This window comes from Anolis carolinensis, unplaced genomic scaffold (genome assembly GCF_035594765.1).
Source record: "Anolis carolinensis isolate JA03-04 unplaced genomic scaffold, rAnoCar3.1.pri scaffold_25, whole genome shotgun sequence".
Lineage (NCBI taxonomy): Eukaryota > Metazoa > Chordata > Lepidosauria > Squamata > Dactyloidae > Anolis > Anolis carolinensis.
The window spans coordinates 155425-291030 of NW_026943834.1; the positions used below are offsets into that span (position 1 = coordinate 155425).

The 135606-nt window shown below is 41.9% G+C and overlaps 3 protein-coding genes and 2 long non-coding RNA genes across 8 annotated transcripts; 3 read left to right on the plus strand and 2 right to left on the minus strand.

Annotated features, from left to right (window-relative positions):
* The first annotated feature begins 9474 nt into the window (after window positions 1–9474).
* On the plus strand, window positions 9475–15936 carry LOC103282882 (ectonucleoside triphosphate diphosphohydrolase 6). Its single transcript, XM_062966619.1, has 5 exons — window positions 9475–9786; window positions 10752–10828; window positions 12632–12775; window positions 13677–13752; window positions 15676–15936. Exons 1-5 carry the CDS (start codon window positions 9570–9572, stop codon window positions 15732–15734), a joined length of 573 nt encoding a protein of 190 aa, XP_062822689.1. The 5' UTR covers window positions 9475–9569; the 3' UTR covers window positions 15735–15936.
* Window positions 15937–32509: 16573 nt separating this feature from the next.
* LOC100552957 (DNA excision repair protein ERCC-6-like) lies at window positions 32510–64714 on the minus strand. Of its 3 annotated transcripts, none has more exons than XM_062966594.1 (3): window positions 64401–64714; window positions 36717–38822; window positions 32510–35343 (listed from the first exon to the last, which is right to left on the minus strand). In XM_062966594.1, exons 2-3 carry the CDS (start codon window positions 38807–38809, stop codon window positions 33237–33239), a joined length of 4200 nt encoding a protein of 1399 aa, XP_062822664.1. In that variant the 5' UTR covers window positions 38810–38822; window positions 64401–64714; the 3' UTR covers window positions 32510–33236. The 3 variants fall into 3 exon arrangements, with proteins under 3 accessions (XP_062822664.1, XP_062822663.1, XP_062822662.1); XM_062966593.1 differs by lacking the exon at window positions 64401–64714 and adding an exon at window positions 45942–46126; XM_062966592.1 differs by lacking the exon at window positions 64401–64714 and adding an exon at window positions 43377–43450.
* Window positions 58655–88956, plus strand: LOC134294841 (uncharacterized). Of its 2 annotated transcripts, none has more exons than XR_010001505.1 (3): window positions 58655–58765; window positions 79742–79784; window positions 83000–88956. It is a non-coding gene; the product is annotated as an uncharacterized LOC134294841 (long non-coding RNA). The 2 variants fall into 2 exon arrangements; XR_010001504.1 differs by lacking the exon at window positions 58655–58765 and adding an exon at window positions 78966–79642.
* A 22118-nt stretch (window positions 88957–111074) lies between these two features.
* On the minus strand, window positions 111075–116857 carry LOC134294851 (dual specificity protein phosphatase 4-like). Its single transcript, XM_062966611.1, has 2 exons — window positions 115839–116857; window positions 111075–114031 (listed from the first exon to the last, which is right to left on the minus strand). Exons 1-2 carry the CDS (start codon window positions 116371–116373, stop codon window positions 113646–113648), a joined length of 921 nt encoding a protein of 306 aa, XP_062822681.1. The 5' UTR covers window positions 116374–116857; the 3' UTR covers window positions 111075–113645.
* Window positions 116858–118656: 1799 nt separating this feature from the next.
* LOC134294852 (uncharacterized) lies at window positions 118657–123074 on the plus strand. Its single transcript, XR_010001509.1, has 2 exons — window positions 118657–119016; window positions 120005–123074. It is a non-coding gene; the product is annotated as an uncharacterized LOC134294852 (long non-coding RNA).
* Window positions 123075–135606: the final 12532 nt, after the last annotated feature.

Here is a 135606-nt window from a genome sequence, read left to right on the forward strand (position 1 = left end):
GAAGGTGTGGACTCTTAACTTTCTGAGTAGGTTCAGGTTAAACAAAATAGCTACAACCTCTCCTAGCTATGTGTTTTCTTCCTCATTAAAAATGTTCACTCCCTTGACCACACTCTGATGTTATTTGACCATGTGTTTTCTAGCTCCATCTGTGCAATGATGGAACATATAGCATTTAGGAGCTCTGAAACATAACAGAACACAAGTAGCACCACATGGGCCAAAACTGGAATGTAGTGATTCCCGGCTACTCTGAAAATGGCCATAATGATCTAGCATCAGGAATTTATATAAGAAGAATACAGGATGGAAGAGGAAGGATTTCTGGGGTTAATGAAATTATCTGAGACATAAAGAAAAATAAAAAGAAGGGCAAGAAATAGTTTTGTCTCCTCATTTTGGCCTGAGGGTTCTGGAAGGTATATATAAAGAGATAGGGTCTTTCAGATAGTTTGGACCTAAACTGGACATTATGGGTCATGACCAGCACTTTGAATTGTGTTCTGGAAATGAGCCAGTAACCAATTCTGCTGTTTTAAGAAGGAAGTTCTCTGTACCTGACCTCGATCAGTCTTTTGGCCATAGCATTCTGGACCCGCTGTAGTTTCTGAAAAATTTCTAAAGACCTATGTAGAGTGCATTACAGAGATCCAAATGGAATACAATCAAAGAATGTGTCATGGTGGCCACCAGATTTTATAATGTCTCAAGAAATGAGTGCAACTGGCATACCAGTTGTAGTGGTGGTAATGCATTCCTGGGCACTGCTGAAACCTGGCCATTCAGGCTCAGAGCAGAGTCTGGGAAAACATCCAACCTATGGACCTAAGATTTCAAAGGGAGGGTAACCTCACCTAGCACAGACAGAATCCCTGTTTCTGATCTGCCTTTCAACTGACCAGCAGCATGTTCTTCAAAAGCAGAATATTGCCTCTGAGTATTAATGAACCAAAAGACAGGAGCACTGGAAATCACAGTTCAGTGCTATGAACTGTTTTTTTTACAGCCATGGATACTTTAAGGCCATGGAAATGGAATAACCCAAGTTCTAATGAACTGGGACTTAATTCTTTGAGGCTTTCACTTTCAAAAGATATAAACCTTTTGCATTGGACAACAACTGACAAGCTTTCTCTATATAGCATTTAAATTGTTTTTTAAAAAAATAGATGTAACAGTATAGAAATTTCTTGACAAATTAAATGTTCTCTGCTTACCAAAGGATCAGTTCACTTTGCAGAGACAGCTGGATTTCAAGGAAGGTTGTTGGTAATGTAGTTAAAATTTTATTACCTGCCTTTTACTGCCCTTTGTTGCTGGTTAAAATCATACAATCATATAGTTGGAAAAGACCACAAGGATCATCCAATACAACCCCCCCCCCCCCCCCCCAGCCATAAAGAAACACACAAAGCACTCCCTACAGGGTCAAGAAGGAGTGACTTCTGCTTGCACTGAAAACTTTCAATACCAACTTAACTACCAATAGAGTAACATCTGGGACAGAATGTAGGACTGTGACACTATTATCTTCACTTACCTTCTCTGTATATTTGTCTTTGTCTGATGAAGAAGCCAGTTAAACTTTAAAAGCTTATATGATGCATTTTCAGCATTTTGGTTGCCCAATAAAGGTAGCTCTCTTTTGTGGAGTTTATATTTTATTGTATTTTCCAGTTTTAACAGTGCTACTATGGTGGCTTTCAAGGTGATGGATGTAATGGTCATGCTAAGGTTGATAGGGAGTTATACTACTTTAACGTCTCTACATGAGCAACCCTATTCTTGATGATGAAGGAGCTCATTGTCATAATGCACTGTTGAAAGACTTCTGAAAAATGCTGATTTAGACAAGCTTTACTGTACACATTGATTTAGATAAAAGGTTTCATTAACCACATATTCATTGCATTGAAATGTGTGGCACATTTTACCAGATATCAGTGCAGATTCCATTACTTGGATGACATGTATATCAATCACCCTAATACTGCGGCATTTCATATTCAAAGAACTTTTAAAACATTCAATTAATTTTCAAAACTCCAGAGATTATGGTGGCAAGGTAAGTGAGAGATGTGACTTGACAACTGAATACTGGAGCCTAAGGATTCAGCAATATGCTGAATCACTTTTTAATTAAGATAAACAGGGTAAAAGTCCACACAGAATCTTTGAAAGGTTACTTCTTTGGACTTTAACTTCCAGAATCCTCCAGCCAACATCACTGCTACAAAAAATTCATTGTAAGTGATGAATATTTTTCCATAAAGAAGCACATCACAGTTTCAAACTTCCAACATCAAACTGCTTATTCAGCTTTCAAAGGCTGTGAGGATGAAGAGTTATCAGAATTCCATTCATTTCTCTGCATGTAGCTCAAAGCACAACTTTATTGTATTCAAATCTAATAAAAAAAAGTTCAGTGAAGCTTTTTCCTATGAAAGTTATGTATTATATGACAGTCAGATAGGCATCTGCTATGGATTGGAGTGAGCCCCCAGTGGCGCAGCATGTTAAAGCATTGAGATGCTTAACTTGTGGACCAAAAGGTTGCAGGTTCGAGTGAGCACTCACTGTTAGCCCCAGCTTCTGCCCACCTAGCAGTTTGAAAACATGCAAATGTGAGCAGATCAATAGGTACTGCTCCGGTGGGAAGGTAACAGTACTCCATGCAGTCATGCCGGCCACTTGACCTTGGAGGTGTCTACGGACAATGCCGGCCCTTCAACTTAGAAATGGAGATGAGCACCAACCCCCAGAGTCAGACATGAGTGGACTTAATGTCAGGGAGACACCTTTACTTTTACTATGGATTGGAGTGCCACTTTTGGCACTAGGCAACCCTGTCACTACATGTTATGATTTGGGTTGATCGAGTGATATTTATTTATTTCCAATATTTCTACCCCGCCCTTCTCCCTGAGGGGACTCATAGAGGGGATATACATAGAATCATAGATTGATAGAATCATTGAGTTGGAAAAGACCACATCGAATATCAAGTCCAACCCCCTGCCATGCAGGAAAAGCACAACCAAAGCACCCCAAACAGATAGCCATCCAGCCTCTGTTTGAAAGCCTCCAAAGAAGGAACTTCCACAACACTCGGAGTCAGAGAGTTCCACTTACAAATGGTTGCTTTGGGGACATCTCTGGGATTTTTCTTTGTTGTTTCAGGGTGACTCATCCAATAGTATTTTAGAACAAGAACTGTTCCCTGGGGACTTATTTTTCAACTGAGAAATTGTTTTTTATTGAAGTTGATTACTGGGCATTTTAGGAAGTCAATGGGAACCTGACGTACCAAGGGCTCACAAGATTCACCCAATGCTGCATCTGACCGATTAGTAGCATGATTCCCAATATAGAATTTAATATAAAATTGCCCTCTGAGTGATTTACCAAAAAAAAATTTTCAAGATATTTTGAAAAATGTTTTAAAAATATTTTCAAGGAAGTACAATTTCAAAATTACTAAAACAGAAAACTAACTTCTTCTAGTCACTGCTAGGCTAATTAGCCAATAATCTCAACCCTGATCTTTCTATATAGATATGCTAAATGTTGATCTAATATGATATATGCTATGTCATACAGCTTCATTTTCCCTTAGCTATGATTCCCTTTCCTGGAATATTAGTAGAATCAACTCTTCTAGAGTTATGAAACATAAGTAACAAGCAACTACTTAATGCCTTACACTGAATATGTCCTTACATTTGCATTGGTACCGTGAGAAGTTCCTTATACTGGTGAAAATCCACCATACTATCAATATCTTTAAGATATTAGCCCTGTGCACATGTTGATCAGGGAAATATGATAGTTGCAGTGACATAGAGAAATCTGCCTCAATTTGGGCACTCAGTTGGATTTTTACCTGAATATGAACTTCCCACTCTGAAAATAAGCAAGGTTTCCTCCCTGTTATGTTCACATACTTTAGGGACTTGTTCCCCAAATTGTCTTGAAGAGCTAAGAATATTTAAACTGCATATATATAATGGCCTGATTACACTGAATCTTGGGAGATGGGTAAAACTCCTCCTTGAAAGTATTGGCAGAAAACTTAAAGAGAATTCAGAGTTGTTCTCAATAAGAGAAAGAAATGTACTTTACAAAGATAGTAATGACTGGCCTGTGGATCTCTGTCAGAATTGCCCACCAGCAGTGACTTCTGATGTGGACATTATATTCTTCCTCAGAATGTGAAATTGCCCAAGATACTTATTTTAGTTTTTGAAATTAAGTGAAATTTCAGAGAGAATAGGCAATGCTGAGGATGCATTCAAAGGAACAATAAGGTACCCACCAGCCTACATTCTGCATGAGATTGGTCTAATGAAGCATCCTTGGCTATTCTGAGTAATTTTACTTTCTATCCCTTTGCTCACAGAGAAGTCAAAAGAATAATCAACCAACAGGCTGTCTGCTTTTCATTAAAATAATGGTTTTCTTGGTCAGTTAATAAATTTTCAACCTGTAATTTTATATTCTGTCACAAAGATTTTAATGAAATAAAAAGTCAGTGGTAGGATTGGGGACGAGAGGAGATAAGTATTTGCATTTGTGTCTGTAATCTTCATTTTTTTCTGCAGATACCGAATCTGGGAATTTAAGCCTTAATTCTGGAATATTTTCCACAGCAGTATTCTTTGCAATATGTTTAATTGTATAACCACAATGAAATAAAAAAGAAGCATTAATGTTAGTGTTAGCACTAGTAGTACAAGATAGCCGACCCCACCTAATAATAGGAAAGTCTGCTAATGTTAGCAGGAATCACTGTGGGTTGTTGTGATGTTGCTGATGAATAAAAAAGTGATGGAAAAATGTACTCCTGCTGCTTACTGGTTGGAAGGCACAAAATTTTCTTGATAATGGATGTTGGACAGAGAAATCCTAGCTGTCTATGCATCCAGTTTTTGAGCAGAATGTCTGGAGCAAATCAGGAAAAATGACAGGGGATAGAAATGATATTTTCAGGACTGTTTATTTATATTTATTTCTACTGTAGGGAAATTAGAAATATATTTCCCATATCTTTAGTCACAATAGTAAAATGTCACTTATTTAATGCAGGTAAGAAAAGAAATGATATCTTAGGGATACAGGTGGGAATAGGGGAGGAAGACTCATGACTTCTCCATTTGGCCATCCCATGCCAAACATTGCAAAACTGGACAGTGTTTTCCTTTTTCAAACCTTCATAAATGAGACATTGATACAGATTACTGTGACCTAAAGGGTAAACATTCTATGACAATGTCTCATAAACAGTTGTAAACTGCTTCCCCAAATTTTATCCAGTTCACGTGTACACTTTTTAGAAAATTTACCAAAACAAACAAAAACTTTTAAGACAAAGAAAAAGGCCCAACAAATTTATTTCTTTTTGCCACTGCAATACTTTTTTGTCCTAGTAATTGTTAAGAGATAAAGATAAATGCTTTTGGCAAACTGTGATGCAGGAAAACAGAAATGAAGGGGTTCATTGGTCATCTTCTCACTTAGGAGATAGAGGAATTCTCATTGAGTCAGGACACAGAAGTTTTCAATATCGCCTCCGTATCTATGGGGGATATATTTTAAGACCCTTCTCCTTTGTGGATGTCTGGAACCATGAATAATAGTGAACTCTATATTTTAACTTTACCTGAGCCAGAAGCATGTCATAGAATCACACTGGAGGACCTAGAGGGGTCTACAAATATTTCTGATGTATGGGTATTTAATTTGTGGATCAAGGAGTCATATTCTACACCAGTGGTTCTCAATCTTTGGCTCCCCAGATGTTTTGGCCTACAACTCCCAGAAATCCCAGCCAGTTTACCAGCTGTTAGGATTTTTGGGAGTTGAAGACCAAAACTTCTGGGGACCCACAAGTTGAGAACCACTGCTCTACACAGTCAATTTACTGAAATTCTCAATGGGATTAGAAAACCATGACTCACTCAATGCAAGTTTTTTTCTTATAATCTGAATCAGATTAACAATTTGATGCATGGATTCAGTGTCCATGTCTTTTGATGTTCATTATTAGGTTACCATGCCATTAGTTCTGATGTTTGTCAATAAGGCTTGCACCAACCAGTACAAGACACATGCAGAAATACACACAGCATGGTTTGCAAGACTGCCCTTCTGTGCAGCAAAGCAACACAATGTGTTTCTTTGAGAAAAATTCACAATAGAATTTAATTTTCCCACTTCAGTCCTCATGTCTGCTTTTTGTAAATATTTTCTGTCTTCAGTCATGAAAAAGGGCATCTCTTTGATATTTTGGGGACTGAAAATGTAAGACATAAAAAACAAATGGTAAGGTGTAACTACAGGTATCTCCACAGTTTCAGAAGATAATTCAAAGGTCAGTTAGATATGAATCAGTATTGAGCAGATTCCTTTGCAGATTCTGTAAAGGAAATATTTTTCCACTGACATCAACATCTTCTTTATGTGTCATTAAAAAGTTACTGACCTTGAGATGTCATGCTGACTTCTCTTAAGGTGCAAATATTTCTAAGATAGGCAATGTATTGTCAACATTAATGTTATTTTAAAGCCAGTATTCCAGCTAAATTTCTTATGGAGCTTGTCTATTCAGTTAGACTTTTGAATCTGAAATTGTCACAGTTTCAGGCAATCTGTGGTTATTACTCTCCAGTCACATGGATGTATTTCAGATTCAAGATATATACTTTCTTCCCTTGCATCCTAATCTCCTTGTTGCTACAAGAATGAATTTTTATGAGCTGCCGAACTTGCAAAGTGGACAGACGTTGTGTCATGGATCAACACCATCAACACAATTCTGTCACTTCAAGCAGTTCACTGCTATTTTCCCCCAACCTATTTTCTTTCTTCTTACTTTTGTAAGCTTCACAGTCATGCTCTCCTAGACAATTCATATTCTATTTAAGTTCGAAAAATAAGCTGCAGGGGAAAAAAATCATGTGATATCTGCAACTACACTTCATCAAGCTATACAACTTTGCTTCACAACTTTTGCTAGTATGAGAGTTAATAGTCTTGATGAAAATGATAATGTTGAGTGCTTTGAAATTCCTATGTTTTTATCATACCTTTCCTCGAAAGAACAAAGGGCAGTGTACATAATCTTCCTTATTTTAACCTCAGAAAGTGAAGTAGGTTATATTGACTCACCCACAAGTTACCAAGTCAGCAATGTTGCTAAGCAAATTAACCAAAAGGAACACTGTAGAAAGAAAATGCTATTTTTCCTATTTATACTTTTTTTTTCTCCTTGGTACTTTTTTGCTCTGGGAAGGACTGTAATGGCCATTGGAAATCATATAGCCCTGAAGATGTTCTTGGACTCCATGTCTAAGGAGACCAAACCATCACAGCCTACAGCAAAGAATGCTGGAAATTGTAGTCCATCAACATCTTGCGGACTGTATGAGTTTGAACTCAGATATCTCCCCTTCCCATCAAAACATGCTAAGAAACACTGTGCTAGATTCACCTTAGAATTTCCATAAATCAGAAATAGATTTTATATTGTTTTAATTTCAACTTAGTAATATTTTAACTATATGTTTTATTGTAATTTTATGCCTTTTGTAAGCCTCCTTGAATTCTAATAGGGGAAGAAAGGTGGGATATAAATGAGGACTTTGGTAAGTGTGGAGCTTAGAACAAAAAGTCAAATCTAGCAGAATTAATGGCATACCACTCCTTTAATGTCTTTCATTAAAAATCTTTCAGACAAAAAAAATCTTATAAATAAGTCTTAATTTTAAAGAAGTAATGTTGACATTGACTCCCAGGTTAGTAGTTTCTGATCATGCCATCCACTTCAGGTAAGCCTATTTCCCCCATTAATGGAAGCAGCAGTCTTGTTCAACACCCAAAGAAGAAATCCAGGAGACTTGCAAAACAAAACAAAACAACAACAATTTGGTGATGCTTTGAATATGACTCCCCAGGATGTTATGACAGCATCCATTTTCCCATCCCATCACTCTCCACTCTTCTCCCTATAGCCTTGCTATACTATTCAATTCTCTAAGCCTCCAGTGTAATTTCTACATTTTCATCAATCTCAAAGACAGCAAAGGCTCAGCCCATTTCTACCATACATCACACATGGGTTTTAATGGACATTGGTGATGCCATCAGAATATTTACTAGAACGCATTAGAGGTTTTTTTTTTAATGCATACTTAACTGTTGTTATACCATGGATGGATGGAGATTAATGACTGGCAAAAGCGAATTCAGCACATATTTGAACGGTATAATTGACTGACACAAGATGTAGTTAGTTACCAACAAGAGTAGTTGAAAAAAGGATTAGATTGCCAATTACTTTATTTGTACTATACCTTTCCTCCAAAATCTGAGACTCACAGTGGCTAAATTTACAGAGAAAATATAGTTATCCCAAGCCAATTGCCCGTCCCCTGAGGACAAGATTGAAAAGCCAACAGTTTATTAAGGAAACCTTGAAGTGTTATTTGACTCCTTGAAGATTTATTATTTGTTCATCAATAAAGACTTTGTTATTTCATTAAAGACTCAAAAGGCCATCCTTTTCAGGGAAATCCTTAAGAACCTCTCTTTAGGTGCCCTGGCTTCCCGCTGGGCATAAAGTATATGTCCTATACAAAAGACAATAGTTACAGGCCCAGCGCGTGACAGAACCTAGCCTATTCCTACTGATCAACTGTTGCTAAGAGTACAGAAACAATATACAGTAGAGTCTCACTTATCCAACATTCTGGATTATCCAACGTATTTTTGTAGTCAATGTTTTCAAAACATCGTGATATTTTGGTGCTAAATTCGTAAATACAGTAATTATTACATAGCATTACTGCGTACGTAATTCATTAATTCATAATGAGATTCTATACCCCGACGACCCGAAACAACTCCGATGGTCTGTCAGTTGCAGACGCTATGCGGGCAGTCGTGAAGGTCTTCCTGGCTGCCCGCAAAGCCGCGGAGTAGGCCCTAATAGCGGCTCTAGCCCGTGCACATTCACATTTGCCTCAAACAGACAAGAGTTCTTTCTCTCACCCTGGATATTCCACAGATATATAAACCCCACTTGCTTAGGTGAAATGTCAGAAGAGAATGCTTCCGGAACATGGCCATGCAGCCTGGAAAACTCACAGCAACCCAGTGATTCCGGCCGTGAAATCCTTCAACAACATATATGAAGGCCTTCTTTGTTACAGCTGCTATCTTTGTCCCATTTCCTTAATAGATAATGCTGTTTTATTTGATAAATACGCCTTTAAGGGTAATGATGTGTGGAAGACTAAGAGGTTGTTGTTAGTTAATTCACAATACGTGGTGACAGATTGGGTTGTGTTTGTACTGGTAACTATTTGGTAATGAACAGAAACTCTTAGCAGCTTCCTAATAATTTTAGGGAAATCTTAAGAGAAAGCTGTAGAAAGTTTCCACATCTTATTTCAACAGCCAAATGTTATTATTTTTGCACATTTGCTCATTTATCCGTTTTCTTTTTGTTTTAAATACAGAGGTGCCATGGGGAACTCTGGTTTGAAGTGAAAGGAGGATTATCAGAAGAAATGAAGATACCAAAACTGTTCTGGGTTTTTGCTGCTTTCATGTGTGCTGCTATGTTTGCTATATACATAAAATGGAATTTGAATGTCAAAACAAGAGATCTTCCTGATGACTTGAACAATCAGCTTGACGGCGAGACGATTTTCTACGGCATCATGTTCAATGCTGGAAGCACTGGGACACGCATACATGTATTTAAGTTCTCACAGAAACCAAAAGGTAGAATGACCTTTTTCAAATGAACATCCTTTGCTAACATTTACTAATTAGATGAAAATGTAGGTATGGCGGTCGCTTTTTTAAAAAATCATTGTGTACAGTGGGCATGGTCTAACTTCGGCCCTCTGAGTGTTTTGGACTCGAACTCCCACAATTCCTAACAGCCTACCGGCTGTTAGGAATTGTGGGAGTTGGAGTCCAAAACACCCGGAGGGCCGAAGTTAGAACATGCCTGTTGTACAATAATGGCAATGGCTACCTCTTGATATTTTGTAACTGCTTGAACTTGGTACACTATGAAAGCATTGAGATAAGTAATATTCTTCAATGTTCTGTATGCAATTAAAGGGAAGGAACACATTGGAGAATTTGATCTAGAAATAAAACTGGAGAACAACTTACAGAGTTTTGTCAACTCACTTTTTTTGTGCTGCAAGCACATTCTTCTGGCAGCTAAACAGAGGACTGCATATGTGAACCTCATTGAACAGCCAGTATATTTATATACACATAATAAGCGTGAAAGTGTGCATGTGTGTATGTGGCAGAGGTGTCCACTTACACAGACAGCCTCCCACCTCTACAAACAGCTACAACCCACAGTGCTGAGGAGCCAACAGAAGCACTCCCTCCTATCACATTGCAGGTTACAGTGAGCGCCACATCCCAGTGTTCCTTTCTCTCTCCATTGGTGTGGAATTTGCATGACCCTGCCCACTGCCTCTCCCTTAACCCTTTCCTACAGCAAACAGAGGAATTGATCAGCTTAAGCGGCTGAGGGGGAAAAGGAAGGGGCCTGAGGCTGTTAGGAATGATGGGAATTGAAGTCCAAAACACCTGGAGGGCCCAAGTTTGGCCGTGCCTTTCTAATTAGTATAGTTTTTCCATTTTGGTGTTTTCTAAATTTAGAAACCATTGGATTATATGTGGATTACTTTCATTAATATTTGTTTCCTTTTTAACAGAAATTCCCAGACTAATCCATACCACATTCAGAGCAATAAAACCAGGACTTTCTGCTTACGCTGACAATGTTGATAAGGTAATTTGAGTCATACAGTCCAGGAGGACATGCATTTGTGATTCTCTCTTTCTCTGCTCTATAAAATGAGCACTTTAAGCCATACTCCTGTGTACACTGACCTCTTGGGCACTGCGATAATTGTTTCTGAGTAAATATGTGTACGAATATAGTGTCAGATTACAGATTGCTTTCCAGTTGACATTAAAATTAATGTGCATTATGCTCTGTTGGATAATAGCTATTTCTGTAAGATGCTAAAGTCTTACGGTTTGTAAGGTTTCTAGAGATCCTGTGCTTTTCGAGACAAGGTGATATTATGCCAGATGGACAGAGTTGTGAGATCAACATTTTTATAACTCTTGAGACGTCACACAGTCTACCCCCATATTTGCTCTCCAGTCCTCAGCATCTATAAAAAGTTTAAAGCTGTCAGAAGATTGGTTTAAAAAAAATGTGATAATCTCAGGATAATATCTAGACCAGGGGTCCCCAAACTAAGGCCCGGGGGCCAGATGCGGCCCTCCAAGGTCATTTACCTGGCCCCTGTCCTGAACTTTAGACTTAGGGTTGACCTAAGTCTACCTGGTCTTTTGAGGTCTTTTTGCTTACCTATGGTCTTATGAGATTGTCTAGATGGTCTTTGAAGGTCTCTTTGCTTAGCTACGACCTTATGAGACCATCTAGCTGGCTTTTGGAGGTCACTTTCCTTACCTATGGTCCTATGAGACCATCTAGATGGCCTTTGAGGGTCCCTTTCCTTACCTATGGTTTTATGAGATTGTCTAGATGGCCTTTGGGGGGACCTTTCCTTACCTATGGTCTTATGAAACCATCTAGATGGTCTTTGAGGGCCCCTTTCCTTATCTATGGTCTTCTGATGGCCTGATGAGATCATCAACAATCTTAATTTTGGACTATTTCATCCTAGTCCGGCCCCCTAACATTCTGAGGGACTGTGAATCGGCCCTCCGCTTAAAAAGTTTGAGGACCCCTGATCTAGACTACTACCAAAAATTTTTTGAGAATGATTGGGGATATTTTGAATTGTATATGACAGGTCATTTAGATTATTTCTACCACACACTTTTGAATTGTATGACAGGAAATTTAGATGCATAGGAATTATTCTTATTCTTATTATTTACTTTATTTGTATCCTTTCTTTCTCCCATAGGGACTCAAGGTGGCTAACAATGACGTGACGCAATACAATTGAATTTAAAAACAAGGCAAATACACGCACACACACGTGTGTGTGTGTGTGTGTGTGCTGCCTCATGCAGCTATTTGTCCATCTGTGATATTATTGTGTGTTCTCATAGGTCTTGAGTGAAGTTTCTTTCCATCACTTGCAAACTCAGAGATGGGAGAACTTTGGGTTCTCCATGTGCTTTGGCTTGCAATACCCTTGAGTGCTAGTAAGCATAGCCAATTGTAATAAATTGTGAGAAGTATAATCTAAAACAGTGGTTCTCAACCTGGGGTCCCCAGAAGTTTTGGGCCTTCAACTCCCAGAAATCCTAACAGTTGGTAAACTGGCTGGGATTTCTGGGAGTGATAGGCCAAAACCATCTGAGGACCCCAGGTTGAGAACCACTGATCTAAAACATCTGGAAGGCCGGGTGTTGTTCAAACCTGTAGTACCTGAACTTTCTGCTTGGAGATGTTATATTCTCTCATATCATGTCCCTTCTTCCCAGATTATTTGAAATGAGTTCAAGCACAGCTCATATCAGGATTTGAATATTAGTGTATGCTCATCTTTTCCAAGTATGTTCTTCTCTTAAACTGCTAAAATACAGTCCTTTTTTGTCTCTCCAGAGTGCTGAAGGAATAAATGAGCTACTGGCGGTTGCTAAAGAGGATGTCCCTGAGAATTTGTGGAAGTCAACCCCTTTGGTCCTCAAAGCAACAGCTGGGTTAAAGCTTTTGCCAGGAGAAAAGGCTCAGGAACTGTTGGACAAGGTACTTTTTCTTTTTTTCTGTTATTGTCATATAATTTATGTAACTAGTGCACTTGTGATTTTGTTGAAACCGTTCTCATCAGAAATGTTGGGAATAAAAAATGATAGAAACATACAGATAGAAGCTGCATTAGAAATGTATTCTGATCTTAGAGGACACCATTCATATTCATATGCTATCCAAAATTTTGAAGTTGGGTAGTACAGTGTAATAGTAGGAATTTTGTCAGTAACTACAAAAAGACATTGGGGAAACAGCATTCATAGTCATGGCTAGCTGCTCTGTGGTTGTGGCTTAATGGTTCTTGTATCTTATAGATTCCAATCCAGATTAGCAATTGGTGTGCATCTGTACTGTACAATTAATGTAGTTCAACACACTACTTTAACTGCCATGGCTCAATGCTATGGAATACTGGGAGTTGTAATTTGGTGAGGCACACCAGCAGTCTTTGGCAGAAAAATCTGAAGACTTTGTAAAAGTATTCCATAGCCATGACAGTTAAAGTGGTGTCAAACAGCATTAATGCTGCCGTGTAGATGCATCCCTGGAGCATCATGTGAAGCAACATGGTGTCGCGTTACAGCTTTCCAAAAACGAAACACTCCTTGTCTTCAAATTTACATATAGAAAAAATAACAACAATGTAGCAATATAGGCTTGGCTGGTTTTTTTTCCTCTTAAAGATCATAGGTGCTCTTCTGAAAGATAAATCCATTTCCTGTGTACATGTGTAAGAGAATGTTTACTGTGTATCTGCATTTCAAAATAGGGAAGACCATCATAGTGTGAGAATATTTGCTAGAAGTCAAAAATCTAGCTGCAAAAGGTCATCGTATTTTCTGGGGGATGTTTCTGCTTTGCATAATATATTTCTAAATAAATCTTATTTTACATTTAGGTGAAGTCTGTTTTTCAACAATCTCCATTCTTAGTAGGGGATGATTGTGTCTCCATAATGGATGGAACGGATGAAGGTACGTGACTTTGTTTTCACACAGTTACTTTGATTCTACGGCCGCTGTAGCTCAATGGGTATAAACCCTTGTGCTGGTGAACTGCTGATCTGAAGGTTGGAAGTTCAAATTTGCGAGACAGGGTGAGATCCCCCTGTTAGCCCTAGCTCCTGCCAACCTAGCAGTTCAAAAATATGCAAATGTGAGTAGATCAATAGGTACCCCTCTGGCAAGAAAAAGCAAAAAAATGCCGTGATGCTGGCCACACAACCAGGAGGTGTCTACACATGCAGCCTCCTCAGCTTGGAAATGGAGAAAGAGCACCTCCCTCAGAGCCAGAGATGAGCATCGCCTCCAGAGAAAGAAATGAAAGGATAAGCCTTTGTCTGTGTATTTGTGTCTCATTGTATGTCATGTAACAAAGCATTGAATGTTTGCCTCCGTCTGTATATACTGTAATTCACTCTAAGTCCTTTCAGGGAGAAGGGCGTAATATAAATAAAGTATTATTATTATTATTATTATTATTATTATTATTATTATTATTATTATTATTATTGGCCCCTGGTGGCACAGCGGATTAAACTGCTGAACTGCTGAACTTGCTGACTGAAAGGTTGGTGGTTCAAATCCGGAGAGCGGGGTGAGGTCCCGCTGTTAGCCCCAGCTTCTGCCAACCTAGCAGTTCAAAAACATGCAAATGTGAGTAGATCAATAGGTACCGCTCCGGTGGAAAGCTAACAGCACTCCATACAGTCATGCTGACCGCATGACCTTGGACATGTCTACAAACTACCGATCCTTCAGCTTAAAAATGGAGAGGAGCACCACCCCCCCAGTCGGACACCAAGAGACTTAATGTCAGGAGAAAACCTTTACTACCTATTATTATTATTATTATTATTATTATTATTATTATTATTATTATTATTATTATATGGCAGGGACAGTTGTGTTCCTGCAAGTAGTTTCTGACTTATAGAAACCCTATTGTGGCATGATCTTGGCAAGATTTGTTCAGAGAAGGTTTTGTTTTTGCCTTCCTCTGAAGCAGAGAGAGTGAGATTTGGCCAAGGTGACCCAGTGGGTTTCCATGGCTGAGCAGGAATTTAAACCCTGGTTTCCAAAGCCATAGTCCAACACCCAAACTGCTTTACCATGTCAGCTTTCTCTTCTTGGGAGCTTTAGAGAGCAAATATGATTTTGTTGAAATAACTCCAATTTTTCTGGGATGGGGCGCATGCAGGTGTGTGTGTGTGTCTTTTCAAGATCCTATGATCTTCCCCTGATCTAATGCCAAACAAAGAAGGTGACTGAGTGAAAATGAGAAAGCTGCAAGTGACAAGAAAATAATGTGATCATTACTTTCCCAAATGCGGATAATCTGGTGTTCATGCCAGTTCATGTACAGCTTTCAGTAAATTGCCTCAGTACATAAGGGAAGGAAAGAGAGGCAGCATCCGGTAGATATGGTATCTTCTGTTTTATTTAAGGAGTTACTCAGCATAGTTTAACAAACAATAATTTCCTTATGCACATATCACTTGTGAGACAGAAAAAGTAGTTACACCCTTACTTTAGACAAATACGGCCTTGCATACATAAAAGCAGGATTCTTAGCTTGCATTCCTACCTATATAAAGAATCCTGTCATCAAAGAGCCCCCTGTGATGATTTTTTAAATAAACATTTCTTTTAGCTCACCAAAGTCTTCCTGGTCTAAGCATAGCCAATTTAGACTGCATATTTGGTGACTGACTTCCTGTATCTTTTGCTTGCAGTTGCTATCTAAAATGATTGCCAACTGAATTTTTAAATGTGCAGCAAAAACACAATTAGTTATACAAAATAAATCTGTAGCAAACCCAAATTATGATAAAAGAAAGGTTTGTATAAGTTGCAAAAGATTTTTTAAAATTTCCCTTGAATCTCTTTTTATACCAGGTATTTCTGCGTGGGTTACTGTCAACTTTTTAACAGGTATGTGCTTAAATAAACTGTAATATGTTGCTATTTTTCTGAAATATATATTGAATTGAAATAAACCTCAAGATTCATAGCACTATATGTACTTATTTAGATGTAAGTGCTATCTTTTCCTCAAGGACTGATGCTTAGATTGCATTTAATGAAATATCCTGTATTCACGTACCGGCTGTTAGGAATTGTAGAAATTGAATTCCAAAACACCTGGAGGTCTGAAGTTTGCCCAGAAGACAGGAGCAGAATTCAAAACGATCTTGACAGACTAGAGAGATGGGCCAAAGCTAACAAAATGAAGTTCAACAGGGACAAATGCAAGATACTTCACTTCGGCAGAAAAAATGGAAATCAAAGATACAGAATGGGGGACGATGCCTGGCTTGACAGCAGTGTGTGCGAAAAAGACCTTGGAGTCCTCGTGGGGAGGAAGATGAACATGAGCCAACAATGTGATGCGGCTGCTAAAAAAGCCAATGGGATTCTGGCCTGCATCAATAGGGGAATAGCGTCTAGATCCAGGGAAGTCCTGCTCCCATTATTCTATTCTGCCTTGGTCAGACCACACCTGGAATCACACTGAGTCCAATTTTGGGCACCACAGTTGAAGGGAGATGTTGACAAGCTGGAAAGCGTCCAGAGGAGGGCGACTAAAATGATTAAGGGTCTGGAGAACAAGCCCTATGAGGAGCGGCTTAAAGAGCTAGGCATGTTTAGCCTGCAGAAGAGAAGGCTGAAACATGATAGCTATGTATAAATATGTGAGGGGAAATCATAGGGAGGAGGGAGCAAGCTTGTTTTCTGCTGCCCTGCAGACTAGGACACGGAACAATGGCTTCAAACTACAGGAAAGGAGATTCCACCTGAACATCAGGAAGAACTTCCTCACTGTGAGAAGGGCTGTTCGGCAGTGGAACTCTCTCCCCCGGAATGTGGTGGAGGCTCCTTCTTTGGAAGCTTTTAAGCAGAGGCTGGATGGCCATCTGTCGGGGGTGCTTTGAATGCGATTTCCTGCTTCTTAGCGGGGGGTTGGACTAGATGGCCCTTGAGGTCTCTTCCAACTCTACTATTCTATGATTCTATGATTCTATGATTCTATAAAAATAGAAATAATATTTCCTATATGATGAGTATGTATGTGTATGGGGGTGGTGGAGGAAAATCTATTGTAAACAAAAGGCTGATCAAATTACTCCATGGATAAGTTCATGAGTCTGGTCTCATTATTTCAGGGTTAGTCTAAAGGCAGTCCTAAGCAAATAAACCTCTAGAATCAAGTTGGACAAACCCTTTTATCACCCCAGGTTTTTCTTTTTTAGCTAGCGAACCATGTACCCGTATTTATTTGAGCATAATATGCAATTGATTGTAATGCACACCTCAATTAACGTGTCAGGAGCAACTTGAGAAACTCAGATCAGCAAAGCCGGTGTAAAAAAAACCAGGCAGAACTGTGTGGCTATAGTTATAATGGGTAGGTAGAAGACAAAGGCTTCCCTTAGAAAAGACTGCCTGCTCATCAAGGAATAATAAATTAAATGGCAACGTGAGGACAAGGCTGATGTTAAACTTTCAATCTCAATCATGGCACAAGCCCCAGGATGACCAACAGCAATGTATTTACAGCTTCCCACAAGCTGGTGACTATAATGACTATGGTGATTATCTTTTCTCCCACTTTATTAAGCAGGTAATGGAGTAGGTTTGAACTGTAAGTGTAAAGAAGCAGTGTTGGCACACAAACATGAGTGGTGAGATGGCAGACTGGAAGTTAACTGCTTTCCAAAGGGAGGTACTTGAAGAGGTAGCTAATGCCTTCTCTTTCTTTCAACATTATAAAGCATATTTCATCATACAGTAGAGTCTCACTTATCCAACATAAACGGGCCAGCAGAATGTTGGATAAGCAAATATGTTGGATAATAAGGAGAGATTAAGATAGCAAACTTGCCCTCATTGACGTCTATCCAAATTTTAAAATGATAAGGGAATCAAAAGCAGGGGTTCTATATCTGGGTTCTACTCTGGGAAAAGGGTGGCATACAGTTGTAATAAAACAAATAACCAAACAAACAAATTGTATCAGGCCACAGTGGATATAGCCCGGTAGATATAGCCAAAGTAGATCTTTAGGTACTCTGGGCTTAGAAAGTTCAGGGCTTTAAAAAATATATAAATATTTTATTCTTTGGTAACAATATCAAACTTTTAAAATTTCAGAAATAATGTTGTGGGTGAAATTGAAAAGATTGTGTTGTCGAAGGCTTTCATGGCCGGGATCACAGGGTTGTTGTATGTCTTTCGGGCTGTGTGGCCATGTTCCAGAAGCATTCTCTCCTGACGTTTCGCCCACATCTATGGCAGGCATCCTCAGAGGATGGAGAAAACTAAGCAAAGAGGTTAATATATATCTGTGGAAAGTCTAGGGTGAGAGAGGTCAGTGTGAATGTTGTGTAGTTAATCACTTTAATTAGCATTGAAAAGCTTATCTGCTGTCTTCTTCCTGCCTCTGGGGCATCCTTTGTTTAGAGTCGTTAACTGCCCTTGGTTGATTCATGTCTGGAAATCCTCTGTTTTCAGAGTATTGCTTTTTATTTACTGTTCTGATTTTTGAGTTTTGTAATACTGGTAGCCAGATTTTGTTCATTTTCATGGTTTCTTCCTTTCTGTTGAAGTTGTCCACATGCTTGTGGATTTCAATGGCTTCTCTGTGTAGTCTGACATGATAGTTGTTAGAATGGTCCAGCATTTTTGTGTTCTCAAATAGTAATCTCTAAGAATGTCAGGTCTGCCATAATGCCCTCATCGCGCCAATCCCCTGGCCAGCTGCCAATCCTGTAAGTCTGACCTAATAGCCCTGGTGATTCTGATGTGGTGATGCATCCTAGTGGTGCCTGTTATGGCATCACATAGCCTCCTCAGGAAAGCCCTCCCTGGCGCTACAACCCGGCAAGAAAAGTTCAAAGGTAGGTAGGATAGGTGGTGAATGAGCCGATATTCTCCTGGGACCTTCCTGGGCACAATCTCTAATGGTGACACCCTCAGGTTGGGGGATGGAGGTGAAGAAAAGGGGCCTAAAACCCTACCTTCCTTAACCCCCTTCTCAATCTTATGTGTGACTATTGCCTCCATTCCAAGTGGACTTTAAATTTGTTGACCTGAAAGAGGTCCTAGGACCATGTGCTGGAATCCAAAAACCGTTGCTATAACCGTCAAGATACTCAGCTGCCGTGGTGTTTGGGTAAGTCCTCAGCCACTGGTCCAATTTTGGTATATTAATTGGGCTGGGTCCCTTTGGGAAGAAACTGGTTGTCTCTCCGGGCTGGCCGAAATGATCTAATTCTTCCACAGTTTTTTTATGGAATGGGCACCATTGCATATGGTACAGCTGTGCTGAAATCCACAGCCCTTGCGAGAACAAGCCCCATGCGAGGCAAATTCCCAGCATGGCGCTCGCTGCTGGTGTGATGCGCTGGCTCCCTGATGACAGGGCTGCCCTCCATTTGCACCGTGAATTGTGTGGCCACTGTCTGCTTTAACTCCTGTGAGTGCCCTAGCCTTGGACATGACCCACATCCATATCTGGTTGTCAATAACCTCCCAACGTATTGTGGGATCGGTTGCTGCCTCTGACCGAAAACACTTATCGTACTCCAACCAACCGTCACCCGAAAAGTTACGGTGGGCCGAATATATAATGTTCTGGTATTGGAAAAGAGAGGGGGCCCTAGCGGGGTACTTCCTGACAATTACCCCTGCATATATGGTGTAACAAGCTAACCAATTCTGGTCCACTTTCCTCTTCTTCATCCTCTCTTTATATTCCTCATCAACTCGTTCCTCAATATCTTATCGACTGTTTTTTGATTGAGGTGTGACCCCAAATGCATTGCCCGCATAGGAGGTGCAGAGCCACTTCTCTGTTCCCCAGTATTGGTTTTGCTCATCGTCAATGACTGACGACCCTGAAGTACCTGTGCTACTACTTGAAGTGGGTTGACTCGAGCTCTGTGCCTGGCTGTGCATGGGAGCAGGTGCCAATGAGGCTGGGAACTCCTCTAACTGAGTTTGAACTTGGGAACTCACTTGTGACCCTTGCTGGTCCCAAGGCCAGGTGCATCGTCATTACCAACCACTGGTCCCGGCCGTCTGTGTCTGCGCTGTCGTCTCGGGTTAGCCCGCCCCTGTCGGCTGGTTGGGTGGTGCTGCTGGCTGGATGCTAGGCTGCCTTCCATCACCTGTGCCAGAGACCCTGCGCTCGTTCTCTAGAGCGGAAACACAGGATAGCAAAACGTTAAACACATGCTCACTAGCCACGGTTGGTGGCGATGCCCTTCTCTCCTGCTCTCAGGCCTGCAGCGTAACATTATGTTCATTGCGGATCCTTATTTCATTGCAAACAGAACTACCATCACATTGCGTTCCAAACAGACCCACCATCACATTGGGATCCAAACAGACACACAATCACATTGGGATCCAAACAGACACAGCATCACATTGGGATCCAAAAGGCTATCACATTGGTATCCAAATAAACACACAATCACATGGGTTTCTGAACAAGCACACCATCTCATTGGGATCCAAACAGACACATCTTCAGATTTGGATCCAAATAGACCCATGATAACATTGCGTTCCAAACAGACCCAACAACACATTGGGATCCAAACAGACACACAATCACATTGGGATCCAAAAAGATTATCACATTATGGAATGCTGCGTACACAATGCTACGTACTGCGCTTTACAGAATGAACCAGTTGCAATGAAATAAGGGTCCACAATGAACATAATGCTATGTACTGGGCTTTACAAAGTGAACCACTTGCAATGACATAAGGGTCCACAATTGCGGAATGAACCAGTTGCAAAGAAATAAGGGTCCACAATGAAAACGATGCTATGTACCGGGTTTGCAGAATAAACTAGGCATGAAATAGGGGTCCACATTGAACATAATGATATCTACTGGGTTTATCGCATGAACCAGTTGCAATGAAATAAGGGTCCACAATGAACATAATGTTATGTACTGGGTTTGCAGAATAAACCAGTTGCAAAGAAATAAGGGTCCACAATGAAAACAATGCTATGTAACGGGTTTTCAGCATGAACCAGTTGTAATGAAATAAGGGTCCAAAATGAACACAATGCTACGTACTGGGCTTTGTAGAATGAATCAGTTGCAATGAAATAAGGGTCCACAAGCATCACAATGCTATGAACTGAGCATTACAGAATGAACCAGTTGAAATGAAATAAGGCTCCACAATGAACATAATGTTATGAACCAGTTGAAAAGAAATAAGGGTCTACAATGATCACAATGCTATGTACTGGGCTTTGCAGAATAACCCAGGGTTGCAATGAAATCAGGGTCCACAATGCACAAAATGTTATGTATTGGTTGATTCTGTAAAGCCCAGTACGTAGCTATGCGACCTTTGTGGAACCTTATTTGATTGCAACTGGTTCAATCCTCAAACCCCTTAAATACCCCTGTGATCATTAGGGACCCTTCTTCCATTGCAAGTGGTTGCTTCTGTAAAGCCCAGTTCAAATTATTATGTTCATTTGTGGATCTTGCTTTCATTGCAAGGGGTCATTCTATAAAGCCCAGTACTTACCATAGTGATTGCCAGTGGTTTCATTGCCAGTGGTTGATTCTGTAAAGCCCACTAGGTAGCATTGTGACCTTTGTGGAACCTTATTTCATTGCAACTGGTTAAATCTTCAAAGACCATTCAATACCATTGTGATAATTGTGGACCCTTGTTTCATTGCAATTGGTTCATTCTGTAAAGCCCAGTACGTAGCATGTGATCATTATGGACCCTTATTTCATTGCAAGTGGTTGATTCTGTAAAATCCAGGACATAGCATTGTGATCATTAGGGACCCTTCTCTCATTGCAAGTAGTTGCTTCTGTAAAGCCCAGTTCAAAGCATTATCTTCATTTGTGGATCTTGCTTTCCTTGCAAGAGGTTCATTCTGTAAAGACCAGTACATAGCATTTTGTTCATTGTGGATCCTGCTTTCATTGCAAGTGGTTCATTCTATAAAGCCAGTACTTACCATTGTGCTAATAATGGATCCTTATTACATTGCAATTGGTTCATTGTGCAAAGCCCAGTATGTAGCATGTGATCATTATGGACCCTTATTTCATTGCTAGTGGTTGATTCTGTAAAGCCCAGTACGTAGCAGTGTGACCTTTGTGGAACCTTATTTCATTGCAACTGGTTCAATCTTCAAAGACCATTCAATAGCATTGTGATAATTGTGGACCCTTATTTCATTGCAACGGGTTCATTCTGTAAAGCCCAGTACATAGCATTGTGATCATTTGTGGATCTTGCTTTCATTGCAATTGGTTCATTCTGTAAAGCCCAGTACGTAGCAGGTGATCATTATGGATCCTGCTTTCATTGCCAGTAGTTGATTCTGTAAAGCCCAGTAGGTAGCATTGTGACGTTTGTGGAACCTTATTTCATTGCAACTAGTTCAATCTTCAAAGACCATTCAATACCATTGTGATAATTGTTTCATTGCAACTGGTTCAGTCTTCAAACCCATTAAATACCATTGTGATCATTAGGGAACCCTCTTCCATTGCAACTGGTTGCTTCTGTAAAACCCAGTTCAAATCATTATGTTCATTTGTGGATCTTGGTTTCATTGCAGGGGGTCATTCTATAAAGCCCAGTACTTACCATTGTGCTAATTATGGTCCCTTCTTTCATTGCAATTGGTTCATTGTGCAAAGTCCAGTACGTAGCATGTGATCAGTATGGACCCATCTTTCATTGCTAGTGGTTGATTATGTAAAGCCCAGTACGTAGCAAGTGGTCATTATGGACCCTTCTTTCATTGTTAGTGGTTGATTCTCTAAAGCCCAGTACATGGCATTCTGACCTTTGTGGAACCTTATTACATTGCAACTGGTTCAATCTTCAACCCCTTAAATACCATTGTGATAATTAGGTACCCTTCTTACATTGCAAGTGGTTGCTTCTGTAAAGCCCAGTCCATAGGATTGTGCTCATTGTGGACTCTTGTGTCATTGCAAGTGCTTAATTCGATAAAGCCCAGCGCATGGCATTGTGTTCATTGTGGACCCTTTCATTGCAACTGGTTCATTCTGGAAAGTCCAGTACATAGGATCATGTTCCTTATGGACCCTTATTTCATTGCAACTAGTTCATTCTGTAAAGCCCAGTACATAGCATTGTGTTCATTATGTACGTTTAATTCATTGCAACTGGATCATACTACAACGCCCAGTACATAACATTTTGTTAATTGTGGATCTTGCTTTCATTGCAACTGGTTCATACTACAACGCCCAGTACATAACATTTTGTTCATTTTGGATCCTTATTTCATTGCAACTTGTTCAATCTTCAAAGACCATTCAATAACATTGTGATAATTGTGGACCCTTATTTCATTGCAACGGGTTCATTCTGTAAAGCCCCGTACGTAGCATGTGATCATTATGGACCCTTCTTACATTGCAAGTGGTTGCTTCTGTAAAGCCCAGTCCATAGGATTGTGCTCATTGTGGACCCTTATTTCATTGCAAGTGGTTCATTCTGTAAAGCCCAGTACATAGCATTGTGTTCATTATGTACGCTTAATTCATTGCAACTGGTTCATACTACAACACCCAGTACATAACATTTTGTTCATTTTGGATCCTTATTTCACTGCAAGTGGTTCATTCGATGAAGCCCAGTGCATGGCATTCTGTTCATTGTGGACCCTTCCTTTGCAACTGGTTCATTCTGTAAAGCCCAGTACTTATCATTGTGCTAATTATGGACCCTTATTTCATTGCAACTGGTTCATTCTGCAAAGCCCAGTACGTAGCATGTGATCACCCTTCTTTCATTGCTAGTGGTTGATTCTGTAAAGCCCAGTACGTAGCATTCTGACCTTTGTGTAACCTTATTTCATTGCAACTGGTTCATTCTGTAAAGCCCAGTACATAGGATTGTGCTAATTGTGGACCCTTATTTCATTGCAACTGGTTCATTCTGTAAAGCCCAGTACGTAGTATTGGGATGTGGTGGCAAATTATAGCCTCATTGCTGGGAAATAAATTAGATCTTTGCTCTTTGTATTGTGGCCAAACAGTGGCAAGATATTTGGGTGCATCTATGCTGCAGAATCAATGCATTTTGGCACCACTTGAACCCCAATTTGCCAAGTCCATGAACAATACAGCTTTTAAATGAAGAAGGCGAAGCAGATAGGATCGATCTGGTTGGAAGGAAGTAAACAACAGCCAAGCCCAGCGATGAATCACAAGGAAAGTGGGCACGGAAGCCTCCCAACCCAACCTTCAAGCTCCCTTTATGGGACTGAGTCAGCCTGGGATTTAAAAGCTTCGTTATGTTATGTTTTTCCTCGTTTGGTTGCATAAGACACCTGAGAAAAGGTGCCTCTCGTTTTGTTATCTGACAATAGCCTTGTGTTGCATGGCATAATGGGTAACGTAATACTTTGCGTTCAGGTTTATTATTCCAAAAAGGTGAGGCTACACTAGGCACGGGCAAACTTGGGCCCTCCAGGTGTTTTGGACTCCAACTCCCACAATTCCTAACAGCCTGTGATCCTGACCATGAAAGCCTTCGACAACACATATAAAGGAACTGTTTATTCCGCTGTTCTCTGTGTGAATTCAGAGAGACTGCTGTATATATTGTTGCCCTGTTTGACCTTTTGAACTGAAGTATTTATTTATTTATTTACCCTATTTATACCCCGCCTTTCTCACCCCGAAGGGGACTCAAGGCGGCTTACATATGGCAACAGTCCAATGCCTTAAAACATATATAAAATAGAAGCTTGAAATGTTTAAAGATTAAACATTTAAAACATATCGACATTTAAAACATTGCATTCAGTTAAAATCATGCCATCCAAAAATCATAGTCTAAAACCATTCCATGGTCATTATACATATTAAATATCTATTACTGCACTGCGCAATTAAGTTAATTAAATTAAGTAAAGTTACTGTTACTTGTTTCGCAAGCCTGAGTGACACTTTATTATACTGCAGGGTATATTTTGGTTCAGGAACTTTGGCAATGCTTCTATTTATTTATATCTACAAACTATAACACCCTAGTGCCTCACCATGCTATATCTCTTTAGGATACAGCCATGATGGTGGAAGTGCATTCAGACTGTTGCAATGGTCAATAATGAAAGAGACTATGGTTGGTTCCATATTGCAGAAAGAAAGAATGTGTTTGTTTTTTTTTGTGGTAAATTTTTATTAATAATAAATTTAAGGATAAAAATAAAAAAATTACATGGAAAGTGGGAGAACAATATGGGTGGAGAGAAAGAAAGAAAGAAAAATGAAGAAAAAGAATGAAAGTAAGAACAAGGAGGAAAAAAAAGTATGTGGGAGGGGTTGACTTCCATCTATTCCTTGGTGTTTGTATTGTGACTTTCTGTATTTTAGTATTTTATAGTCCAAACCGTCTTCTTCCCCTTTGTCTCTAATATTTTCTTGTTGTTCTTATCATTTCAAATTATAAGCTCCATTTTAAGTTGATTAAAATATTCTTTTACCGTGTCCCAGTTCGTTTGTTTTTTCGGTAATCCTTGATTCGGAGAGAGCCAGTAAGTTAATTTATCCATATTCATTATTTCTAGGACTTTATTTTGCCATTCTTCTCTTTTCGGTATTTCTTTTGATCTCCACTTCTTCGTATATGTTATTCTGGCTGCTATTGTCAGGTGGTTAAATAGAATCTCTTTGTCTTTGTCTTTATCCAAATCCAACATTCCTAGCAAGAAATATTCTGGCTCCTTTTTAATGTTAGTCTTTAATATTTTTTTGTATTTCTCCGTGTATATCTTTCCAAATTTTTTTAGCTTTTGGGCAGGTCCACCATGTATGAAAAAAGTACCTACCTGTTGTTCACATTTCCAACATTTGTTGGAGACATTTTTGTAAAATTTTGAAATTTTTTGTGGTGTAATATACCATCTATATATCACTAGCTGTGCCCGGCCATGTGTTGCTGTGGCAAAGTGGCGGTGGTATTGGTTAAAAATTGTTGTGTAATTTTTATTTGACGTTATTTGTATTTTTTTAATTAATTTTATTGTAAGTTATCTTTTTATTTATTATATTTTATTATTGTATTGTATTAATTTTTAGTGTCTTAAATTATTTTTTAGTGTTTTTTATTATTTTTTATTGGGTTGCTAGGAGACCAAGTTGGAGGAGCTTAGCCTTCTAACTGGCAGCAATTGGATAAAAGCAATTATTCCTCTCTCTCTAATTAGGACTTTATTTTTCTTTTCTTTTTGTTGTATCAACCTAGAGGCATGGATGATGGGTTGTGTTGTCAAATTTCGAGGTTGGGGGGCCGGAATTTTTGCTGTTTTGTGGGTCGCCGTGATGCCATCACTCTTTTATATATATAGATTTTATACCAGTTCTCTCTTAAGTCAAATGCATATGTGTATTTGGAATGTGGTTTGATGCCAGATTAACTACCGTGGCTCAGTGCTTTCTAATCCAGCACCTAGCCATACTATAAATCCCTGGATTCTAGAGTCATAGTTTGAACCACTTCCTTATGCTGCAAGAATGGCTTGCTTTTTTGTGCATGCGAAGATCCATGCTATGCAAACCCAATATCACATCTCGGCCCATGTGAATGCTGCTTAATCCTAGGCAAATAGTCTCATGTGGATTGTTCCAATGTCTCTCGGCTCGGCACGTGACAAAGACATACAAAGGATAAATTTTAATTCTGCTTATTTTTAGTGCACGGGTGCGGCATCACCGTACCACGCTCTCATGAGGCTTTTGTTTGTTGTTCTTCTGCAACGGGATTCATTGTGATGAGAGTCCAGGAAACGCGTGGCTGAGGATCTCTGACCCGGGACCCTGCCACACAAAAGGAGAATTTGTCAGAACTGAAGCTGACCTTCTCTGGGGTGTGTGTGTGTGTTTTATATAGAAAGGAATCAGCCAATAAAAGAGAAAGTCAAGCAGCCAATCAGGAAAGGATGCCAAGTGAGCTACGATCAATATCTGAAGCAGGAGCAAAATATGGGCATTTCCATTAACCATTTGCATGGGCAAACTTTGGCCCTCCAAGTGTTTTGCACTTCAACACCCACAATGGGTTGCTGTGAGTTTTTCAGGCTGTACAGCCATGTCCAAGCAGCATTCTCTCCTGACGTTTCGCCTGCATCTGTAGCTAATGGCATCTTCAAAGGTACAGCCATCTCCAAGCAGCATTCTCTCCTGACATTTTGCCTGCATCTATGGCTAATGGCACCTTCAGAGGTTTTGATTATTTATTTATTTGCAGTACAGTACAGTCTCATTTATCTAACATAAACTGGCCGGCAGAATGTTGGATAAGCGAATATGTTGGATAATAAGGAGGGATTAAGGAAAAGCCTATTAAACGTCAAATTACATTATGATTTTACAAATTAAGCACCAAAAAACATCATGTTTTACAACAAATCGACAGAAAAAGTAGTCCAAAAATGGTAACGTTATGTAGTAATGACTGTATTTATGAATTTAGAGCCAAAGCATTGCATTATATTGAAAACATTGACAACAAAAACATTGGCTACTAACAAATTGACTACAAATAAAGATAGGTAAAGGTAAAGGTTTTCCCCTGACGTTAAGTCCAGTCATGTCTGACTCTGGGAGTTGGTGCTCATCTCCATTTCTAAGCCCAAGAGCCGGTGTTGTCCATAGACACCTCCAAGGTTATGTGGCCACTGGCATGACTGCATGGAGCACCGTTACTTTCCCGCCGGAGAAGTACCTATTGATCTACTCACATTTGCATGTTTTCGAACTGCTAGGTTGGCAGGAGCTGGAGCTAACAGCGGGTGCTCAAGCCGCTCCCGGGATTTGAACCTGGGACCTTTCGATCTGCTAGTTCAGCAGCTCAGCGCTTTAACGCACTTTGCCATTGGGGCAAATTACATTATGATTTTACAAATTAAGCACCAAAAAACGTCATGTTTTACAACAAATCGACAGAAAAAGTAGTCCAAAACATGGTAACGTTATGTAGTAATGACTGTATTTATGAATTTAGCACCAAAGCATTGCATTATATTGAAAACACTGACTACAAAAGCATATGGCTACTAACAAATTGACTACAAAAAAGATAGAATTTCAAAAAAATGAACTTACAGTAGCAAGATTGTCAGAAATTAAATCCATAAAAATTTCAATCCTTGCTGTCTAGAGAAACAGCTGTGGATCGGGGCGGGAAGCAAACTGCATTGGATAATCCAGAACGTTGGATAAGCGAATGTTGGATAAGTGAGACTCTACTGTATTTATTATTCCACCCTTCTCACCGCAAAGGGAACTCAGGGCGGATCACAATGTACTTATACATGGCAAACATTCAATGCCATTAGACATACGACATATATAGACAGACACAGAGGCAATTTAACATTTTCCAGCTTCCGGCTTCATGAGGGTATGCTCGATTCCGGCCACAGGGGGAGCTGCTGCTCCATCGTCCACTTGTGACACCGAGTCCTTGATGGAGTACTTCCTCATTCCTTTCTGCATGCTGCTGGAAGTTTAATGGTGTCGTAAATTAGTTAAATTAGCCTCCCCCCTTAAAGTGGTACCTACAATTTCTACTTGACAGATTTATTTATTTATTTACAACATTTTTACCCCGCCTTTCTCACCTGTAGGGACTCAAGGCGGCTTTCTTTCGCTGTCTTTCGAGCTGCTTAGGTCAACAGCGAGCTAAGCTATTAATGGTTGGGCTTCGATCTCATGACCTCTTAATCATGAACAACCCGGGCTTCGATCTCATGACCTCTTGATCAGTAGTGATTGATTGCAGCTGGCTATAGCTCAAAAAAACTCACAGCAACCCCGTGGTTCCGGCCACGAGAGCCTTCAACAATACATATACACTCCACTTGCCAACAGAACCTCTGAGGACATTTGCCACAGATGCAGGCAAAACATCAGGAGGGACTGCTCCTGGAACATGGCCAGACAGCCTAATAAAACTCACAGCAACCCAGTGAAAGCCTTTAGAAACACAACTCCAACAATTCCTAACAGAAATTGTGGGAGCTGAAGTCCAAAAAACTTGGAGGGCCAAAGTTGGCCCATGCCTGGTGTATCTCCTTTGGTGCCTCTTGGGTGGGCGCACAGGCTTCTTTCTCCTCCTTGCGTGTTCCACTAAGCAAACATCAATTTGGAACGAATTAATTCTGTTTCTCCTCCGCACGCACACCAACACCTGAAATGCATTAGCCGGCCTGTGCGTCCACCTAAGTCAATTACGTTCTGGCCGGGAAGCAGCAAAACAGCACGTAGCCGGGGACGTAACCACATTAAAGTGAATATAACGAAATTTGAAGGAAAACCAGCAGAAGGGAGACGGCACAAAAGAACACGGACCCGGAACCAAGATGGCACACATACAAAGCAGGGCTCCTGGCCAGACTTGACCCCAAATTTCAGCTTTTGGTGACTATAACCGCCATCATCCCCAGCAAGCCAAAGTGGTGGCCTGTGTTCTGAATAATCTAGACTTATAGGTAGGTAAAGGTAAAGGTTTCCCCTGATGTTAACTTAAGGTTAACTTTGGCCCTCCAAGTGTTTTGCACTTCAACCCCCACAATGGGTTGCTGTGAGTTTTTCAGGCTGTACAGCCATGTCCAAGCAGCATTCTCTCCTGACGTTTTGTCTGCATCTATGGCAAATGGTACTTTCAGAGGTTTTGATTATTTATTTATTTGCAGTACAGTAGAAACTCACTTATCCAACATAAAATGGCCGGCAGAATGTTGGATAATGAGGGATTAAGGAAAAGCCTATTAAACATCAAATTACATTAAAGGTAAAGGTTTTCCCCTGACATTAAGTCCAGTCATGTCTGACTCTGGGAGTTGGTGCTCATCTCCATTTCTAAGCCAAAGAACCAGCGTTGTCCGTAGACACCTCCAAGGTCATGTGGCCGGCATGACTGCATGGAACACCGTTACCTTCCCGCCGGAGTGGTACCTGTTGATCTACTCACATTGGCCGGAGTGGTACCTATTGATCTACTCACATTTGCATGTTTTCGAACTGCTAGGTTGGCAGAAGCTGGGGCTAACAGCGGGCGCTCACTCCGCTCCTCGGATTTGAACCTGGGACCTTTTAGTCTGCAAGTTCAGCAGCTCAGTGCTTTAACACGCTGCACCACCTGGGGCTCCAATCTAGACTTATAGAGGGTGCAAAGTCTTCTGTGCCTTTAATTTAGGGATGTGTAGCTATTGGAAGGGGGAAAAGTGTGGGCAGACAAAGTGAAAACGCCCAACAACAAAAACAGCAACCAACCATTTTTCTACACTGTGGAGTTAATGCAGTTTGACTCTGCTTTGTACCTGCCATGGCTCAATGCTATGGGATCCTGGAAGCTGTAGTTTTACAAGGTCTTTAGTCTTTCTCTGCCCAAGAAGGCCTGTGAAGGTCTGTCTTTCCAAAGTGTATTCCTGTATGGCAGCGGGGAGGACTAGATGACCTTCGGGGGTCCCGATTCAGATTTTAATTCACTCAGTTACAACCTAGATGAAAGGCTTGATCTGCACAACATGCGCTTAACCCAGACAAGGTAAAATAGCCCACTGATGTATCTTTAAATCGACCTCATATCACCACTAAATTCACAGGTTTAGATGTGGATCATGGCCTCCGAAGAAAGCACAATCCCATATGAAACATTATATGCAAAACAGATGTACTGGTGGTGTGCTTTATCTCATTGCTGGCAAGCATTTGTGTTTTGTCTACGAATGTATCCCGGCCCTTTGTTCACCGGGGTGGTCGGCATTCAGACCCCAAAGGCGGTTTCTTTGCAAATGAAATTAATTTGAATAGGTTGCAGGGATGTGTCCTACCTATCAAATTCAAAACCAGAAGTAGACCGGGTTTCAATATGCTTATTGATATGGATGAATCCTTAGTTTCTAGAACCCTAGAGTTAGAAGAGACCTAAGGGCTATCCAGTCCACCCTTTCTGCCAGGCAGGAAGACACAATCCAAGCCCTCCTGACAGATGGCCATCCAGCCTCCATTATGTCAGTGCTAGTTGATTTCAATCAAGTTGTTGCAACTTGCAGAAACTTCAGGTGTACTGTGTGTTTACGTTGATTATCTAAGGACTTGGAGCCTCCGGTGGCCTAGGGGATAAAAGCCTTGTGACTTGAAGGTTGGGTTGCTGACCTCAAAGCTGCCAGGTTCGAATCCCACCCGGAGAGAGTGCGGATGAGCTCTCACTTTCAGCTCCAGCTCCATGCGGGGACATGAGAGAAGCCTCTCACAAGGATGGTAAAAACATCAAAACATCCGAGCATCCCCTGGGCAATGTCCTTGCAGACGGCCAATTCTCTCACTCCAGAAGCAACTCTGGTTGCTCCTGACACGAAAAAAAAATATCTAAGGACTTCATCACATGGGATATGTAAAGCATTTGGGATAGTTGGTTTTCCCTTAAGCTTCGCAATTTCATTTGGAAATTAAACAAATTATAACCCTACCCCTATCTCACCCTTCTCCTTCTCCGCTTTCTTTGGGATTTATCCGTTTGATTTGTCATCACATGGTAAAGACTCCCACTGTCCCTCCTTGTATTCTTTCTGTCCTTGTAATCTCAGGAGGTCAATTTACAGCCCCAAAAACTCACAACATATACAGAGGGGTTATTCTTAGGTTGCAGAATTGAGAACAGGAGGGAGGGGGGAAATGAAGCTTTAGCTCTCTTATATGTCTGTCTCTGCTAGCCTTTTGATAAGCAAAACAAAAGCCTGACAGCACAGCATGAGTTTCAGAAAGGCAATAGAGAAAATAGTAAGATGTCAAAAGGACTTTTATGAGAAGGAAAATAACACAGGAAGAGGGGGGAATGTTGAAAGAGGGGGCTCAGAAACAAGTGCAAAACAACTGAATGTTTTGAATATCTTTGAATGTTTGCTATACTTCCTCAATCCCAAAATGGTAATGGTGGAAGAAAGGTTTCAATACTGCCTATCTTAGCTCTTCCCTCCATAGTGACGTCATAGTTATGTTAACAAACAGGTGAGGAGGAATTCCCATCACATGTTAAATTGGGCATGCTAACACATCTCTACATAGGGAATTAAAGAATAAGTCACTTGCCAAACAGCTTGGAAATCGTCAGGAAAACCCACACTTTAGAAATGGCAAGATACCTCTACCCCACACTTGAAAATTGTGTCATGTGAAGGGCACCATCGGTTGCAGTTTCTTAAGTGTATAGAAACATTGATTTTATTGCATGTGATGAAGTCATAGGTTTCCTCTCTCCTCCTCATGTCATCACGAAGGGTCAGATTTTGGGACAGAATATCTCAACTCATAATTTGAAATAACCAGAGATGACAATGGGTGCATCTACACTATCACATTAATGCAGTTTGATGCCATTTTAACTACCATGGCTGAGAACTGTAATTTGATAAGGTACCATCACTCTTTGGCAGAGAGGACTAAACTCCTGTAGCATTAAACCATGGCAATTAAAGTGATACCAAACTGCATGAATTCTACAGTGCAGATGCACCCAATATCAAAGGTGGTTTATAGTAATTTTGATGAAATGTATAAGGAAGATTCCAGTACCCAATAGAGGTATCAAACCGCCTTAGTTCTACAGTGTAGATGCACCCATAGTAGCCTGTGGCATTATCCTACTAAGAAAACACAATAGATCAGAGAAGACACAAGTTTTTGAAAATAGGGAAAAACTTTACTAATAGTAGAAAAGACAGTAGGAAACATTAACCATATATAAATACTTGATTTTTCAAAAAGTTAAAGTGCAGGGAAGAAAAGAAACAATCTTGAGGAGCAACCAATTTCTTCCCTTCTGGGCTTCATTTCACAGACTTCCTCCCTAAATGGAGGAAGATAATATCAGACCACGATGCATAACAACTTCTTTAGCTTAATATCTTCCATTGGGTCCAATACAACTCTTGCGCCAGCTGCAAGCTTTCCTCATCACTTCACTTTTTGGAGCAAGAAATAGCGCTGGAGTATATACACAATCGTGCCATTATATTTAAGTAGAACTGTATCTTCTCCCTAAAGTCCACTTAGCCTTCGTCAAGGAACACCACAAAGCTCAAACCAAAAATGGTTCAGTCTTCTCAGCTACGGCTTTCCCAAATAAATGCAAAGGACATCCTATGGACCTTGTCACTGCCATGGCCAAAAGAAGGCCAATCCTAGTTCTAATAAAATCAGAGTGAAACTTGTCCTTGCTTAGTCTTTAAAAAAGGAGACCAAGCTGCTGAGCAAACAATAAACTGGATTATGAAGAACATCTTGAATAGATAATCGAGACAAAAAGCATCCAGATTGGTGTACTATGCAGTCACTGGGAACGATTTCTTCGGCAAGAAATGAAAACAGAGGTTAATTCCATTGGACTCGATGGGATACATGAGACTCACGAGTAGCGGGACTTCTGGTATTTTTTATCCTTGAGCTGCGACTCCAACTGGACCAACTCCTGGGCTTTCTTGACCCTGTGTTCAATGTACTGATGCGCCTCGTCATCTTCTGCTTCTTCTTCTTCCTCCTCTTGACCTGTTTCGCAGGTGTACATCAGGTCGTGGTCCGATATGCCAAACATCTCCAAGGTATGGAGATACGCAATGTGTTTGTCCAGTTCCAGGTCCGAATTCCTCTGTGTGGCATGCAAGGACTGGAGCTGCAGTTGTGTTGCAGAGCTTGTGGTGTCCTCCAGCGTGAAGAGCTCCCTCAGTTCCTGTTGGGTGAAATATCGATACGGGTTTTTCTTATCCCCGGTGCTTTGCTGGATCAACGAGTCCTTGAAGACTTGACGCCTGTAGATTTTCTCTTCCACTGTCCCGCAGGTGATGAGTCGGTAGATGACGACGTTCTCTTTTTGTCCAATCCGGTAGGCTCGGTCTACCGCTTGGGCATCAGTTGCAGGGTTACAGCTGGGATCAAAAATGACCACCCGGGTGGCCGAGGTCAAGGTCAGACCAACGCCTCCAACTTGGGTGGTCAGAAGGAAGACCGAATAGCTTTTGTCCATCTGAAACTGCCTGACCCTCTTCTCCCGTTCTGCTAAACACGTCACTGTCCCATCGACACGCATCATCCGGAAGCTCCGTTTGGTTAAGATGTGCTCTATGATGTCCAGCATTTTTCTCGACTGGGAGAAGACAAGGGTTTGGTGTCCTTCCTCCTGAAGTTTCTCCAACAATGCAACAAGGAAAACAAGCTTTCCCGACTCCTCGATGAGAAGTTTATCAGAAACCCGTTTGATGTCTTGGGTCATGCTCAAAGTCGATTGATCTGTTGGCTCAGAGTATTCCGACACCTCCAAACCAAGATTGGCACACGCTTGTGCGGACAACAACCTGGGGTGATCACAGAGTTTCTTCAAGACGGTCAACTCAGCTAATGGGGAACGCGTTGTCATGAGAAGCTCCTTGATATGATCCAAGGAGAGAAAATTCCTGTAGATGTCTTCTTGCATAGGGGCCAAGTACACCCAGACAATAAAGTCATTTTTCCTTGGTAGAGACGGCATTTCCAGAGCAATGTAGTCTCTCTCTTCACCGGTCAGGCAGACGGATCGCTCCAAATTCAGCTTCAGTATCTCCCCTTTACTCCGGCGCAAGAAATAGGGCTTGATCATTGCCATCAAGTTCTGTGAGATCTTCAGCCCAAGGGCTTTCTCGCCCAGAGTTGCATCCTTCTCTCTGGCCTTCATGATGGGACTCTCATATTCCATCTTGAAGGTTTTTGCGGTGCCAAGGAGGGACCCCTGACAAGCGAAATCAAAGAGAGCCCAAAGCTCTCTGAGGTTATTTTGCACCGGCGTCCCAGTGAGAAGGATACGATTGACAGCCGGGATGCCATACACAGACTTGGTGGTTTTTGCAGAAGGGCTTTTGATTTTGTGGGCCTCATCCAAGATGACGTAGTTCCAAACAAAAGGCTGCCCGTCGAGATTGGAGAGCTGTTCCCAGTTGGCCAGGACCATCTGGTAGGAGGTGAGCAAGACCCCAGTTCTCCTCTGGATCTGCTCAAGGTTTTGCTCTCGTTCCTTCTTGCTGGTCCCATGGAAGACCTTCACTCTAATTCCAGGGACCCAGTTGGCAAACTCCCGCATCCAGTTGTTAACAAGCGTAGCCGGCATGATGAGCAACACAGAACGGACGAGTCCAGCACCAAACATCCCCGAAAGGAAAGCGATGATCTGGATGGTCTTCCCGAGGCCCATGTCATCGGCCAAAATGCCGCCCTGTCTCTTCTTGTGATAGAGATTGTAAAGGAAGGCCACCCCTTCCTTCTGATGCTCGAATAGTTTGTCATGGAGCTCTCGACAGATCATAAGTCCACTCTGGCACACGTCCACAAATTCGTCTCCGTCCCCATCTTTATCCAAAGCCAGTGACATAAGCTTCTCCTCTGCATCTTGGACATCCTCCGTCGGGTGTTCTTTGGGTTGGATTTTGTGAACCTTGCTGGAACGTTTGCGGGTTTTCGGGGTTTTCTGCTCCATCTGCACCACAGCTCTGTGAAACATAGCACAACATGGCCAGTTAGTGGATGGAGAACTTCCCCAAAATAGGTCCTGTATCTTATAAAAATCGAAATTGTTCTACACTACAACCCCCAAATCTACAGGATAGGTAAATCTACAGGATATCTGACAAAATATGACCGCTGGAGTATATACACAATCGTGCCATTATATTTAAGTAGAACTGTATCTTCTCCCTAAAGTCCACTTAGCCTTCGTCAAGGAACACCACAAAGCTCAAACCAAAAATGGTTCAGTCTTCTCAGCTACGGCTTTCCCAAATAAATGCAAAGGACATCCTATGGACCTTGTCACTGCCATGGCCAAAAGAAAGGTTAAATCCAATCCTAGTTCTAATAAAATCAGAGCAGGGCCGGCCCCACTATTGAGGCCCCTGACGCCGCCGCCTCGGGCGCAGGCCCGGGGGGGCGCCGTCAGGCTGGGCGGGAGGCGGGGCACCGCCCTGACGGTGCCCCGCCTCCCGCCCAGTGCGCCCTGGCCCGTCTGGCCTTTCCTAGCTGGCCAGACTGCAGCGGAGGTCCCTGCAGGCCGCAATTGCGGCCTGCAGGGACCTCCGCTGCAGTCTGGCCTGCTACAAAAGGCCAGACGGGCGAGCGGGAGTAGCGTGGGAGGCGGGGCCAGCTCTGACGCCGCTCCCCCCCGCCCAGCGTGCCTTGGCCCTGCCTCCCACGCAGCGTGGGAGGCGGGGCCAAGGCACGCTGGGCGGGGGGGGGGAGCAGCCTCAGAGCTGGCCCCGCCTCCCCCGCTACCCCCGCTCGCCCGTCTGGCCTTTTGTAGCAGGCCAGACTTCAGCGGAGGAACCTCCGCTGAAGTCTGGCCTGCTACAAAAGGCCAGACGGGCGAGCGGGGGTAGCGTGGTGGGAGGCGGGGCCAGCTCTGAGGCCGCTCCCCCCCCGCCCAGCGTGCCCTGGCCCCGCCTCCCACGCTGCGTGGGAGGCGGGGCCAGGGCACGCTGGGCGGGGGCGGGGCCAACTCTGGCCCCGCCCCCCTCACTATTCTCCCTGGCCCCGCCTCCCACGCAGCGTGGGAGGCGGGGCCAGGGCACGCTGGGCGGGGCCATGGCGCCGGTGGCGGGGGCGCTTTTCAGCACCCCCGCTTCCCATCAAAAAATTTCTCCGGCCGGCCCTGAATCAGAGTGAAACTTGTCCTTGCTTAGGCTTTAAAAAAAGGAGACCAAGCTGCTGAGCAAACAATAAACTGGATTATGAAGAACATCTTGAATAGATAATCGAGACAAAAAGCATCCAGATTGGTGTACTATGCAGTCACTGGGAACGATTTCTTCGGCAAGAAATGAAAACAGAGGTTAATTCCATTGGACTTGATGGGATACATGAGACTCACGAGTAGCGGGACTTCTGGTATTTTTTATCCTTGAGCTGCGACTCCAACTGGACCAACTCCTGGGCTTTCTTGACCCTGTGTTCAATGTACTGATGCGCCTCGTCATCTTCTGCTTCTTCTTCTTCCTCCTCTTGACCTGTTTCGCAGGTGTACATCAGGTCGTGGTCCGATATGCCAAACATCTCCAAGGTATGGAGATACGCAATGTGTTTGTCCAGTTCCAGGTCCGAATTCCTCTGTGTGGCATGCAAGGACTGGAGCTGCAGTTGTGTTGCAGAGCTTGTGGTGTCCTCCAGCGTGAAGAGCTCCCTCAGTTCCTGTTGGGTGAAATATCGATACGGGTTTTTCTTATCCCCGGTGCTTTGCTGGATCAACGAGTCCTTGAAGACTTGACGCCTGTAGATTTTCTCTTCCACTGTCCCGCAGGTGATGAGTCGGTAGATGACGACGTTCTCTTTTTGTCCAATCCGGTAGGCTCGGTCTACCGCTTGGGCATCAGTTGCAGGGTTACAGCTGGGATCAAAAATGACCACCCGGGTGGCCGAGGTCAAGGTCAGACCAACGCCTCCAACTTGGGTGGTCAGAAGGAAGACCGAATAGCTTTTGTCCATCTGAAACTGCCTGACCCTCTTCTCCCGTTCTGCTAAACACGTCACTGTCCCATCGACACGCATCATCCGGAAGCTCCGTTTGGTTAAGATGTGCTCTATGATGTCCAGCATTTTTCTCGACTGGGAGAAGACAAGGGTTTGGTGTCCTTCCTCCTGAAGTTTCTCCAACAATGCAACAAGGAAAACAAGCTTTCCCGACTCCTCGATGAGAAGTTTATCAGAAACTTTTTTTTTGATGTCTTGGGTCATGCTCAAAGTTGATTGATCTGTTGGCTCAGAGTATTCCGACACCTCCAAACCAAGATTGGCACACGCTTGTGCGGACAACAACCTGGGGTGATCACAGAGTTTCTTCAAGACGGTCAACTCAGCTAATGGGGAACGCGTTGTCATGAGAAGCTCCTTGATATGATCCAAGGAGAGAAAATTCCTGTAGATGTCTTCTTGCATAGGGGCCAAGTACACCCAGACAATAAAGTCATTTTTCCTTGGTAGAGACGGCATTTCCAGAGCAATGTAGTCTCTCTCTTCACCGGTCAGGCAGACGGATCGCTCCAAATTCAGCTTCAGTATCTCCCCTTTACTCCGGCGCAAGAAATAGGGCTTGATCATTGCCATCAAGTTCTGTGAGATCTTCAGCCCAAGGGCTTTCTCGCCCAGAGTTGCATCCTTCTCTCTGGCCTTCATGATGGGACTCTCATATTCCATCTTGAAGGTTTTTGCGGTGCCAAGGAGGGACCCCTGACAAGCGAAATCAAAGAGAGCCCAAAGCTCTCTGAGGTTATTTTGCACCGGCGTCCCAGTGAGAAGGATACGATTGACAGCCGGGATGCCATACACAGACTTGGTGGTTTTTGCAGAAGGGCTTTTGATTTTGTGGGCCTCATCCAAGATGACGTAGTTCCAAACAAAAGGCTGCCCGTCGAGATTGGAGAGCTGTTCCCAGTTGGCCAGGACCATCTGGTAGGAGGTGAGCAAGACCCCAGTTCTCCTCTGGATCTGCTCAAGGTTTTGCTCTCGTTCCTTCTTGCTGGTCCCATGGAAGACCTTCACTCTAATTCCAGGGACCCAGTTGGCAAACTCCCGCATCCAGTTGTTAACAAGCGTAGCCGGCATGATGAGCAACACAGAACGGACGAGTCCAGCACCAAACATCCCCGAAAGGAAAGCGATGATCTGGATGGTCTTCCCGAGGCCCATGTCATCGGCCAAAATGCCGCCCTGTCTCTTCTTGTGATAGAGATTGTAAAGGAAGGCCACCCCTTCCTTCTGATGCTCGAATAGTTTGTCATGGAGCTCTCGACAGATCATAAGTCCACTCTGGCACACGTCCACAAATTCGTCTCCGTCCCCATCTTTATCCAAAGCCAGTGACATAAGCTTCTCCTCTGCATCTTGGACATCCTCCGTCGGGTGTTCTTTGGGTTGGATTTTGTGAACCTTGCTGGAACGTTTGCGGGTTTTCGGGGTTTTCTGCTCCATCTGCACCACAGCTCTGTGAAACATAGCACAACATGGCCAGTTAGTGGATGGAGAACTTCCCCAAAATAGGTCCTGTATCTTATAAAAATCGAAATTGTTCTACACTACAACCCCCAAATCTACAGGATAGGTATCCATATCTGACAAAATATGACCTCTCTAAGCATTTGCTAGATCTTTTAGAGAGTGTTTCCTAAATGGTGGTTCCTGACACAAAATGGGGACCCTTGAGTTCAATGTTGAGGTAAAAAAAAACAACTGGGTACAGTAAAATATTTCTAAATGCCATCAATTTATACAGATTTGCTAGCATCAATGTTTAGATTTGGCTGGCATGCATATTTATGGTATGACAAAGATAGAATTAACAAAGATTTCCTTAGATATTCCGTATTTATATTCCGCCCTTCTCCCCAGATTATAGTAGAGTCTCACTCATCCAACATAAACGGGCCAGCAGAACGTTGGATAAGCGAAAATGTTGGATAATAAGGAGGGATTAAGGAAAAGCCTTAAATTACGTTATGATTTCACAAATTAAGCACCAAAACATGTTTGACAACAAATTGACAGAAAAGGCAGTTTAATACACTGTAATGTTATGCAATAATTGCTGTATTTACAAATTTATCACCAAAGCATCGCAATGTATTGAAAATATTGGCTACAAAAACATTGACTGCTAAAAGGAAGATTACGTTGGATAATCCAGAACATTGGATAAGTAAATGTTGGATAAGTGAGACTCTACTGTATATATAGAGCAAAGAGAGGCAAACATTCAATCACATACAATGAGACACACAACGCAGTATGTATAATCACATACAATGAGACACACAACGCAGGCAAGGCAAAGGCTTCTCCTTTCATTTCCGGCTTTTGGAAGTGGTGCTCATCTCTAGCTCTGGGGAGGTGGTTCCTCTCCATTTTCAAGCTGAGGAGCCTGTGTTGTTACCTCTTGGTTGTGTGACCAGCGTGATAGCTTGGAGAGTGTTTTCCCGCCAGAGCGGTACCTATTTATCTACTTACATTTGCATGTTTTTGAACTGCTAGGTTGGTAGGAGCTAGGGCTGACAGCAGAAGCTCACCTGTCCCATGGATTCAAACTGCCAACCTTCAGGTGAGCAGCAGCAGCAGCACAAGGGTTTAACTCATTGCACCAACGTGACCCCATTGTCTTTGTGTATTGGTGTCTCACTGTATGTCATTGTCACAAGGCATTGAATGTTTGCCTGTATCTGTTTACATGCTGTAATCCGCCCTGAGTCCCCTCGGGGAGAAGTGAAGAGTATAAATAAAATATTATTATTATTATTATTTTATGACACAGCAAACAAGATAGACATGCTGGATTTCGTATCACAAAATCACAAGTCGAACACTTCCCAAGTGTCTAGGACTGTGTGATGTATTTTCGGATGATGTACGCAGATCTATTATTATTATTATTATTATTATTATTATTATTATTATTGGTGGCCTCTGGTGGCGAAGTGTGTTAAAGCGCTGCACTGCTGAACTTGCGGACCAAAAGGTTGCAGGTTCGAATTTGAGGAGCGGAATGAGCTCCTGCTGTTAGCCCCAGCTTCTGCCAACCTAACAGTTTGAAAACATGCAAATGTGAGTAGATCAATAGGTACCGCTCCAGCGGGAAGGTAACGGCGCTCCATGCAGTCATGCCGGCCACATGACCTTGGAGGTGTCTATGAACAATGCCGGCTCTTCGGCTTAGAAATGGAGATGAGCACCAACCCCGCAGAGTCGGACACGATTGGACTTAACGTCAGGGGAAAACCTTTACCATTATTATTATTATTATTATTATTATTATTATTATACCTTTTCATGCCTGGTGGACCTGCAAGTTGGTACAAATTTTGTAGGAAAAAGTGATTAAAGATGCAAATAATACGATAACTTAAAAGATTAGGCAAAAAAAAATCCAGAGATGTGCCTCTTAAGGCTATTTGATGAAAAAAAAATCAGTAAAGAAGATGAAGAAATCGGTCAATGCAGCTTTGTTTCAGCAAGAAGAAGCCATTAATTCACTTAATAAAAACTTATTTTGGAACAAGTAATTAATTTGCTTAACAAAAACTTATTTTGGAAAAAAAAACTTTCATTGTTTACAGTGGAGCCTGCAGAAGATGCTTCAGCTGTACTCCACAAAAAGGAAAATCTGCCTTGGGCCAGAAGACCTTCCTTTCAACAGGGTTTAATTTCAGATATCCACACAAAGTTTGGAGATATATCTCTTTGCAGATATGTGGAGTCATGTTGTATATACAGTAGAGTCACTTATCCAAGCTAAACGGGCTGGCAGAAGCTTGGATAAGCGAATACCTTGGATAATAAGGAGGGATTAAGGAAAAGCCTATTAAGCATCAAATTAGGTTATGATTTTACAAATTAAGCACCAAAACATCATGTTTTACAACAAATTTGACAGAAAAAGCAGTTCAATACATGGTAACGTTATGTTGTAATTACTGTATTTATGAGTTTAGCACCAAAATATCATGATATATTGAAAACATTGACTACAAAAATGGCTTGGATAATCCAGAAGCTTGGATAAGCGAGGCTTGGATTAGTGAGACTCTACTGTACTTGTATTTTATTGGTAAATGTTAAGCTGCATTTTACCCATGTGTATTTGTTATATGTATTTTAATAGTGCTTTGTTTTACCACTTCATTTTAATTTACCAAGGTTGAACCACAAAGCGAGGCAGGTAATAAATAATAATAATGTCAGGGGTAATTTGATTGTGCTTTTCCTGCATGGCAGGGTGTTGAACTAGAGGGTCCATATGGTCTCTTCTAACTCTATTATTCTAATAATAATAATAATAATAATAATAATAATAATAATAATAATAATAATAATACAGTATTCCTTGACAAAATTGAAGGAAAAGCTGATAAGGAGAAGACCTGGCTCTGGCTCACGAATGGGACCCTGAAGAAGGAGACAGAAGGCCTGATCCTTGCAGCCCAGGAGCAAGCCATCAGGACAAAGGCAATTAAGGCCAAGATTGAAAAATCAGCTGATGACCCAAAATGCAGACTGTGCAAGGAAACCGACGAAACCATTGATCATATCCTCAGCTGCTGTAAGAAAATCGCACAGACAGACTACAAACAGAGGCACAACTATGTGGCCCAAATGATTCATTGGAACTTATGCCTCAAGGACCACCTCCCTGCAGCAAAGAACTGGTGGGATCACAAACCTGCAAAAGTATTGGAAAATGAACATGCAAAGATACTGTGGGACTTCCGAATCCAGACTGACAAAGTTCTGGAACACAACACACCAGACATCACAGTTGTGGAAAAGAACAAGGTTTGGATCATTGATGTTGCCATCCCAGGTGACAGTCGCATAGATGAAAAACAGGAAAAACTCAGCCGCTATCAGGACCTCAAGATTGAACTTCAAAGACTCTGGCAGAAACCAGTACAGGTGGTCCCGGTGGTGATGGGCACACTGGGTGCCGTGCCAAAAGATCTCAGCCAGCATTTGGAAACAACAGACATTGACAAAATCACGATCTGCCAACTGCAAAAGGCCACCCTACTGGGATCTGCACACATCATCAGAAAATACATCACACAGTCCTAGACACTTGGGAAGTGTTCGACTTGTGGTTTTGCTAAACGAAATCCAGCATATCTATCTTGTTTGCTGTGCCATACAACGTCGTTGTGTTGATAATAATAATAATACAGTAGAGTCTCACTCATCCAAGCTAAACGGGCCGGCAGAAGCTTGGATAAGCGAATATCTTGGATAATAAAGAGGGATTAAGGAAAAGCCTATTAAACATCAAATTAGGTTATGATTTTACATATTAAGCACCAAAACATCATGTTATGCAACAAATTTGACAGAAAAAGTAGTTCAATACGCAGTAATGTTATGTTGTAATTACTGTATTTACGAATTTAGCACCAAAATATCACGATATATTGAAAACATTGACTACAAAAATGGCTTGGATTATCCAGAGGCTTGGATAAGCGAGGCTTGGATTAGTGAGACTCTACTGTAATAATAATAGTTCTTCAACTGATTAAACCAAGACTGATCTAAGATAGGATAAATATATTTGAATGGATTAATGAATGAATACTTTCCAACATTTAACTGACAATAACTAGGGATTCATCACTGTAGAATGAATGACATTGGATACTGAGCTGTCATGGACTCATGGGACTTGTAGTCTTATTAGATAACCTTCTCTGCCGGTGTCTCACCAAACTACAATTTTCAGGGTCCCATAGTATTCAGCCACGGCAATCAAAACGGTGCCAAACTGCATTAATTCTACAATGTAGACACACACAAGTTAGGAGCAAGCTGTTGCTTTTGCCTGAGTCTATTGAGATCGCCGTTCCATATAGGAAACCTGATATCAGCAAAAACAAATCAATAAATAAACTTATTGCCTGCATGAGGGATTTCTGTTCAAAATAAGAGACATTCAGTTTTACTGGAGAGGTAAAATCGGACACAGATTTGCTCCTTCAATGAGAACTTGCACTTTTTCTCTCACCTTTGACGCTGCTTCACCCGTCCAGGGCTTTTGGTTTTTGCTATTATGACCGCTGCCATACTATTAAGGGATTGGGAGACAGACTCACCAAGCCTGAAAAATAGCAAAGCTTTCTTATTACAATAGGAGATGTTGTTCGTTTAAGGTAGTGGAAGAAGGGAGCACATTTTAACAAAACATGGGCACAGTCAGCAGGGGAAACGGCAAGATGGTCATCTATGCTGACGATCGTGCCATCACCGCTCAAGCAGGGAGCTTTGAAAGGGTTGAACAGAAGCTCTCTGAAGCTTTAGGTGCTCTTATTGACTATTACAGAGAAACCCAACTCAGGGTGGATCACATTATATACATGTAGGGCAAACATTCAATGCCCATAAACACATAGAACCGAGACAGAGACAGACGCAGAGGCAATTTAACCTTCTCCTGAGGGGATGTTCAATTCTGGCCACAGGGGGGAACAGCTGCTTCATCATCCACTGTGACGGCACTTCCTCATTCCAACGTTGTAAATTAGTTAAACTTGTCTCCCCACTTTTATAAGTGGTACCTTATTTCCTACTTGATAGATGCAACTATCTTTCTGGTTGCTAGGTCAGCAACGAGCAGGGGCTATATATTTTTTTAATTGACGGGTGCTCACCTCGCCATGGGCTGGCCTCGAACTCATGACCTCGTGGTCAGAGTGATTTATTGCAGCAGGCTGCTCACCAGCCTGCGCCACAGCCACAGGCCATCCTCTGTTCGAATATCAGCCAGCAAGACAATGCCTTAAATCAAGAAATAGTTTTCTAAGATCTACTCACAGAATCGCCTCAGCAAGCAAGAGTCCAAAAGTGGCAGGTTAAAACCCAGAACCTCAATTTGTGGTTGAGAATGGATGAGAGACTCCCTCCTGGGCACACAGAAGATGATTTGGAAGGCACTAAACAGACTCTGCTTTGGCACCATGAGATGCAGAGCCAGTCGGAAGAAATGGGGCTTCAAAGTGGAGTCCACAACATGCAAGTGTGGAGGAGAGCAAACCACAGACCACTTACTACAATGCGGTCTGAGCCATGCCACATGCACCGTGGAGGACCTTCTTATAGCAACACCGTAGGCACTCCGAGTGGCCAGATTCTGGTCAAAGGATATTTAATATAATGCCAAGTTTTTAACTTTGTGTTTTTAAATACATTATACCTGCATCCTCAATTTGCTTCTGACAAGATAAATAAATAAATAGTTGCCAGTGGGGACACATTTTGTCAGATATGGATACATTTCTGGTTTTCTATATGGACCTGGGTTTACATTGCTCTTTTTGACCATTTCTTGGAACGTGTGTGCCAAGTGTGGTCAAGATGGCAAAGGGCACGTCATCTACACTATTGAATTGATGCAGTTCAATAATGCTTTAATTGCTGTGGTTCAATGCTATAGAATCTTGGGAATTGTAGTTTGGTGAGGCACCAGCATTCTTTGGCAGAGAAGGTTAAAGACCTTGTGAAACTACAAATCCCATGGGTCCATAGTACAAACTTCATTCATTTGTACTATAGTTACAAACATAGTTATAAACTTCATTCATTCTACAGTGTAGATGCATCCCTTGTTATTGTCTTTAAAATGTTGGAAAGTATTTGTTCATTCAACAAATCGCTCAGCAAACCGATATAATTACTACTATTATAGTTACCCCTATTTTCCCCTATTGGTCTAAAACTATTTAGCCATTTGTAATTCCTTTATTTTATTGCTTTTAAACTTATTTGTTATGCAATTCTTTTGACATGAAATAAATAAACCCCTATTTTCTCATTGACCAAACCGATACAACTTGTCTCATTATAATTACCTGATTCCTGTAGACCAAATTGGTACATTTACTCCCATTATAATTATCCCTATTTTCCCATTGGTTAAACTAATACAATTACTTCCATTACTGTTACCTTTGTTTTCCCATTGACCATACTGACACCATTACTCCCATTATAGTTACCCCAGTTTCCCCATTGACTAAACGGATACAACTACTTCCATTATAATTACTCCTGTTTCGCCATTGACTAGACTGAGACAATTACTCCCATTACAATTACCACTCATTTCCCATTGACCAAACCAATACAATTACTCTTAATATAGTTACACCACTCTCCCATTGACCAAACTGATACAATTACTTCCATTGTAGTTACCAATTTTCCCATTTACCAAACTTATACAGTTACTCATTATAATTCCCCTTCTCCCCATTGACCAAACTGATACAATTACTTCCATTGTAGTTACCAATTTTCCCATTTAGCAAACTTATACAATTACTCATTATAATTCCCCTTCTCCCCATTGACCAAACTGATACAATTACTCTTGCTATAGTTACACCATTGTCCCATTGACCAAACGGATATAATTACTTCCATTGTAGTTACCCTAGTTTTCCCATTTACCAAGCTGATAAAGTTACTTTCATTTTAACTATACCTGTTTCCCTATTGACCATTTTTGCAAAACCCAACCCAATGAGTCAACTTTAGGACACTTGCATCCACTTTTCTGCAAAGTGTAACTTACCAGAAAAAGGGATACTTGCAACCTCTTAAGTAGGTGAAGAAATCTGCTTAGAAAATTAGACTCAGAAACAAGAAAATATATAACAAATACACGTAAAAAGACCTCAAAACCTATAAACCAGTCTCACTTCCCAGCTCTTTCTTTCTCAAGCAGATAAGTAGAAACAATGGGTTCAATTTATCCTTTTTAGGGGGCCCAATTAGAGGCTGGAGGAGATCAGGGAGAGAGGATAGTCAATTAGCCAATTAATCAGGCAGCCAATCAACACGGAGAGAAACCTCTGAGCATCTGCACCAGTAGAGTAAATACTAGAGCCTGATATTAGGTGTATCTGCACTGTGGAATTAATGCAGTTTAATTAATGCGGTGGTGCAATGGGTTAAACCCTTGTGCCGGCTAAACTGCTGACCTGAAGGTTGGGTTACTAATCTGAAGGTTTGTTTATTTATTTGTTTGTTTACATTATTTATATTCTGCCCTTCTTTCTTGCCCTGAAAGGGACTCAGGGCTGATCACGATGTACACATACAAGGCAAACATTCAATGCCATATGAACATAAAGACAGAGACAGACACAGAGGCAATTTAACCTTCTCCAGCTTCCAGCTTCCTGAGGGGATCCTTGATTCCAGCCACAGGGGGAGCAGCTGCTTCATTATCCACTGTGACACCGAGTCCTTGAATACTTCCTCATTCTAAGCGGTGCTGGATGATATTTATGGTGTTGTAAATTAGTTAAATTAGCCTCCCCACATAAGTGGTACCTAAATTTCCTACTTGATAGATGCAACTATCTTTCGGATTGCTTAGGTCAACAACGGGCATGGCTATTTTTTATTTTAATGGTCGGGTGCGACACGGGTTGGCCTCGAACTCATGACCTCTTGGTCATAGTGGTTTATTGCTGCTGGCTACTAACCAGCCTGCGCCACAGGTTGCTGTTTGGAATTCGTGAGATGGGGTGAGCTCCCATCTGTCAGCTCTAGCTTGCAGGGACATGAGGGTTGTCCCTCCCAGCTAACACATCTGCACATCCACTGGGCAACGTCTCTGTAAACAGCCAATTCTCTCGCACCAGAAGTGACATATTCAAGTGACTTGAGTATGGTCTCAAGTCATTTCTGACACAACAAAAAAATCTTTGATACCAGAGCCTGACATAGGTGCATCTATACTGTGGAATTAATGCAGTTTAACACCACCTTAAGCAAATTGCTGGAGCTGGAAAATGTAGTTAGATATCAAGGAGTGCATCTACACTGTAGAATGGATGCAGTTTGGAACTACTTTAACTGGAGTCAATGCTATGGAAACTTTCGAGTTGTACAAAGTTTCTTTAGCAACTCATTCTTTATGACCCCATCAAACTACAACTCCCAGGTTTCCATAACATTGAGCCATGGCAGTTCAAGTGGGGTCAGAATGTATTTATTTACCAATTTAGATGCACTCAAGGATAACTACAGACAACTCTTCACATTTGCTGAGATTGTTTTCACGCTCCGTAGAGCGGATTCCTCCTTTACTAAACCCATTGACTTTGCTCTGGACTCGCTGATTTTTGCAGAAGTCGGCTGTTTATAATAATAATGCTGTGAAAGAGATTTATGATGAGTCCCCTATCCATCAGTATCTCACAATATCCCAGCCATAAAGAAAACAACAACAGTAGGGTCATTCGGTTTAAAGCTAATGGGGTGAGAACCTTATTTAAAGGCTACTCCAGTGCAAATGTGAGTAAGCATGTTTATTGGAAAAAGCATGCTTTCATTTTATTTTGATTAGGCAGGTAAGATACATTAAATCAGGGGTCCTCAAACTTTTTAAGTGGAGGGCCGGTTCACAGTCCCTCAGACTGTTGGGGGGCCAGACTAGGATGATATAGTCCAAAATTAGGATTGTTGCTGTTGTTGTGTGCCTTCAAGTCATTTCAGACTTAGGTCAACCCGAAGTCTAAAGTTTAGGTCAGAGGCCAGGTCAATGACCTTGGAGGGCTGCTCCCGGCCCATGGGCCTTAGTTTGGGGACTCCTGATCTAGACGATCTCATAAGACCATAGGTAAGGAAAGGGGCCCCCAAAGGCCATCTAGATGGTTTCATAAGACCATAGGTAAGGAAAGGGGCCCCCAAAGGCATCTAGATGGTTTCATAAGACCATAGGTAAGGAAAGGGGCCCCCAAAGGCCATCTAGATGGTTTCATAAGACCATAGGTAAGGAAAGGGGCCCCCAAAGGCCATCTAGATGGTTTCATAAGACCATAGGTAAGGAAAGGGGCCCCCAAAGGCCATCTAGATGGTTTCATAAGACCATAGGTAAGGAAAGGGGCCCCCAAAGGCCATCTAGATGGTTTCATAAGACCATAGGTAAGGAAAGGGGCCCCCAAAGGCCATCTAGATGGTTTCATAAGACCATAGGTAAGGAAAGGGGCCCCCAAAGGCCATCTAGATGGTTTCATAAGACCATAGGTAAGGAAAGGGGCCCCCAAAGGCCATCTAGATGGTTTCATAAGACCATAGGTAAGGAAAGGGGCCCCCAAAGGCCATCTAGATGGTTTCATAAGACCATAGGTAAGGAAAGGGGCCCCCAAAGGCCATCTAGATGGTTTCATAAGACCATAGGTAAGGAAAGGGGCCCCCAAAGGCCATCTAGATGGTTTCATAAGACCATAGGTAAGGAAAGGGGCCCCCAAAGGCCATCTAGATGGTTTCATAAGACCATAGGTAAGGAAAGGGGCCCCCAAAGGCCATCTAGATGGTTTCATAAGACCATAGGTAAGGAAAGGGGCCCCCAAAGGCCATCTAGATGGTTTCATAAGACCATAGGTAAGGAAAGGGGCCCCCAAAGGCCATCTAGATGGTTTCATAAGACCATAGGTAAGGAAAGGGGCCCCCAAAGGCCATCTAGATGGTTTCATAAGACCATAGGTAAGGAAAGGGGCCCCCAAAGGCCATCTAGATGGTTTCATAAGACCATAGGTAAGGAAAGGGGCCCCCAAAGGCCATCTAGATGGTTTCATAAGACCATAGGTAAGGAAAGGGGCCCCCAAAGGCCATCTAGATGGTTTCATAAGACCATAGGTAAGGAAAGGGGCCCCCAAAGGCCATCTAGATGGTTTCATAAGACCATAGGTAAGGAAAGGGGCCCCCAAAGGCCATCTAGATGGTTTCATAAGACCATAGGTAAGGAAAGGGGCCCCCAAAGGCCATCTAGATGGTTTCATAAGACCATAGGTAAGGAAAGGGGCCCCCAAAGGCCATCTAGATGGTTTCATAAGACCATAGGTAAGGAAAGGGGCCCCCAAAGGCCATCTAGATGGTTTCATAAGACCATAGGTAAGGAAAGGGGCCCCCAAAGGCCATCTAGATGGTTTCATAAGACCATAGGTAAGGAAAGGGGCCCCCAAAGGCCATCTAGATGGTTTCATAAGACCATAGGTAAGGAAAGGGGCCCCCAAAGGCCATCTAGATGGTTTCATAAGACCATAGGTAAGGAAAGGGGCCCCCAAAGGCCATCTAGATGGTTTCATAAGACCATAGGTAAGGAAAGGGGCCCCCAAAGGCCATCTAGATGGTTTCATAAGACCATAGGTAAGGAAAGGGGCCCCCAAAGGCCATCTAGATGGTTTCATAAGACCATAGGTAAGGAAAGGGGCCCCCAAAGGCCATCTAGATGGTTTCATAAGACCATAGGTAAGGAAAGGGGCCCCCAAAGGCCATCTAGATGGTTTCATAAGACCATAGGTAAGGAAAGGGGCCCCCAAAGGCCATCTAGATGGTTTCATAAGACCATAGGTAAGGAAAGGGGCCCCCAAAGGCCATCTAGATGGTTTCATAAGACCATAGGTAAGGAAAGGGGCCCCCAAAGGCCATCTAGATGGTTTCATAAGACCATAGGTAAGGAAAGGGGCCCCCAAAGGCCATCTAGATGGTTTCATAAGACCATAGGTAAGGAAAGGGGCCCCCAAAGGCCATCTAGATGGTTTCATAAGACCATAGGTAAGGAAAGGGGCCCCCAAAGGCCATCTAGATGGTTTCATAAGACCATAGGTAAGGAAAGGGGCCCCCAAAGGCCATCTAGATGGTTTCATAAGACCATAGGTAAGGAAAGGGGCCCCCAAAGGCATCTAGATGGTTTCATAAGACCATAGGTAAGGAAAGGGGCCCCCAAAGGCATCTAGATGGTTTCATAAGACCATAGGTAAGGAAAGGGGCCCCCAAAGGCCATCTAGATGGTTTCATAAGACCATAGGTAAGGAAAGGGGCCCCCAAAGGCCATCTAGATGGTTTCATAAGACCATAGGTAAGGAAAGGGGCCCCCAAAGGCCATCTAGATGGTTTCATAAGACCATAGGTAAGGAAAGGGGCCCCCAAAGGCCATCTAGATGGTTTCATAAGACCATAGGTAAGGAAAGGGGCCCCCAAAGGCCATCTAGATGGTTTCATAAGACCATAGGTAAGGAAAGGGGGCCCCAAAGGCCATCTAGATGGTTTCATAAGACCATAGGTAAGGAAAGGGGGCCCCAAAGGCATCTAGACCATCTCATAGGACCATAGGTAAGGAAAGGGACCTCCAAAAGCCATCTAGATGGCCTCATAAGGCCGTAGCTAAGCAAAGAGACCTTCAAAGACCATCTAGATGATCTCATAAGGCTATAATGGAGATGGAGGCGGGATATAAATAAACTTATTATTATTATTAGTAGTATTATTATTATTACTACTACTACTAAGCAAAGAGACCTCCAAAGACCAGGTGGACTTAGGTCAACCCTAAGTCTACAGTTTAGGACAGGGGCCAGGTAAATGACCTTGGAGGGCCGCATCTGGCCCCCGGGCCTTAGTTTGGGGACCCCTGCATTAAATGTTCTTTATCCTGTCTCCTTAAGTAAAGGAGAAGGAATTTCAGTAGGGCAGTCAAAAGAAACCCAAGTTGATATGTTTCATGATTGGCTGCACCTGTTGTGGAGTCTCTTTCTATGGAAGCTTTTAAAGAGAAGCTGCATGGCCATCTCTTGAGAGGGCTTAGACCAGGGGTCCCCAAACTTTTTAAATAGGGGGCCAGTTCATGATCCTTCGGACCGTTGGAGGGCCGGACTATAGTTGGCCACTGAGCAATAATAATAATAATTAATAATAACAACAATAATAATAAAAAAGAGGGTTGGAAGAGACCCTTTGGGACATTGAGTCCAATCCCCTTCTGCCTTTGTGCACCAAAAGCACAAGCAAAGCATCCCTGACAGATGGCCACCCAGCCTCAATGTTAATAATAATAATAAGAAATAATAATAAGAAAATTGCACAGACAGACTACAAACAGAGGCACAACTATGTGGCCCAAATGATTCATTGGAACTTATGCCTCAAGTACCACCTGCCAGCAGCAAAGAACTGGTGGGATCACAAACCTGCAAAAGTCTTGGAAAATGAGCACGCAAAGATACTGTGGGACTTCCGAATCCAGACTGACAAAGTTCTGGAACACAACACACCAGACATCACAGTTGTGGAAAAGAACAAGGTTTGGATCATTGATGTCGCCATCCCAGGTGACAGTCGCATTGAAGAAAAACAACAGGAAAAACTCAGCCGCTATCAATACCTCAAGATTGAACTTCAAAGACTCTGGCAGAAACCAGTGCAGGTGGTCCCGGTGGTGATGGGCACACTGGGTGCCGTGCCAAAAGATCTCAGCCGGCATTTGGAAACAATAGACATTGACAAAATTAGGATCTGCCAACTGCAAAAGGCCACCCTGCTGGGATCTGCGCGCATCATCCGAAAATACATCACACAGTCCTAGACACTTGGGAAGTGTTCGACTTGTGGTTTTGTGAAACAAAATCCAGCATAACTATCTTGTTTGCTGTGTCATACAACATCGTTGTGTCAATAATAATAATAATAATAATAATAATAATAATAATAATAATAAGGGTTGTAAGAGAAGAAGAGACCCCTTGGGTCATTTAGCCCAACCCCCTTCTGCCCTTGTGCTGTGGGGGCCGGATAAATGGCTTTGATGGGCTGCATCCGGCCCCCGGGCCTTAGTTTGGGGACCCCTGGCTTAGACTGTGTCTTAGCAGAATGGGGTTGGACTGGATGGTGCTTGAGGGTCTCTTCCAACACTATAACTATGTCTCACTTCATTCTTCTCCATGTGTCTCTTCTCCTTGCCCTTCACCTGACCTCCTGCCTTCCGGCAGATCCAGACTCGCTTATCTCTTCTCCCAGACCTGCATTTCCCTTTGCTTTTTTCCATGGGGGCCCAGTTTCCTTCATGGTTGAAATGGGAGCTCCTGCTCTCCCTCTGGCTTTGCATTCCACCTGCAGTTCAGGAATTTGACAAATGCAGACGAGCAAAGAGAACTTGACAGAGCTCAGAAATATGACCATAATCGTTCAGTTCTAAGATGCACTTCCCCCAGTGTAAACATCTCTAAAAACAGGCTGCATCTTAGAATTATAAAACCAAAGATTTGTTATCTGTTGGTGGTACTGCAGTTAGGGTGCCTTTTACAATCAATGGCTTCTTAGAATTCAAGAAACATGATACTTTCTTGATCTGTGGTCACCAAAAGTCTCTAGGCTGCGTGGTCAGTTAGGTGCACTGGCAAGAGGATTCTGGAGGTTGCTTCCCAAACTAACTTTTGGGAATTATTATTATTATTATTATTATTATTATTATTATTATTATTATTATTATTATGACACAGGAAACAAGATAGATATGCTGGATTTCATATCACAAAATCACAAGTCGAACACTTCCCAAGTGTCTAGGACTGTGTGATGTATTTTCGGATGATGCGTGCAGATCCCAGTAAGGTGGCCTTTTGCAGTTGGCAGATCGTAATTTTGTCAATGTCTATTGTTTCCAAATGCCGGCTGAGATCTTTTGGCACGGCACCCAGTGTGCCCATCACCACTGGGACCACCTGCACTGGTTTCTGCCAGAGTCTTTGCAGTTCAATCTTGAGGTCCTGATAGCGGCTGAGTTTTTCCTGTTGTTTTTCGTCAATGCGACTGTCACCTGGGATGGCAACATCAATGATCCAAACCTTTTTCTTTTCCACAACTGTGATGTCTGGTGTGTTGTGTTCCAGAACTTTGTCAGTCTGGATTCGGAAGTCCCACAGTATCTTTGCGTGCTCGTTTCCCAATACTTTTGCAGGTTTGTGATCCCACCAGTTCTTTGCTGCTGGGAGGTGGTACTTGAGGCATAAGTTCCAATGAATCATTTGGGCCACATAGTTTTTTAAAAATTATTATTGAATTATTATTATTATTATTATTGACACAACGATGTTGTATGACACAGCAAACAAGATAGATATGCTGGATTTCGTATCACAAAACCACAAGTCGAACACTTCCCAAGTGTCTAGGACTGTGTGATGTATTTTCGGATGATGCGTGCAGATCCCAGTAAGGTGGCCTTTTGCAGTTGGCAGATCGTAATTTTGTCAATGCCTATTGTTTCCAAATGCCAGCTGAGATCTTTTGGCACGGCACCCAGTGTGCCGATCACCACCGGGACCACCTGCACTGGTTTCTGCCAGAGTCTAGATAGGTCCTGATAGCAGCTGAATTTTTCCTGTTGTTTTTCATCAATGCGACTGTCACCTGGGATGGCAACATCAATGATCCAAACCTTGTTCTTTTCCACAACTGTGATGTCTGGTGTGTTGTGTTCCAGAACTTTGTCAGTCTGGATTTGGAAGTCCCACAGTATCTTTGCGTGTTCATTTTCCACAACCTTTGCAGGTTTGTGATCCCACCAGTTCTTAACTGCAGGGAGGTGATACTTGAGGCATAGGTTCCAATGAATCATTTGGGCCACATAGTTGTGCCTCTGTTTGTAGTCTGTCTGTGCAATTTTCTTACAGCAGCTGAGGATATGATCAATGGTTTCATCGGTTTCCTTGCACAGTCTGCACTTTGGGTCATCAGCTGATGACCCAAATAATAATAATAATTATTATTATTATTATTATATCAGCATTAGCGTTTTTATGATGCCTTTTTTCCAGAGTGGGACACAAGGTGGATCCCAAAACAATATTTACAGAATAAGAGGACTCGTGTTTGTGTGTTATATGAACATTTAGACCAGTCTGCCTTTCTGAAGTTGAATCTTCATTTAAATTGAACTTCCTGGGGCCTTATAGTTGGAAACAATTGGCATACTGTCGGTCAATGCTGTGTGTTTGGTATTGGTGGTCCCACTGATTTTGTGGATTGCTGCGCAATGCTGTCACTCACAAATAGGGGGTCGGGGTTATATCCTTCGTACCATCTCCCATTGTTGTAGGACGGTGGGAGTTTACTATCATGAATAAGCAATACCTTATGCAATTCAGCCCAGGAGAGATGGAGCCCCAGGTGGCACAATGGGTTAAACCGTTGTGCCAGCAGGACTGCTGACTTGAAGGAATCCAACCCGGGGAGAGCGCGGATGAGCTCTCTCTGTCAGTTCCAGCACCATGCAGGGACATGAAAGAAGCCTCCAACAAGGATGGTAAAAAATCAAATACCCAGGCACCCCCTGGGCGACATCTTTGCAGACAGCCAATTCTCTCACACCAGAAGCGACTTGGAGTTTCTCAAGTTGCTCCTGACACCAAAAAACAAAACAAAAACAGGAGTGGACAGCATCTCAATTTTTATCCTCCTGAGCATAGCATGGATATACATACCTCCATACCTCCATACCTCACATATACATACCTCCATATCTCACAACCTCTGAGGATGCCTGCCATAGATGTGAGCGAAACGTCAGGAGAGAATACTTCTGGAACATGGCCACACAGCCCGAAAGACATACAACAACCCTGTGATCCCGGCCATGAAAGCCTTCGACAACACATATAAATAAATAAATTATATATTTGTCTGTGTGTATGTGCATTAACCCTTCAATGACATCAAATGAAACATCTTCAAGGCTACGCCTCAGGGAGATAGGGCAGGTTACAAATAAAGTTTTATTATATTATTATATTACACCTGTAATTTGTAGAATTAATCCATCTTGACACCACTTTAACTGCCATGTTTCTTTTTCTTTTTTAATTTGTTTTTATTGTTGTTTTGTCGTTTTATCCCACTCCCAGCCTCCCACCCTCCCTTCCTTGTACATACACTTTATACAACAAACTACAGAAGTTATATTTGAAATATCAATCTCAATCTTAATTTTTCCACTCTACATCTTAGTACGTTCTCTAAATAGTTCTTAACTGGTTCCCACATCCCCTTGATTATTGCAATATTTTCCATTTTATCTATATTATTCCATTTGCAATTTGTGATTTCTACATTTAACATATCAACTATATACTTATACCAATTTGTCAGAGTCCATTTTCTTTTGTCTTTCCAACCCCTCACTAAAACCATTTGTGCACATGCTATTAATTTGTCAATCATTTTTTCTTTTTGTATATTTATTCATTACATTTATTTATTACATGCATTTATACTCCGCCCTTCTCCCCGTTATCCTTGCATGTAGTACATTTCTATTAACTATCACTATTTGTAGATTTAGCATTCTATTGATTTCTCCTTCAATCATTCTCCAGTATTCTTGCACCCGGTCGCACTCCCATATCATATGATTAAACACCCCTCTTTGTTCACAACCGTGCCAACACCTATCTTTCATCCCTGGTAAAAAACGTGAAAGTTGTGCAGGAGTTCTATACCATTTTTGTAACATTTTCCTTCTTGCTTCTCTTAATACATTGTACTTTTCTTTTGCTATATTACTTATTTCCCTTAACTGCCATGTTTCAATGCTATGGAATCCTGGGATTTATAGTTTGGTGCAGCACAAGCCCTCTTTAGCAGAGAAGACTAAAAACTTTGCAAAACTGCTATAAATTTCATGTTGAGCTTGTGGTCCACTAAGCAGATGATTTTCTGGTCAGAGGTATGATGAATCCATTCCAAGTTTTCTTTTTCAAAGGAGACACGCAAGATGCACAACTTCAATGTCTTGGGGAGCATCTTTGGAGTCTGACAGAAAACCAGGCATGGATTTCCTGCCCTAATGGCATGGAAGCATCTTTAATTTAACCTGCTGTTAAACTTTCAGAACCAAAGACAGAGCAAATGGAAAAATCCTTTGCAGATAAGTATCAAAGGCAGTGTTAGAGAAACTGGTTGAGTGAGTCAAGAGAGGAGCAAAACCTGCTCTTGAAACTCTCTCCTGGAGTGCAGTAAATGTTACCTTTACAGGATAATACTTTTGTATTTTTAAAAGATATGCATCCATCAGAAGCCTTGCTTCTTCATGCAGAAAAAATACTGGAGAAGAGAGTAAGAAACTGCTAGAGAGAGGAAGGTTCTCAAAACTCACTAAAGCACCTGGATCTTGGAATAATGTCCAAGGTGGGAGAAAGAACCCTTGCCTGTTTGAAGCAAGTGTGGATGTTGCAATTAGCAAGTTCAATTAGCATTGAGTAGCCATGAAGTTTGCAAAGTCAATCAGTGAGGGTATCTGCATAGAGAAAGTGAAGCAAGTGAAGTGTTTGTGGAATAGTGTCCACAAATAATAATACCACATGTGTGTTTGTGGAATAATGTCCAAGGTGGGAAAAGAACCCTTGCCTGTTTGAAGCAAGTGTGGATGTTGCAATTAGCAAGTTCAATTAGCATTGAGTAGCCATGAAGTTTGCAAAGTCAATCAGTGAGGGTATCTGCATAGAGAAAGTGAAGCAAGTGAAGTGTTTGTGGAATAGTGTCCACAAATAATAATACCACATGTGTGTTTGTGGAATAATGTCCAAGGTGGGAAAAGAACCCTTGCCTGTTTGAAGCAAGTGTGGATGTTGCAATTAGCAAGTTCAATTAGCATTGAGTAGCCATGAAGTTTGCAAAGTCAATCAGTGAGGGTATCTGCATAGAGAAAGTGAAGCAAGTGAAGTGTTTGTGGAATAGTGTCCACAAATAATAATACCACATGTGTGTTTGTGGAATAATGTCCAAGGTGGGAAAAGAACCCTTGTCTGTTTGAAGCAAGTGTGGATGTTGCAATTAGCAAGTTCAATTAGCATTGAGTAGCCATGAAGTTTGCAAAGTCAATCAGTGAGGGTATCTGCATAGAGAAAGTGAAGCAAGTGAAGTGTTTGTGGAATAGTGTCCACAAATAATAATACCACATGTGTGTTTGTGGAATAATGTCCAAGGTGGGAAAAGAACCCTTGCCTGTTTGAAGCAAGTGTGGATGTTGCAATTAGCAAGTTCAATTAGCATTGAGTAGCCATGAAGTTTGCAATGTCAATCAGTGAGGATATTTCCATAGAGGTAACCTGGCTGTTGTTTCCTGGAGGAATCTTCTGTTTGTTAGGTGTTAACTGGCACTTGATTGTTTGCTGTCTGGAATTCCTCTATTTCCGAGTGGTGTTCTTTATTTACTATCTTGATTCTGGTGTTTTTTTTTAATACTTGTAACAATGAAAATGAACAAAATCTGATTGGGAGGAAAGGAGAGAAGGGAGATCTGCCTTAAGATGCCGTCTGTGTCTCCTCATGAGTAAAGAAGGGCTATTCGTAGCAAAGGGGTTTAAAATAGCGTTGATCTATATGTCTGTATCTCTCGTAACAGGTGGATTTACCCTCTGTTTGGCTTGTAAAACTCAATGACTGTGCTGCGCAATGATCCCTGTCTAAAATGTGTGCAATGTTTGGAAAGCTCTGTTTTAAGGAGTAACTGCAAAGACAAATGTCGGTAATGACTTCTTTGCACCCGACGCAGCTGACGCATGGCAACCTTCCCGGATTCGAAAGGTCCCAAAGAAAGAACACGATCAAATGGCAGTCCATCAACAGGGCACAAAAGGCACTTTTGGAGGAGTATTGACATACTCTTTGAGTCATTAGAAGACAGAACTCACATGGTGGGTGCCCAGGGACGTAGCTATGGATGGGACAGAAGGAAGGCATAGGTGGAGTGTCCCTTCTCCAGAATTCCCCAATCTGAAAATACTTCTGAGATAGTGACATCTTTGCTTTCTGATGTTTCCATGTATACTATAGAGGTTTTTCTTTAAAATATAGAGGAATTTAGAGGAATTTTCAAATTGACAAAATTGCAAAAGCTTTAGGTTTCAGCTGCCGCCAAAGTATAGAGGATTTGAACTCGCTACCTCTACTAATGTTGCCACCAATGTTATATTCAGGAGCCTCTCCTATGTTAGGATATAGAGAGAATCACACAAGACACTTTATGTGAGGAAAAACAAGTTGTTGTTTATTTGTATTTGCACAGTAAAGATGTGTAGCGGTTTCGATAACAAGTTAGGCTCTTATCTTACAAACCATGGTTTTATAACTTGGATTCTGTGGAAATATGTTCCTTCACACAGGAAACACAAACAGGACAATTTAAACTTTCAAATCCACTTATCCTGGGATTTAACACCAACACTCTAGACTATAGAGTCACAATATAGTTCTCAGCGCTTCCTTTCCTGAAGGCTTTTAACTATATTCTGCAAAGAGGCTTCCTCTTAAAAGCACAGTTCCCAAAACCTATCCCTATCTTTGCACTTCAAAAACCAACTCTCTAACTGACTGAATTCCAACCTGAACTGAACTTTCTTCTCCTGCATAGCTCCAACTGTCATTTTGACTCTGCCCATCTCCAGTTACTAAGCAACTTCTCCCCATTTGCATTAGCCAATCAGACTGCACTTACAGTAATGGATGCCTGATCACTCCTCCTCCTTGCTCTGTTGAACTTTTGCAAGCAAGGCCTGCAAATGGACAGACACCAGCCCTGCAAGACAGGCCACTCACCATCAACCCTGTAAGGTAGGCAAGATCCATTACATATACACAGTTTGTCTCCTGCATAAAATTATTCAAAATATGGTGTGTAAAATTACCCCCAGTCTATGCATATAAGGCAGGCATGGCAAACTTGGGCCCTCCAGGTGTTTTGGACTTCAACTTCCACCATTCAACTGGAGATGGGTGGAGCCAAAGTGACAGTTGGAGCTATGCAGGAGAAGAAAGTTCAGTTCAGTTTGGAATTCAGTCAGTTAGAGTTGGTTTTTGAAGTGTGAAGATAGAGATAGGTTTTGGGAACTGTGCTTTTAAAAGGAAGCCTCTTTGAGGAATATAGTTAAAAGCCTTCAGGAAAGCAATGGCTGAGAACTATACTGTGACTCTATAGTCTAGAGTGTCTATGCGTATAAGGCAGGCATGGCAAACTTGGGCCCTCCAGTTGTTTTGGGCTTCAACTCCCACCATTCCTAACAGCCTCGGGTCCTTTTCTTTTCACCCTCAGCCGCTTAAGGACCAAGCCGGTGGAACACATCACAGCCAAAATATGGAGCTACATCATATTTGCAATTTTCCAAGGGTGTGGAATTAATACACTGGGTACCACTTGAACTATGGGATCCTGGGAGTTGTAGTTTCACAAGGTCTTGATTCTTCTCTTCTCAAACGTGCTCACCAAACATTTACTGTAAATACTCAAGTATAAGGCTAGTTTTTCAGCCCTTTTTTTAAGACTGAAAAAGCCCCCCTTGGCTTATACTCGGGTGAGGGTCCTGGTTGGCTTATATTTGGGTCATATATGGTACATTTATTTTTTTCTCTATTATTATTAGTATTATTACATTCATTATTTTTCTCTATTATTATTTGTGATGTCTCATGGGCCATGTAGTCCCGTTCCTAGTACTATTGTGGCAGACGAAGCGGAAAACTTAGGTTTCCCACCGATTCAGCCAGAATCGGAGCCCCTGCACCTGCAGGATGTTTGCCCTCAAGAAGTCAGCCAAACAAGTCTTGGGCAGAAATCTCCCCCGTTCTCTCGCCGGGATAATTATAATCGAGATAGAGGCACTAGGGAGGCGAATCGCCGAAGCGCCAGAATCGCTGCCAGACAATTAGCTGATTAAGCCTGTTTCCCTTGGGAAATCTTAAGGAGTCATGCATCTGGACACAGTTTGGGTTTCACTTCTTGTTCCCCAGGGAAAGTGTTCCTTGGCGGGAAAACAAGATCCTATATAGCTGTTTTACCGCAAGGGGATCCTTGCGGAGTCAATTCGTCAGCTTCAGGAATGAGATCGTGTGTGGACTATTCTATGACTATGCAACTCCAGTTCCTTGTTTCCAGGACCTTGTTCTTGTTCCAAGCCTGCCTTGTTCCTCGGACCTCGCCACGGACCTTGTTCTCGCTTCTTGCTTCTTGTTGCCTCGTATCAAGTCTTGTTTGCCAAGAATCTAGTTTGTTTTTCAGCCTTGTTGTCAAGCTCCATTGGACTAAAGGACCTTGTCATTTCCCCACACTTCGCTTGGCAAAGTGTGTGTTTCGGTTATTGGATTATAACTTTGGACTCTAATATCACATATTGGACATTGCTTTTCTGGTCTATATTTGACCTTTCCTGAAAGGTCTACTTCTGAACTTTATTCTTCACTTGTTTTTATTGACTTTATATATTCCTTTAATAAAGATATTAGATAGAATCTGGCCTCTGCGCATGGTTATTGGTGCTCCGTAGCCTGGGTCTTGACATTATTGCTACTATTACATTTATTTTACTTTATTATTATTATTAATACATTTATTATTTCACTCTGATATTATTATTGTTATTGCATTTATTATTTTACTCTATTTATTATTACTTGTATTATTTTCCTATATTTATTACTATTATTATTATTATTATTACATGTATTATTTTACTCTATTATTATTGAAAGGATACATAAGCACATTTACATTGAAGAAGATGAGAATAATGATTTGATCAGAGTTGGACAGTCTTATCTTAAATTTGAGCTTTCTGTAAATATTCAAAAACATTTAACCTACTGATGCCTCAATTAATGTGATTTTATTGGTATCTATTTTTATTTCTGAAATTTACCAACCTCGGCTTATACTGGAGTCAACGTTTTCCCAGTTTTTTTGTGGTAAAATAAGCTGCCTCGGCTTATATTCGGGTCGGCTTATACTCGAGTATATATGGTATATGGTTTTAAATATATTGCCATCTGCTTTGAACCCCGTTAATGGGAGATAGGTAGCATATATGTGAAAGGAGGAGAAGAGGAAAATTCCCCCAGCTAGGAAGCAGCTAGTTTTGGAAGCTGCAAGGCCATTCAAGGTGGCCAATTGCAACATTCACACTTGCCTCAAACAGAGAAGAGTTCTTTTTCCCATCCTGGATATTATTCCACTCAGATATATAAACCCCATTGGCCTAGTTTCCAACAGAGCTCACAACCTCTGAGGATACCTACCATAGATGTGGGAGAAACGTCAGAAGAAAATGTTTCTGGAACATGGCCAGAAAGCCCGGAAAACTCACAGCAACCCAATGATTTCGGCCATGAAAGCCTTCGACAGCACTATATCATGTTGAATCCTAGATACAAGCTGCTGCTTCTGGCTTCCATGTGCCCCACAGACTTCAGGGCCTCGCAACTTCGCAAGGAATGTTGCGGCACATGCGACTAAATGTCCGTCTCCGCCAGAGACGCACTGCCAGGCGCCAAGGCCCCATGCGCAGCGGTCTCCACACACGGGACTCCGCCGACACTCGAAACCCACAGGCGACTGCCATGGCAGAGCTGCACACTGGACACATTTGGATCAGGGGAACATTAATCACTTGCACATTCAATGCCTGGATAGTTGAAAAGCATGACATGAGAACATGTTTAATGTCTCAGCAAAGCAGGATCCCAGAAACCACACAGTTCTAGTCTTGGAACCTCTCCAGATTCCTTTTGGTGGAGTTGGTTGTTTGTTTTCAATTCCCCTTAAGCTATAAACAAGAGATCTTCATTGTCCAACTCATTGTCCTCTTCAGGTCTTGCAAATTCGTTTCTGGGACTCACAGGTGCAGAGTTGGTGCCGTCTGACACCACTTTAACGGTCTTGGCTCAATGCAATAAAATCCTGGGATTTGTAGTTTTCCAAGGTCTTGGATCTTCTCTAGCCAAAAGTGCTGGTGCCTTATCAAAATACAGCTCCCAGGGCTCCATACCTTTGAGCCATGGCAGTTTGACACTTGAGATGTCCTGCCACAATGCTATGGAACCCTGGGACTTGTAGCTTTCCAAGGTCTTGAATCTTCTCTAGCCAAAAGTGCTGGTGCCTTATCAAAATACAGCTCCCAGGGCTCCATATCTTTGAGTCACGGCAGTTTGACACTTGAGATGTCCTGCCACAATGCTATGGAATCCTGGGAGTTGCAGTTCTCCAAGGTCTTGAATCTTCTCTAGCCAAAAGTGCTGGTGCCTTATCAAAATACAGCTCCCAGGGCTCCATATCTTTGAGTCACGGCAGTTTGACACTTGAGATGTCCTGCCACAATGCTATGGAATCCTGGGAGTTGCAGTTCTCCAAGGTCTTGGATCTTCTCTAGCCAAAAGTGCTGGTGCCTTATCAAAATACAGCTCCCAGGGCTCCATACCTTTGAGCCATGGCAGTTTGACACTTGAGATGTCCTGCCACAATGCTATGGAACCCTGGGACTTGTAGCTTTCCAAGGCCTTGAATTTTCTCTAGCCAAAAGTGCTGGTGTCTCCTCAAAATACAGCTCCCAGAGCTCCATACCTTTGAGCCGTGGCAGTTGAAGTGGTCTCGAACGACATTAATTCCACAGTGCAGATGTGCCTTTGGTGCTTTTGGATGCTACTCAAAGCAGGTCCGTGAACTCTTTTGCCAATTAGACCCCTCCCAATTATTTTCCAAGCCAAAAAATGTGTGGAAAAAATGAATTACTTTTCCTGAAAGTCTCCAGTATGTTGCGCAATTCACTTCTCAAATATTTTACAGGTCCCCTCAGCACCATTGCAGCCTTTGAGACATTTGAAGTGGATTTCCAGGAGTTTGTGGTTTCTTTGTCCTTCTGATTTTCCACTCTTCTCCTGTCTGACTGACTCAGACAAAAACCTCCCTCTTTGGGTGCATCCACACCAGGCATAGGCAAACTTGGGCTCTCCAGGTGTTTTGGACTTCAACTACCACCATTCCTAACAGCCTCAGGCCTTTTCCTTCTCATCCTCAGCTGCTTAAGCTGCTTAGCAACTGGAGATGGGTGAAGCCAAAGTGACAGTTGGAGCTATGCAGCAGAAGAAAGTTCAGTTCAGTTTGGAATTCAGTCAGTTAGAGATATGGTTTTTGAAGTGTGAAGATAGAGATAGGTTTTGGGAACTGTGCTTTTAAAAGGAAGCTTCTTTGAGGAATATAGTTAAAAGCCTTCAGGAAAGGAAGGGCTGAGAACTATATTGTGACTCTATAGTCTAGAGCAGGGGTCTCCAAACTTTTTAAGAAGAGGGCCGGTCCACAATCCTTCAGACTCTGGAGGGGCTGAATTATCATTTGAAAAAAAATACAAACAAATTCCTATGCATACTGCACATGTCTTATTTGTAGTGCAACAACAACAACAACGAAAGAACAATACAATATTTAAAAATGAAAACAATTTTAACCAACATAAACCTATCAGGATTTCAATGGAAAGTGTAGGCCTGCTTCTGGCCAATGAGATAGTCAAGTTAATTAGGATTGTTGTTGCTGTGTGCTTCAAGTCATTTCAGACTTTGGGCGAGCCTAAGTCTAAAATTAATTACTTATTTACTGCATTTATTTACTACATTTATATCCCATCCTTCTCACCCCAAAGGGGACTCAGAGCAGCTGTATGTACATACAATATATTATATTATTAGCATAACACAATATTAGCATTATATATTACTATATTGAACTATACCACTATACTATTATATAATATGTAATATATAGCACATAATTAATATTATTATATGGTATTTCTATTAGTATTATATTGTATAACATAAGATTATTATCAATATTATATGTATATACAATATATTATATTATTAAAACTGATATAAAAATATTATATTATAAATTAGGGCGAGGGCCAGGTAAATGACCTTGGAGGGCCGCATCCGGCCCCCGGGCCTTAGTTTGGGGACCCCTGGTCTAGAGTGTCTATGCGTATAAGGCAGGCATGGCAAACTTGGGCCCTCCAGTTGTTTTGGACTTCAACTCCCACCATTCCTAACCGGCTTGGTGCTCTCGCTCAAATGCATTGCCTGTGGTTGGGTGTATTCTAGAGAATCCTACAATTGGAAGAAACCTCAAGGGCCATCCAGTCCGACCCCATTCTGCCAAGACAGGAAGACACAAAGCCCTCTCAACAGATGGCCATGCAGCCTAAGCTTAAGAAGCCAGCCAAAGATGGACACCTGTCTCTGCATTTCACGCATCTCGTCTCCTTTCCGGGCTTGAATAAGGAAGTCTTTCATGGAGGTCAACTTTCCAAATTGGCCTTGAATGAGCATGAAATGCCGGAATCGCCATGCCCAAACCATGACTAAACGGTGACAGAAGAGACCCAAAAAGGCCAACAAAGGGAGCGTGGAGAAGGCACTGGCTCACCTGTTGACAAAGATTAAACTCCAAACTCAAGGGTTGATCTGTGTGGGTCAATTATTATTATGGCATGGGGTGGGAGACCTTCCCGGATGTCTTGCAAACGCTTTTGACGCTTTTGACGAGAGAGAGACAGCTTCTGATGCAAACCCAGCAGGTGCCAGCTGTCTCTGGTGTCATTCGAACCCTGACTTTCTCCAAGGATGAATGACCACACAGGATTTGCTCACTTCCCAATGCACTTGTACTACTGGATGAGCATGAACCAAAGCAAGGGAATCCAGGGATTTCTAGTCTGGTTGGGCACAAGAGAGGGATAAAGACCGTGTCCAATTACAACTCCCATTGCTGCTGTTGGTATTGTTGTTATTATTTGGAGTTTAGTGAGACAATATCTTTCTTTGACAGAGAGAGTTAAAGGCTGTGTCTAAATACAACTTCCGTTGTTGTTGTTGTTTGGAGTTTGGAGAGACGCCAGCTTTCTTTGGCAAAGAAGGCTCAAGACCTCATCAGACTATAACTCCCATGATTTGTTGTTATTACTACTACTAAGATTTGTAGAAGGCAAAAGACCCCATCAAACTACAACTCCCAGAATTTGTTGTTATTACTACTACTAAGATTTGTAGAAGGCGAAAGACCCTATCAAACTACAACTCCCAGGATTTGTTGTTATTACTACTACTAAGATTTGTAGAAGGCAAAAGACCCCATCAAACTACAACTCCCAGAATTTGTTGTTATTACTACTACTAAGATTTGTAGAAGGCGAAAGACCCTATCAAACTACAACTCCCAGGATTTGTTGTTATTACTACTACTAAGATTTGTAGAAGGCGAAAGACCCTATCAAACTACAACTCCCAGGATTTGTTGTTATTACTACTACTAAGATTTGTAGAAGGCGAAAGACCCTATCAAACTACAACTCCCAGGATTTGTTGTTATTACTACTACTAAGATTTGTAGAAGGCGAAAGACCCCATCAAACTACAACTCCCAGGATTTGTTGTTATTACTACTACGAAGATTTGTAGAAGGTGAAAGACCTCATCAAACTACAACTCCCAGGATTAGTTGTTACTACTACTAAGATTTGTAGAAGGCGAAAGGCCCCATCAAACTACAACTCTCAGGATTTGTTGTTATTGCTACTACTAAGATTTGTAGAAGGCGAAAGACCTCACCAAACTACAACTCCCAGGATTTGTTGTTATTACTACTACTACTAAGATTTGCAGAAGGTTCAAGACCTCACCAAACTACAACTCCCAGGATTTGTTGTTATTGCTACTACTAAGATTTGTAGAAGGCTCAAGACCCCATCAAACTACAACTCCCGGGATTTGTTATTAGTATTATTGACATTTGTAGTTTGGTGAGGTACCAATCCTCTTTGGCAAAGAGGGATAAAAGCCTTGTGAAACTACAACTCCCAGGGTTCGCAATTCAGAGAAGCAATAATAATAATAATAATAATAATAATAATAATAATAATAATAATAATAATAATATATTTCTTTCAAGAGAGATAAAGTGAGGTGTAAATAAATAAATAAGCTTTCTGGCAGAGAAGGCTGAAGGCCTTGCAAAATTACATTAGCACTGAATCATGGCAGTTAAAGTAGTGCCGATTGAATTTATTCGACGGTGTAGCTGCACCTACAGACATACACAAACACACTTGTCCTTTTAATGCTGGAAAACAGGACCTCTGCCATGAAGACAGTGAAGAACTTCCGGGGCTTCAATGCATCTTACAACTGAGCCATTGGAAGTAGGAATATGCAAAAACAAACAAACAAAAAAGCAAAACTACCCAAACACCTCCAAGGGCCATAGACTACATTCATCTATCCAGAAGAATTATTATCATTGTATTTATTTTTATCCCACTAGAAAGACACCCAAAGTGGCTAAGAAGAAATAGAAATGCAGAAATGGGTTGCCTTCCAGCACCCCTTTTAATACCATTTCAGCTACATTCAGCAAAGGGCAAGAGGGATCCTCTCACCTCTGCAGGAGTCTACCGTAGACCAAGCAGCTGTGGACAAGTCTACAGAGATACAACAAAATGCAGCAGCATTGCCCAGGCACAAGTCAAAGAACATGAAAGGCACTGCGGACTCACTCAGCCAGAGAAATCAGCCATAGCAGAGCACTTGATGAACCAACCTGGACACAGCATATTATTTGAGAACACAGAAATGCTGGACCACTCCAACAACTATCATGTCAGACAACACAGAGAAGCCATTGAAATGCACAAGAAGCATGTGGACAATTTCAACAGAAAGGAGGAAACCATGAACATGAACACAATCTGGCTACCACTATTAAAAAACCCTCAAAAATCAGAACAGTAAATTAGAAGCAACACTCTGAAAACAGAAGAATTCCAGACATGAATCAATCGGGGCAGCTAACAACTCTGATCAAAGGATTTCCCCAGGCCAGGATGTGAGGCTGGGAAGGCCATTTAGGGCTAACAAAGGTGATTAATTACAACATTCACACTGGCCTCCAGCTGACAAGAGTTCTTCTCTCACCCTGGACTTTCCACAGATATATATAAACCTTCCTGTCTTTGTTTTTGCATATACCTCACAACCTCTAAGGATGCCTGCCATAGATGTGGGTGAAACGTCAGGAGAGAATACTTCTGGAACATGGTCATACAGCCCGGAAAACACACAGCAACCCTGAAAATGGATATTTCAGCACCGGAGAGCGAAAACAGATACCTGCCCTCCCGGTTTCGGGAGACTCTTAAAAAATGGATTGGGGCCTTGACCAAAGGCCGGGACATGAAACAGGTCAGGGTTTACCTCAAATGCACAACCCTACTTTTTTTTGCTCTTGTGGCCTTGGATAGCTTGCACCATACTTCTATTTGCACAGTTTTAAGTGCCTTGAATTATTGCAATTGAATTGCATTTTTAAATCTGTTTTAATATTTGTATGTTGTGGGTTTTAAATTGCATTGGTTGTTATTGATGTTGTGAGTATAGTAGTAGTAGCAGAAGTATTCGTAACAGCAACAAAATTAATAATCATATGTACAACCTTGAGACTGCCCTGGCCTTTCCTTTGCCATTCCGGTTGAATGTCCTCATTTGGGTTGAAGGGCAAAAACAACTCTGGAGGAAAAGGGAGCAGCTGCAGAGAAATAGAAAACAGTCCAATCCACAGACAGATCACTTGTTTTAAGGGAAAGGCAAGGAAGAATCCAAAGGAGAGATCAATGCCCTGGTTCCCCTTCAGCACCACAAAGGTCCATTCAGAGAATCAGAGAATCCCAGAATCCTAGAAGGAAGGGAAGCCCAAGGGCCATCCAACCCAATCCATCATCCAAGCCTTCCTGAACAGTTGGCCATCCGATTGTTGCTCAAACGCTTCCATAGGAGGAGACTCCATCATTCCTTCACTGTTTACAAGAGGAATGAAGACTGAGTCCTATATTGTGTAAATAGAGTAGTTGCATCACTCTGTCCTTCTTGGTCCTGGGCAGGTGATGTTGCATTTTCCATTGCCTATTGTCCCTATTGCAATGCTGGATGGACACCAGCTGCCTTCAGAATCCCATTGACTCAAATGGTCAATAGTTAGAGAGCATCAAGAAACTGGGTGAGTCCCTTCCAAGAGTGTGTCACTGTGCATGAAACACCATAATTGCGGAACTCTGCTTTCACACAAACATGCTGCACAGGGGCCCAAAAGGCACAATGACATGCAGAAGGAGACTTGTGAATGTGACAAAGATGGGAGTCAGTTCCATCAGAATGAATGGATCCATTTCCACGGAAGGTTCATCTAGGCCAATGATGGGCAACCTTTTGCACTTGGTGTGTCAAAATTCACCAAAAAACCTAGCATGACTTGGGTGGTGTGTCACTTCAAGAAAAAAACCATAATTTCACAATATATATAGTTTAAATAACAAAAATATATAATTGTAATATATAACTGTATTTAATAAATCAAAAACTATTTACTACCATTATTTCCATGTACAACAATCTATGCTACCTCTTGCAGTTTCCACACTGATTTCTCTCGGTTGTAGTTTCAATGTAATCATGAATAATGAATAATATAATAGTAATAATATAATAATATACTACAATAATAATAGAATTATATAAATATGTAATGTGCATGATTCCCATGGAGTAAACAACAAAACCACTAGACCAAATCACACCAAATTTGGCCACAAAATACATAGTCATCCAATCAATCTGCATGCGGCAGCGTGTCAGCAAAAATGGCTAGGCATGTCAGTGCTGACACGCGTGTCATAGGTTGGCCATCACTGATCTAGGCCTTGCCTTGGATGCTGTGCTCGCTCATTCTTCATCCCTTCCCAATTCTGGGAGGCTTCTGGTTGGAGATCCCGTGTGTTTCTCCTGCACAAACACGGAGAGAGAGAAAGAGATAATAAGTAATTGATGCCATCGCAAGATGACCTACTTCTTCTGTCCTGCAATGAGGCACAGCAGATCCCACCCACCTTCTGCAATTGCACCCTCCTCCTCGTCTTCCTCCTCCTCTGTGTAATCATGGGGTGTTGATGCACTGCAAAGCACAAGTGGAGACCAAGGCCCTTCAGCCCTCCTTGGAGGGAAACCCGGAGGCTGCTGGAGGAGAAAGGAAAGAGAACGAAGGAGGCTGCTAGAAGGAAATGGCCGGGAGAAAGGAGAAGCAGTGCAACATCAACCGGATGGTAGTGTCCAGATCAAGCAAAACCATCGTTCCACTGTATCTACTTGGGTCAGACCTCCTCACCTGGAATAACATCCCTGTGTCCAGTTCTGGGCAAAGCAAGTCAAGATGGAGTTGGACAAGATAGGAGGTGGCCAGAAGAAGGTGAGCAAAATGGTCCAAGGTCTTGAAATCATGAAGTAGTTGAAGAGGATGGGGATATTGAGCTTGGAGATAAGAAAGGGACATGAGAGCCATGTTTAAATATTGGAAAGGGTGTCCCATTGAGGAGGGTTCTGGGACACAATGGAGAAATGGGATTAAGTGGCAGGAAAAGAGATTCCACCTCAACATCAGGAAAAACCTCCTGAAGGTCAGAGTGGCTCAAGAGAGGAATGTTCTGCTCCAGAGTCTGGAGGAGTCTCCTTCCTTCTTTGGAGGGTTTTGAAGCAGAGTCTTAACAGGAAACATTCCTGACAGAGGGCCATCCAGACTCTGGGTTGCCATGGGTTTTTTGGGCTGCATAGCCATGTTCCAGTAGCAATATTTCCTGACGTTTTGCATGCATCTGTGGCTAATGGCATCTTCAGAGGTTTCTTCAGAGGTCTGTTGGCAATCAGGTCTGCTGGAAAGGATCCTTCCAGGCAACAACAATGAATGATTCTGCAGCTGAAAGGATCCTTTCCAGCAGACCTGATTGCCAACAGACCTCTGAAGAAACCTCTGAAGATGCCATTAGCCACAGATGCAGGTTGAGTACATGACTTGTACTACCTAACGGGTCTGGCATCCGTGGCTCAGGTTCCAGTATCCACGGCCTGGTTCTCACTATCCATGGTCATTCAAATGGTTTGATTTTACATCCTGCGGATTCAAACTGGCAACCCTCCCAACATGTATAGTTTCCCTACCAAATCCGGGTCTTATTGAATGCAGTCTCCATTTTGATTGATGAGTCTAAATATAGCATTTTTTTACTATTTCAATGTCTTCATTATCTGTTTTGAAGTTATATAAAAATCTGTTTTATTTTCTTAATCTTCAGCTGTAAACCTGCATTTGACTTCCCAAGTTCTAACCAGAGATGACCCCACACAGCTTTCTAGATGCCAGATTTTATCTGATCTAGAAAGCTGTGTGGGGTCATCTCTGGTTAGTATTTGGACACGCAAATCTCATAGCCTAAGGATATTACAATTTCCCCCTCTGAAATATAGCCTATAGTACCTAGCATTCATTTGCAGCACCCCATCCAAGTACTACCAACCAGTGCTAACCACAGCTTCCAAGATCAAATGGGATCTGCTGCCGTACATCTGTAGAAATCCAGTATCTCAAGGTGCTTCCAGATAGCCATATAATCCGGGAACCATTACTACACGGGTTTGACTTCTTTTCCATGGGGCCACCCTCTTCTGGTTCAAAAATATCAATGAGCAATTTCTTGTTTTGATGTGATATTCAAACATGTTGGAGAGGACTCTGTAGTGTCCTTTTAAAAGGATTTATTTGCAGAACTGGGTCGACACAGTTGTTATTGCAAACGTAATGCTTTGATTTGCTCTTGTCAGGACATGAGAAACAAATTGCAGCTTTTGCCAGAAAATGTTTACAAGGGAAAACACCCTCTTTGGTTCCTTCTAGAACAATACTGCCTAACCTAATTCCCTTGACTTGCTACTCTCTTGCTGGACTGGTTCAGGTGTTTTTATTTTTAACTCAAACATGGTTTGTCTTGCTAATCCTCAGATATTGTTTTTGTCTTAGAGCAATCCACAAAGAAAGTTGACTTAAAGGCTGACTGCATTTTTTTCTGTTCCATTGTTGCTGTGTACTTACAGTAAATGATTTTTTTTGTTGGCGTCATTTCATTAAAACCATTACTCATGAGAACAAGCATGAAAGCTTGTCTCAAAAACACAGTCAATCAAACAGAGCGGAATTACTCAGCAATCCTTTCAAAAGTGCTGCCCAAATATGACAGACCTGTGTGTCTGCTCAGTGGTGAGCATTAGCAATATCCAAAAGCTTGTCATCTCGAGCATTGCCTTACTGTTCAATTATTGCAGTTTGATAACAATAGTTAAGTGCTATGATTCTATCATATCGGAACCCCTGGGGTTTTTAGTCTGGTGAAATGCACCATCTTCCCTGAACTATAGCACTAAAGGTCTATGGCAGAGAATTCTTGATACGGTATATGACAAAACCCCACATCCCAGGTTTCCATGGGATTCAGTCAGAGCAATTCAAGAGGTATCAAATTGCTAGAGATCATACAATGTAAATAGTGATACACTCAAAATCAGCAAGCTTAACCAAAAGCTGCTTCAGAGCTGCATTTCCAGCCAGAAGGGGCTATAATTGAAAGGGAGAATTTGTCTCCCAGAAAATTACTTTCTCCCCTTCTCCTTGCTATAAAAATGCTGCTTTCTTTAATATATATTTTGAGGCATCCTAGGACCTGTGTGTTTACACATGTGCAGACCTTTCTCCAGCCAGCAGACACGTTGATGAGTGTTAGTAGGCGAGAAGGTGCCACTTTTCTTTACCTAGACTGCTACTTGGTTGAATGATCTCTGGAGGCTTTAAACAGAAGCTTGATGGTCATATGTCAGGTGTACTTTGATTGTTCTTTTCCTACATGGCAGAGGGTTGGACTAGATGGCCCAAATGGTCTCTCCCAACTTTATGATTCTATTATTCTAATATAATTAGAAGGTAATGGCGCTCCATGCAGTCATGCCGGCCACATGACCTGGAGATGTCTATGGACAACACTGGCTCTTCGGGTTAGAAATGGAGACGAGCACCAACCCCCAGAGTCGGTCACGACTGGACTTAATGTCAGGGGAAACCTTTACCTTTTAAAATATAATTTAAATACAAATAAATTGCAAACACCATTTAGCAATGCACAGAAGTAGGATTCAGTGTCCAATCTGTAAGTGGAATGGGGTGGGTGCATATTGTCCTTCCCCGTGGTTTTGCCTAGCCTTGGACCTCACATAGTTTCCTTGCTGGAATGGAGCCTGTCGTACTGCAATGCTAAAGTGAAAGCTAAGAATATGGAAACCAACCAAAAACATATCTAAAATGAGGAAAATTATGGAGACTCATTTCAGTTGAGGACATTCTTGTGGTTTTGAAAAAGGCTGCTATGTAATACAGAGATTGCCTTTGTAGGTAAATGTACTTCCTCTGATACTAGACTGTGGTTGATCTAAATGATTTGACTTTCCTGAGGAAGTGCACACTTCCTTCGATAGGCCATGCATAGTCCAAATGGCAGACGGAGAAAATATTTGGGCATGTCCTTCTGGGCTTATGGAATAAATCACAAGCCCTGGAGTATCGCCATCAAGATGTACCCAAAAAAACTAGGTTTACTACAACAAAATGCTTAAAAAGAGGGATTTTACCACAGCTAGTGGAGTATGAAATGAGGAAGGACATGTAACATGTCCAAATAGGGCTATCATAATACATTCAGGATTTCCCCCACATTTAATAAGCCTTGAGGTTTTCAGTTCCTTCAGAACTGAAACAGCTGATGGTGATTAACAAACATTTTTGTCTGCAAAGAAGGCCAGTGTGTCTGTGGTTGCCTCTGAGGCCCTTCCACACAGCTGAATAAAATCCCATATTTTCTGCTTTGACTAGAATATATGGCAGTGTGGACTCAGATAACCCAGTTCAAATCAGATATTGATATTCTGGGTTATATGGCTGTGAGGAAGGGTCCTGAATTTCATTAGTCAATCAATACTTATGGATTTCTTGGTGTAGGAGTCTACAGTTAAAGTAACACTAATAACCATCTAAGCTGTATTTAAAAACCACCAACAAAGAAGATCCAACACCTTCTTGAAATTCCCTATTTTCAGTCTCAAAATAGCTCTTACCATCAATAATTTCTTCTTAAGGTTTGGAATCCACTTTCTTGTACTTTGAATAGGTTCATGTTCTATACTCTAAGGTAAAAACAAGTTTGTCCCACTATCCATGTAACATCCCTTGAAACATTTGAAGGTGGCTATCATATCACCTCTTAGGCCCCTTCCACAGAGCTGTAGAAAATCCTCATTGAACTGAATTATATGGCAGTGTGGACTCAGATAACCCAGTTCACAGCAGATATTGTTGATTATCTACCTTGATATTCTGGGTGATATAGCTGTGTGGAAGGGTTACTGGGTTTTCTTGAAAGGAAGGGGCTATTTTTGGAGTAGGGGGAGTTGGGCAAGGAGAGATCACCAGGAGCAGTTTGAAAAGCTGGCTGAAACTTGGCTCTTCCAACAGGCCTTTGATGAAGGATCCTTGCCCTCATGTTAGGGTTCATCCTGGTGATCAATAACATATCTATTGCACTTTTTTCTACTCCTTCAGTTGGAAATAGTTTCTATGTTTACCTCATCCCAAGCCCCTTACCAATAATAACAGTCCCAGGTGACTTACTTCTTTCTCTAGTTTACATTCCTCACTGCATGCACTTTCTCGTTTTTTATGAACTTTCTCCGGTTTTTATCAAACCATGTTTTATTTCAATGTGATTTTATTATGTTTATTGACCTGTTTTTATACTGATGTGTTTTATCACTATGTCTGTAACCACTTGGGCTTGGCCCCATGTAAGCCGCCCCAAGTCCCTTTGGGGAGATGGAGACGGGGTATAAAAATGAAGTTGTTGTTGTTGTTATTATTATTATTCATATCTTCTAAATCAGATCTTTCCAAACATTTCATGCATCATTTACACATGCGCCATTTCGTGACACAGTAGCTCAGTGTGATTAGCCAATTGGTGATTAACCAATCCCTTATGAGAGAAAAGGATGCAGAAATTGTAATAATGAAATCTATGGAAACACATAGGAGCCCCCGATGGTGCAGCAGGTTAAAGCGCTGAGCTGCTGAACTTGCTGACTAAAAGATTGGCGGTTTGAATCCAGGGAGCAGGGTGAGCACCCGCTGTTAGCACCAGCTTCCGCCAGCCTAGCAGTTCAAAAACATGCAAATGTGAGTAAATCAATAGGTACCGCTCCAGCGGGAAAGCAACGGTGCTCCATGCATTCACATGACCTTGGAGATGTCTACGGATAATGCCGGCTCTTTGGCTTAGAAATGGAGATGAGCACCAACCTCCAGAGTTGGACACGACTAGACTTAATGTCAGGGGAAAACCTTTACCTTTACTATAGAAGCACAAAATACAGTATCTCATGAAAGCCTTTAAAAAAAACCCTGATTTTTAAAATATCAACTTACTTTCCCAAACTGTTTATCATTTACAAGTAGCAATATGTAAATATGTGCAAGAATTCTCTCTCTCTCTCTCTCTCTCTCTCTCTCGGACTGCTCCCTTGACGTATTCGTGACATCATAGACTTCTTATAAAGATCAGGAGACCTTTATGATCTCATAGAATTTCTCCATGCCTGATGTTCTCATATTGAAGCTTCTCTAACAGAAGTATTTCTGCTTGATTACCACACCGTCAGGATGTTTGCTTTTGCGCTTCTGTTGGGGTCCGTTGGGGTCTGCCTCTGTGACGAAACACCAGCCTGGGCAACCACTGGCTTTGATTTGCCACCAAAGGAATGGCAGCAGAGGGAACCTTCCAATGACTGCATTTTTGGTTTAGATAGATTTGGTTTAGAGATGCTTATTTGTGGTACATTGGTACTTGTTCCAGTGATTGACCTCGCTATCATTTACATTTTACGGAAACACAAGAAAAACATTAAGGTAAGATTTATATATCTGCATTATACAATGAACAGTATGGTCCACCCATTTGAGTGTCTGACATATTTTATTTTATTTGCATATTTCTAATGAAAATGTATTTGCATTGCTCTCTACTCCTGCAAGAACCACTTTCCAAAAAGGTTACAGCACTTTTTACAGGTCTCCTCCCTGTATTTAACAGCAGACTGACACTTTGAGAAAATGTCCCTTTAGTCTGTGCTTTCTATGCTTACACATCAGGCTTCTGTTAAGAGGCACAAAGATAGGGAGAGTAAAACAAAATGGTCATTTCGATAAACCTCTATTTCTTTTTTTCCATAAGTTGATACAATGATCTTGTTTTGTCATTTTTCTCAGGCCAATCAGGGGAAGACCGAGACTGCACCAGCTGCTGAAGAAGTGAAACCCAAATGGATCCAGAAGCATACAGAACTGCTTGAACAGTTGGTGAAAAACACCCACAAGCTCAACAAATACATGAAGTTGTATATCCTACGCCATCAGAGGAAAACTGAAATCAGAACAAGAAGAAAGATCTATGAAAATGAGAGCAAGGATTCGATTCCAATGTGTTCCTGCGCCAGTTCTGGTCAAGAAAAAGGAAGAGGGGGGGGGGAGGGGAAAGGGGAGGGGGAAAAAGGGGAGGGGAGGAGGGAAAAATCAAAAAGGGGTTTAGGAAAGGTAAACGGGGATGGGAAAGAGGGGGATGGAGGGGTGGGGGTAGTATTTACTATAATTAGAGTCCCTATTCTTTACTTTCATTTGTTCAGTAATCTGTATATATAATAAAGTCAGTGTTTGTATATGTATACGGGCATGTATGTATGTATCTGTGTATATAACAGCTTTCTGATTGGCAGCCACTTTCACGGGCCACTATGAACGCCAGGAACGACGGACCTGGCCCACACTGCACACATAACCCCCATGACCCACATCACAGGTGCCGTTTGGGGGAGGAGGGACCATAGATGGTGGGATTTGCAGTACTTTCAATCACTTTGGTTCCCATGGACCACTGCGATGCCCACCAGTGACGGAACTGGACCAAACTTGGCAGATAGAACTCCCATGACCTTATTTATAACCTGGTGCAGTATGGGGAGGATGGACCATGGATGATGGGATTTGCAATACCTTCACTCACTTCCTGAGACAACTGCAACTGCCAGGAATGACAGGACTGGACCAAACTTGGCATATATATCTCAAATAACACACTTTACACGCTGCAGCAGTTTGGGAGAGGATGGACCAAGGATTATGGGATTTGTAGTACCTTCACCCAATTCACCTCCCACAGATCATTGCGACACCCATGAATGAGGGAACTGGACCAAACTTGGCACACAGATGCAATGTCTTTCACATAAGAAAGAACTTGCACACAAGGATATCTGTAACTGTTTGGACAAAACCTCTCAATGGGGGAGTCGTTCTGCAGGATGTTCAAAAGTTCACTGACTTCAACTTCAAAATGGAGACAAACCTACTTTTTTGTGCCTCACCTTTAGATTCTCCCTGGCAGCCCTTTTTACTAAGTGAAAATGTCGGGCTGTGATCTCATGTTCTTGGAAACTGTGAAGATGGCATGTAGAGAGCCTTGTGGCACCACCAGCATGTGCAGACATTTTGAACATACATTTTGTAGTTTTCAACAAAATACAAGAAAGGCATCTGTCACTCATACTATCCTTCACACCTTGCTTCCTCTCAATTCTTCTGGAGTCCCTGTGAAACATAAAGCAGCTTGAGGACACCCCGGCCACAGCCTTGCTCCTAGGTTTTCTCAGAGGATTTGCCTTTACCTTCCTCTTAAGTATAACTTGCCCAGCACCACACAGTGCAGTCCCAAGGTTGAATAGGTATGACATCCATTTAGAAACTGAATGTACTCTCATTTGTCCTTTGGCTTGGTATAATATAGAATGGGAATGAAGGCAAAGTACATTGTAGCTACAAATCAACTATTTTCCCTCGGTTTCTCCCTCTGTCTCTCCGGGCCCTTCCACACAACCATACAACCCAGAATATCAAGGTAGATACTGAACTATATCTACTTTGAACTGGATTATCTGAGTCCACACTGCCATATAATCCAGTTCAATGTGGATTTTATACAGCTGTGTGGAAGGGGCCTCTGACACGTGCATTAGTGAGGTGCATTAAAGAAGATGTATCAGGGAAACAGACAGCCACAGTGGACGATATGTATAGTGTTCTGTTCTAACTACCTGAAAATGAATATAACTACACAGAGCTACTTTGCAGCACTGCTTGAATTACAGCCGTTCCACGTGCAATGCGATAATAATAAATTTATCTGAATTGTCAGGATAATTTTGCCTTCACTGCAATCTTTTGCATTATGGTAGCATCTTTACTTTGCTCTTCAATCACAACTACTCTTAACAGTCTGAATTTCTGATTAGATTTTGGGAGGAATAATGTTAATTTCTCCATTAGGGAAGTTTTCCAAAATGGCTTTCAAATATATTTTTTCAAGTTTCTTCTTCAGACAACAAACATGTCAGCCATTGCCTGAATTTCATATATTGGATGGGCATTGAACTGTGGGTTGAGAATATGGGCTACTTTCCCATAAAAGAAATGGAGAAGCTAGTGTTTGCACATTTGGGTACTGCACAGCCTGGAATAGGAATGAGGAAACTGTGACTCCAACGTTTGTTGATGTGCATTTTGCAATATACAGGCAATCCCCAAGTTATGAACAAGATAGACCCTGTACTCACTTTCTGTACCTGTGATCATTGGATTTTGAATAAAATTGGCTTGCTGTGGAAACAACGATTGGTGAGACACCTTTTCCCCATGATAACTCTTCCAGGAGTGAATTTCTCTTTCTAGAGGTAGATTTCTCTCACTTTCTATTGTCTCGCCCCCGGTCTTTGAGTTGTATGTAAGTCAGCTGTTTGTAACTTATCTGCTTGTAGTTTTATCGTTGAGTCTGCTGCCTAGAGCTGATGGGAGCAGTAAATCAGCAAGGGCTTTGGTCAGTTATATAAGAAGATCGCCTTCAAAGATGAAGCCAAGGGCATCAAAGAACCAAAGAGCCTGCACTGAGCTCCCAAAAAGCACCCCCACCCCCGGTGCCAAATCTGATGGGAAGCCTGGCTGTGTGGAGCCAAAATCTCTCTCTGCTGAGAAATGAGTCTATGTCTTTTCTCGATGGACTAAAATGCAGCTGGGCTTCAGTCGCTTCCTTCCACCAAGGAAGACATGTGCTCATTTCTCGGTTGACAGAAATTCAACTGGACTGCCACCAAAGGATTCCCTCAGGCAGAAAGCAGCCAGGCTTTGGAGCTGCAAGGCCATTCAATGCTAATCAAGCTGGCCAATTGCAACATTCACACTTGCCTCAAGCAGACAAGAGTTCTTTGTCCCACCCTAGACATTCCATAGATACATAAACCCCACTTCCTTAGTTTCCAATAAATAAATAAATGGCATTCATTCTATAGTGTAGATAGATGCGCTCTATGTTCCTACCATACTTAACTCTTGTACCCGGCCTCCATCTCCCCGAAGAGACATGGGGCAGCTTACATATGGCACAAGGTGCCTAAAACAATGTATAAAATGAACACATATTACTTACTCCAGCCTCTATATTTTTTATTGGGAAAGGTTCCAGCACATAGGATAAGCATAGCAGCTTTCAGGGATTGCAACAAAACAAAATCAAAACTTACCTTGATGCTTAAGGTAAAGGTAAAGGTTTCCCCTGACGTTAAGTCCAGTCGTGTCCGACTCGGGGTTGGTGCTCATCTCCATTTCTAAGCCAAAGAGCCGGCGTTGTCCGAAGACACTTCCAAGGTCATGTGGCCGGCATTACTGCATGGAATGCCGTTACCTTCCCGCCAGAGCGGTACCTATTGATCTACTCACATTTTTTCTGACATTTTGCCTGTATCTTTGGCTGGCATCTTCAGATGCAGGCAAAATGTCAGGAGTAAATGCTGCTAGAACATGGCCATACAGCCTGGAAACCACACAACACCCAAGTGATTCCAGCTGTGAAAACCTTCAACATGGTTATTTATATTTACAGTCAAATTAGCATGCTCCATATTGTTACAACATCCTACCAATGTTCAAAAATGAAGGGCAGAGAGAGTAGTCGTTTTCCAGTGTTGCTTTATTTCCACATTTTTAGCTCAGGAACAGTACATGAGCTTTTTCAGGGCCAATTTTATCTTCAAAGAAGTAGCAAATTAGATTTAATGGTACTATAAGTGGTATTGAAAGTTGCTGAAGTTTTAGATTGTGAGCCTGCAGCCAGAGACAATCTAGTTATTACTAATCCTATGGAAGTAGTTTTGGATGGAAAGTTTTTTATGATTTACTTAAGTAGATAAAATGAAAAAATGGAAACATATGAAAAATGTTATCTATAACACTATGACATCTGTAAAAATTAAGAAATCGGCAATAATATCATCACTGCTAGAAATATTTAGACATGGAAGCTGTAGGATACACCATAGTTTTTATTGCAACACGCCTGTTTGAAGATGTGATAGACAGAGAAGTAAAGAATTAAACCAGTTGTATGAATTTTTAAAAGCTTTCAAAATGTCAATCCTCACCTTGCAAAAATTAGAAAATATATGCATTTTCTAATTTGTAGATGCTGAAGTTTCCTTAGTATTTTATATGTTCACGAAGTGCAGCTAAAATTTCCTTTTAGAATTCCTTCCTCCAAAGCATCCTAAGATCTGTACATTCTTCATGGAAACCATTTGGGTTGTGCTTTCTTCTAGGGCACAAAGGTTAGTTCATTCTTCTTTATACTGTTGATGCCAGAAGCCACTAACCACTTATGTGTCTAATCTAAAAAGAGTGTGACCTAGTATTTTTGTTTCTGACAGAAATTCCTGACATTGTGAACTGTAAGCACCTTAAGATGTTCAGGTGAGTTATTATCTCATCCTTCATCCAGCAACTATTTTAATAAAGATCAGGTACATAGTATTTGTCCAAGATAAATGTTTTATTAGATCTCTATGAGAATAGGATTTGATTTCTTTTTTCAAAGATAAGCTTAGAAGTGCTAAAATGTATTTTGGAATTGGAAATTGGTGTTATTTGGGATATTTTGCAATGTTCATGGTCAGGTGTAGCACCACAGTAGCCTTCCTCCATGTCCTTTATGTGTGTTGTGTTATGAGAACTGGATCTATGGTCTTGTTGGCTGAAGATGAGAGTTGTAGTCCCTTACATCAGAAAGGGGTGGGCTGGGAAAGATAGTGCTAATTATTGTTAACAATTCATGAACAAGCCTCAGGCTTGTTAGGCTTGTAAACTACTCCAGACATTTTCCCTCATCTCAAAATTTAGTGGCATTTTAGTTTTCCCAAACAACTTAGGACATATACTGCAGTTGATCTTAACCGAACTATAAACTTGACTACTGTGGATGTGTAACTTGACCCCCCATTTTTTTTGGTTGATGCTTTGCAATTAAACAAGCAAAAGTTGTTTTGCCAATACAGGCAGTCCCCCGAGTTACAAACATCCAACTTAGAAACAACACATTAGTTACAAATGGGGGTGAGTCAATAGGAAGTGAGAAGAATCTACCCCTTGGAAGGGAAATCCATGTCAGAAATATAAAAAATTAGCTAGGTATTTTTAATTACAAAAATGTGAGTCAAGCACTGAAAGGGTTAAATGGATGCAATGATTCAGCAAAAGTTCCAGTTCAATATAAGCAGGCGTGCCTGTATTTTGTATGACTCAGTGAGAAAAGGCCTCTGTGTGAGAGAAGGCCCAGTGAGAGAAGCCTCAGTGTTAGCAGTCCTCAGTATGAGAAGGCCTGGTGTGAGAAGCTTCGGTGAGAGAGGCCCCAGTGTGAAGGCTGCTGTGTGTAAAGCTACTGTGTGAAGCTCCTGTATAAGTTTGGTGTGAGAGGAGGTTCTGTGAGAGCGATGCTGTTTATCTGCATAAGAAAGAAGCCCAGTGTGGAAGCAAAGAAAGAAGTATAAAGAACTTTGTGTTATGGAAACCTTGTTTTTGTAAATAGTGCAACCATATAATTTTGCTACAAAGAAAAGCCTCCAAAGGAAGAGATAACATTGGTCTGTGTGTTTTTGTTCCTTTTATCACTTTTGGCTACTGGTGCTGGGTCACACTGCTGCTAATAAGTTACTCTGCTATACGTTTATGAGGAGGGTCATTTGTTAATAAGCCTAATCACCCAACAATCCACTCCTGAAAGAGTTATCATAGGGAACAGGAGTCTCCACTGAAGCTCCATCATCAATCCTTGTTTCCACAACAAGCCATTTTTTTTCAAGATCCACTTATCATAGGGACAGAATGTGAGGTAATTTATTTATTTTGTATCAAAAGCATTGCATAAATTAGTATAAAACTGATAAACATAGAAGAAACACAAGTGTCTAAATATCTTTTGACCAAAAATGGGCAATAGTGACCACATTGTTTATAGCCTCAAACAATTCTTTCTCTGTACATGAGGCAGGACATTGCAGACAGGCATACAGATACGGAGTTGTCTGTTCTGCTCCACAGTTACACAAGGTGGAGGATTCTTTTAGGTAGTGCAGGTATACTCAACAGTTGAGAAAGACAAGGCCAGAGCTAATGTTCTTACTAATTTTGGTTCTGCACCCCATGCGCTGCCAGTAGGTTTCTGCAGGATGTTATTGCATGCAGCTACTTTGTCCTTGGTGTTCATGCAGTGTTTCTGTATATTAGTGTACAATTTAAGGTGACGGCAAGATATTTAGGATGTGAGGTGAAATCTTCTGAACAGGAGCACAGACAGCAAAACAAACACCCTAGGGTGTAAATTCTTCTCTTTGTTATCCAAAGAGAAGCAATATATATTTTTGGCTGGTTTTACAGTTAAAAATGTATCTGTTTTGACTTACAAACAAATTCAACTTAAGTATAAACCTATAAAACCTATCTTTTTATAGGTTGCGGACTGCCTGTATACTAGCTTTATATTTCAAGAGCAGCATCCTTTCTCTGTTTACATTCTAAAGTGCCACATCCTAGAAACAGCTGCACTGTGTGGCACTCTGTTCTTGCTCATTTTGCTTTAGTCGAATTATAGTCTTTAAAAACAGTTTTCTTGGACACTTTTTATCGTGGACAAATTTCTCTCCAACACTATTTTTGTGTTTGGCTACAACTTGGAGATTCCCATGAGAATTTGATTGTATGCCAAAGCTATAAAGAAAAATCTCTCCATACAGGCACCCCACACTTTTTGATAACTTAGTTTGGACATTTTGTTGTTTCCGCCAATCTAAATTGTAGCCATGTTCTGCATTTTCAACATATAGTCAGCTTTTTCAACCACTCCTGCTGCTTTATTGATTACAGTTTTCTCAGTTGTCTTGCACCATCTAGTGTTTAGTCTTGCATTTGCAAGCTAAAAAAAGCACTGGCTTCCGCTTTTTAGTAGATTCCATTTTCACACAGCCCCTAACCTGTTGCGGTTTCCTCTATAGTCACTTCCCATACTTTATATACTACTGTTGCAAAACAATAGTAGTCTTTGAGGTACAAATTTACTAGGCCAATTCAGATAAAGGGTTTTTTTAGCCTGTTTTGCAGGTACCCATGCTAGAAAATTACAAATTAGAAGAATCAAAGTAGATGAGTACAGCCCAAAACAAGAACTGTAATACAAACCTTTCCTCAAGGCCCTTGCTGTAACGTCAATCTGCTAAATTTGCCAGAGGGAAAACTGGCATCAAGTAGTCTAAGCTTCACTATGAACCTTCTACACCTTTGTGCAGTCTTTTAAACCCAAGGTCGTGTCATTTTAGGAGAAACAGATCAGAGTTTATAATCAAGTAATAAGATTCCTCATTTGTTGTCTTGCTTGTTGGTAGGCTAAACAAGTTGAGTGTTGCCTTCAAGATTGTCTAGATTGGCAGAATGTCTAGAAAAATTTTCAAGTAGCAAGTTTTTTTTTGCATTTTTATTTTAAATATCAAAATACAGGGCAATGTTGGTTTGTTTTCAGGGAAATGTTTGGTCAATGGAAGACCTTCTCAAACTATGCATGTTTAGTAATGAATATTAATTTAAAAAATCAGTGTTAAAAAAGACATTGTCTAAATCGCTTGTTCCTTTTTCCTTCTAAGAGATTGGGATGGTGACCTGAAGAAACTGCCAAACATTAAAATGAGAAAGATAACAAGTCAAGATGCCTTGAACAGCATGATGGAGAAGACAAGTGAGGAAGCTGAAATGGACCTGAATGCAACAAAAAACACAGACTGAGGCATTCGCCTATACTATAGATAGATACCAGCTTCAGCAAATTGCAAATATGCTTTTTAATATATGGAAGCGAGGTTAAATCTCACTGTAAGATGCGACAAGTCTTGCCTCTTGGTGTGCCCAGCACTACACTTTGTTATTCAGGTAATGATGTGAGATTCTGGACATGGTATACTATATTGTATTTTGAAGCACAGTGTAAAGTTTATAAAGGTAAAAGTAATACTATTAAAATTCAAATTTGATGTTTCAGTGGCATAACCCTACCTACATTTGGTTAAGACATTTACAATCACTGAAGGAAGCAATGCAAATTGGCCGGAGAAGAGACTTGAACACCATAAGCAGGAACTGGAAACATTACTACTCTTTCATGTTTTGTAGTGTTCTATCAAAGACTATTTTAATATTTTTTCAAGGAAATTAATTAAAATCAGAAGCACTGTGAAAAAATTATATGCTTCACATTTAATTCTGCCACAGTTTAGTTTGTTCTTGAGAGGAATAAGTTGATAATAATAAAAAACCAAGAACAGCCCAATTCATACTGTTGTTTTCTGTAAATACATGGTTCCTTGAGTGCTCCTGGGATTCACAAGTTGATTTACTTGTGGGGAGCCTTCTGTGAAGTACGATCCCAGGATGTTTAAATATCACTTCAGCTGCATGATTCTGTCCATCTGTTTTAAGTGAAGATTTGTGCTGCCAAGTTTTGTTCTTGTTGTTCATCTTCTTGTTAGGTAGCGTACGATTTCTTCTACTTAACAAGGTAAATCACGTATTCAACTTACTTATATTGGAGGGGAGGGAATGGCTGAAGTTAGTGTGTTAAAGATAGTTAAACAGAATGCCCGCTTATTGAATAAAAACATTTGTATTTAGGAACACATGTTCCAAAAGGAATGCAGGAATCATGAGTTGAAACCCCTGTCATTAAGCATTATTTGCATACTAGCTGTGCCCGGCCACGCGTTGCTGTGGCTGATGGGAATCATTTGTTGACCAGGTGGTATAGCAGTGAATAGCCTTGCAGCCTTAAAGTCTGGGTGTTTTCTGCTTACGTGAATCCTTGTTTGGTGAGCTGGAATACAATGGAATAGGTTTGGTGCTTGGAAGGCTGGGTAGTTGCGTTGTAGGGAAATGGTTTTTTAGCCAATTTGAATTGCAGTGAATAGCCTCGGTGTTTGAAAGACTGACTGCTTTCTACATAGGGGCATCCTTTCTTGGGAAGTGTTAGCTGGCCCTGGTTGTTTCCTGTCTGGTATTCCCATTTTCAGAGTGTTGTTCTTTATGTAATGCCCTGATTTTAGAGATTATATTGTTTTGTATTATTACAGCACAGTAATTTTAGGTATTATATTTGTTGCCTGAGAGTACTGGCACGTGGCTCCTTTTTCCAATCCCTGGAAGAGAGACAGAGGCCCAGGCAGGTGAGGGTGGGAAGGTAGGGCCCTCCTTTGAAGAGGGGAAAAGGGGAGGGAGGGGGTGCAAGGAGCTAAGGCCCTGCTTCCGGGTGGCCCTGCCTAGGCCTTCACGGCCTTAGGCCGCCGTTTGACTCTGTAGGCCTGGCCCATGTGGCAGGCCTGGGCCCTTGCCGGCTCTTCAGGGCCTTCAGGACACGGTGTGTGTGTGTGGGGCTCTTCCCGGCTTTGCGGCCACCCCTGTCTCCGCCTCTGCAAGCCTCCATTTCAAAAAAAAAAAAAAAAAACAAAAAAAAAACCTTGGGGCCTCACGGCCTCCCTCCAGCTGGTGAGGCGGCTCTTCGGGGGGGGGGGGGGCGGCCTCCCTCTGGCCTGTGGCGCATGGAGGAGGTCGCGGTGGCTCTTTGCAGGCGGGGTGGTGGTGGCCTGACTATTCTTACTCCGCGACCCTCCTCTTTGGCAGGCGTCACAGGCCCCGCCGCGTGGAGGCTCCTACTCCGACCACCATGGGGCCTTCCAGCCAGGCTGATGGGTGGGTTTTTAAGGCCCCGTGGAGGTTCTTGACGGGATTTTTTGTTGTATCAACCTAGAGGCGTGGATGATGGGTTGTGTTGTCAAATTTCGAGGTTGGGGGGCCTTTAGTTTTGTTGTTTTGCTCGGTGCCACGATTCCATCACTCTTTTATATATATAGATGTACACTCCATGCTCCGTCCCTGGCATCTTCTTTTTAAAAATGATTTAGGAGTAGGAAATACTGTAATTAGTGTATATTTTATGAGAATACACTGAGGTTAGGGGAAAATATGTGTATAAATATATTTGCTAAACACATTCCTTGGGAAAACAGTTATAACCCAACGCTGTTTAATCAGTAGTCTTAAGTACCTTGTACTGTCAGTACAGTGTCATTGATGCAGCATGTTGGCACTGAAAAGAATAAGATTGCTTGGAAAAACAAGAACATGTATATGTGCACTTTGGATTCAGAGAATATAGCAGTTGGCCATGGATTTCGGGCTTAAAAATAATATTTAAGTTGAAATAAATGTTGGACCTGTATGTTTGCTCCTCCCTTCATGCACAAGCATCAGTGCTTTGGTGCAGTCTTTATTATGTCCCAAACTTTGGTTTACTGTCAGTTTACTAATTGGGATCTTAAACCTTGATTTGTTCATGGTTAATAGCTGATGTATTTCATATGTATTTTTAAAGAATTATTGAGATTCTGGAGCTGGCATGGCATGTAAGAGAAAGAGAAAAGTGTCTGTGGCTACTGAGTCAGATCAAAACAGGTGTACATCCTTTTCTAGTTGTTTGCTCTCTGAAGCGGTCAAATACAAGTTGCTCATTTCATACTGTTAAGGCTGAACTTTAAAACAATTTTCACAAACAGCCGTACTGAAATTTAATCTTATAGAATAAAGTGTGTGCACATGTGTATCCACATAATGCTCATGCAATAAGATACACCATATATATGGAGACCCTTAAAAAAGGAACTGTGGGGCAATTTTAAACTTAGAAAATGATACACACAGTGCCTGGTAAAAATACTCTCAGCTTTTCTTGACCTCTTCATACTTTGTTGTATACGATCTGTAAGAATCACTTGGTTAACACAAGGTACTCATCACTGTGAAGGCACAAAATGATTTTAATGTACAAAAGGAAACAAAAACAATCTGACATTTATTGGTGGCATGGGTAGAATGGCTCCTTGGCTGTGGCATGCCTAAATAGGCTCTGGTGCAATGTACTGCCTCCAGAACTCAAGGTGGATGAACAGGCTCCATCTGGAAGCAGTTTTGGCATTAGATGTCCTCAGATAACATACTCCTGTATCTGAAAGGCACCGAGTTTATTGGAGGCTATACCTAAGCAAACCGTATCATGAAGACCAAGGAGCTACTATTTCTACAATTCTCTATGATAAGAGACCTTTACCCAGGAATACTCACAGCTATAATTGCTGCTGAAGGTGCTTTTACCAAATATTGCCCACTTACATGCCAGTTTATGTTTCCTTAATATCTCTGCCACAATAAAAGTAATTTACACCCTCACAGTGTTGAGTATACACCAAGGAGTAGCAATGCCACTTAAATCCATTTCAGTTCAAGGTTGCAATATAACAGAATTAGGAAAAAATCAAAGGGTGTGTATGTGTGTGAAGGCACTGTTGATATGTGTGTGTATATACACATACATACACACAGTTAAGACAGATAGTCTTGCAAGCTTAAAGTTCTTCCGCAGCAGGGTCTCCATCTATTGATGGCATGTAACTTCCCAAAAGAAATCTAAATACATGATGATTCCTCTTTGAAAAGAAATAATTACAGCTACCTTTGAGGCATCTGTTTAATACAAATACAAATTTGTTCCACAACAGTTAGTAATTATATTAAGTTTTCCCCCTTTCCCAAATACCCTTTTTAATACACGAGTCATCCACAAAAGCATCTAAGGTCTGTTGCAAAAGAGAATTGGGTCAAACAAGTAAGAAACCTGTCAGTCCAACAATTGTACAGAAAGAAAATATTTGCATCATAGATTGCATTGCAGTGCAAGATTCAGAATTTGACAGTTAATTTTGTAATGGATGTGTGTACCGATGTACATGTTTCAGAACCGTACTATCAATTGCTTTCCAGCTGTAGCAATAGCACCAGTAGACTGCTTAGGTATCCTCATAAAGCTAACTGAATAATCCAAAGGGGATAGCCTCTGACAGCCCCACAATTATTTAAGAAAATTGTTTTGGCATTCAACTTTACCTAATGTTAATTTTTTTCATCATATTTGTAGGAATCTTAGTTCACTATATAAAACACTTTTCTTTGATGTATCTTTTGGTTTCTCTGTCAGGTGATAACTAAAAAATATAACACTGCAATCTCTGTGTGACAAGTGCCATTTTAATGGTGTTTTCTTTAAAAAGGGATAACAATTCCTACAATGGCTGCTTTTCAACTATGTGCACTGAGTTTCAGAAGATGAATATCAAATACTTTTTTCCTTCTTAGCTTTTCAGTAATAAAACCAATATCACCATTTGCCTTGAAAATGTGGGCTGGCATACATTTATTCAATAAATTCCCTTTACCTTTTAAAATTGGGGGTTATACAGGTTATTTCCTTCAATGTGTGTCAAAGTATAGTCATGCCCAAATTTCCATGTTTTCAGACTACCACTGGCCTTGGACTAAGTAACTGACTTTTTCATATGCATAGCAACCTGCAGGTCAAAACATGCTGTGCCCTTTATACAATGGAGTTTGCTTTGGGCTGCACTGTATAGACACACTTCAAAATGATAATTTGGAAAACTAGTTGTCTGACTCCACATTTATACTATAATATTAGGCAATTTATATGGTATTAGTTTTCCTCATGCAACTGGTTGCTTTTTAAACCTTCTGCCTTCTGTGTCATTTGTTTATGCAAAGCAATGGTATTATGCTAAAAGTCTATAGCTGGGTAGAAGGAAGAAAAAAAAATCACAATTTACCTCAAACCATTATTGTATTGTTTCCACATCTGAGCAGGAAAACCACCCAGTTTGGAATTTATTTCAAACCGTGACCTTACTTTTTAGTGACTTGTGAACTTACTCAACATGCATCATGATCTAATCTCAAAGAGGTTGTGGGAGTAATTTCAACCAAACATTTAAATGTTAACTGGCCACTTCTCTTTTTTGTTTGAAATATGACAGGTTAGTTATACGTCTTGCATTTAAGACGTTTTGGCAAAATATCACCCTATAGAATTATTATTTGCTTTGTTGGTATACGTTTAACTAGGCCCTGGTTCCAATATGATAATAAATGATGTTACTTCCTGATACTAAGGGGCAATCTACTTTGCTGCAGTTACCCAGATGAGCTTTTCATCCTCTGCAATTTTCATAAAAGTCTGAGACATGAAATGTAGTCTTTTTTTAAAATGACAAACCACTGCAGTTTGCCCTCCAAGTCTCCCTTATTACTAATAACACTGTTCTTGTATAATTCACATTACTTGGGCACAACTCACAATATATTCAACAAGTGTAACTGTGGCATAAAAGAGAAACTTGATTCTCTTCAGAGTATCAGATTGTTTTGCCTTTTGAAACGGGATGCTAACATCCTTTTGTCCCATATGTTATGGCTGCCGAGTACACCATTATACTGATGTGTATCTTCTGTGTTTTATTTAATCACATTTCAGTTTTACATTACTATGCTAGAACAGCAGTATTAATATCTGAAGTATTGAACCTTTAATCATTATCTTTTCCATGTGTACATGAGAGAGATACTGGCATTATGTCTGTAAAGACTATCCTAGCAGCTTCAGAGTCATTCCTATCCTGATCTTCTAAAATAAATGAATGATTTCCATTTTCCATCCTTTTTGCATATTTCACACACTAATAAATAAGTACTGAAAGTGTTTCAAAGTCATCTGCATTAAGCTAATGCACTTATCTGGACTACAAGTACTTCTGTTTGCTGAACATGTTACCCTTTAAACAGAATCATTTTAGAGGTGGCAGGAATATTCTTCCCATCAGTGTTCTTAACTTTATTCTGCTTTAAAAAACAAACAGCACACTTGGTAAGTTGTTTCTCCAGATAACAGAACTTGGAAAACAACCTTGGGATGTAATTACCATCTACTGGGGATCATGGAAAATATTTTCCGCCTACCTAATTAACAGTTGCTCAATTTAAACTTAAATGTTTACTGTTCTGAGAAAGTTTTCTTTTACATAGATTTAAATCCTAGATGCTATATTGATTCATTGAGCCACCTCAGCATTTAAATTCTTGCATTATGAAATTTAGATAATTTGTGCTTTGATATATGTCTATTATATGATTTTTAAAGGTTAATATGAATCTTTAAAAATTTGCTTTAAAGTATTTCCCTTTCAAGATTACAATTATTAGCAAAAAGACCATAGTAGCAAATACATGTAAGGGTCCCCAACTTCCCCCCTCTCCCGCCCCGCCTTGTAAACAGAACATCAGTAGTACAACTGTAAGTGCAGGGCTTTTCCGCTATCAAAAGTGGTGCTGCTATGTTTGTTTGCCCCTTAGAAGTGGTCTCTGCTGTCTCTTCTTTTTTGTCACTTCTGACTACACTTAGCAAGAAAGGTGAAAAGCATAATGTGCACCTTCACTCGATCAGTTTTCCTGGTTATTCTCCTGTTGCTCTTCATTCAAAAATATGTAGCGTATTCTGACATTTTACTGTGGCGGAACAGTAGAAAGTACATTACTTTATTCTCCAGTGAAGAATAACAGATGCCGCTTCATCAAACTGGCATGCCGTCAGAAGCAGTTTCTTCTCCTGATGGTTGAGAGTTTGTACTTGTTTGTGATACTGGCACCACTACAGTGTCTTTGATTTCAGTGTTCTGAATGGAAGAAGAAATTTTCTCCTCTAGTTTTTTGGCCGTATCTGGGCAGTTCTGAACAAATATCACTCGGTTGTAAGCCTTCAGTCTTCGCCACAATTGAATGTAGACTTTACATTGTACATACATAAAAACGAGACCACCGGTGAATCCAATGGCTACTACAACCAACTTTGTCCAAAATGGCCACTCCAGGACTCCTTTCAGGAAGATTTTAAAAAAAGAATTAAAAGGTAGTTAGTATCAGTGCATCCTGAACCATTGCTCTTTCTTCAATATGCTTACAATTATTCAAACTTTATTCTCAACTTAATCTATCAGCTTGCTGCTGCCTTAATGTGAAGCTAGCAGTTACCTTGTAGTAGGAGCTACTATGAGCAAAATCAGGTTGGCGCAGCAGATTTTGATAGAACCAAGTGCTGGGTATTATTATTTTGCTTATTTTTACACCACTTTTTCTCTCCACAAGGAGACTGCTTAATGTTGCATTCAAATCTTTGAATGTCATGTTTGACAAGACTTCAAAACTGCCTTCAATCATAATAGGGACTACAAAAACATTCAAAATCCATAAAACAAAAAAACTTTTAATGGGTCAACAAAACTGCACAAAATACATTGTACAAACTTTTGAAGCTCCACTAGCTTTTTCATTAGACGAAAATGTTAAAAATCTACAGGAGAGAGGGAAATGAAAAAGCTAGTGGAGCTTCAAAAGTTTGTACAATGTATTTTGTGCAGTTTTGTTGACCCATTAAAAGTTTTTTTGTTTTATGGATTTTGAATGTTTTTGTTGACAAAGGAAGGCTTTGCTACTCTAATCAAGGACATGGACTTTATAATTCACATTTCAAACGTCATGAACCAGGACATCTTGGTGGTGTGTGTGTCTCAGGATGAAATAATACTAAATTTAAATGGAAATTCAAAAAGGATCTCAGTCAAGGGGCGCACTAACAATGGGTTTGTGAGTATTACACCATATTGCAAACCGAATATGTTATAAATTGGTGGTAAAAAGGAGGATACATCGCTTTCGTAAGCCAAATGAAAATTTATGTCGTATAGGTGGCCCGTATTTGTTAGCAGGACAAGAATATGAAAATGAGATGACACAAATGAAACTACACAAAATGAACAGCAAATCTATACAAATGCACACCTCTACTAGCCTCATCCAAAGGCTAATGTTTTGACCCAGCTTAGCTGCCAAGATCAGATGGAATCTGTTGCCTTCAGGGTATTTAGGCTTTTTACCTCAAAGTATAGTGCATTAAAATATTTTACAAAAAAGAAAAGGAAGAAATTAGTTCAATCAGATTTCATGGTTATTCCATAGATATAATTTTTATGGTTGTTATAGATATCACTGGATCCATGGGAATTTAGGAAGGTGGTTGGTGCATTTTAAATTTTCTCCCTTCTGGAGATCTCTAGTGTGTCCTTCTAGGTTAAAAGGTAAAGGTTTTCCCCTGACGTTAAGTCCAGTCGTGACCAACTCTGAGGGTTTGCGCTCATCTCAATTTCCATAAAACTGTTGCAATTCGCTTTCACTTCCTGCTTGCAAAAAGAGCTCTTTTTGCAAGCAGTCCCCACTAACCAAAATATCAATATAGATCCCCTCCCGAGTTGTGGATCTTCATGAGCTTGGACGAGGCGATCCGAGATCACCTCGTGAATGGGAAACTGAAGTTCTTTCAACCGCAGATTTTGGGAAACCCCCCCCCCCTTCGGATCTCAGTATCCACAACTTCACCGATTTGCTCTGGACCAATTTCATTCTGCTTAGGAGCCCTTTCTAAGTGTAACTGCTATCTCGATTTTTGCCACAATGGCCCCGATTCACCTCCTCATGCTCTGAGTGGTGTTTTTATGAATGAAGCTTTGCCTTTTATGAATGAGCAAAACAAAAGGTGCGTGTCTCCTTTGCTAGGAGGGACCCCCAAATCTTTGATCTCCACTTCACTATTGGATCCATAAAAGGAAAAAAGTGTGTGCTGAGAGATTATGGAGAAGGAAAAATTCTAGTACCAGCTCTGATACAGAATTATTTCATATTAACTTGTGTAGATATTCACCTACATTTTAGATTGTGATGTCAAGCTTACAGGTATTTATACACATTCAGTTGGGAGAGTGAGGTAGAGTACAATGAGATACAGAAATATGCAAATGGTAAGATTGCCCATCAATCTGTGTGAGATGATAGAGCTCTTTGAAGTAGTTGTCCATTAGTACTGATGATTCTTGAAATCAACAAATGTACATAATATTAATATCAAAAACAAAAAATGTTCAGATCAAAAATCAATTCATCTGAAATAAGTTGTTCGATTTTTGTGTGTGTCTACCACAAAGCTTTCTTCCCTCCTTTTTTCTTTCCCTTTCTGCTGAAACACATTCAACTACCTCTTTGAAAACTATTGAATCTGTGAAATTTATATCAGTGTTGATTCAAGAGATCCATTTAATATTGACTTTGATTAATATTGATCCAATGAGTCTACTCTATTTGGACATGGATTTGGATGTAGGTTTCTATCACAAAAGTATATAACAATAAAATCTAAAGATGCAATAATAATATACAATAAAGACCTCATGCTGGTTATGATCACTTGAACACTAAAACTTCCAGGATAATAAAACCACTAGAGATAGTAAGATGCCTGGGAAAGTAAAATATATTTGCTTGGTCGCTAGTAATGCTAACTTAGGTATATGTGTCTTTTCCTGACAAGGAATTCCTGGAATTTCTTCAGTCAATAGTGTTACCAGGTGAGTGTACAGCGGAATCAGCAGCGTCCAGTTAACACCATGTGCAAAAGACTCAGACCAGGCAGAGGAATTGAAAGAACAAAAGGAACTTTACTCTTGCTTGTTGAGTTGAAATATAAAACAGTTCTGCAATCGTACAATGTCCATGTAGTTACATAAAATCAATAACTAATCAATCAGCATTCAAATATATACAGCAAAGCATATTCAAATTACTACTTGACCATAGCTAGAGAGCATTTCTTTCCTGTGCTCTCTCTTGAAACTCAAATTCCCAACTGACAATCTCAGCCATCTGCCAGCAAACAGATACATTGTTTTAGGCGTGGCTTTGCCTCTGCAAAAAGGCTGAGCTCTTTTTCAGAGATCTTTTGCAAACCAACTTTGCAGGGATTTCTTTACACACACACATATAGCAATTTGGCACAATAAAAAGTAAACCCAATGAAACCATCAGGTCATAGAAATCTACCATACTTCTCTTGAGTACATTGCCAGTGCCACTCTTCTCAGATCATTTATTTAATCATGTATGCAGATTATTTCATATATAATTTCTGAAAATCCTGCAGATAATACCTTACAATACAAACCTTGATATCCTATAAATCAATGTAGATTACTATTTACAAAGTTTTAAAAAAAACTTAACTAGCCACTGAGATAATGAAGATAATGAAGAGATTATTCCTTTCTGTTGTCTTTGAACCAAACAGAAGACTGATATATGAAGCTGGCAGCACTAAGCCAGGCTTACAGGCATGATTGCAGTCCTGACTGTGGCTCAGGCCTTAAATCTCAGGTAGGAAAGTTCCAGCCTGCACCTCAGCCAGGGACCCAATTCTGTTGTCAGGTCCCTGGCATACTGAAGTGTAGGGAATCTGCTCCATCCTCAGGGTAGGTTAAGAACCAAGCCTAACAACTCCAGGGGTTCCTGGATGACACAGATTATCTAGATCCATCCCAATCTGGTGTCGGGTTATCTTTTCCCGTTGTGCTGTGGGTCAGTTTTCCACCAGAAAAAGTACCAAGACACACGCTGATAGATTCCAACAGATTTTATTGTACAGAATACCAGAACCTTCTCTTTAGCCCATTTATATAGGGGCTCTCAGATACCAGAGGGTAATTGAGGTTTTATGGCTGGCCCGTTTTATGGCTGGCATCTGTTCTTTGTCAGCCGACCGGAGATGTCAAAGATTGGAGATCATGACATCTGGGTTCAGCCCTGGTTATGGGACCAAGACCAGGGTCCCATTGGTCGCCTTGGTGGATGATAAATATACAGAACTAGATAGGGGGAGTGTGTGCCTTCTGATTCTCTTAGACCTCTCAGCAGCTTTCAGTACCCTCAACCATGGTATCCTTCTGGACCGCCTCGCAGGAATGGGACTTGGAAGCACTGTGCTACAGTGGTTCCGGTCCTTCCTAGAGGGTTGGGTTCAGAAGGTTGCGCAGGGGGACTTCTGCTTGACCTCATGGACTTTGTTTTGTGGGGTTCTGCAGGGTTTAGTTTTGTTCCCCATGTTGTTTAACATCTACATGCAACCACTGGGAAAGATTATCAGAAGTTTTGGAGTTTGGTGCTATCTGTAGGCAAATGGCACCCAACTCTACAATTTGTTTCCATCTCATGCCAAAGATGCTGTCCTGATCCTGAACCAGTTCCTGTCAGCTGTGATGGACTGGAGGAGGATGAACAAATTGAAAATGAAATCAGACAAGATAGAGATACTACTGGTCAGTTGGAGGACTGATCAGGGTATTAAGTTGCAACCTGTGCTGGATGGGGTCACACTCTCTCTGAAGGTGCAGGTTCACAGTCTGGGGGCCTCCTGGACTGGAGGCCCAGGTGTTGACGGTGGCCAGGGGGGCCTTCGCTTGTGTGTCAACTGTGCTTGTACCTTGAAAAGCCCAATCTGGCCATGGTGGTACACACCTTAGTCGCATCACACTCTATGTGGGGCAGCCCCAGAAGAGTGTTTGGGAACTTCAACTGGTCTGAAGGTCAGCTGCTAGACTGCTTATGGGAGTGGGATATAGAGAAATAACTACTTGGCTCCTAAAGCAGCTACACTGGCTTCCAGTTTGTTTCTGGATGCAATTAAAGGTGTTGGATTTAGCCTATAAAGCTCTAAACGGTTAGGGCCCAGCCTACTTGAGGGACTGTATCTCCTCCTACCAACCCACTCAAGCCCTGAGATCATCAGAAGAGGCTCTTCTCTCGGTCCCACTGCCGTCGCAGGTTGGTGGGAACAAGAGAGAGGGCCTTTTCAGTGATGCCCCACAGCTCTGGAACTCCCTTCCTAGAGAGGTATGATCAGCCCCTTCCTTACTTACTGGCCTTTCGGTCACAAATTAAAACCTTTTTGTGGAGCCCGGCCTTCTCCAATTAATGATAATAGGCACTGCTAGTAATATTTAACTCTGAATGCTTTACTGGTCCTGGCAACTGTAACATGGCCTAATGAAAAATAGAGTGTCTTAGGAGTTTGTATAACTTATTTTTACAAATAACCTCAGTGGCCAGAGGTTAGGGATATTTTTAATAGTATTGTTGTAAGTTATTCACGGTGCTCCATGCAGTCATGCCTGTGCCGTCCGCCGGACAATAAAAAACTATAAAACTGAAACGTGCTGTCCTTTATCCGGGCGAACTGCAAATCCCTATAAGCTGTCCTATAGATATTGAACGACTGAGTCTGGATAACTTCAAAAAAGGATGTTTATTCATACAAGGTTGTAAACCTGGCACAGATCTTAAAGTTGCAGAAAATGAAACAAATTTCTATAGGTTTTAGTCACAGAATTATCCCTGGTTCCAGAAGGCAAAAGTGATTATAAAACCACTATACCCTAATCACGCTGTCTATATTAGAAGGAGAAACTCTTTCCTTCCCTATCTTTACAGCAAAGATTAGTTCTAGAAGCGATGGAATAACCCTGCTCCTCTAACTAGAATTCCTATTCCAGATCAGTATAATTCAATACTTATCTAATTTGGATAGGCTTAGATTGGCCTGGTTTTGAGGATGATTTGTCCCAGTTAGCCTTGCACAGCTCCAGCACGTTGGAAAACTATAGCCAGAATGAAGCTCCAAAATGGAGACTAGACCCTGGTAAAAAGGGCGGTCCTAAGATGTTGCACTCTTTGACCAATCACTGCAAAGAAAACTGCAGCCAGCTTTTGCAGATTCCAAGCCACTTTTCCTGGGCTTTGCAGCCAGAGGCTGAAACAAGATGCAAAGGAGGGAAAACAAACAAACGACCAATAGGTAAGGCAAACCATCGTCCTGGGGGACGGAACACTCCCCGCTAAATTCCCAGGATGTGGGAATTTACCAATCAAAAACATACAAACACCTTTGTATACACAACAATAAAACAGTATAAAACTTACACACTTTGGACAGGCAACACGAAATTGCTGGTTGGTCTGTCCAGGACAGACATTTTGTCCTTACTATGAGTCTTTACCTGAACTTTTCTAACCTTACCGTCAGGGCAAGGAAAGGTCTTTAGTATAATGCCCATAGGCCAGGCATAGCGGGGCAAGTCTTTGTCCTTTAGCAACACAAGGTTTCCCACCTTGAAATTGTCCTCTGGGGTTTGCCAGAGTCTTCTGGTTGGAAGCTGGCTTAAGTATTCGGCCTTCCACCTCTTCCAGAAGTGGTTGGCTAAGGTCTGCACATGCAAAATTGGTGCCACAGTCCGATCGAATTGACTTAATTGGCCCACTGAGGGCTATGAACCTTTTCAATGCGTTTATGAATGATGAAGTGTCCATTCCCTCTGCAACCTCTATATGGACAGCTCGTACTGACAAACAAGTAAACAAAACCGCACATCTTTTGTTATTTACAACACCACCCCTGGTTTTCCTAGTGACAACCTCCCAAGGACCAAACACATCGATTCCCACATGGGAAAGGGGTGGGTCTGTCAAAGTCCTATCCTGAGGTAGTTCTGCCATTAACTGACTTTGACAGTTACGTCTGAGTCGCCGACATTTGACACACTTAAAAATAACACTGCTGACCAAACTTTTAGCATTTACCACCCACAGGCCTTCATTTCTAAGGGTCGCCTCAGTCAGAGTTCTACCCTGATGATGGATCCTTTCATGGTGATGCCGAACGAGCAGCAATGCAGTGTGACTATTAGGGGGTATGATGATGGGGTTTTTTATGCACGCCTTGAGTTTAGCTTTGGCTAACCTTCCTCCAACTCTCAAAATACCCTCCTTGCCTAGAAATGGGTTTAACTCACGCAAGAAACTCCGACTGGGGGTGTCAAGCCCTTGTTCTAACCTGGCTATTTCTAGACTAAACTCATGCCTCTGAACTGACCTGAATATTACTCCCTTAGCCTTCAACATGTCCTGAACTTGCAAAGGCTGACTATCTTTGCAGACTAAGCGATGTATAAGCCTAGCAACTGCTCTAAGAAGACTGTGCCACTCCGAAAAACATTCAAAACGGTGTGGTTCCAGGCAAGATCTTTGGCCCATCTTGATTTCTGTGGTTGATTTGCAGGCTTTCACCTCTGCACTTCGTGAGACTTGAGCATTCATAATGTCCGAAAACCTTTGCTCATCTTTCGAGAGCGCTGTGGCTTCGTCTCTCTCAGAGACTTTGAAGATGGAGGAATACTCTGGAGTTATTGCTTGGCAGTAGACCGAGATATGACTTAGGCAACTGCGCACAAGTGTAGGACGTCCACCTTTAAGCACCTGTGCTTGATTGGAGTCCAACGACGATGGTGGGTGCATCTTGTTTATGCACACTGGGCCTATGACTGTCCAGCCTAATGGCAATTGTTGTGCGATAGGTGCACCTGGAGGTCCTTTAACTTGGTCGTTCACACAGAACAAGCTCGGGCAGTCCGAGCCAAGCAAAAGGGCAATGTCCACATCTGGCCGAAAGGCTGGTATAGCATTCTTTAACCGTCGCAAATGTGGATGAGCCTCCACAACTTCTCTAGTTACAATTTGTTTTCTGTTCCGAGGGATGGAGGAACACTCAATCAGGTCTGGCAACTTGAACTGTCTCTTCTGGTCGCAAGAGGAGACAACAAAGCCAGATGCTATGCGACCCTGCAACTTCTTTTTTCCTGCACACGTAGTCATAGTGTAGTCGACCATCTTGGTTTTAAGGTCAAACATGCGGAAGAACTCTGGAGTAGCCAGGGAGGCGTCGCTCTGTGAATCCAGGGCCACATAGAGTCTCTTTCTAAGCCAAGGGCTCTTGGCTGGATATACATCCGCTAGGCAGATAGGATGACAAACTCTGTACTGGTGCGAGTCAGAACACAGCTCTGTACAGGCGACTGCTGAAACTTCCACCTGCATCTCTGGTGCGGCTGGCTTGTCAGTGTCTTCGACTGCTGACTTTTCTTTTGGTGAAGCGTTCTCTTTGGGGTGGGAGATGATATTGGAGTTGTGCATTGCGGTGCAATGCTTGAGGCTGTTGCATTTCTCACACTTGATGTTTTCTTTGCAGTTGGATGCAAAGTGTGGAGTTGCTCCACAGCACCTAAAACATATGCCCAGCTTCTGTACAATCTGTTGTCTTTCTTTATAAGGCTTCTTGCCAAATTCCCGGCAGTTGGCCAAACTGTGAGGCTTTTGGTGAATGGGGCAGAGCACCTCCTTCACCTCTGACTTGGATTCGTTGGCCCTGTGCTGAGTTTCAACAGCCTTAACACTTTTGGCCTCTCTAGGTGGTTTCTTGTCCACTTCAGGTGCCTTCTCTGGCTGGGTCCCTTGGTATAAGGTGGGGAGGCCCGTCTGCGGATCATTCCTTTCTCTGGCCGCCCTGGTGATGAACTGGACCAAATGAGAAAATGGAGGGTATGCCTGGGAGTGGGCCTCCTTGTAGTTGAAGACCTCCTGTCCCCAGCGTTCTTGCAAAGTGAAGGGCAGCTTGGTCAAGATCTGCCTCTGGGACAGGTGCTGATCGAGGCACTTCAAACCGGGCAGTTCTGGATTCTCCTTGGCCGACTCTAATTCCGCAAGGAGATCGCTGAGGTCCCACAAGAGTTTGAAGTCTTTGAGTTTTAAAGCTGGGAACCTTTGGAGCTTGTCCATAAGAGATGCTTCAATCTCTGTGCTGGCCCCATACCTCTGCTGCAACCTGGCCCAGGCCTTTTCCAGGGCTTTGTCGGGATCGGCTACGTGGGCTGCGTAGATCTTCTTAACTTGTGAGGATGAGGCTGGGCCCAACCATGCAGCCAGAAGAGTCAGTTCTTCCTCAGGCAATAACTTTAAGTCTCTGATTGCTCTCTGGAAGGTGGCCTTCCAGAGAAGAAATTCCTCAGGCTTGTCCGAAAACTTTTCGACACCCTTGTCCTTAAGATCTCTTCTGGGACTTCTGATGATGGAGACAAGCTGGGACTCCGGCGTCGAAGGGAACAATTGAGGAGTTTGCTGTTGTGGAGTGGACTCCCACCGTGTACCTTGCGTCAACCTTTGGCCTCTTGGAGGGATGACATCGACCTCTGACGAATCGATGGTTCCCTGTGCAGCTGTCTGTAGGGGCCAACTAGCGCTCGGCCTTGAGGCCCTGATTGACTGACCTAGGGTTTTAGCAGGAGGCACAGGTAGCTCGAGCAAGGGTGAGCTCCCCGCTATGACGCTCTGCTCTGCAGGAAACTCAAAAGTGACTTTGGGGCCCTGCTCTGGGTAAGGAGAGAAGTCTCCCTGTTCCTCATCCGAAAACTGGCTGTACATGCTGCCAAGGTGCGCAAACACTTTGGCAGAAGGGTCCTGTATTGGTAACTGGCTTACATTTTCTTCTGTGAGTGGCTCAATTAGGGCCTTGGCCAAAGTCTCAGCCCTTACCCTTTTGGCTGCGGCATCCATCTTTATTCTAAGCATCTCTATACGAGCCTGTTCTATTTGCATTTCGCTTTGTCTACGGGCCTGTTCTATTTGCAGTCGTTGCTCTTCTTCTTTAAAGGGAAGGGTGAGATCAGCTGCCTTAGCATCAGCCTCCGCCCCCGCTACTTTGCTCTTTAGCTCCAGACGTGCAGCCTCCTTAATGTGCAAGGCAGCTAGGGAAGAGATGGCACTCCCAGCAGCAGAAGACTTGCTAGAGTGGCTGTGTTTAGACGATGCACGCTCCCTTAGTTTAGATACCTGGCTAGAGCGGTTGGACTTAAGACTAAGTGCCACAGCAGGTGATTTCAAAAGATTGGTCTCATGGCTGCATAAGGAAGACTGATTTCCTTTTGGCTCAGACCTTAGATTAACAGGTGGAGAACTAAATTCCAAGGCATCTAGAATTGCCCTCACCTTATTTTCTTTCTCATTAGTGTCAGCTAAGACACTCACTATTTCTAACTCTGAATCCTTGGCGTTAATGCGCTCGAGGACCTGGACTATCTTAGACACCAAACCCGTCCAGAGACCGAAGGTCTCTTCAAGGTCTGTCTGTAATATGGATGGCACCCTTGTAATACCCAAGCTCTCAATTCTGTCCATCAATGTTACAATTCGCTCCCATGCCGAACCTAACCTCACATGGAGGAGCTCCTTTTCATCTATTAGATGGGCTAGCATCTTGGCTGAAGGGTGCTTTATCCTTTGGGGCCTTTCATTCCTACTTTCAGCCTCAGAAGGAGGTATACCATCTGTATCGTCTTGAAATTGCATAGACATTATGTATTCTTAATAGCAAGTAAATTTACAACAAAAGCAAATACAACATATAACACAATGCACAACACTTAACCATAGCAGTATATATCACTAAGTAACTATACTTTACAAAGATTGTGACCTTTGGCGCCAAACTTTGGTAGGCAAGCTGCAAAATGCCAACTGACAGCAACTTGCCACTTGATACCTCCCTTGCCCGAGTGACGTAAACTGCCAAAATGGCGACTTCGCCAAATTTTCAAGCACCTTGTGCTCCGCGGCTCGAGGCCTGCCGCCGAAGGAGCACCGAGGCTGGCTTTGGAAAGGAGGAGAGAAGAGATGCCTCCTCCCCGCTGTGAAGGGAGGTCACCACCGCAGGTCAATGAGGCAGGTCACCACCGCAGGACGATGAGGCAGGTCACCACCGCAGGACGATGAGGCAGGTCACCACCGCAGGACGATGAGGCAGGTCACCACCGCAGGACGATGAGGCAGGTCACCACCGCCAGGCGATGAGGCAGGTCACCACCGCAGGACGATGAGGCAGGTCACCACCGCAGGACGATGAGGCAGGTCGAAGCCGGCCGAGTGCTCCGGCCGAACTCGCAGCAGCGTTGCCAGGCCTGTCCAGGTTCTAGCCTGGTTCTGGTGGGCTTCACGCCTCAGAGCCAGCCAAAGAACTGTCGCTGGTGCTCCGCGGCTCGAGGTCTACCGCCGAGGGAGCCCTGGACGTTGCTGGGAACTGCACAGCCTGTGCAAACCCAGAAAGCCACTGGGCCACGTGCGCACACGCGAGCCAAATAGCAAGGAAATAGAGCCCCACTATTTGACTCCTTCAGGTCTGAGAGTGGGCTCCACTGCCTCAGACGCTGGTAGAGTCTTTAGGTATGCAGACTGAGCTCAGGCGGAAAAGCCGCAGCCTATACTAAAACTTCCTAAACTATAAAAAACTATAAAGCCGTGCAAGCTAGCTGAAGCGGAAAAACCGCTGATCTACCTCAAAACTGTGCCGTCCGCCGGACAATAAAAAACTATAAAACTGAAACGTGCTGTCCTTTATCCGGGCGAACTGCAAATCCCTATAAGCTGTCCTATAGATATTGAACGACTGAGTCTGGATAACTTCAAAAAAGGATGTTTATTCATACAAGGTTGTAAACCTGGCACAGATCTTAAAGTTGCAGAAAATGAAACAAATTTCTATAGGTTTTAGTCACAGAATTATCCCTGGTTCCAGAAGGCAAAAGTGATTATAAAACCACTATACCCTAATCACGCTGTCTATATTAGAAGGAGAAACTCTTTCCTTCCCTATCTTTACAGCAAAGATTAGTTCTAGAAGCGATGGAATAACCCTGCTCCTCTAACTAGAATTCCTATTCCAGATCAGTATAATTCAATACTTATCTAATTTGGATAGGCTTAGATTGGCCTGGTTTTGAGGATGATTTGTCCCAGTTAGCCTTGCACAGCTCCAGCACGTTGGAAAACTATAGCCAGAATGAAGCTCCAAAATGGAGACTAGACCCTGGTAAAAGGGGCGGTCCTAAGATGTTGCACTCTTTGACCAATCACTGCAAAGAAAACTGCAGCCAGCTTTTGCAGATTCCAAGCCACTTTTCCTGGGCTTTGCAGCCAGAGGCTGAAACAAGATGCAAAGGAGGGAAAACAAACAAACGACCAATAGGTAAGGCAAACCATCGTCCTGGGGGACGGAACAATGCCGACCACATGACTTTGGAGGTGTCTACAGACAACGCTGGGTCTTCGGCTTAGAAATGGAAATGAGCACCAACCCCCAGAGTCAGACATGACTGGACGTAATGTCAGGGGAAACCTTTACCTTACTTAAGTTATTAATTTGTTGTATATGTGGTGTTCAAATTGGGTTATTTCTTTAAATTGGTTTATGATGTTTTAGTTGATAATGTATTTTATGTATTGATGCCCAGGGCTGTAGCCAGAAAAAAAATGGGGAGGGGGTTGAAAATTTCAGGGGGGGGGGTTGAACCCCTAGCACCCCCCAGCCCCACTACAAACCTGTCAATATCTGCTTGAGATAGTGCCTGGAGGGACTCTTAATGTTTTGCGTCTCATAGATTTAGCATGGGGATTTGGTTAACCAGTTAAAATTCATGAGTAAACCAGGTTTTTTTTATAACCTGAAAAATTTCGGGGGGGGGGGGTTGAACCCCCCCCCCTCTCGCTACAGGCCTGGATGTATATGTATTTGTATTTTCAAACTTTTGTACGCCACTTTGAATCCCTGGTGGCAAAGCGGATTAACCCACTGAGCTGCTGAACTTGCTGACCGAAAGGTCGGCGGTTTGAATCTGGGAAATGGGGTGTTAGCGACAGCTTCTGCCAACCTAGCAGTTTGAAAGCATGCAAATGTGAGTAGATCAATGGTTACCGCTTCGGTGGGAAGGTAACGGTGTTCCATGCAGTCATGCAAGCCTATGACATTGGAGGTGTCTACAGGCAATGCCAGCTCTTTAGCTTAGAAATGGAGATGCGCACCCACCCCCAGAGTCAGACACAACTAGACTTAATGTCAGGGGGAAACCTTTACCTTTACCTTTACCTTTACCTTTGAACCCACTCAAGGGAAAAAGTAGGATAGAAATGAATAAATCATAATAAAAATAATAAGGTGGAATTCAATGTTTTATTTTAGCTCTCACTGTAAAAACACTGCCTCCAAACATGAGGATAAGGACAAGGAATTCATGTCCTTTCAAAAGTTACAAGTGCCATCATTGCTCACCACAGGCTGAGATTGATTGAAGCTGTCCCAATAAAAATTGGAGAGGCAAGAGCACACTTTGAGGTCCCTTCCACACTGCCCCTATATCCCAGGATCTGATCCCAGATTATCTGTTTATCCCAGGTTATATAGCAGTGGATACTCAGTTTAAAGCAGATAATTTGGAATCAGATCCTGAGATAGAGGGGCAGTGTGGAAGAGGCCTGAGGGGAAGTGTGTTGTGCTTTTGTGAGAAGATAGGAGAAAGCTGTAGGGAGAGGAGAATGAGCACAACTACAATGTTTGCATTGGTTTCTTGTGCCCATTGCAAATTAAGCAAACTGACACATGGCTTCTGATATACTTTCATTTTTATAAAATATTTAGATACTTTGAAACTTTATTTATGATGGAAATAATAACATCTGATGAAATTGACAGTTCCCTATCCCCCCCCCCCCCCCCCCGCTCCTAAGCAGCTGTTGAGATTTTAATTACTGCTGGGCTGCTGGATAGCATCTCCTGTATGTAGCGATGGAGTTTTGGCCAGGAACCCAAATGAAGTCTGCTGCAGAAAATGTGGTATGTGCTGAACACATCCAAGTATGGAAATTGTCTTTCAGAGAAAAGTATCACTAAGGTATAAAATGTTTTCAGTGTCTCCTATGCTTTCCATTGACATTTAAGGATTTGTTTGAACTGTCTCTAAGAATCGACCTGCATTTTGTCTTTAGATTATTCTTTACTAGAGAATTATGTGTTTAGTTAAAGGAAAAAGAACTGCTTGGTTTAAGAATCAATATTGTTCTTGCTGTTTAGAGTCAGGGAACCAATGCTGACTGGATGAGGTCTGGGTATTCAATCTGGATCTCCTGTCTATCTTTTAGCATTCCAGAAAGCTTCCATGTGCCAAAAGCCACAACTCTTCCTGCACCTTAATCACTGCCCTCAGTCAGAAGTTAGGGTGAGACAAGACAAAGGTACCATATTATCATGCATTGCAGTTCTCCATTTTGAAAATAGACCTTTCCTTTTTTCTGTATTCTTCAGTATAGAGCTCATTTGTTCACATACAAATCCATTCATTTATAAACAAGTGTGTTATTTGTAACATATGTGATATAATAACAATTTTTTGAAGAGCAGTTATCTTTAAGCACGATCATCTAGAACCTATCTGAAAGATAGGACCAGAATTACTGAAGCACAGTGCCTCCAGTTTCCAAGCCCTTCAGGCACTAGAGTAGAATACCATAGTTGACAGTATAACAGGTACCAACAAGTACACATCCCCTATGCTGATACCCAGTTGAAGATGATCCAGTAAGAAGACCATAACTTGCTCTGAATCCAGTTTGTAATGAGTCTAGAAAACCTTTGTCAGACTGCCTGGAGGTGGAAGGAAATTGCTCTCTCCATCCTCATGCCCCAAAATGAAGATTAAGTACTGACTTTAATTTATTAATGTCCAGGGGTTCTAGAGAGCACTTTTCAAAAAAGCTTTGCACCATTGCTTCTTTTAAACAAAATGGAAAACTTCTGTCCCTAAGAGATGCACTATGTTGTTGGCCAAATTTCAACACATCTTATCTCTGGATGGCCAGCCAAGGATAACAGGGACTGAGAGAACATGTCCTCCTGACTTGTCCTAGCAGTTTGTTTATGTTTTCCAGAATTACCAGCTGAAAGGGATTGCCTGTAATCCTACTTAATGATTCGCTGAACACCCCATAATCAAATCTTGCTATGATAGATTTTATCTATGGAAATATTGTTAAAAGCATCACAGCAAAGTGCAAATGATTCCAAAACTGGATTCATGGGGGAAGGTTCCTCACCACCCTGAATAGTTCAGTTGGATGTAAAATCACCACAGTTCCAATATGTGCAAAGCACAAAGCTTGTTACCTGGGTTGGCAGGATGACATGAATGTAAGATAGGGATAAATCATCTCTCCTTCTACTGTAACAATATGGCCATATCTCTCTCTGATATGGAAAGTCATATTGTATCCCATTTCCTGTAAAACAAGGAAAACAATCCCTATAACAACTATAAATGTAAACAATATGATTAACAATTGTCACCGTTTAATAATTACCAACGATTCTCAATCTAGACATACTATTAAGGTGAAGTCTTGGAGTACTTCTGTGAGCCACCCTGAGTCCCTTCGGGGAGATGGTGGCAGGGTACAAATAAAGATTTATTATTATTATTATTATTATTATTATTATTATTATTATTATTATTAAGATTTATTATAGCAAACAAGATTGTGCCAGGCTTTGCGTTGACCACCACATGGTCTTACAGCTGCCACTCCTATGGCAAGTTAGATTCATCAGTGTTGTTATGATTGATATCCCTATATAAGTATACACACAGATAACATTCTCAAAGTATACTAACATACAACACTACATGGCACATGCAATGCAATACAAACACAATTGTCCACTCACTTCAGTTTTCTCACTCTTATTACTACCCCTTAGACCTCCACCTCAGTTTTTCTAATGAATTTGTTGCCCCTTGCTGCCAGCCTTCAATCAGTGTGCAATGCTTATTGGCAATAAGAACCCATCCAGACACCAAACCTTTGGCACTACCCTTGGGCCATTGCCCTATACAACTGCCTTGGGCCTTCTGATGATGATAAAAGAGAAAGGTGGCTAGTTGAAATTTACATTGGGTTTGCCAAGGTTGAACTACGCCAAGGACAACTAAAGTCGGAAGAAGAGAGAAAACTGGGAACGATGTGTTGTCGAAGGCTTTCATGGCCAGGATCACAGGGTTGTTGTGTGTCTTTCGGGCTGTGTGGCCATGTTCCAGAAGCATTCTCTCCTGACGTTTCGCCCACATCTATGGCAGGCATCCTCAGAGGTTGTGAGGTACCTCACAACCTCTGAGGATGCCTGCCATAGATGTGGGCGAAACGTCAGGAGAGAATGCTTCTGGAACATGGCCACACAGCCCGAAAGACACACAACAAAACTGGGAACATTTATGAGCATTTGTCGATGCCAAATTAAGATGCCAAATAGTTGGACAGAACTACAATGACCTATTTTGATCCCCCACTTTTGACAGCACAAGGCATCTTCTTAACTAAAAGAGATCCTTTGTGTTCTGGAGAACAGGTGGAACTCTTTCAACATAGTATGGATGCGAAGAAAGTATAAATAGGAAGGGTAGTAGGGAAGAATTGCTTTTGGGTGTGATTGGTATTATGGATTGATGGTGATAAATGGAAGCTCTTATGTGTGCCCGTGATCCAGAGTCATCCGCAGAACAATAACATGCCACTCAGGTTTGCAGAACAAAAATACAAGAAATTCACTGATTCCAAAAGATTTTTTTTTAAAAAAAACAGTAGTATTTACAATGGTCCCTCTTATCTCTAACAGAAGTTCGCAGTCATAAACAGTCCTTTCTCGGTCCACAAATCTGCTTCAGAGAAGAATACAGTCCTGGTTCTTCACCCTCCTTTCTCAGCAGCAAACAGGCCTCAAAATAGCAAAGCCTCTCTGAGTACACTGCTCTCTTCACCAGCAATAACCAGTCAGCACTGAAAAACTTGTCAAAACTGATTCTGCAGCAGCAGAACAGAAACAAATCAATCCTCAGGCTCAGCCAATCGGTTTGCAAAGGCACAGTGCCTTTGCAAACCATGACAATTGGTTAGGCAGGAAGACTTGGGAAGAAGACTGGCTTTTATGCATCACAGAATAAGATTACCGGGGATATTATATAATAGAGATGTGCATAACATTTTTTTCTTCGTTTTCTTCGTGCTATCGTTTTGTTTCGACCGTTCGTCTACACAAAACAAATGAAGACATTTGTGTAGGAAACGAAAGACGACACGAAAATGAAAGCCACACAGTCATCGTGCTTGCTTTTGTTTTCCTTTTGTTTTGGCCCCATAACAATAAACAGGTCCTGACAGAGGTCTGCTTTCCCATTACTGCTGATATGTACCAATGGGTGTTAATAATAATATGAATATAAATAACGATAGTTACTCTGGTACTCTGAGTCTGAAAGAGGTCTTCTTCCCCATTACATCTGATGTGTACCAATGGTTCTTAATAATAATATTAATATTAATAACAACAGTTATTCTGGGACCCTAAGCTGGGTCTGAGAGAGGCATGCCTCTCCATTACATCTGATGTGTACCAATGGGTCTTAATAATAATATTAATATTAAGAGCAACAGTTATTTTGGATCCTAAGCTGGGTCTGAGAGAGGAGTACCTCTCCATTACATCTGATGTGTACCAATGGGTCTTAATAATAATATTAATATTAAGAACAACAGTTATTCTGGGACCCTAAGCTGAGTCTGAGAGAGGGCTGCTTTCCCATGACAGCTGATGTGTGCCAATGGGTGTTGTTGTTATTATTATTATTATTATCAATAATAATAATAATAATAACAATAGTACTCTGGTGGGCTATAAGGGGTTGCAATGCCCTCCCTGTGTGGTGATTTTCACCCATCTAGCCCAAAAACCGAGCCGGGGGGGGGGGGGAGCCTCGGAAGCCCTCCCATTGCAGCCAATATCTGAAAATTTTCATTTTTTGTAAGACAGACAAAAATTCTGTTTGTATAGTCGCCCCATTTTCATTAGTGGGAACAAATACGAAGATGAGATTAAACTAATGAAACTACACAAAGCGAACAGCAATTCCATACAAAAGCCCAACACTATTATATAAGTGATTGCCATACTCTTTCTATCATGGGAAAGAGGCATTGAAAGCTCTGGTGTGCACTCAAGATGAGATAACTGGGCAAATAGTTTTGGTGACTGCAATCTCTGGAATAAAGAGGCCTTGTCATCTTTCAAGTAGTTTTATTTGCATTGAAAATCATGATGGTGGCAGCTCTTTCCTTAACTTTGTCTGGAGTTTTGTATCTTGGTTCAGACACTATGATGTGAAATTACATTGGCGAGTGGATTTTCTAGTACAGCAACTTTCTGCTTTGGCTTTGAACATTCTTACACAGCAGGCAGATGGGAACAATTTCAGCAGATGACTGACAAAAGCTTTCATTTATCTATTTTCTTCAAGATCTCTTACAGAGATAGTTTTGATTCACAATGCATTCAATGCAAAGATATTGCTCCTTTTGGTCAATTTAATTAATGGTTTAATCCGACTAGGCAAAACTTGGCTAAGGGGAACACAGAGACCCCCGGGCTCCCTCATGGAAAAGGCAAGGCTCCTGCTTGTGAAATAAAAGCAAAATATAGGAATGAATTAAATGAGGCACTGTCAGCATGAACCCCGAATCAGTGGTGGAAAAGAAAGGAAAACAAATAAAAAAGACAGCTACAAGCAACTGCTTTCGAAAGCATGGAATAGTAATTCAGATGCCAACACAGGGTAATTCATAGTACAAAAAAGGGGGAAAAAGCTGCAGAACAACCTGAAGATATTGTGAATTCAAAGCTAAAGATATTTCATTCTCACTGGGAAATAGAATGTTGCTGTTGCTGCTACTGCTGCTAAAGCTGTATCCATGGAAACAGCTAATCGTGTCATGTCTGCAACTTCTGATGCTGAAAGAGTCAGGGGTTGAGGCAAGCAGAGGCCTATTCCCCAGCAGGAGGCTAGAGATGCTGAAGGCCCTTTGTCATCATTCATCAAGTGACAAAAGAGCCAAGGAGAGATTGTACCACTTCCAGCAATTATTAAGTAGGAGATGCTGACCTAAGTAGGCACTGATGTCTAAAGATAGCTGTCTATAAATCTTCATGTCAGTTTTGTTGCTTTCAGCCCTCCCTTTTTCACAACTAGTCATACGCTTTGGCATTAGTGATTTACTGATCTTGCTGCCTCATTTGGACTTACTGAGTAACTCCTGCATCAGCTGATGATCTCTCTTTTTCTTCCCTCTTTATCTTGCTGGATGTCTTGTGACTGACTTGGACTGAATTAACTACTTCACAGCTTTTGTTTTCTAACTACCTGTTTCCTGGAACAATTTCTGACTGAAACAGCAGACAAACCAGAAGTATTCACACTAGCCATTGAAGGAAAACAAATAAATAAAAAGCAAAATTTAAACAAGGAACAAATATTAATGGTGGTTGGTTACACCTTTGTCAGAGGGTGTTGCCCAGTTTCCTTATCTTCCGTAGGGTGTCCTGGTCAGCTCTTGAGAGTGAGGACTAGGAGTTGCTGGAAGGGACAGGGTGGAGTTGGAGATCAGCAGCTCCCAGCAGCCCCCTCCCCCTTAATCTAGCTTACCTATTAGAGGAAAGAAACCTTCAGTGGTAGCCACCACTTCCCAGCAGTTAGATCAAGCATCAGAACAGGCTGGTGAAGAGTTAAATGCAGCTTCCCTTTAAAAATGCAGGGAACAGCGTGCAGAGGCCTGCAGGTCTGCCCGATTAGCAGAAAAACGAGCTTTACACAGGCAACACCTGAAAGCATAGGATAAAAACCCTCAAAGTGAAGGCTTGTGGTGGAGACAACATTGTTGCTTTGTGGTGTGGAATCTTCTTATTCTGGTCTTTATCAGCTTGGTTGAACCTGGACTATGATCTTGACTACCATATTTTGGTTCCTGGCTTCAATTTCTCACTCTGGCGTTGTTGACCTGGGACTGTGATTGTGGCTTGTGTTTGTTTGTGATAGAACTCTGAAACTCCTCCGCATGACTATAGCAAATTGGATTCAGGAGTTTGGATTTATCTCAGCTTTATCAGCTTGTGTGTGTGTGCATACTCTAATACGGATCTACAGGAATTTGGGGCTTTTCTGTTAACAAATCATGGTTTTGTTTTGTTCTGTTGCACGTGAAACCTCTGGATAACCAGGATTTGGCAAAACATGATACGGAGAGAGATTTCCAAAATGGTTGTTTCAGATTCCACCTCTAAATTTACTCATCCTTGGCAAAGTCAGAGGTGCCAGCAAAGCTCTAAGCATATAAGGTTTTGGGTCTGGCTCCCAAAGTGGACTGCCAGGGCCGGCCGGAGATATTTTTTGATGTGAAGCGGGGGTGCTGAAAAGCGCCCCCGCCACCGGCGCCCTGGCCCCGCCCAGCTTGCCCTGGCCCCGCCTCCCACGCTGCGTGGGAGGCGGGGCCAGGGCGAATAGTGAGAGTTGGCCCCGCCTCCCACGCTACCCCCGCTCGCCCGTCTGGCCATTTCTAGCAGGCCAGAGTTCAGCGGAGGTCCCTCCAGGCCGCGATTGCGGCCTGGAGGGACCTCCGCTGAACTCTGGCCTGCTAGAAAAGGCCAGACGGGCGAGCGGGGGTAGCGTGGGAGGCGGGGCCAGCTCTGACGCCGCTCCCCCCCCCGCCCAGCGTGCCTTGGCCCCGCCTCCCACGCTGCGTGGGAGGCAGGGCCAAGGCACGCTGGGCGGGGGGGGGGGAGCGGCATCAGAGCTGGCCCCGCCTCCCACGCTACTCCCGCTCGCCCATCTGGCCTTTTCTAGCAGGCCAGACGGGCCAGGGCGCACTGGGCGGGAGGCGGGGCACCGTCAGGGCGGTGCCCCGCCTCCCGCCCAGCCTGACGGCGCCCCCCCGGGCCTGCGCCCGAGGCGGCGGCGTCAGGTGCCTCAATAGTGGGGCCGGCCCTGTGGACTGCCATACAACAGCCAGTCTGGTTAAGTATGAAAAGGCTCCTCTCCAGAGGTCCTTTCACATGACACCATTGTAGCACTATAATTCCATCTTAATTGCTATGGGTGCATCCCATGGAATCGTGAAGTTCATAGTCTTCTGAGGCATTGAAGTAATTTAATTAATAATTCTAAGTGTCCTTCCCACATTGCCATTCCAAAATTTCTACAGGACAGAAACAAAGCAGTTAAAGTAGAATCATAGAACTGTGTTGAGAGGGAGATCTCTGGTATAAAATAGTAGATATGCATGCAACAATTGCAGGCTGAATTGGGGAAAGGACTTCTTGCATCAGTGAGATCATATATTTAGAAGAAAAACAGTCAACATACAGGTACAACAATCAGATTGGCAAAAGCTGTCTATCAAGTCAGATTTGTTTCAGACCAACTTTCCCCTCCAAAATGTGAAAGAAGGAAAATAAATTTGCATTAAGATTTTATGAATGTATACAACTTATTTAATCACAGAGTTAGTGACCACCAAGTCCAACCCTCAGGCATGCAGGAGCACACAATCAAAGCATTCCAATAGATGGCCATCCAGCCTGTTAAAAAGCAGATTTCACAACGCTCAGAAGAAGCATGTTCCACCATTGAACAGCACTTGTTGATCCCTCTACAATGACAATTTAATGCAGTTTTAAATCTGTATTGAAGAAAGCAGTTTGACTTTGCAGATGATTACACATGAAATCCTAGGATCAGTTTGAAGCTCGAATGGTGATTGCACAAACTACAGAGCAATGATGTGCTTTAAGGGCGGAAAAAGTACTTCTCGTACTTTTGAGACGCAATAGTTAAGCAAAGCACATATCCATGTTCTCTAGGCCATAATGCAGCAATGAAGCTTTGTGGCACATTTGGGGAAATACATGTGAAATACACATGACCATATGTGCCACAAAGTTGCATTGTTGCATGTGGGGAAAAAATTGGGACATTCTTTCATCAGTGGTGGACCTGTGAGAAATTAAAAGAATTTTGGAAGACAATACATCAAATAACACAGGAAATCATAGGAATCAAATTTAAATTAGATCCTGAAATGTTTTTACTAAGCTTTAAAAATTAAAAATTAAAAAAATGAAGACAGAATATTTTTCTACATAATCACAGCGACAATAGCGAAAGTCTGGAAAGGGAAAAAACTTCCCACTCCCGAGGAATGGTTAATCAGAATTTTGGACATTATACAAATGGATAAGCTAACACAAAAAAATAAGAGAGAGCAAAAATAAAACAGACTGGACAAAATTCACAAAATTCTTAATAAAAAGAATGGATTTCACAATAGACTTTTCTATAATATAAAATGGTTTAAAGGAAAAGAGACTAAGGGAAAATACAAATATGTAGTAAACGAAAGAGAAAACTCCGAAGTCAAGATGGGAAGCCAACCAATTTGGTTGTTTGTTTGTTTTTTTTACTGTCTTTTCTTTACTTTTTTTTTCTTTCTTCTGTTTTCTTTCCTTGCCTATCTTCAGAACTCCTTCACCCCACAATCTCCCCACTCACTTTCCTATCATTATATTGTTCCATCACTTTTGATGTATTATGTTTTCTTTATAAAATAAAAAATAATACGCATTATGGCCTAGTGAATATGGAGATGTGCTTTGCTTAACTATTGTGCCTCAAAAGTACGAGAAGCAGAGGCTGCTCCTGCTTGATACACCTCTATTCTGTTTGCTGTATTTTGCAACACTGGTGATAAGCTGTTGCCAAGCAACAGTGCAGTCTTTCTTCTCTTTCTATTTGGTGTTGCAGCCAAGCAGCCTACTAAGGGAGGAGAACTACTGCACAGTTGCATGGGCAATGCAAGGATGCCTGCCTCTCTAACTATTTGAGGCAGAAACAATTTGATTGCTATCCATTTGTGTAAAAGAAGCAAAACAAAATACTGAGGTGCCATTTTCAGGAACCCTTTGGCCCTTGTTTTCTTCTCTTTTTTCTGTCAACCATTAGCTTGAAAAATTCAACATTAATGAACTAAATATTATATTGTAGACCAATGTTTTTCTGGCTTTGGAGGGAAAGATGATTTGCAGGGAATTTATTTAGCAGGTGACTACTGCAATAATGTCAGTAAAATTAACTAGTAACCAGGATGGATTGATATGACAGTTTCCTACAGTGTTTCTCACTAAGTTTCAGAGATCCCATTTGAATTCTGATGTTAATAGAATCAAGAACAGCAGTGGTGAGGGTGAGTCTACACCAGCCAAAAGAATTGGGGTGCAGTGGAACTACAGGTGGTGGATAGTGAGGAAGTGGCAGTTTAGAATCTGTAACACAATCCACCAAGAAATCAAAAACCAGGCACTTTGGGAAACAGTGGCCCCAATCCAGCTGAAGCTGCAGTCAGCAACGCGTTGACAACCAACCGTTCCAGACATAGGAGTACATCCCAATTTACACACGCACAACCTACCGTTCTCTTATGCACACGCCCAGGCTCAGGAGAACATAATGACATGCAACTGCTTTGGCAATTTTCAAAACTTTCTCCAGTTCCAACAAGGCAATTATCTTTCATTCCCTAACCCCAATGGACAGACAGATTGACACATAGAGCTAATTCTAAAAAACTATTAAAATTTCACAACATTTTTTATATTATTTATACATATATTAAAAATGAGGTAAGACATCTTGCCCGGAGGAGGCATTCTGGACCCTCCATCTCCCCAGCTCCCAAAGGTTCATTTCCAGCTGCAGTGCAGCCATTATTGCTCTGTCTTTGGATAGATTCTGTCTGGCTGCAAGATAGGCAGAGTCATTTTGTTATTGCCTTTAATAGTGGCCAACAGGCTTGCAGGATTTTGCTCCTTATCCCAGGGTGCAACCCTTGGAGGCCAGTCTAGCAAGTGGGAGAGGTGGTGATGGGGCTGTGAAGATACGGAAGGCTGCCGGGAGTTGAACACATGGTCACGGAGACAGGGAAGCTGAAGACAAACTGGGAAGTCGGAGTGGAAGTGGTCTTCCCTCTCTCTCTTAGTGTTCCCGAGGGGCTGGCAGCCTCAGCGGCACACGAAGTAGCCAGTACCTGGGACTCAAACTGAAGAAGCTGTCCCATGAAGCTGAAGTTGGGAGAGATGATGCTCCGGCGTTGCTTGACAAACTCAAAGGCCTCCTCGAGTTTCACACACTTCTTCATGATCAGGTAAGCTAAGCAGATGGTGGCCGATCGGGAGATGCCAGCTTGGCAGTGCACAAGAACCCGGCCTTGGCACATCTTCACAGAATCTGGGAAGAGCACAGCAGAGCCAAAGCATCAGCATACACAACAGGTAAAGGCAAGGCCAGAGAAATCTGACTGTAACCTAGGCTTTGTGGTCACACATCACCAGCCGTTAAAATCATTCATACTTCTCAGGGTAGTTCTGTGAGTTTTTGAAGCCAATTTACTCCCATTATTGAGATAGTCTCAACAGTGTGTGAACAATGCTCAGAAATGTGTTTGATTTCTCTGCCAATAGTAAGAGATGCACTGAACTTTAGTTCTTCAAAAGTATTATTATTATTATTAATCATCACCATCATCATCATTATTATTATTATTTATTACTACAGACGTGCATATACAGACATGCATGCCGAATTATCGACCTGCACAGGTGTCAGAATTCAATTTTTGTTGTCCAATGAAACTATTTTATTTTATGTCTAGGTTTTTAAAGCATTTGATGCGTTTTATATTGTTTTATATTTATTTTATCATATTGTTTTAATTCATGGATTGTGTTTTAACTTTTGTTGATGTTGGGCTTGTCCCCATGTAAGCTGCCCCAAGTCTCTTCGGGGAGATGGAGGAGGGATATAAAAATAAAGTTGTTGTTGTTATATAAACTAGGGACCACACAGCTTTGTCAATAGCTAGGTATAAATATTAACAATTATTTCATTTGCACTCTATTATTGTTGGAGTGCACAACCTAATTATGCTTCTCGGTTCAATGCAAAAACCAAATATCTTTTACGAATGGTCTTTGATTTAAGCATCAATGTGTGGCAACTCCTTCACAGATGGAAATCGCCCCTTCATTTGATGCCACGGGAATAATGCAAGATAAACATACATATGCAAAGTAGCTCTAGGGAATCTGCTGCCTGTCTACTGTTTTGCAAAAACCATTCATGCTGCAGGAGCTATAGCAATAGTAAGCAATGCTAAACACTTCTTTCATCAGGCTTCTAAATGGGAAACTGCTTCATTTATGCACATTATTTGGAACCTAATGCTGACCCACAGACACATGCCACACGGCTACATTTATGTGACATGCACCAGCAGCTCTGGGAAATGTATTTCCCAAGACTATTGTCAGGTGCCAGTAGTTCTCAAATAATGTTTTCCACAGTGGTCCTGTTGCCATAGCAATGCACCAGGCATCTGGGCAGAGGTTTCTCTTTCTGTTCCAGCCAAAGCAGAAAAGGGTAAGGATAGAGGGGAGGGAAATCAAATTCTTCTATGCCTCCAATTTTAACTCAAGTCTGATCAGAGTTGGGACCACAATGCACAGAATAATTCAAGCATTACTTAGTAATTCCCACCTGAAAGCAAGAGAGACTAGACCTAGGGATTTCATTACAAAAAACAGGTGCTTAGGCAGAAAGTGGGTACATTTTGTATTACATAATACCATGTTGCATACATATAATGGGGCTCGGTGGCTTCCACTATAAGCAAATAAAGGTATAAAAGCTGTATTGTGAGCATGTCCAGGTGCCATGGCCTGCTGGAAGGGAATGGGCCCAGGTAGGAAGATACACAAATGACTTACTCAGCCCAAAGTGAACCACAAGGTGTAGCTTAGCGTGAGATGAAGGCTTACTTTAAGGCAGGTGTCTTCAATCTCCAGCCCTCCAGCTGTGTGGGCCTCTAACTCCTAAAAGTCCTAAGCAGCTTGTCAAAGTTGAGGGGCCAAACATCTGGAGAGCCACAAGTTGAAGAGACCTGCTTTAAGATCTTCCTCTAGTACTCATTTGCTTCAGAATTCAGAACTGGATTCCCCCGCCATCCAAGCTTTAGCCCGAAAAGGTTCACACGTACCAATGTATTCAATTGCTTCCATGAACCAGGAGCTGATGTCAGTCTTGTGGTTATCTTCCACCGGAATACATTTGTACTGAAAGTGTCCTTCAAAGTGGTTTGGGCAGTCTGACGAGACATTCAACAAAGCTGTAATCCCCAACGCATCCAGCATGTCCCTCCTAGCGGCGTGATGAGCGCTGCCGAGGAAGAGGAAAGGAAGGATTTCCACTGGGCCACCCTGATCATGGGAAGGAAGACAGAAACAGACATCACTATGAGACAAAGAGGGATATAGGAGTTTCTGGGTGAGAAGAAACTTGGGGAAAAAATCAGATGAAAGAGCTACAGTGCTGTCCCCTTTCCTCATTTTTCTTTCAAGGAGGGCTTTTGCTAAGAACATTTTTAGGATGTTTTGTAGAAGCTGAAAAAGAAATCTAAAATTCAGCAGCAAGGCCGTTTGCTGGGACAAGAAATGCTGAGGTATGTGTCCATCTTGTATTATAAACAATAAGACAATCTGCCCATTTTGAGAGCTCATATGGATAAACTCCATGCAGTCATGCCGGCCACATGACCTTGGAGGTGTCTACGGACAACGCCGGCTCTTCGGCTTAGAAATGTAGATGAGCACCAACCCCCAGTCGGTCACGACTAGACTTAACGTCAGGGGAAATCCTTTACCTTTTATGGATAAGCTGGTGGAAAAGCAAGGAATTTTTTTATTATTTACCCTCCATGACTCAATGCCATAAAGGCACCAGCACTCTCTGGAAAACAACACTAAAGACCCACTAAGAAAATCCATTACATAAATAGGTCGAAAATTGCCCCACCAAGCTGCAAATCCCAGGAATCTACAAGATGCAGCCATGACAGTTAAAGTAGGATAATTGTCAAAAGTCAGATGCCAATTAGAGAGCAAAATAGAGTTTATTAAAGCAACAGTCCAAAAAATAGCTCAACAAACTAAAAAGACTTAAAACACTTAACTTTCAGTGTTATTAAGTAGAACAAGCGGGAAAAACCCCAAAAAACAAGAATTGGCAAATAATCTGGATTAGCCAGAGATATAATCCAGGTTAAACTTAAAGTTCTAGAACTTGATCCAAAAGTTCACAATGGGCTGAAAAACAGAGGCATGAACTAAAGCTAGTAGTATGGAAGCCCACAAACCTTTCCCAAAACTCAAAAGTACAAAAAGGAGTTCAAAATAAACAAACGCCCAAACTGCGCTAGGGAACTCCCAGTTGAGAGCAGCAAACTGCAGCATTAAGTAACAGATTATTTGGATTTGCCTAAATTTATATTTAGTAATTTATAGGTATACAGAGAAGAACTTAGGAAGAAATGCTGTGCCTGCTCAGTCTCTTGAACAGGGGCCCATTTTTCGACTTTAAACTGTTATGGTTCCATCCTATGGAATCCTGGGTTTGTAGTGTGGAGAGGCACTAGAACCCTCTGGCTGAGAATTCCAGATGTGCCCAGGATTCCATGGGATATTGCCATAAGAGTTAAAGTGACAGTCTAATTGTGGAGGGTGAATGGGCCCTCAGGAGCTCACTCAATGATTGGCAACTTTGAGGCCCTGGTTCTTCCTTATGAAATTTCCTTGGTTTTCAACGGGACATGGTCTGAGCAGTTATAGGAATTCTACAACTCTCCAGATGGCGCTGGACTGAAACTCCCAGCAACACTAGCCAGCATAGGAGTTGTGAAGTCCAACAACATCTGGAAACATATATGAATCCCAATCCTGATGTACAGCTGAAACATGTGGCTGTGTGTCATATACTTTGAAAAGGTACAACCTGCAATCTCTTCTTTAAGAATGTTAACTAATTCTGTAGCCCAGTATGCTTTTTAATTAGTTTTAAGGAACTTTGCAGTTTCTGCACATTCTAATGTTTTTTTTAATTGAAAATGACTCTAGGGTTACATTGGAAGATCTAGCCAATGTCTCTGACGCATTGGAAGACCGAACTAATGACTTTAGAGTCCAACTGGAGGACCTAGTCAATGACCATGAACTTCCTTTGGAGGACCCTACCAATCTTTAGAGCAGTGGTTCTCAACCTGTGGATCCCCAGAAGATTTGGCCTTCATCTCCCAGAAATCCTAACAGCTGGAAAACTGGCTGGGATTTCTGGGAGTTGTAGGCCAAAACATCTGGGGACCCACAAGTTGAAAACCACTCATCTAGAGGATGCTGCTAGGAATCTCTAGGTCCTTCAGCACAACTCTGGTAATTTCCTGGTGTTCCATTGCAACCATGGTTTCAGGTAAGCCAAGAATGTTTCTTCCATAGAGACAGGGTGTGACTGTATACCATTTTTGAGTCTAAGTCATCTATAATAATTTATGAACGCACCTGTCCTTCATTTCCATTTATCCTCCCTTTCCAGGTTTTCATCCTCTGCCCACCTTTTTCAAAGAAAGATTAACCAAAGCAGCTGATGTTCTGATTATCTCTCAGACAAGGCAGTCTGTGTGATCTGTGGAGGCTCAAGCAGAGCATGTCCTCAAATTAGAAGATCTTGATCTGAACCTGGGGACCCAGTGTGTGCTTCCCTCTTCCACTTGCCTTCTCCTTGACATCTCAGGGGGTGTCTTTCCTGTGGGATGATTGTAGTTTGACTACACTTGAGCTGCCATGGTTCTAAGCAGCTTAAGGGGCTTAAATTGGGTATTCCTGCCTAGCAAAAGGGAACTGGAATGGATTGGCTTTGAGGTGCCCCTTTCAAACACCATAATTTATCCATGCCCTGCTGCCTAGGAGTCCAGTGGAGTCACCTTCTTCACCAGACTCCCAGGATGGCCATCTGTCGGGAGGGGTCGGATGTGTCTAACTTGATAGAACAAGGGGGTAGGACCGGATGGCCTTTGGAGTACCGCCCAGCTTGAGGACTGATCCTTCTGCACACTCAACCCCCGTACTCTCTATCTCTCTCTTGCTGTTTTCTTGCTTTGGGAATTGGCCCGTTTCCCTGTGTGGTCCTCCCACATTGGGCTCTGTGGAGATAAAAAGTAGATCGCTGCAAAGGGACGGAGGCCGGAGCAATGAAGCTTTCCCCTTTGGTGATTCTCTTTCATTTCGCTGCAACAGGGTCGAAAGGCAAGATTTTCTCGAGATGCCATTTGGCCCATATTCTGCACAATGCTAAGGTGGACGGATACGAGGGCGTCCGCTTGGCTGACTGTGAGTTCCTTCTTTCTTTCTTTCTTCGTTGAGTTCCTTCCTTGAATCCTGGGTACGGAATCCGTCCCTTCTTCTCTTAAGCATTAATGTTGGTGTTCCCCTTGCTCCCTCCAAAGGCGGGGGGTATATTTGGCCGACCATTGCAGGTCAGCATGGCACCCCCACCCCTTTCCAGGAGGGAATCTTGCCCCAGCTGAAGAAAAGGGGAGGGAGGCAGGACCTCTTCTACCATAGATCGACTGGCTTTTCTAAAAACGTACAGTGGCACCAGCTTTCCAAAAATCTGTAGTCTAGAATATAACTTTCTTTCTGAGGGTTGTTGTTTCTGGCCATTAACAGGCAAATATCTTGCCTTCAGCAAGGACGAGATTCACTGGCCTTCAGGCACCTTTGCAATTTTGATTGGTGGTGGCCTTACCACTGTCCTCCTGACCAATAGCCACAAGCTACTGCCAATGAATACACGATACAACTATGTGCTGCAGCTGCTGTGTGTTGTTTACTCTCGGGTGGGGAGAGATCCTTTGAGGTGTCAAGTTGTGTGTGGTGCATCTCGGAGCCATTTGGAGCTCCATTCCCGTCTTTTACCGGCCATACGCCACCTTCCTGTGCTGGGGAGGCCTTCTGATGCCTCTGGCCCTCTTCTTCTTGCCACGGGTGCTCTCTCCTGAGGGAGAAATGGGGTGGGGAAAGGGAAGAAAGCCTTGCCATCAGCATGCAGTGGCCATTGGAGCCCCTCCCACCTGGCTAACATCACCAAGTTTCATCCAAGATCAAATTTTAGATCATACATGGCATATTTCTACTCTTATCTCTTGGGAAGAAAAAAGTTTTCAGAATACTTCAGGTTGATTATTTCCATTATTCCATAATGCTGATCTGAGTAATTCAATAAACTATTACACCATTGTATCTGAAATATAAATGTAATAAAAGAAACAAAATACTGATCAATCATAGACAAAATTCTATACGACTTCCTCTTCAGTTTACATCAGGTTAAAGAACATGCAGTCCTTCAGAAGTTGTTGGGTTGTAACTCCCATTGGCTACATTGGTCAACAACATCTGAAGGTAAGTATATATTAATTATATTAATCTATATGACTTGGTGGATCTGGACCAAATTTGGTACACAAGACCCATCATATATTTATTTCATGTCAAAAGCATTGCATAACAAATACATTTTAAAATGATGAAGAAAAAAAATAGAGGAAATCACAAACAACTAAATAGTTTTAGACCAGAAACGGGCAACAGCAACCGCATTGTCCGTAGCTTTAAACAACTCCTCCTCCATGCATGAGGCAGGGCATTGTGGGCAAGCATACATATGCTGAGTTGTTTGTTCTGCTCCACAGTCACACAAGGTGGAGGATTCCTCCAGGTAGTGCCACCTCGCCAAGTTGTCTTTAGATCTGCCCACTCCACTTCTGAGTCTGTTCAGGGACTTCCAAGTTGCGCATTCTTGGTTTGCCCCTGGAGGAAGACCCTCTTGGGGGGCCATCCAGTTAGAATTGCCAGGTTTTAGCTGCCCAGAGGGACACCCTTGCTGCTGCTGGAGGAACATCAAGAGGAGTGGTGGTTCTCATGAAGCCCTTCCTTGATTTGAGTCTGGTGGGCGGAGGCTGATAGTCATGCAGTGGGTGGCTTTCACAATGTTCAACCTTATTTCTCTCACCGTTAGCAGCAACTTCCCGTCGCACGTCAGGAGGGGCAATGCCAGCTAACTTGTAGAGTTTATCAACAGGTGTAGGTTTAAGGCATCCTGTGATTATTCTGCATGTTTCGTTTAGTGCTATGTCCACTTGCTTTGCATGGGCAGACTTGTGCCAAACAGCACTACTACGTTTGTTGTAATGTTGAGGTCAGATTTGCCCTCCGCGACTTGCCGGATCCGGCGGGTTACCCACCCTTCGGTGGAACCTCGGATCGACAGCAGTCCACTCGGTGGGGTGTCTCTTCCTTATTCATTTGTGGGTTTGATTTCTGTGCCACCATGTCTAAAATAACACACATGTGTGAACAAAGAGATTCTAATTTCGTGTTTGTCAATCCTAATAGGTATAATTCTGGTCTCATTTGGAGTTTCTTTTTCATTATTTTTCCGCATTCTTTGTGTATTTCTTTCCAATATTTCTTTGACTTAGTGCATGACCACCACATATGAAAGAATTTGCCCTCTTGCTCCTGGCATTTCCAGCACTTTGTTCGTATGTCTTTATTGTAGTGTCCTAATTTTTCCGAGGTGATGTACCATCTGTATTGCATTTTATATTGGTTTTCTTTTAGGTCCGAGGCGTAGGTGAATTTTATGTTTTTGTTCCATATCTTTTCCCATTCCTCATACCTGATTGGTCTTCCAATGTCTCTGGCCCAATGAGTCATGCATTCCTTGACATGTTCTGTTTCGGTATTCCATTCCAATAGTTTTTTGTATGAGTATGATTCTTATGGTTACCACGGAGGTGCTAGTCGCCTTTGCCCACACAACTTATAAGTTTGGTTGAGCAATTAAAAAACGGTTTAACTACACACACACACACACACACACACATATATATATATATAAAGAAAGGGAACATCCACAGGGGGTACATTCCTGAACTTACCACGTGGATATGAAAGTATGGAAAATAGTGAACCTTATTCAAATGGCTGATTTCTGCTAGAAGTTACCATAGAGGTATCCACTCTAGGATTTTGCACTAGGGAAACTCTGTGGTAATTTCAGGCTTCAATCTGATGTTTGGATTAACTCAGAAATACACAGAGCCAATATGATTTAGAAGAGGAATGATTTCTGAGAGACTCAGCTCAGGTAAGATAACCTAAAGGCACAGGTAACTGATCCCATTTGATCTTGAAAATGAAACAGGGATAGCTCTGGTTAGTATTTATTTATATATTTATTTATTTACAGTATTTATATTCCGCCCTTCTCACCCCGAAGGGGACTCAGTGCGGATCACATTACACATATAAGGCAAACATTCAATGCCTTAGCATAGAACAAAGACAGGGACAAACGCGGGCTCTGAGTTGGCCTCGAACTCATGACCTCTTGGTCAGAGTGATTTGTTGCAGCTGGCTGCAGCTGGCTGCTCACCAGCCTGCGCCACAGCCACAGGTCACTAATAAATACTGACAAAGGAACTGGCAAAACTACTTCTGAGTAGTCCTTGCCTAAGAAAATCCTATGAAAATCATGGGGTCATCATAACAGCCAACTTGAAGGCATAAACTTGTATAGAATTGAAGACTGACTGCTCCAAAATGTATTCAGCAACTTGAACCCTGATAGGTGTCAAAGGACAACCTGGAACTTTAGCACTCATTGCAGAATGCATCAAAGGGCATCACTTTGAGATAGTGTAGAAAATCTAAGAAGAAGCAGAGAGGATAAAGAAAAAGGGAAAGATGAAGAGAAAAACAGTTCACTGAAGCATGGATTTTTCCCATTTAGAGGTTATGTTCTCTGGACTCAGTCTGCTGGGCTCCTTTGTCCTCCTGCATTTAAACTCATGGCAGCTAGTTGAGCATTAAGCATAAAAGAAGAAACTTTTTGAAGGTTTTAAAAGCCTGGAAGGTTTATGTGACAAAGAGCAGGAGGCTAAACATAAGCGATACCAGTGTATTAAGCTAGCCTCTCAAAAGAGACAAGGCTACCTTTAAATTGTTTAGGGCTCAACTGGATGGGGGCTTCAGGTAGCTCTTGCCATCTATCTGGCTGATGGATCACAGTGGCTCAGTTGCCTTGGATATTTGGTTTCAAAAAAGAAAGGATTAATGTATTTTTTCAATCTTCATAATATGCTGGAATTTGAGCTGGAGTCTTTCTTATCCAAGATTGTGTTTCATAAAAAAAGGCACCTTCTCTTTAGCTATCCAAGGCAAGGGGTAGCTAAGGAAAATGGGATACACATAAAATCACAGGTTTTAGACTTTATAAAGTATTTTCTATCTAAATGCAGATTTCTGGAAAATGTCCTAGAAAATTTTACACCCAGCATGCAAATCAGGACTCCACAGAGAATTTCCACTAGGAGCTTCTTCTTACAAAAAAGAAAGAAAAGAAAGGGGGAGATAGACATTAGGTTTTGATCTGGGTTTCAGGAGGACAGAGTACTGGATATATATATGGGGGAAGTGCCTGGTGCGGATGGCGTGGCTCGTTTCAGGCGGGGAGTGTGCCCTCTGCATTGGCAATACGCACCCATCCTTTCCCTCCTCTCCCCATCCTCATCATCAGGCTGTCACTGTGAAATATGGATCCCTGAAGGCAGGTATGGGGAAACTTGGTTCTTCTAGGTGTTTTGGACTGCAACTCTATCCGCTCCTGGGATTTGATTTGAACTTGGGACCTTTTAGTCCGCAAGTTCAGCAGCTCAGCACTTTAACACACTGTGCCACCAGGGATCCCTAACATCTCTTTTTCCAAACATCAGCACTTTCTCTCAAACGTAGGCCTCTCTCAAACATAGGCCTATGCAACTTAGATGAATCAAAACATATGGGAATTCTTTTTTTAAAAAACCCACGTCCCCCTCACAGGAAACAAACAGACACATTATAAAACAGACAAACATTAATTAGAGGAGGCTTGAGAAGGTTCCTATCTCCAACAAGGAGTGTTTGATTGATTGATTCATGGATTTTGGAATACCTGTATTTGCTTATACCTGTAACATGAGATCGCTTGAAAATCGGATGCAAGTCTAAACATAACATTTATTTATGTTTCATATAAATATATATACTCTGTGTGTGTGTGTGTGTGTGTGTGTATGCATTGCTTTTAATAATTGTGTGCATGAAACAAAGTTTGTGTCCATTGAACCATCAGAAAGCAAAAGTGACACTTTTTCAGCTGCCCAATTTTGGACAGTTCTGTATTTTGTAATCAGAATTCCAGATAAGAAATGCTCTACTCATACTACAGTATTCCCTCCCCTGCCAAATACAATTGCTGTTTTATGGACACACCTTAATCAACAAGGAAATATCTACTGTGTTTAGAACATAATTGACATGCCAAAGCATAATCACATAATTGGAGGAGAAAGTCTGAAAGGTCGCATGTGCTTCATAACTTATAGTTAGAATGTAGGCACATACCACAAGCCACAGCAATGTAAGGCAACTGCCAAAGAAATGGGAGGACATATTCAAGTTTCAAGATGCTTAAACAATCTTTTATAGTTCACAACTTTTTAGGAATTCAAGTTTTAAAATTAAATTATTTGATTATTGATAATTTTGTATCATGGAAAATAGCTGCCCAAACCCAACCATGTTAATAATGGCTATCCAACTCAGTCTACAAAAGAAAAGGAAATGAATAAAACCTGTTGATTTCCTGCCTGGAAATTCTTGACTCTTTCCTAAAGTGAAAGAAAAAGGTGGAGAAAAATTGCAGAACTAGTTCTACAGTTTTGAAGCCACTCCTACAGTTAAGAGTTATAATATCACAAACAACGTGGTAGAGTATGCAAACTGCAGTCACTGTAAAAACATCATATAAATGATCTGAAGGAAAATCAAACATTGAAGGAGTAATGTGGTCATGAAAATGGGTTAGGGGGTGTATTATGCTGGTTGTCCCTCCATGTCCATGAGTTCTGCATCCATGGATTCAACTAACCATGGGTTGAAAAAAATTGTAAAAAAAAATAAAAACGGACTTTGCTGTATTCCATGTTATAAAAGTAATACCATTTTACTGTTGTATATAATGCAACTTGAGCATCTATAGATTTTGTTATCCATGGGAGAAGCAAACTCAAGTGAATGCTAAGGGCCCATTGTGAAACACAAACAAAATGCTAAGATAAGTTCTGGTCTACCTAGATCCATTGCCATTTATTTCTTACTAGCTTGGGTACCTGGCATTACCCAGTGTAACGGGAAACCTTATTTATTGGGGATTTTTGTATATGTTATTAATGTTGGTTTAATGGTAAAGGTAGGCAGGAGATAGCTACTTCTGATTGGCTGTGCGTCGCCATGGTAACATAGCTACTGCTGTAGATATGTAACTATTTGGAGAGGCTAGCAAGAAAGGGGCAGAGCTAGCTGAAAGGAAAAAGGAGGCCCCGCCTCCTGTGCCACGCACCCTGGCCCTGCCTCCCGCACCGCACAGCCCAGCCAGGCTGCAGCGGGAGTCCTTCCAGGCCGCGGCGAAGGCCCTATAAATCCAGGTCAATGGCCCCCAAACCTCTTGAGTATTTTTTGTTGGTCATGGTGGTTCTGTGTGCCAAATCTGGCCCAGGTACATTGCTGGTGGGGGTCACAGTGCTCTGTCTTGATGCAGGGTGAACTACAACTTCCATCATGTTGAGTCAGTCCCCCAAGTCCTTTCATTATGTTTAGTTGCTGATCAGTTCTGCTCTGTTTGCTGTGCACCATAGAAAAGGGTAGGAAAGGGTTATGGGCCAGGCTGTGAAGCAGCTGGTTAGTAGCCAACAGCAATAAATCACCACTGATTGTGAGATCATTGATTCAAAGCCCGGGTCGGGGTTAAAGCTCCCGACCATTAATAGTCTAGCTTGCTGCCAACCTAACCAGCTCGAAAACAGATGTGTCTGTAAGTAAGGAATTCTAGGCACCGCTTAATGTGGGGAGACTAATTTAACTTAACTTATGACACCATAAAACTGCCAGCAGTGTGCAAAGAACATGAGGAAGTACTACCATCAAAAAGGACTCTGCGTCACAGTGGATGATGAAACGGTAGTTCCCCCTGTGGCCGGAACCAAGCATACCCTCATGAACCCTCATTGAATGTGATTTCCTGCTTCTTAGCGGGGGGTTGGACTGGATGGCCCATGAGGTCTCTTCCAACTCTACTATTCTATGATTCTATGATTCTAAGCCAGAAGCTGGAAAAATGTTAAATAGCCTCTATTGTCTGTCTGTATATGTGGTATGTCTGATAGTGGCATTTAATGTTTGTATATGTGCATTGTAATTCGCCCTGAGTCCTCTTCGGGGTGAGAAAGGTGGAATATAAATGCAATAAATAAATAAATAAATAAATAATGATCGGGATCAGGCAAATTCCACACCAATTGAGAGACTCAGAAACACTGGGATGTCTGCGGTGGAGGAAACATAAAATCTAGGATGCAATTGTCCCCGTATGAAAGCATTCACTAGGGTGATGGGCAGTTTTGTGTTTGTGGAGGACACTGGCAGGGGCTGTACATGTTCACAGTGCCCACTATATCTGCAATGTTATTGGAGGGAGGGCCGTTGGTGTCTCTTGCATAGTGGGAGCTATAGCTATTTGTGGAAGTGGGAGCCTCTCTGCGTAAGTGGACACCTCAGCCTCATACACACATACATATTTTTACTTTTATTATGTGTATAGATAGATAGATGAGGCATAAGATGGGGAAGCTCACACTCTTGCATCTTATATGATGTAGATATGCAAAAAATGACACAATGTTAAAATGGAGGAATATTGGAACTATACTGACACTATGAATTTCTGTAATCTTCTGATGTGTCCTTTCTCCATATTTTTAGTAGGGAGTAAGTAACATTTAGTTGGTATCATGTGACAGTGGTTTATGTCTAATCCACAAATAAAATAAAGAATGATGTTACCATGCATTGGATTTCTCATGACACCTGTTGGTTATGGTGTACCTTAACTTAGAAAAGCCACAGGCAAAAAAAGAATGTGATTGTTTTTATGGTTTTCACTGTTTTACGAGTTGTATAGGTTTTTAATTTTGTTTTAATAATGTGTGTATTGTGCTGCTTATGTAATGTATGTTGCTGTTTTTATGCTTGTAAACCGCCCTGAGTCCCTTCGAGGAGAGAGGGCGGTATGTAAATAAAGTTTTACTTACTTACATAATTACTAATAATGATGTTTCAGTGCTAACTTACAGTCATCTGTCCAGATTGCCTGGGCCTTAAAAATGAGGAACCTTTCTCTGACAGTTTGTCCTCCCTGCCATGGCTGTTTTAAAAATTAAACCATATGTCCATTGAAAAACCTCTGTGTACATTGGTCTAATTTACAAACTTATAAAACACACACACATATTTGGGCTCTTTCACACTACACAACTATAGAATCATAGGATTAGAAGAGACCAGAAGGGCCATCCAGTCTTGTCCTCTGCCATGAAATCACATGGTGCTGTTTCATTTTAAATGTTATGTTTCCTTCCTATGGAATCCCAGGATTTGTAGTTTGGGGAAGTTCAGTCAAAGAGTTCTACTGCCTCAATGAACCCATTATCTCATAGGGCAGAAACAAGGAAGTTAAAGTAGGCTATAGCGTTGCAAATGTGTTATTGAGCCATGGTAACCCTTTCCCCACCACAAATATATTAAAGACCTTTCCTGGGCATCCGGAGTTGTGCAAGTTTGAAGCTTTAGAAGATTAGGAAGAGGCATAGCAGCCACTATACCCTATGAACTATATATTGTGTCTAACCCTTCAATAAATTGTATCAATTTGATTATTTCTATGTAACTTGTATCTTTTCAGCTGTGTACAGTGTTACCTCACTACTTCGCGGTTCACTTTTCGCAGATTTGCTGTTTCACGGTTTTTCAATAGACTCTAAAAGAGTATTATAAATAATAAAAAAATTACTATTTACAGCCTAAGAATGGGAGGGATGTGAAGCCAAACGGAGAGAAAAGAAGCCCAAGCAGCAACGGGAGGAGAAGGAGGTGATTTATCCGCACACAATTGGTTGATAAAGACTTAAAATAGTGTATAACTACTAAAATAATGTATAAATATTAAAATATAGTGTCCCTACTTCGCGGTTTTTCACTTATTGCGGGTGGTCCTGGAACCTAACCCCAGCAATAAGTGAGGGAACACTGTACTGTATTTTATATGAAGTGCATATCAACTGCTTCTTAATGTATCAAAATGTAACCTAGAGACAGTTGCCCCTCTGTGACCCCGTTAAGATAATCTCCTGGGGATGGAAAGCTTGAGCAAATCCCTCTAGTTATTTCCCAAGTCAGATAATCATCAGATTCCTTGTGTGTATGCAAGGATAGGTAATTTAAGGTGAAATCATTACAAATGTGTATTGTGAAAGGGCCCATGTTCAGTTGGCTGTGATAATTTCTATTTATGCATTTTTCCCCATGCTAGAATTCTGTTTAATCCAGTGTCAGATAGAGTATATATTTTATAACTTGGTTGATTGAAAACATGTAAAAGAAGGGTGAGGAACCTCTTTCAACCTGAGGATCAAATTCGATTCCAGATAGGTTTTCAAGGCAGATGACACATTCTATGGTTGAGAAGGGCCAAAGGCAAAAACAAATGGGCAAAAAAGATCAGCATGCAGTTTATAGGTCTTATATTGCCTAGGAGAGGCCTCAACCTTTTGGAATGGGGTTGAGATGAAGGAGAAGCTCTGTTTAAGGGTCTAAAAAGAAGTGTTTCCTGTTTGTGAAGAGGCTCTCCCATCCAGAACCGTGCTTTGGGGATCATGAAGAAAACTCTTGAGATTGTTACTCTTCATAAGGAGGAGGATGACAGAGCAGGTGGGGCAACTGTGATCCCCTCCTTATATGTATTTTTATAACACCTTAATAGTTTGTGTAGTTGGATACAGACTGCTAATCTGTACATACATTGGAGATTACATATGAATAACTATGAGTTCCGACTGACAAACTACACATTTATGGATCCACTTTATATGCAGTTTCTGCCTCCTGCAGAATTCTGGGATTTGTAGTTTTGTGAGGCCCAGGACCTGTCTGGCTGAGCAATTTAAAGGCCCCTCTGTAAACTACAAGCCCCAGAATTCTGCAGGAGCCAGAAACTGGATTTAAAGTGGATCCATGCTCTAGTATGATGAGATCCTGTATTTACATAGATGACACTTATGGGTTTTCATGAACTCTCTGTATGCCTCTACTTAGGCAGGTTTGAATGTTGATGGAGCCAAAGTCACTGGATCTGTTCAAGATGTGTTGTTGCTGACTAGAGTTGTATCTGGAGTATAGAATTAATGCAATTTGAACTTAAAGAGATGCAAAATTGTATTAATTTTGCAGTGTAAATGCACTCCTGGGCCACAATGGCTTATAGGTTGAAAATAAAAGGAGAAGTGACTTTGGCTCCATCAACATTCAAACCTGCCTAAGTAGGTAACATTAATAACATTTTGCGTTATTAAATTACATGAAGTCATTCATGAGGGAGAGTGTGTATGCGGCTGCATGCAGAAGAGAAAATAAAAGGGGGATTGCTTCTCTTTTCATAAATACGGGATTTCTTCCCATTGCTACGTGAGTGAATGTGCCAAGAAATTCAAGGATTGGATCTGCCCACTTGAATACCTTGTCTAAATTTGGAGAAAAACCTTTGTAGGCCAGCTGCCCAGACAGCAGCTAGAGACCCTCATTAGGTGTCATTTGCATCCTATTAACCACAGAGCTGTGGGTCATTCACTGCCTGTCAAGCAGACAAGCCATTCCTTTTGTGTTAATTAGTAGAGAAATAAGGAGTTAATGAAGATGATCTGTGATGATTCATCTTTGTTGTTTCAAATGAATCCGTGCTCTCTAAACACTCCGGTGAGCTCCTACATGGTACTCTTACAAATGATCCAAACCTTTTTCTTTTCCACAACTGTGATGTCTTGTGTGTTGTGCTCCAGAACTTTGTCAGTCTGGATTATTATTATTATTATTATTATTATTATTATTATTATTATTATTATTATTATCAACACAACAACGTTGTATGGCACAGCAAACAAGATAGATATGCTGGATTTCGTTTCGCAAAACCACAAGTCGAACACTTCCCAAGTGTCTAGGACTGTGTGATGTATTTTCTGATGATGTGTGCAGATCCCAGTAGGGTGGCCTTTTGCAGTTGGCAGATGGTGATTTTGTCAATGTCTATTGTTTCCAAATGCCGGCTGAGATCTTTTGGCACAGCACCCAGTGTGCCCATCACCACCGGGACCACCTGTACTGGTTTCTGCCAGAGTCTTTGAAGTTCAATCTTGAGGTCCTGATAGCGGCTGAGTTTTTCCTGTTGTTTTTCATCTATGCGACTGTCACCTGGGATGGCAACATCAATGATCCAAACCTTGTTCTTTTCCACAACTGTGATGTCTGGTGTGTTGTGTTCCAGAACTTTGTCAGTCTGGATTCGGAAGTCCCACAGTATCTTTGCGTGCTCATTTTCCAATACTTTTGCAGGTTTGTGATCCCACCAGTTCTTTGCTGCTGGCAGGTGGTACTTGAGGCATAAGTTCCAATGAATCATTTGGGCCACATAGTTGTGCCTCTGTTTGTAGTCTGTCTGTGCGATTTTCTTACAGCAGCTGAGGATATGATCAATGGTTTCGTCGGTTTCCTTGCACAGTCTGTATTTTGGGTCATCAGCTGATTTTTCAATCTTGGCCTTAATTGCATTTGTTCTGATGTCTTGCTCCTGGGCTGCAAGGATCAGGCATTCTGTCTCCTTCTTCAGGGTCCCATTTGTGAGCCATAGCCAGGTCTTCTCCTTATCAGCTTTTCCTTCAATTTTGTCAAGGAACTTTCCATGCAGTGTTTTGTTGTGCCAGCTGTCAGCTCTAGTTTGTAGTGTGGTTTTCTTGTACTGGTTTTTTGTCTGCTGTGTTTTGAGGAGTTTCTGATTTTTGACTTCAATCAAAGCAGGTTCTTCACTTTGCTTGACATATTCTGCCAGGGCATGTTCTTCTTCTTTGACTGCTTGCTTTACTTGTAAGAGTCCTCTGCCCCCTGATCTTCTAGGCAGATATAGCCGGTCAACATCACTGCGAGGGTGCAGTGAATGATGAATGGTCATGAGTTTTCTTGTTTTTCTGTCCAAATTGTCCAGTTCCACCTGTGTCCAATTTAGAATGCCAGCAGTATATCTTATGACAGGTATGGCCCAGGTGTTTATGGCCTTGATGGTGTTGCCTCCATTGAGCTTGCTTTTGAGAATTTTTCTGACCCTTTGTGTGTATTCTTTGCTGACCACAGTTTTCACATGTTCATGCTTGATGTTGTCCAGCTGTAGTATGCCCAGATATTTATAGGCCTCTGGCTGGTGACACTTTATTGTTTGGCCATTGGGCATATTTATGCCCTCACTTTCAATGATTTTTCCCTTCTTCAATTATTATTATTATTATTATTATTATTATTATTATTATTATTATCTATACCCCGCTTTTTCTCTTCCCAAGTAGACTCATAGCCACACATCCCTAATACACTCTCCACCAGCCACAACATGGCCACGAGGGATGGATGTAGTGATTTAACTATACATCTGGGGATACTGGATGGCCATCAGTAGCTTAGTTTTGCATGTGTAATTTTTATGCTGTACTATGCCATGCAGAAATTTGATTCAAATTTCCTAATGATAGCCCTCAGAAAAAGCAGCCTCCTATAAAATGTAATAGGAAGGCGTGTTGGCTATTTGTTTTCCTGAAAATAAGATATGAAGTATCCCAGACATTTAACAAATGAATGCTCTAACATCACAACAAAAGCTTGTTTAACCCAGTATTCTGCTTGTACAGTAGCTAGCAGTGACAGACTTTGTATTTCTAGGCTCGAAGATTACTGCAGACGCAGAATGCAGCCAGAAAATTAGAAGACGTTTCCTTCTTGGGAGGAAAGCAATGGCCAACCTTGATAAAATAGTGAAGAGCAGAGACATCACACTGGCAACGAAGGTCTGCATAGTTAAATCAATGGTATTCCCCATAGTAACGTATGGATGCAAGAGCTGGACCATAAGGAAGGCTGAGCGAAGGAAGTTAGATGCATTCGGTATTAATGTTTGCAAGTGCGGCAATGTTTTCTTGCTGAGTCGAGATCACAAGCAAAAGAGGCTGCCATTGTTTACACCAGGCTGACAGCTATTAAGGTAAGCTGATATGCAGGAGAAGCAGAGGAGGGAGGTTTTGGAAAAGAAAACATACAGTACTGTGGCCTCCTGGCTCCGCTGCTGGCTTGACCTTGACCCGAATATAAGCCGGGGGAGGCGTTTTCAGCTCATAAATAAGGACTGAAAAACTCGGCTTATCTTCGAGTATATACGGTAATTAAATTATTTTCAATAGTCATGTAAGGCAGTGGTTCTCAACCTGTGGGTCCCCCTATTAACCACTAGCCATGGTTTTGTCATCATTGAAGTCCATTATGATGCGATATTGAAAGGTGTTGAGCAGTTAAAGAGTGATAGTTGACCAACTAGTGTCCTTTCGAATGAGAGAAACAAGGAAGGCATCGTGGCAAGTGACATTTTTAGGGCTGAGCCTTTACAGGACGAGAAAATGAAACTTCATGTGAAGGCTGAGGGTCCTCTCAAAAAACCAAACCCAAAGAAGTCATATAACTAAATGCTTGGTAAGCCTTTGGTTTAAATAGCCTAATCTTTTTGGTAAACTTTCCTACAAGAAGACTTCAGCTGGACTTCTCTTATAAATTGCCTGCAGTAATCTTTGCACCTAGAAATACAAAGGCTGTCACTGCTCCACGTTTTCTCCCTCTATTTCCCAGTATTTGAGTGTTAACCTACTGAAAGCGGGTGGGTGAAACCGTTGTTTGTATAGTGCCCCAAGAGACGAGGAGAGAGAAAGCTAGTTAGACTGTTGCAGGCCGTCAACCGGCAGGTACTTTGAGACGATGAATCACAACTGCGACTATCATGTGATAATAGCAAAAATACCCATTTGAGGGGGCAAAAGGGGGGGGTGCAATTATGTAAAGGTAAAGGTAAAGGTTTCCCCCTGAGATTAAATCTAATCTTGTCCGACTCTTGAGGGTTGGTGCTCATCTTCATTTCTAAGCCAAAGAGCCAGCGTTGTCCATAGACACCTCCTAGGTCATGTGGCCGGCATGACAGCAAAGAACGCCGCTACCTTCCTGTCAGAGCTGTACCTATTGATCTACTCACATTTGCATATTTTCAAGCTGCTATTGCAATTATTATGCGGTGAAATATTGCATGCTGCAAAATATTTTAAAGTAATGAGTAGCGTTCAGAACACTGCTGGTCACTCAGGGAGTGTGAAGAATGAATGTTGAGTTGGGATGGCAGTTAATAATAATAGTTCTTTTTAAAGAACTATCTTCAATCTTGTGTAAAATGCACCAGATAATTTCCTGCAATGTCTCTGCATGTGTCTGTTTAAAAACAGCTGGTTTCAGTGAGCAAAAAGCCTTTTAGACTAAGTATAGTTATTAAATCAATACTTTATTGTCAGCTCACCACAGCCGCTCCTGAATGAACACACAAGACTCTCTGTGATATCACCAGAAACTTTTACTGTAGGAAACATGAACATCAGAAAAGCCAAGAATGGGATACTACGGCCAACCCTCCTTTATATACCCTCCCCCTCATTTGAACAGTCTCTTCCCGCTCAGTAAAACCCCGCGCAAATTCCCCGCCAAGTCCAGCAGCCGTTTCTTCTCCAAGTCCTGAGCCGCAGGTGTCTTATCAATGTCAGTGACCCTGAAACTCAGAGCCACATCCAGGCTCTAGTAGCAGGGTTCTGACATGGCGTCCTCCTCCCCTTCATCCTGGAAGGAAAAGATTAAACACAACTATTGTTCTCCGCCGTCCAGAGTTCCTTTATACTTTTTTAACAGGCTGCAATGGAATACCGGGTGTACCTTTCCTAGGTCCTTGGGTAGCCTCAGCTCATAGGTCACTTCGTTTATTCTTTTTGCTACCCTGAATGGTCCTATATAGCGTGGAGCCAATTTCTTGGATGGGAATCCCAATTTCAGGTTTTTTGTGCTCAGCCAAACCAGATCTCCTTCGCCCAATTTGTCCCCCTCTCGGCGCCTACGATCCGCAAAGAGCTTGTACTTCTTTTGTGTTTCCCGCAATGCCTCTACCACGGTTTGCCACCCTTGCTTGATTTTGGCCGGCCATTCCTCGTCGGTCTGGCCCTCCCCTTCCTTCCACTCGGGTAGCCTGGGGAAAGGTGCCACCTCCTGTCCGTATACTATTTCGAATGGGGCACGACCTGTGGCCGAATGTACGGCCCCGTTAAAAGCCATCTCAGCAAACGGAAGAAGGTCCGCCCAATCGTCCTGTCTATAATTGGTGTACATCCTCAAGAATTGGCACAGTGTCTGTTGGGTACGTTCGACCCCCCCGTTGGTCGCGGGATGAAAGGCCGAGCTCAGGTTCCTTTCTGCTCCTAACAGCTGTAAGAATTTTCCCCAAAATTTTGCAGTAAATTGGACTCCCCGGTCGCTAATTATTTTGTCGGGACACCCATGTAGGCGATATACATGCTTCACATACAAATCAGCAAGTTTTTCAGCTGAAGGGAGTTTTGGCAGGGCCACAAAGTGTGCCTGTTTTGAGAATAGGTCCAATATTGTCCAAATGTATCTGTGGCCTCTGCTGGGGGGTAGTTCGCCTACAAAATCCATGGCTACGCATTCCCATGGCCTCATGGGCTCCACCACCTTCTGCAATAGCCCCTGGGGCTTCCCCGGTGGTGTTTTTCCCTCTGCACATAATTCACACTGCGTGACGTACCCCCTGGCGTCTTTCCTCATTCCGGGCCACCAGCATTGTTTGGCCAACAGTTTAATAGTCCTGGTGGGGCCTAGATGACCCGCACCTTTGTTATCATGGTACTTCCTTAACATTTCTCGTCTTAAACATTCAGGGATATACAATTTCTTATTTACAAACACCAAATCCCCACACAATTCTCCCTTTTCTTTGTTAGTTTGTAACCATTTGTCCATTCCATATGCTCGCTTCAACTCTTCCTCCCATATTTCTCCTCCCCCCGTGGAAATGGCAGTACGTTTGTTTTCTTTGGCCGCTTGTGCTCGAGTTAGTACTGCCAGGCCCCATTGCTTATCTAGGAATAGGCTCCCTTCAGATTCCTGAATTCCTCCCCCGTGCTGAGGCATCCGAGAGAGAGCGTCAGCGAGTATGTTATGTTTCCCCTGGAAGAATCTGAGTCTGAAATCAAAACGGCTGAAATATTGGGCCCATCTAATTTGCTTCGCCGATAGTTTACGAGGGGATCTTAGATACTGTAAATTTCTATGATCAGTCCACACCTCAAACGGTGTTCCACTTCCTTCCAGAAAGTGTCTCCAGCACTCTAGTGCTTTTAGAATAGCTAAGGCTTCTCTCTCCCAAATTGGCCAGTTTTTTTCTGTATCGCTAAACTTTTTTGACAGATAGCCACATGGCTTCAGGTTCCCCCCCTCGTCTTTCTGTAGCAGAACTGCCCCATATGCCCGGTCTGACGCATCGCAATGTAATACAAAGGCTTTAGACATATCAGGGTGCTGTAGGACAGGCTCCTCAGTAAAACGCTTTTTAAGGGCTTCGAAAGCTTCCTGGCATTCTATTGTCCAGGTCAGTTTGGCCCCTGGGGCCTTCACTTTGGCTGTTTCTCCCCTGCCTTTAGTCTTTAACAAATCCGTTAATGGCAAAGTGAGGCGCGCAAAGTCCTTGATAAATGTTCTATAGAAGTTTGCGAACCCTAGGAAGGATTGCAGCTGCTTCCGTGTTTTGGGGGCTTCCCACCCCCTCACGTCTTCTACCTTCGCAGGGTCCAT

Coding starts and splice junctions, on each gene's coding strand:
- LOC103282882 (XM_062966619.1), top strand. CDS start 9,570: ATGAAGATACCAAAACTGTTCTGGGTTTTTGCTGCTTTCATGTGTGCT. Junction 9,787..10,751: donor GTTCTCACAGAAACCAAAAG/GTAGAATGACCT, acceptor CCTTTTTAACAG/AAATTCCCAGACTAATCCAT. Junction 10,829..12,631: donor ACGCTGACAATGTTGATAAG/GTAATTTGAGTC, acceptor TTGTCTCTCCAG/AGTGCTGAAGGAATAAATGA.
- LOC100552957 (XM_062966592.1), bottom strand. CDS start 43,435: ATGGCAGCGGTCATAATAGCAAAAACCAAAAGCCCTGGACGGGTGAAG. Junction 38,823..43,376: donor CGGGTGAAGCAGCGTCAAAG/GTGAGAGAAAAA, acceptor TATGTTTCACAG/AGCTGTGGTGCAGATGGAGC. Junction 35,344..36,716: donor TACCAGAAGTCCCGCTACTC/GTGAGTCTCATG, acceptor TATGTTTCACAG/AGCTGTGGTGCAGATGGAGC.
- LOC134294851 (XM_062966611.1), bottom strand. CDS start 116,373: ATGGAGTTTATCCATATGAGCTCTCAAAATGGGCAGATTGTCTTATTG. Junction 114,032..115,838: donor GGAAGCAATTGAATACATTG/GTACGTGTGAAC, acceptor TGCTCTTCCCAG/ATTCTGTGAAGATGTGCCAA.